Here is a 121896-nt window from a genome sequence, read left to right as displayed (position 1 = left end):
TAGGAAATGTTTTCCGTCTGTGCCACTGCTGTGTTTTAAAGGTCTAACATTTCTTTCCCTTTCTCCTGCTAACTGCTTGAGAATCAGAGGTCTGTTTCCACAGAGTGGATGCCCACTTGTAGATTTAAACATAAGCCGTGTTCATAGCTCCCCCTTATGACCACTCAACAGTACACAAGTCTCCTGCTATCCCTGCTGTTTTATTCAACAAACAGCTTACTGGTTAAGTTTTAATTGCTTCCAATGAGGTCAGCAAAGGTATTTATTGAAAATCTCTGAATAAAAGGCTCCACGCACACACACAAGCGCACGCGCTCACACACGGAGAAAACCCTTTTGCCTCTTGATTTATGGAAACAATTATGATTCTGCTGGAGGATTTCTCAGCTGAGAAATAGTTTGTAGCTACAGTAGAGAGGCTCAAGTTGCACGAGGCAGACAGCAGACACGGAACTCTTGTGTACCCAGCTGTTCTAAAGAGAACAAGTAAGTTACTGTTATTCGTCTTTAAAACAAAGCTGAATCTTTTCTGAAAGGTTTTCTCTTTCTTTGGCTATTGTACTGAGGGGAAAAGACGTTTGAACCGTGTAAATATCTACAGAAACTGTGCTGTAGTATGTATGGAAAGAGAAGCTTGAAGCTCTCCAGAGCAACTCCGACACTTAACTTGAAAAGTATGGGCAGTTTAGGGGGAAATAATTACTAAGCATGAATGTAACAGCATATACTAATGAAATCCAGGAACAGTGTTTCTACTTTATTGATAGTAGCTATAAAACTCAATTTAAGTCAATAGCTCTAAGTACTTGGCACTCTTAACAAGATAGTAACTGGAATGAATGGTGCAGTTTTGTTGTGAGGTCTCTCCATTAATGCCTACCTCTCTTGAATCTACACGCAGAGTGGCAATGATGTTAACACCCTCTGTGGAAGGTATTTTAAGTGTGCCGTCAATGCTTAACTAAACTGTATGCTATACTACTTACCCACTGAAATTTATACAAACAGCTTTTTCTCTTCCTCTCTTCTCCCCTCCCCATTCTTAATCTCCCATTGTGAACAGAAGTCAAGGAGCAAACGGCACGACAGCAACTGGCCTTGTTGCAACCTGTTTTTAGAAGGAGACATCTACCAACTGTCTTACTGAAGGAGGAATCCTGTTATTGGTATCAGAAGCTAAAAGATAAACTTAACAGTTTGGAAAGAGCGACTACCTTTTCTCAAACCAATCTACAGTTCACAGACAGGAGGAGGCCCATGACCTAGGAGTAGCAATCAACTCAAGATTCAGTTCTCATTATGTTATTCATGAACACCCGGAGCACTACACTATAATGCACAAATGGATACTGACATGGATCCTGCCAACTCTGCTCTACAGGTCATGCTTCCACCTTGTCTGTCTAGTGGGTACTATATCTTTAGCATGCAATGACATGAGCCCAGAGCAAACGGCTACGAATGTGAACTGTTCTAGCCCTGAGCGACACACAAGAAGTTATGATTACATGGAAGGAGGGGATATAAGGGTGAGGAGACTGTTCTGTCGCACACAGTGGTATCTGAGGATTGACAAACGAGGCAAGGTGAAAGGGACCCAGGAGATGAAGAACAGTTACAGTAAGTGATGCCTTTATTACAGCCCTGCTTAGATCTTTATGTTTTGTTTAAGGTTCACCTTTTGGTGGCATGTTCTCCTTTCCTATGGGGGGGAGGGCGGGAAACAGTGTAATATCAACTCCTAATTTTTCTACAATGGCATTTCTGCACCAAGTCTCTAAAATATCTGTGAGAATAGGGCGAGTGTACTTACCTTATGGCTGAAACTGACAGCACAAGCCAGGAGAAAATACTTACATTGTGTCCTAGATCCAAAATACTCTTTAATAAGAAAACATTTCCGAGACAGCAGTCACATTGGCATGTGATTGCTTCCCTAGCAAACCCAGTAGATGTTTGCATATCGTTCTCAGTAGGGGGTTCACTAAACTACCAGCCACTAGTTTGAGGGACAGAGAATGCATCTGTCTTTATTAGTTATGTTGCCTTTGAAAGGACTTTGTCATCGTGCAAAATGGTCAAGAATCCACTTTCTGAGCACCATCAACTGTGTGTTTCTAAAACAGAAGGGAGTCTGTAATGCCCTCAGCCATCCTTAGTCTAATGCGTTTGTTTTAGATTCCTTGATTCCCACCCAGCTGACAACACATCTTGCTAACAGTTTCTTTATCAAGAAACTTTCATGTAAGTTCCATGTTGCCTTAAGAGGAACATAAATGTGAGGAAGTAGAAGTGAGTTAGAAGTTATGTTCAAGACTTTCAACTGGAGCACCCCACGTTCCCCTCAAGACCCAGTTGCCCTTTCACCTCAAAATGTCAGGGCTTGGGTTTTCATTTAATGATTACAACTAGTAACTGATTTTAGCATTCAATTCATCAGAACACAGGTCAACATTTACCTTAAGCATTTAAAACTCACAAGTGGAAATAGGTTTGTCAGCATTACTAATGAGTGGACAGCTTAGACATTGTGTGTTTGGTAATATGTGTGGCAGTATAGTTGAAAAGGGCACATGAAGACAATAGTACAGGTGAGTGTCTGTGACAGGGTCACTCCAAGATTTTCTTATCTCTTCCTGAAATAGCCTTTGGGCTCTAAACTCATTGACCAAGAGGTAAAAAGTTTGGTAAATCTGTTTCCAATATAAAAATGATGGACCTCCATTTAAGCTGTAACCGATGAAAGCTGTTGAGTATGGAATTCAGCTAAACAAATGGTCACTGGATGAGGTTTTGCTGCTAGCCTCTTCTATGTGAGTCACTGAATTTGGCTTTTTCATTTTATTTGAAAATCAGTGAGATTTATCATGGACAATAGAATCTGATAGAAGGTAGCATCTAAGGGGAGGTTACAGCATGTGTTCAGTCCCTGACTGTAAATGACTTTGGGGATGATCCTTTGTTTTTTCAATCTTCAACTTCTAAATATGGATGTATTTTTCAAAACACTTTCTTATTCTCACAGTCTATTCTGTTCTAAATCAGGGAATACACTATACAATGTAAAGAAACCTAACCACACCTTTACACAATTGTCACCCAAAGAATGAGATAAAAGTGCCTATTATCTCTACATAATAGGCCTTGCAACTGGGGCCAGTTTCAAATTTCATAACAAGTTTAGCATAGCTGGACTGTAGGCTTTTTCTGCTTGATGATAAATTCCTTTGGATGCTTTTTACTAACTCATTGAAAAGGTAAAAAAATAATGAGGGGTAAAAATTCAGTGGAAATGAGTATGTACAATTATTTGATATTGAAGTAGTTACATTTGGAACACCTGCATATATGTGAATTTTATTTAGTTTGTGTTAAATTCCTTGAATTCATGAATTTCAGGAATCTGTACATATTTGCAAGTGGTAAAATCACTATATTTTGAAACATGGTTTTAGAGTTAACTTCGAATAGCCCTAAAGCCTTTTTAGCAAACCCCCTTTCTTCCAACACTAATTCTATAAATAATAAGAAACATGTATTGCACACCTCTGTACTCAAAAAGACTTGTTTGTGCAAATAACTTTCACTTACAAGCTTTTTCATATTCTAAATTTATACACTACACTGTCTCAAGATCGTAAAATCTCCCAGAAAGAGAAAACCTCACCAGAATCTTTTAACTAAACTATAAAGTGGTTGTCATTATTCTGCTACCCTACTGAAAATGGCAAGATAAGGTTTCTCCAAGTTAGACAGATGTGAAGACACTTTGTGTATAGGAAATCCCAAGAGATGGAAGAATAAAGGAGAATAATTTATTCAGAGAAAATTCTGACAAGCATTGCCCATCAGTTGAGACAGTCTTGCTCATTTTAAGAATGAACACAAGCAAATGGATACCTCTGAGGGAATCCAGGTACAAGTAGTGTGGCATCTGGGTTTGTTTACATAAAAGCTGGGGATGGCTCCACGGTCCTCAGAGTCAGCTCTGAGATCCAAAAGTGGAGGTTCCCCTCCTGCTGTCACCAGGACAGTTAAAAGTAACTGGATTCAAGTCAGTGGAACTCAGAAAGGAAGAAAGCTCAAAATGAAACCCCAGATTTCCTTCTCATCTTTTGATGCCTTCTATTTCTAAGTAGGTTCTTGAACTTCTTTGGAGGCCCTTTATAATGAATGGCATTGGTTTTCATTTTCTTTCCATTAGCCACTCTCATGGCTTTTGTTCTAGTGAAAGGAAACATGACCTGAGGATATGAACAAGACTTGGCAGGCTGCTTGCTTCCTCAGTGAAGCATGGCACCCTGGGGTCCTACACATGCTAGGCACGCCTGCTACCACTGAACCACATATTTACCCTGTGGGATCATGCTTTATAAAACACTGATAGATATGGCCTGGCACTGTGGGGAGAGGTATGTCACCCTGCTTTTTGAAGGTGTTGGGCTGGGATAGGTGTACCAAGAACAGGGAGGCCGAGTGTGGAGTGGTGGGGCTGGTTAAGTACATGCACCTCAAATCTTCAGGGGGATGGAAAGATCACTTCATCTACTGTGGTGTTTGGAGCCTCTGCTTCAGTCTTTCCCATGTTAGATTATCTTGCAGAAAAACATTAAGTTTAGATCAGGATAAGTAAATTGTACAGCATAAAGAAAACAAAGAAACCCAAACTCTGCCAAACAGTTGACCAAGTATGAACAGTATGGATTGGGACATTCAGGAAGAGCCAAGAGGAGTAGACCACTGTTTGAACTCCTTAGGGGAATAAGGGCAGGGACAGCTCTTCTCTTTGCTCTCTCTGGTAGCCCCTCATTCAGCTCTAAAGTAGGTTTCAAAATGATGAAAGTGGAATATAACAAGAATAGATGTAGAAGTTTGCACGGAAGGGTAACATTGGCAAGTGGCATCATGGAGGGGCCGGAAATGAGTGGTCAATGCTTCAAGGCTTCTGTTGTCAGAACTGTCCCCTTGGAGACAAGGCCAGAGGCTGGATTTAGATAATTATCGGAGCAGACAGCTCATCAGCAGACAGAGGCAATCACTCCACACCTGACAAAAATAACACTGCTGTTTAGCTGGGAGTTGAGGTGCTGAGTGAGAGATGGCAGCAGTGAGCTGGGTGCCCGGCAACTGCTCTGAGAGACAGATGTGGGATGGAGGACCCAGCCCCTTAGGATCACTTTCCTGCTTTGTTTGTATTCAGTAACTAAAATATTGTGTTCCCAACAATAGTTAATACCACCCATTCCTCTTGAGAACTCCTTGGTGACCAGAAGCCTCTGACCCAGGAGGAAGCTCAGCTGCCTTTTTGAGCACTGTCAGTCACATAGTAAGAAAGGGTTATTTCTTCTGAAAGTTGGCCAATGCCTTGGCAACACTCACTTTTGGATTGGTAGGCTGTGATGGGATGTGGCCTCACAATTGGCGGAACACAAATAAACACAGCATTGTTGGATTTGACTTTGGCCACAGAACCTTCAGCAACTCAATTGTCAACAATTCTTTGGATGGCTTCCTGTCTGAGCCAGTCTCTATAGTGCCCCCACCCCCACCCCCCACAACATCTTAGAATGCCAAGAGTGTAAACGTGCTTGTGTTCCAAAGACTTCTTAGTAATTTTTCTAAAACAACAACCCACACTAAAAGTAAAGAAACAAAATTATAAACACAACACCTGCCTTAAAAAAAAAAAAAAAAAGCCTAAGGACCACGCCACACTTAGGGAGTTCTATGGAACACATGCACAAAACAAAATCCTAGAAATGACTGACAGGTTGGAATCTTCTAGAACTGGCAACTGGGATTCCTTGTTAAAGGCATTTCAAATCTTTAAAATATGAGGGATGTATGAATTGCTGAGGGGCAGATTCAGAAATGTTAGATACTCTATGAAAACTCTAATTTAAAATTGTTTTTTGTCCATATTATAATGTATTTAGTTATGGAAAGTATCTGAAACTTATTAACTGCTAGAAACTTCATTACCACAAATATGTTCTCTTAATATCTCATCACTAAAACAACTGGTTTTTAATACTTTTCTTAGTTTTGATTATATATGTGTCTCTGTGTGGAAATGTGTGTGGTACTGCAGATACCTAATGGAGGACACAGGTGTAAGATTCCATGAAACCAGTGTTAGAGGAGAGATGCAAGCTGCCTGATAAGGGTGCTAGGAGTCAAACCCAGGTCCTTTGCAAGAGCAGTACAAGCATGGGGCCATCTCTCTGTCCCTAAACTGATCATTTCTATGTTACTGTCATTCTGCATTAGTCCAGATCTGATGGCCTTTTTCCAATGGCTAAGCTACATAAGACATCTCCAGCCTGTGGCGTACGAGAACCAAAGGCTGGACTGATCTGAAGGAGTAGAAGAAGGCAGACTTTGGACATGTGGAATGAGCTGCTTTCTCTAGACTTTTTTTCCCCCTTCTATTTCTCAATCTTGGCTGAATATTGTATTCATCTGGGACCTGTAAAAAATACTGGTGCCAGATCCCATCCACAAAGACTCTCATTAAGTTGATGTAGGGTGAAGTCTGGGCATCAGGAATTTTAAAAGCTCTCTAGATGATTCTGAGATGCTTCCAAGGCTGAGAACTACTGCACTGTGGGAATCACATTAGCGTACTTGGGAAACTGCAGCTCAACTGAATCCGAATCTCAACAGGAGGGGTGGGGGATGTGGGGGGAAAGAGGAAATCAGTATTCCTTACAGTTTTCCAGTGACTTGATGCACAGCTAGGGTTGCAAACTGCTATTTGAGGGGCGGAAGGTGGGAGGTGAGGAGTGGGGGATGGGGTGCAGCCCGAGCCACCTCAGGGATGCTTGTGAAAATCTTGGAGGCCTTGAATTTAGAGGGCTTTGGAGTTAAACTGGTCCCACTACTGGACTGGAGGAATGTATCTCTGGATTGGGACTCAAGGTGTTCTTCTAGACCCACTGGACTTGGGCTGATCATGACAGTGTCAACATGTGCTGAGCCAGCTTAGACATGAATGTGACGACAGCCCTGTAGCATGATATAAGGAGGTTGCTTAGTTAAATGACACAGCTGCATTGTGACAGGTGCTGGAACAGGAGGCCAAGGGTGGTACAGACATCAATGTCTGCTTGTGTTTGTGAACCCAGACACTTCTAAAATTAGGCTTTTCTCTCTCATAGCCACACTAGCAAACTCAAAGACAAGAGACTGAAAGAGACAGTGGTCAACTTAGAAAACCCAGTGAGGACAGAACCACAGGTCCCTCAAAGGATGTTTCCAGCCTAGTCAAAAGGACTAGAAGCTTGTCATCTTTGCAAGGCTGGGATTACGCACATGAAGGCAGCACTTCACTTTTTGTAGTAAATGGTTTTGGTAGCATGGTAACTTCTAGAGAATCACTGTGGAATCACAGTATCTCTACGTTTAAATTTCACATAGGAGAAAAGACAGGGCAATAGATAATCTTCCTACACTCCAAATAGGCTGAAAATGAAAATCCTCTTCCTTTCACATGGCTTGAAAAACTGTGTTAAAAGCCACTGAACAGGGGGTGGAGAGATGGCTCGGTAGTTAAAAGCTGGCACTGCTTTTGCAGAGAACAAGAATCCAGTTCCCAGCACCATGTCAGGTATCTCCAACTCCATGAGCTCCCACACGCTCTTCTGGACTTTGTAGGCATCTGTACTCACAGGTACGCATGTCTCCTACCACGACATATACATAATTAAAAATGAAGTAAGAAGTCACTGAACATTTAAGTAATTCTTGATCCAGTTTCATCTCTGCATTTGAACTTATCTGTAGACCAACCCTAAGTAAAGAATTATCTCAAAATTTTTAAATACCATGCTTCAACTTCCTTAAATGGCATATTTTTCATTTGTCATTATACTTCCCATTGTATGTTTAAATGCAGAGGGAAGGGAAGGAGAGGTGCACAGGAAGAGAGAAACGAGGAGAGGCAGGAAGAGAGAGGTCTGCTCTCACTTTGTGTTAGTGGCAGCAGTCTGGTAAGCAGGAGTCTCTTGTGTCTCATAGGGTTTCTAGATGTGTTTCTGATCACATCCCTGGTTGGTCTGGTTCATTGGGAGGAGGCAGAGGGTCATGGGAAGTCACATGTAGAGGGGGCACAACTTCTTCCTTTCTTTGCACTGGTAAGAAATGGATCACACAACATTTTCAATGATTGATGACACCTTCCTGTTTTCATTCTTTTGTTGAATTCAATAGCTATGATGCCTTCCCGTGAGAGACTAAAGATACAGTAGTAAACAACCCCACAGCCCATGGTTTTAGAAAATCAACAGATTAGTTGGGGTTAGAGGAGGACTACAATGTAGAGGGGGCAAGTTTAGAAAACAGAGGGCACTGTCTAACCCAACAAGAGAGACAGATCATGTGTCCTGAGGTGAAATGCTTTTAAAGCTACTGTTTTTGTGGTGAGGTTTGGATGTGAGAGCAATTCTCTAGCTATCAGTGTTGAGTGCACCAAAAGCAATCCTGATTTTTTCTTTACGTTAAAGAGAACACACACACACACACACACACACACACACACACACACACACACACAGTGGAGGGAAAACAAGTAAATACTAAATCTAATAAATCTTTGGACTTGAGAGATGGCTCTGCAGCTAATAGTACATACTGCTCTTACGTAGGAGTTTAGTTTTAATAACCTATATCAGGCAGCTCACAACCATATGTAATTCCTGCTCCAGGGGAAATCCAACCCTTTCTTTTGGCCTCTGGGCACGTACCCCTACCCATGCACACATTTAAAAATCCCACCCATGCACATATTAAAAATTAAAATCTTTAAAAAAATCTCCATGAGAACAGCTGCTTAATAATAGATCATTAAAAATATTTTAATCTGATTGAAATATTTATTGAAAATATAACTACCTGCAATTAAAATGTTAATTCTCTAAAAACACACTCCACAGAGATCTTCACCACTGTACTCTCAGCGTGCCATAATGGAGGTATCAAAGACTGTTTAATTAAATGAATTTAAAAAAGGAGGCCACTACACTTCATATGATGGCTTCCCCTGAAGGGAAACTTGTTTTGGAAGTCATGATTCAAGTTATGTCAGCTGGAAAGCATACGTATTTTTTTCTGGATGCAGCCTATATTTCTTTTTCTTTTGGTTTTTCAATCTTTGATGATAAGTGTAGCTTGCTTAAGTCAGCTGCATACAAATGGTGGCTATAAAGGCTTTATCAGAAGGGAATTCTTTTTCCTGTAATAGTTCCTGAGAAGTCAGAGCTGTAATGGTTTTCAGACACATGGTTAACATTTTAGGGTAGAATTATGGAGATGACCTGCTGTATTCTTTATATAAGACTACTGACATGTCTGTGTCTGAGAAATCTCAGCTCCTTTCCATGAATAGTACACTATGAAATAATGTGGCAACTTCATAAACTCATGGATAGACTCTGGCCATGGAAAGACTCTGACCAACTTTGCTCTTCATATTTCTTTTACTTGCTTGAATTTGGTCAGACAACGAAGCATGGTAGATCCCAGAGAAGATGGGCATGAATCTATATCTAGGTTTTTAAGATTTACTTTAAAGTTTATGACATTTTAAAGTATTTTAATAGTTTATTAGATATTTACATTAAAGTCATTGCATTACAGAGATATACATTTATTTGCTTGTAGACAGAAGTTTCTGTCCTCCCTCGTCCTGCAGTCATTCAGTCTCAAATAAACACACAGAGGCTTATATTAATTAAAAACTGTTTGGCCTATTGCTCAAGCTTATTACTAACAAGCTCTTACAGCTTACATTAATCCATAATTCTTATCTATGTTTAGCTACATGACTTTGTCTAGTGGTTAGGATTCAGTGCTCTCACTGCTGTGACCTGGGTTTGTTTCCTGGGCAGGGAACCAGAGGTCTGGAGTTCTGTACAGACAGACAGGAAATTATATGGCTTAGTAGAGACAGGATATAAGTGGGAAGAATCAGGAACTTGTTCTCTTTTCTGCTGGGAAGCTAATGAGATAAAGGTGGCTTTGGCTTGCTCCTTCTTCTCTCTGATCTCTCAGCATTTTCCTCTAAATCTGAGTCTGGGTTTTTATTATTTAGACCAATTAGAACTCCATTTGCATTTTCTATTCTTGTAAATCTTTGAATTTAGTCTCTGAAAAATAGTATAACATATAACTGGAAACATCTTTTTGAGTGACTAAAGAATATAGCTAAAGTTGAAGTTAATTTTTTTAAAATATGTATGTCAATACTGGAACTTGTGAAGTATTTTCCTCTACTCTAAGGCTTTCTTAAACTCTCTCTGAATATAAGCTTGTGATAAAACTCTTCATCTCATGGGATGGAAAAAGGCCAGAGGAAACTGGCCAGACCATTTGTTTCATTACTATATCAATTTTAGTTTTAAAATTATACATGGTACTGTTTGCATCATATTTGGGTGTCATTCATTTTAATTAAGAAACACTGGTGTGTCCAAAACTTTCTGATGACTCAACTGACTAAATTGAAACAAATACCCTTTCTGTGAACTGATGGATGGTTTCTTGGAAATCCTTGGGTGGTTAGCCTACTTACAGAGAATGGGACCAAGAAGTAAGTCTGGTGGCTCTGCTGTGTGTTTAGTGGTCTTGCATGTGGAATTGTAGGGAATCCCCAGGGAAGCATGATGACAGCGTGTATAATGTGGCCTCCTGTCTGCTTTTCTGTCACGTGCATTCTATGCTGCCACCTTTGCCAACACCTCCTTTTAGGGAAAATAACTGACACTTTAAGGGGGGGGGAAGAATGCATCTCAAGTAATATCTTTTCTCCCAGTGAAAACCCAGGGCATTGATATTATTTTAAGACAATAATAAAACTTGTCACTACAACAGGCCTACTTTCTAGGGCTGTGCACGGCACCTTGCTCACGTGACCTGATTTGCTTCCATCCATCACCTGGATGGGCTGGTGGATGTAGCCATGCTTTGTAGGTGGGGATTGGCTCTGAGGTTCTGTAGGAAGCAGCTTGCAGAGTTTAAACTCAAGTATGCCTAACTCAGAAGCAGACTTCCAGTTTCCACCACACACGTCACTATACTCTGATTGGTGTCTTTAAAATACCACATATTAATTTGTGCCATGCCATGGGATAATTTGTATCTAAAATGCATTATCATAAATTTTTCTTCCTTGTAATATTGTCTAATGAGCACTCACATTATCTTCTAATAAGTAACTTCTATCCCCCCCACCATTTGTCACTCTACCCCTTGAGCTGGTGTAGCAATTTCAGTTTTTATGCTTACAGATTGCTAAAGATGCCAAAAAATACACTTTAAATGCATTTCTGAGATTCATTGGAATGCTTGTACTCTGCTTTCTAGCCAGTGTATGCATAATTAGTATGGAACACCGGAACACATACACACATACAGGCTAGTTTCTGAATTTTCAGTCAATTTTAGGGGTAGATACAGATAATTTGTTTTTTCCCCTCCCTAAATACCACTAGATCCAAATGGAACAAACACAAAAGCACATACAATAAGCAGCGGTGAGTTTGCTCTAACCAGCACTTCTGGGGTGGTTTAATAGTTTAAGGGTAATTTGTTTTGTTTTGTTACCTGTGATTATTATGCTCTCAATTAATTTCTAAGCTTTTTTGGAGCTCTGCCCAGTAAAAATAAAGAGACAACAGAAAGGAAGCAAAGATGATGAGTTAAGGCAATGACAGTATATTTGGGGTTTTAGTTTAAGAGTGTAAAGGTCAATTCTGGAACATCATCTATGCATTGTGACATGATTGACCTTAAGTTATTCTAGCATCTTATGAAACAGAAGTTAGAAGTTCTATGTTCTCAGAGTTTCAATGGCTCTTATAGTAAGTAGAATAGTATTCGTTGAAATGGATTTAGAGTATATGTTGTACAGCATACAGCAGCTGCATCTATGCATAAAAATGTACTATTGGAAAAAATTTCAGTCCATCTGGGGATACCAACTCCACAAAGAATATTAAGTACTGTATACAGGAATGCCCAGGGTGTTCACAGTGAAACACATCCTGTGAACTAGCTGGCCACCGGTTCTTGACCCTGCTGACAGTGGGTGTGAGTTCCATATTGTGGAGTGGATCTTAAATGCCATCAGAAAAATGGCTGGTTACCACTATAACAGTCAGGCCACATTGTACAGTGAGTGTATTTTGCCAGGCCAATTGTTATTATAGTTTACTCACAGCTGGGTAGGATTATTCATTACTTTTCTCTTCAATAATTGTGCCTTCCATCACTATGAAAGCTAGCCAATAGGGATGAAGTTTGCTTTCTCCATGTTCTATTGCTCAAGTATGTGCTGTTTGCAGCAACAGAGTTGCTTTGAGTTCTGGAAGATAACTAAGGGCAATGTCAATAGCTTATAAAGTTTGGCATTCTATGGTATCCTGCTGACCAACACATTGAAAAGAGGTAGCCTGGACCTGACATTTTGTTAGATAACCTATGCTGTTTGGGAGAAGTGTTGTCTCTCTGGGTTACAGGGTGACACCATTTAAAATATTTTATATGTGTGTATTTACATAGTTTAGGAAACTCCTACACAAGTAGGTTTTAATTGGCTTTTTCAAAGTTCTTCAGTATTAGTTATCACTCTCCATACTCTGTCCTTTACCTTGCCCTCCCATCCCCCACCCAACCCACTTAACTCTTCCTATTCCATTATTCCCATTCATATCACCCATGTTCTCTCTGTCCTTTGACATCCATCCTCCATGCCCTCTTTCTAGCTTTTTGACTTTTAAGGATCCTCCAATTCAAGCACACACATCCAAAAAATCAAAGCTAGCATCCATATATGAGGAAGCTCATGTGGCATTTGTCTTTCTTGGTCTAGGTTACCTGATTCAGAATGTTTATTTCCAACATCATCCATTTACCTGCTAATTTCATTTTTTCTTCATAGTAAAATAAAATTCTACGATATCACAATTTCACTATCCATTCATCAGTTGATAGGCATCTAGGCTGTTTCTACTTTGTGACTATTATGAATAGAGCAACAGTGAATATGGATGAGCAAGTATCTCTGCATTAGGATGCAGAATTCTTTGTGAATATGCCCAGGAGTGGTATAGCTGGTTCATATGGTAGATCTAGTTCTAGGTTTTTAAGGAACTCATAGAATGTTTCCCCAAATGTCTGTGCCAGTGTTCATGTCTAAAAGTGTTCTCCTTTCTTTATATCCACACAAGAATTTGCTAGAATTTTTTTTTGATCTTAAGTCATTTTGACCAGGGTAAGATGGAATCTCAAAGATGCTCTAAGCTTCATTTACCTTATGTCTAAGCTTGGCAAACCATATATATATATATATATATATATATATATATATATTATATATATTATATATATATATATATATATGCCAAAGAATGAAACTAGATTTATAACCCTCACCCTGCACAAAACTGAACTCTAAATGGATCAAAGTCCTCCACACAAGAGTCCTGATACACCCTGAATCTGTTAGAGGTAAAATTAGAGAATATGCTTCAGGCCATAGGCACTGGAAAGACTTTCAGAACAGGACGCTGGCAGCGTGGGCATTAAGACCAACAATTAACAAATGGAACCTAAAGACAAAGCTAAAAAGTTTCTGTACAGCAAAGGACACTATCAACCCAGTGAAGTGGCAGCCTACAGAATGAAAAAAAAATCTTTACCAGCTCTACATCTGACAGAGGATTAATGTCTAGGATACACAAAGAAATAAGAAAACAAATACAAAGCAAAAATAATTTAATTAAAAAACAGGGCATGGAATGATTTTTAATATTTATTCTTTTTTTTTTTTTTGGTTTTTCGAGACAGGGTTTCTCTGTGTAGCTTTGGAGCCTATCCTGGCACTCGCTCTGGAGACCAGGCTGGCCTTGAACTCACAGAGATCTGCCTGCCTCTGCCTCCGGAGTGCTGGGATTAAAGGTGTGCACCACCAACGCCCGGCTGACAGTAGCTTTTTTTTAAAGGTATTATCTCCATGCCAGAAGAACCATGTGATTGCTGGGAATTGAATTCAGGACCTCTGGAAGAGCAGCCAGTGCTCTTAACCTCTGAGCCATCTCTCCAGACCCCAGGACAGTAACTTTTAAATACCTACTTAGGAACATCAAAAAGCTGTCCTCTTGGGTCAAATGTCCTTCAGGTGGCTTTATCTATTCTAGAGAGCATAAGGTTTAGGTCAAGATCCAGTGTAGCACATCCATGAAGGCCTGGGCTGGATGGAGAGTCCTGTAGTGTTAACTGAACACCAAAGACATCTTGTCTTTATCTGCTATGTCTGCTCTCAGAGGCTACAAAAACTCCAAACATTCCCAGCTCTTTTAATACTCCTCATGTAACTGCAATCCAAGAACTAATTAAGTACCAACATAGTGGCTTATACTTGCAATTCCAGCACTTTGGAGCCTTAGCTGAGGCAGGAGGATTGCCATGAGTTTGAAGTCAACATGGGCTATAGAGTGTGACTGCCTTGAAAATCAAAAGAGAGAAAATGAAAAGAAAAACAATAAAAATCTAAGCCATCTTTTAATTAAAGGAGAGAGAAAGTTGACTACTTAATCCAGAAAGCTGGCCTGTGTCTTTCATTGTTAATAGTTCTCAAATGTTCTGTTCAGATGTGTAAAACATGCTCTCAGTTTCCAGCATTCTGACCAACAGGTGGACTCATGCTTCTGTTGGAGAAAGTCCTCACAGGTTCAGGATCATTTTCTATTATCACTTTTCTTGTCATATTAAACATCATAATTTGAAAAGCTAAGTATTAGTACTCCAAATTCAGACACATTCCACACTTGAAATTTGTTTTTGTCTTCATGGTATTTTAATCTAAAACAAATGATTTATATTTTGCTTATTTTTCTAATATTTTAGTTTATGTGAAATGCCCATGATCTATTAAGTTCAGACAGCTAATAGCTGTCCAATTTTTAAAAATTATGTACAACTATTTAAAATAGTCACCCTCATGTCTTCAGAGAAAATAAACAAAATAACATGATATATTTGAAACTTTATCACTAAACAAATTCTAATTGTTTGTTATAGTCAAATTAAGTTATAATATCATTTGAAATTAGTTGTCAGGAGATAGCTGTCCCCATGGCATTACTATTTCCTTGTTGAAATATTTGTACTAGACTTTCCCTTCACCTTACAATTTTATACAACTCACAATTTTCCAATAAAGACATTAGCTTTCTATTTAAATTTTCTAAACAATCATGTCTTAGGAAATGTCCTTATTTATTACTTATAGAGTGACATTGGGTAATAAAGTATATAGAAATAAAAATATGACTGTTTAATGTGCTTCCACAGGAAGCAATTTGGAAATTTGTGACTGATACCCATTAGTTTCCTTGGAAAAGCAGAGCTCAGTGGGTTAATGTTGAGTGTGTCAGAGTGTACCTGGAGGGGTGAAAGGGGACAGATGGAAAGAGTTAGAACTTCCCTGGAAGTAGGTATCAGCACACAGAGGTGGGGGTGGGAGTGGTAAGCAGTGGGGGTGGGAGGATCTTGATAGCAGACTTCTCTCTGAGGACAGAAACCTGTGAACATTCTGTGGATGCAGTCGGGGAAGGCCCAAACAGGGGCTAGCTGTGCCGGGTCTATCTGCAGAATAAATATGATGCAGGGAAAGTGGTAATATAGAGCTAGGACACAGACAAAATACTCAGCATTTTTGTCTTTAACTTCATATTATGAAGAGAAGGGGGGGGAAAACCAAGGTAGAGCAGTGACCAATTGAGGGAATGATGTCAGGAAGGCACTAGAAAAAGATTCAGGCAGGAAGCAGTGAAGGAGTGATCTCCATAGAGAAAGAAAAGGAATGCAGATACAACAGGAGAGCAGGAGAGGTCCAGGACAGAGGACGGAAGCACACCCAGAGCAGGCATGGACTCTGGGCCCTGCGAACAGCACATGCTTTTGTGAATGCTTCATGAAGCACTGGATGAAATTAAGCTCAGAGTCAGAGGTGCTTGTCATTCTTACACTGGTACAAAGCTCTCAGGAAGTAAGTGTTCTGGATAAAGACACAACACAGAATCAAAAAGTCTGCCATGAATCACTGTGCACTTTACCAGTTTTTTCCTAATTTAAAATCAACATATAGAATAATTGTGTATTTAGAGCAATTACAATTTTATCAGAGCACATAGGAAACTTATAGAAAAAATATTAGTTTACAATTATGTTTTGGTTTTTCTCCTTACTTTTAGAGTGATTTCCACATAGTAGCTGATGTGAAACTTTTGATGGACATGCACATATATCTATCTATCTGTATTTATATATGCATAGAAACTCTTTCTGTTTGACACATGCAGCTGTCACTTCCTATTTTAGGCACACTGTCAAAGGATAAGAAAGGCCCCATCCAAACGCCCAGTAGTCTAAGTATTCCAAGACCTAACTGATAAAACTTCCCTTGAAGTTTTTCCTGAATGGAAACTTTAGAGTCTGCTACTACTCCAGCTTAAAATCTTCCTCATGGTCCTCAGGAGCCTAGGAGACCTACACCTGGCCCTTCACTCATTATCTTGTCACACTGTGTCACTTCCATTCTTCCTTTTGTTCCTAGAGCATATCATGGCCTTTTCCCAACATGTGTGCTCTCTCTGTGAAATATTTCCTCTCATAGATATGTAGGTAGCGCATTCCCCTACTTCTTCCTGGTTTTTACAGAATTGATACATTTTTTCCCTACTGAGAATGTCCCTATCTTTTCTACCCAACCCATATACTTCCATCTTCCCTCTTAGAAGTTGTCACTCTCCAATACATATTACCTTTATCTTGCATATTAACTCTTTCCCCAATTAGGAGGAGAAAGCAAGAGATGTTTGTTTCATTGGCATACATATTCTGAGATTGGGGAATGGAATTATTAGCCAAGGTGGAAATTCCATAAATAATCACTGATTATTGTATCAGGCACTGGACCAAGAATGAAAAGACAATTGCTCAAGGTTCTAGGGTTCATTGGTGGGAGAGCCAGGCCTGACTCCATCCTTAGCTCTGGCATTCAAAGACTGGGCTCATCCCACTATGACCATGCAAGATGGTCAAAGATAACTTCAAAATTAGTGGAAGCTCTTTTCTTCCCCTTTTGGTGAGCAGATATTTGTCATGTGGAGTGCTGAGTAATGCTGAGCTTAGAAGGCACACATGCTCTGGATTAAGGAAGCAAGGACCACTGTTCACTGTCCATGATGTAAAAGGAGTGATAGCGGGACATGAAACGGTTTGAGACTTTGCTCTGTTCTTGCGCCCTTGAAGGAAAGTCCTTTCCTGTTTCTTAATGGAAGTAAGAGTGGTGATGATGTGTCTCCAACATGTGACTAATACACTAATACATAGCAGTACCAGTTAACAGTTATGGAGTGTTCCTTGTACCAGACACAAGCACAGAGCAACTCACACACAGTATCTAATTAAAATATTAAAAAGAATTGAATGATGTAGGCATTACTATTTTTGATTTAAAAATGAGAAGTCTCAGGAAGAAGGAGTGACTTTGAATAAACATGATGTTAGAACAGTGACTTGTGTGGGCTTCTAGTACAAAGACAGGGTTAACAGGTCTTCTGTTTTCATGGTTGCTTTCTTGTGAGAGTCCATAAGTTGAGATGAATTGCATAATTAGTGTTTCATATAATGAAGAGAAAATTGTAGCTTAGTACCATGTAGACAGAGACTTTCCCCACATCACTAATAAACCTTAGTCTGCACTGCTGATCAGTAACCTAGACTTCTGCTCTTCGTCTAGCTATCATTACTATTATAAAGTTCACAAAAGTTTTTTTCATTTTTCTTAGATTTGCTTCTTTGGTAAGGAGTTTAACCACACTGATAGCTAGGATCTTATATTTTGGAGTGTCCATAATGATTTTACTTAAAATGCTTGGCTGGACTAAACACATGGGGGGAGGGGAGTCTAGGCCCTGCTCTCTCAAAGTTTTGAATGGTATTTCCACTCCATACCTAAGTATACTTTCTAAGTCTCAGTCTATAAGAACCCTAAGTAAGAGATCTTGCTACTTAATTCCAATGTACATAGGCGCATCTAGGCCCCTACTAGTTCTGGATGGAACAAACTATCATGAGATCAACCTATGTATAATGTAAAATGAGACTGAATTAATGAACTGTTTTTGCTTTATAAGATCATCCTTATACAACAGTGGTTTCAATACTTCTAGGCAGCTACATTTGATGCAAGATAATCTTTTCTAGGCTAAGCAACATACATTCCTTTGGTTCCTACACATAAGTGTGATCTTTCAGCCTTTCTTTGCTCGCCAGTCCTCTATGAACACCATTACCAATAGGGTACCCAGAACACAATGCTCCAAAGTTAACAGGGTGGGGCTGGAAGCAGCAAGATTACTGCCTCCCTGGTAACATCATAGCTGTTAGGACATCCAACTTGCCATGAACATAGTTTGGAGTAGATGATGACACATCTTAAACTTGTCTATTAAAGTTCTAGATCTTTCTCAAGTGAATCGATGCCAAGACTGGTCTCTCCTGATTTTAGATACACTCAGTTGTAATCCTGAACCTGAATTCATGACACTTTGCCTTTCTTTTATCTAGAATTTTACTTTGTTGGTGCCTGCTCAACATTTCAGTCAATTCTATAGAAATGTTATGTATGAAAAGGCAGCTATTCCGAGAGCTTAGTTAACAGTAGGGATATTATAACATTGTGACTGTCTGGGTTAGGGAAGTGGTGTCTGGAAATGCAGAATGGACACTAGAGCAGCATGTGCAGAGAAGCCAGCATACTCTATCACTAACTAGACTGTGGCACTGCCATTCACAGAAGCACAGTAACCCAGTCTCAGAGGGTGGGATGGCAAAGTGTGTGCCAAAGTTCTAGAAGCCATACCACTGGAAGACAAATCTAAAGCATGAAGTTGTGTGATAAATACATGGTCTTACAGAGAAACTAGAGTATAAAGTGATTCACTGTAAAGGTATTAGAGTAGCAGAAAAGTAAATTTAATATGCAAGTTGACTCAGCTAACAGGAAATATCATATGGAAAACTGTGGAGAGGGGTTCACGACCCTTCTTGCAGACTCTACAGCTTTCTGCCCAACTGGACATCTCTTTCTTATTCCTGGTGCTTCTGCTGTGCTCCCAAATATCCAGTGCCCCTTGCCTGGTCCAATGTCACCTATTCTGTTGCTCTTTGACTCTGTCTTTCTGCACTTTCCCAAATGACATTTTTAAGAGCCTTATTCAAGCCAGCCATGACACGATATATTTATACTGTAAAGTAGCTTAATACCAAACTACTCTAGGGAATGGTGAGTTTTCTTTGCAGCTTGTGGAAATATGTTTAATGTGGAACCATTAGTTCCAGCGGCTCGATTTCAGGAACTGAAGTGAGATATTCTTTGGAGAAGAAAAACTTCTTTATAATGTTTGATTCTCCTACTAGAGACTTTTAGTTCCTTTCTTGATCATTAAACCTAATTCAATAAGAAATCAATACAACCGAATTTTCTCTGTAAATTCATTTACAAGTCAACACCATTTCCTGTAAACTCTGTTCCAGTTAGATAGCGGAGGTTCTTTGAGGCTGCCTTGTTATTTTGTTTCATATGTGGACAAACCTGCCTTGAAAATACATGTGAACTATAAGTCTTGTAAACATGTCTAGAGATATGTATTGCCTGACCAATATCATTATCAACATGTAGAGGGGTACATGGTTAATGTCTACAAAACTATTCTTAAGAAACAGTTTAATTCAAATAAAATTTTAAGTCAGATTTGAGTCACATTATCTACAAATGTATGTCAGAAACAACCTGTAGAGTTTGCATGCACTTGCCTCCAAAATATTAAGATAGTATTGTTTATATATGAAATAATAGTGTTATTGAATTCTAGCCAATTTAGAATTTGACATTATATATAATATATATACATATATTATATATAATTTTGGAGACTTTCCTAATGTGTATTTTATCCACATTATTTCCACTCTTTCTTCCCTATTTCAACCCTCTATGTGCCATTCCACTCCCTCTCAAATTCATGACTTCTACTTAGAGAATCTTAAAAGTCCCTTTGGGGAACTGTTGGTCACCCCCAAGATATAAATGCCACTATTGCACTATTAGGATATTGTGGCAGACTGGCCATTTGTTGTGGTCCATAGGCTTTTCTGCTGGGTAGGGCTATTGATTGCCTTTGTCCCTTGGCAGTTTGGATAACACTTTTGGATGCTATGAGAGGTCGTCCTCATATATAGGCTTTCAGGTCAGTTCCACCCCTATTCTTCCAAGTCCTATGTTTGAAGTGTTCAATGTCTTCAGCAATAAGGTCTAAACTCTCAATTTTGGGGAGGAAACTAGAGGCAATGGCAATAGCTTCTATTGTTCACGGGGTCTCTTGGATTACCCTGACCAACAATTGGAAGGGAGGTTCTGCAACCTGGCACTAGGGGTTTGGTTAGACAGACAATGGCTCTTGGAGACAGCATTATCACCACAATGGTACAACTTAAATTAAATTATATAAATTATATATATACATATATATACTACATTATATATACATATATAATATAGTCACATATATGTTCATATGTTCATTTCTGTTATTTTTGTGTTTTTAAGTAAGTATACAAGATGATGTTTCCCTATGGCTTTTTCAAACATCCTTAGTATTATTTATCCCCTTTTCCTCCTTCTAACTTTATTACTCTCCCTTTTCCCTTCCCAGTCTAAATCCCCACTTCTTTTTCTTCTCCCTTCTTTGTAGCACCTGTGTCCAACTATAGTCCTCTCTAGAAATCCCAGTCCCTTTTTACTTCCCTGGTTTCTGCACTTACTCAAGGCTATGTACTCACATCTGAAGATCTGGAGTTAGGAACCACAGATGAGAGATGTGCTTGTTTTTCTGGGTCTGGGCTACCTCACTCAGTTTTTTGTTCCATTCATTTACCTATAATTTCATTTTTCTTTAAAGATGAATAGTATTCCATTTTGAATATGTACCATATTTTATTATCCATTTGCCAGTTAAGTTACATTTTGGTTGTTTCTTTTTTTCTAGTTGTAAATAGAGTGGCAATGAGCATGGCTGAGCAGGCATCAGTAGGTTGTCAAGTCCTTTGGGATTATGGTGTGGACTGGTAGAGCTAGGTTACATGGTAGTTCTACTTCTACCTTTTTGAGAACTCTTCACACTGATTTCCATGTGTCAAAGTAAAATCTGGAATAATAAATGACTGTTCACTATCCCTACCCCTTCTCAATAAAGTGCTTGAAATACTAGCTAGAGCAATAAGACAAGAGAAGGAAATGAAAAGGGATATAAAAAGGAAAAGAAGTCAAATTATCTCTATGTGCAGGTGACATTTGTCTTAGTTAGGGTTTACTATTGCTGTGAAGAGAAACCATGACCATGGCAACTCTTTTTGTTTGTTTTTTTGTTTTTTTTTTGGTTTTTCGAGACAGGGTTTCACTGTGTAGTTTTGGAGCCTATCCTGGCACTTGCTCTGGAGACCAGGCTGGCCTCAGACTCACAGAGATCCACCTGCCTCTGCCTCCCGAGTGCTGGGATTAAAGGCATTCACCACCAACGCCCAGCTCCATGGTAACTCTTATAAAGAAAACATTTAATTGAGGGTGGCTAGCTCACAGTTTCAGAGGTTCAGTCCATCATGGCAGAGAGCATGGAAGTATGCAGGCAGGCATAGTGCTGGAGAAATATTTGAGTGCCTTATATCTTGCAGACAACAGGAAGTACTGACTCAATAAGTATATGAAGCCTCAAAACCCACCTCCAAGTGACACACTTCCTCCAACAAGGCCATACCCACTCTAACAAAGTCACACCTCCTAATAGTGCCACTCCCTATGAGACTATGAGATTATGGGGGCCAATTACAATCAAACTATCACAATATTATACTTTTCCAAAAAATGCCATCAGAAAAACTCCTAGAAATGATCAACACTTTCAGCTATGTGGCAGGATAGAAAATCAACTTAGAAAAACCTGTAGCCTTTCTATGTATCAGTTGCAAACATTCTGAGAAAGAGATCATGGCAATACTCCCACTCATAACATCATCAAAGGACATCTAGGGGTAGCATAACAAGAAAGTGGAGGACCTATAAAATGAAAACTTTAATCCACGGGAGAAAGAGATTAGGAGATGAGAAGACCTCCCATGTTCATGGATGGGCACAATTAACATTGTTGAAATGGCCAATCTACCTATGGCAATTTACAGATTCAATGCAATTCCATCAAAAATCCCCATGTAACTCTTTACAGAAACAGAAGAAACCATCCTAAGATTCATATGGAACTACAAAAGGCCCCGGATTACCAGATCAACAAGGCAAAAGAAGAATGCTAGAGAAATTGCCACACTAGATTTCAAGCTATATCACAGAGCTAGAGCAATAAAAGGAAGATCTTAATAGAGGTCAACATCCTCATCATTTAAGGAAATGCAAATTAAAACTGCTTTGAGAGTCCATCTTACCCTCTGAGAACAGCTGAGATGAATAAAACAACTGACAACAAATGTCGGTGAGGATTGTGGGGGGAAAGAGAATCTTTATTCAGAGTTGGCCAATTTTTATAGGAAGTTCTCAAGGTTTTCTTGAATATTGATACTACCAATTTTTATTTGGAGTTATTTTTTTAATTATTTTTTAACTAAGCTTTTAATTTCCCTTTACATGGCAGTTAGTAGGGGTTAAGTATGTCCTTTGCCTAGGGGAAACAGCTAGGATACGTTTTGCATTAAGGCAGTAACATGTTTTACATGTGCATTTTTCCAGTTGCAATTCATGAACTGAACATCTAGTAGCTAAGACCCATTCAGAATTTGAGAGTTTGGGTTTAATACATAGAGAAGAAATAAGAATTTGGAAAAGTTCACTCAATGTGATATCCAGCTTAATTACTTGACATATATCATAAATTTTTATTAACTATAATTTAAAATACTACTAATTAATATTTGTGAAAACTCAAATATTGGCAATAATTTATCTCTAAACTTTGTGCAAAAATTATGATGATGATATAGATCATATGAAAAGCTTATGAAAGAATGGAAATATTGCTTATAACAATGTGGTATAAAAAGTGATTGTACAGTTCTTTTGTTATTTTCCTATGTAAGGTATGACCTTAAAGAGAAGTTTCCTGGATATGACCTTTTAGAAAGTGTGAGTGAAAGGCCTTAGGTTTTTTTTTCAGATCTCAGATTTGATATAGTGTTAGCTTCAGGAAAAATACTTATTCTTTTTACTCTTAGTGTCTTCAATATAATGACAAAGATAACATCTAACTTTCATAGTAATGAAAGTTTATTGAGTTAATGAACTTAGGACTGGGAAGACTGCTTAGTACGTGGCTCTGGACCTGCTGTGTATTCCAGGCTGGCCTTGAACTTACTGTACTCTTGTTTCAGCCTCAATAGTGTTGAGATTCCAGGCCTGTATCCTTACTCTCAGCTGCTATCTAGGAAGTTGTTATGGCTGAAGAAGCCATCTGGCGTCACAGAAAAGATGCTGCAATAAGCTAGAATTTGCAGCTGGTTCATCCCAAGTTATTGTACAAGTTAATACCCAGGGGCCTATACTTCTAAAAAGATTGTAAAAAGTTTAAATTAAAGAAACAACATTATCATCAGTCAACTCATCTGTTTAGATAAGCATTCCAAGACTGGTATTCCAGAGGACAACTGCACTCCGAGGCACCCTGCTCAGGCCTTCAGTCTCAGGAGCCCAAGTAGCATTCCTGCTTTGTGCCTGACACTGTACTAGATGCTAAATACACAGATAACAGAGTGACGGTACATTTGTAATGTTGTATTTGTTACAGATTCATTGTGTGTGTGTGAAGCAAGGCCAACCTAAACTGCTGCATTGATTCTATATTATTCTGTATTGAACAGTGTCCAGGCAAATGCATCTGAAATAAAGCTTTTGCTGGTACTCCAGATCAGTGATACTTACTGAGAGTGCACGAGGACCATCGACTTAACTCCAAGTACCACACAAAGCAAATATTTTTTCAAAATAACTGTAGAAGGGTCATGATGAAAGTATAGACACTCAGATAGCATTCCAAAAATAACGAGATGGATATTTTACAGAATTTGTGGCTGGGTCCATTATTATTGATAAAAACAGCTTAGAAAAAGTTCTTCAGCCTTTCAATAGCTCATCAAAACTCTTTGACTTCTAAATAAACATTTTAAAATGGTAACACGTACATAAATATTTTCAGTGTTTTAAATACCTTCGCCTGTTATTTTTCTTGTTCAAAATAGAAAGAAATAAAGCACTCTCTATTCGATGCATAATTATCAGGAGAAAATTTCCATTTTGTTTAAAGTGTGCTATTTTACAGTTGGGCATTGTTGAACCACAGAGTTCTCTCTCCACCCTTCCCAGTACTCAGAAATATATTCTCCCCAGCTTTTCCTCCAGAGTTCGAATGGCCTGGAAATTGCCCCAGAATGATACTTGTATTGCTTAAGAGGGTGTCAGGAATCCTCCGGAGTAAATTTCCAAGAACATAAATAACTGAGCTCCATGAGTTGTCACATGGCTTGATGTGATCACATAGTCATGCCACTCCTGCCTTTTATGACTATTCTTAAGAGACATTCTACAATATCCAAGCAAGTCTAGACTCCATATTAAAGAATTCTATTTTTGTTGAACATATTTCATTGATTTTTTTAAAAAGTTCTTATTCCAGACATGATGTGTTTCAGAACTAACTCTTCAGAATTCCATGGTAGCCAATTTCCCCCTGAGTCTGAAATTATAACTCCAATTCCCTTGCTATATTTGATGAACACAATAGATGCTTTTGTGGAAGAAGCAGAAAGCAAAGAGTTTTATTTAGAAGTTGAAAGAAATTATGGGGAGGAAAGCAGCTGGATAGTGTCTTATGTGACAGGTCTTTTCTGCCAATTAGGATTTCTCGGCGGGGTTAAGAAAGGCTAATGCAAAACGTACTGCTATATGAGGAACATTTCTCAAATGTTGTATTCCAATGCATTAAATAAATACAGCAGTTATATAATGGGCAAGTACTCAACTAGACATATGAAAAAAATTTAAGAACTCAAGAATTAAGTTTGTTAGTCTCTCTTTCCTCAAGAAGGAAATGCTGTAAACAGGGGAATGGCACAACCACATGAGACTACAAGCAAGGCAGGAAAGAGACCACTTTTTGCTGAAAAGAGTGGGAGATAAGTTTGTGGATGTCCTAAGAGGGCAAAAATGGGAGCAGGGTCACCTGAGCCTGGCTGTGAAAGGTGAAACATGGACTGACAGGTGAGCTCAGGGAGAAGGTAACTGTACTGAGGGGACAGAAGGTGACAGTTGAGAGGATCAGTGTCTGGGGAATGTTGCTGCTGAGCACATGGGAAAGCACCTTTCTTCCCAGTCTAATTCTATCTTTCAAAGGTCTCATTTATTCTCACATCATGGAGGCGGAGATCTGGGATTGAAAAGCCAGTTTCATCCCAACACGAATGTGAGGTGTGAGGGAGTGGGCAAATCTAGAGTTTAAGTCACATCTTGAAGTCAGTTCTTTTTATTACTATGCTACGGTGTCAAAAAAGGAGCGCTCCAAAGTTTAAGGCAAGACTTTGGATTTGGGGAAAGCAGAAACCCTTTGATGGATGGTCTGGAGCCAGGGAAGGACTAAGAAAGACTACGTCCAGCATGGCAAGAATGGTGTTGATTATGGAAACAGGAGTGAGTGGGCCCTTTGTGTCACAAAGTAGGTGGAATTCGTGGTAAGTGGTAACTCAGTGTGGGAGAGGAGAAGTAAGAATATTTTAAAAAGGGATTGCACTTTCAAAGCTTAATGGTTTGGAAAATAATGATTCCATTAAACAAAACAGAAAAATCAACAGCACAAAACTGGCAAGCATAGCCACTTGAGTAATTTTTTTTCTTAAAAATATATACACACAGTAATTTCTATCAGCACATATATTACTAAACTTTTCAAGCAACTGAATTTTTTACATGTCCATATATTAAGAAGAGAGAAATGACATAATGTTGATTTGATAAAGAGGTCTGCTAAAATGATGACGGACTTCTTGGAGATTCAGTGAAGAGAGCCCATTGTGCCAACAACAGTAGTTAATTCAGTGTCTATTAATTCAGAATTTAGAGAACAGCTGACAAATCAGTGTTTTATTTATTATGTTATTTTAAAATTAGCAGAGCTATGATGAATTGTGTTAAGGAAACACGGGAGTTTTTGTAGCTGTCCACCAAATGATGTGTTTTTGGAAAGGTCCATAATAGGTTCATAGTAAAATGTAACAAAATAGTGTAACTTTTGTGCTCATTTAGGAAGATTCTACTGATGTTATTTATCTTGGGCTGGGTAGCACTTTCTTAATTGATAAGTCTCCCCCAACTCACTTCCTGTCCAGAGTGTAGCTGACTGACCAAATGAGATAAAACACATTAGGAGTCTTTGCAAACTTGGTGTTAAGGTGAGGCTTCAGCATGATAAGACGGATAAGTCAAGATATTTATGTTAACATGATAAACTACATATTCTCTGGGGGGAAAGAGCCAAGAAGAAAATAGAACATTTAGGTAGTCATAATCCACAAGTAAGCGATTACTTTGGCACCGAGTCAACTTTAAAGGTCATAGAAACTCACAAACATTTGCTTCTAGCACAGTAAACTTGTGTTTCTAATTAATTATCATTTAAAGGCTTCAGTTTTATTTGGATTATTTTTCATCCAAGATTTTCCTGTTCCCTCTTTCCCAATTTAAGACTCAACACACTTCATGCATTTTAAGATAATGCTCTCTCGAAGAGGCTCTTCAAGAACAATGACTAAAACTTGCTTTTGACCACTGCCAAGCTCTTGTCTTTATAGAAATCACAGTGAACTTTATGTTCTCTTATTTTCTGACTTTCATACAAATAAAAATGTAATACATGAGAAAATAAAACATAAAACCCCCTTTCTGATAATGTTTCATAAAAGCAACAGGATTAGTTACAGCTGTGGATAGTTTTTATGTTCCTAAGATCTTGGTTTTCTGAAATTTACTCTTTAGGTTTAACCTACTGAAAAACTCATGAATTGCAGATATAGTCAAAAAGCCTTCCCTCTGCACACATACTTTGTCTTTAATTTCTACTTAATGTTTTTACCTTATTTATTGTGTATGTGTGTGCAATGTGTGATTGTATTGTGTGAGAGTGGGTATATGTTTGGCTGCGTGCACACATGTGCGCGCACATGTGTGTCTCTCTGTGTGTCTGTGTGTGTGTTGCATGGCTGTGAACATCAGAGAACCACTAGCAGGAGAGGGTCCCTTTCTCCCACCAAGTCAGGCTAGTGGATGGAACTTAGGTTGCTATCCTTGGCAAGCAGCTTTACCTCCTGAGCTATTTCACTGGTTTTAAAAAACTACTGTCATGTAGTTAGTATTCAGTCTTTTCTTTCTTGATGATGTGAATACAGAAATTGTAGAGTGTCTTTGGACTTTCCTGGAAATCTTCAAATAGTGTGGCAGAGATAGACATTTGTACATGTTTGACCACCTCCAAGCATGGATTCTCCCTCAACCACTGTTTACCTCTAGCAAACTTGAAGGCTGTCTTAGCAGCTCACCATTTGTAGTCAGTGAGGGCAACGAGGCTCCCCTCCCACACGCTGCACATTCTTGTAGTGTTGTGTGCTGTTGCCTTTTTTAGATAAGACAGTGGAAATGATAAATGATCTCCATTTAGCATTGTGTTAAGTGTGTTTCCTTCCCTGTCTGTAAAGGAAGCAGCTTTAGAACTCTTTAATACACCTCAGGGCCCTCTTCTGTTTCTTTGTGAATTTTGCTCTTATATAAACTTAGGGCTTGGGGGATAATTGTAATGGTCTCGGTACAGTACCATACATTATTCATCTATGCTTTTAAAATAATGATCTCATGGAGTTTTGAGGGCAAAGGCCAGGCATGGACTGTGCTGGGGAGCTGTGTGTGGTAATGTGCTAGGGCTGGCTCTCCTGGCTTCTGGGATCTGAAAGTATGATTCCTTTCAAGATCCACATCCACGTCCTAATATCATGCATGCTGTTAGTTCAATAGAAATAAAATCTGGCTGTGGCAGGAGCATTGTGACTGCAGACACTGATGAATACAGGGGCAGCTACAAACCAGAGCCTCCTCTTTTCTTCTGGAGGGTCCATTGTTCAGTTCTTGCTGGCTCATCCACTGTGTAGTGTTATTTTTGGAGACTGAACCTCAGGCCCAGGGAATGCTAAGCAAACATCCTACCCCTAGGCCACATTCTCCGCCCCTCAATACAATTTCCACAGCTGTCATTCTCATCCCGACACTGTACTTCATGACTCTCTCATCTGTCTTTACCAAGAACAGACTTTGTGTTTGTGTTAGTGTTTGCTGTGGCCTCCTGTGCAAAAGAAAATACAGCCAGAGCATCATGTGTCGTTGGTGGGGCTGGTCCTGGACTTTGACATGGTGAAGAAAAGTGGTATCTTTTTCCCGATCCCTGCTGAAGCTTTATAAACCCCCAAACTCAGTGCCTCTAGACAGCCATACATTTCACACCTAGTTCCCTAATATACCCCTGACCCACACACAGGTACAGCATGTCAGAATACAGAGGCTAACACTATAGAAGGTAAAGCCTGATTTAGTGGAATGTAATATAATTGACTTCAGTCTTTGCTGTGTGTATCTAGTGTCTAAATATGACCTCTGACCATGCTAATTCTGGAATGCGTGTAGTGAACTTAACTCAGATTCTAAATCTGCAGCGCCGTGACTCTATTGTTTTCCCTTATACTCTGACATTTCCTCACAGTCTAAGCAATCATTACTAAACAGCCGAGGTGGGAGTACCAGCAAATTCCAAAAATGTTCAAGCAATAGCCAAGTCATAAAACAAATATTTTAACCCACACATTGTATTCATTATAGTCTGAAAAATAGGACTCTTGAAACCATAATGATTAAACAAACTGAAACCCATCGGGCATATCTAAAATTTGTAAGTTTCTCTGTCTTAGAAATGTGATGTTTCGCCCCAAGTAGAGATATATTAGAAGCCAGAGCTGTGTGGTCTTTGTGTGGGATTCAAATATCTAAGAAGTTTTGTCACTTGTTATATGATGTTTTACTTCTAGTTTTCCATTTTCCAAATGTTGCCTACCCCAGATACTGCTATGTCAAGCCCTAGTATAGACAGCCAGCATGCATGTGAAACATAGGCTTTCCTCTTTGCCCTTCATCTATTTCTTTCATTTTCCTTGGTCATCTTCTTTTTATATACTTTTCCTGATTCAAATGTTGTTCATCTTGATGGATTTCTTCACAGCTTTCATGTCTTCAGAGGTTCTCATTGACAGAGAGTCAAAGACTCTTTCCCCCAGTGCTTTGTCAGTTAGAATCTCTTTGCCACTTGAGGTGGATGTGGGTCTTCTATTCCAAAAGACAGTTTATTTCAAAGATACTGCAACTTAGTTTTGTGATCTGCATATACTACATGATAGACCCATGTATAATGCTAGAGACTGGTTGGTACAGAGTCATCAATCTTTTCTGTAATTGGTATCAAAGCTATGAAGAATGTGACTTATACTATATGGCTTTCAAAGGAAGGAAGATAGGATGTATTGGGATAATGGCTTAAAGGGAACTAAGGAACCATGATGAACAGGATACAGGAGGTGTGGTGGCTTGATTGAGGATGGCCCCATAGGCTCATAAATTTGAATATTTGGTCCCCAGTTGGTGGAACTGTCTGGAAAGGATTAGGAAGTGTGGCCTTGTTGGAAGCTGTGTGTCACTGGGCACAGGTTTTGAAGTTTCAAAAGGCCACATCATTCATAGTTAGCTTTCTCTGCCTCATCGAGCGTCTCAAAATATAAGCTTTTAATTACTGCCCCCAGAGCCATGTCTGCCTGCCTGCTGCCATTCTCTTGGATGTGATGGTCATGCACTCACCATCTGAAGCAGTAAACCCCAAAGACATTTCCTTCTATAAGCTGACTTGACCATAGTGTCTTATTACATCAATAACGAAGTAACTAAGACAGGAAGGAATGCAGAGAGTGATAAATAGCACTAAAGACCTTTTGAAGAAGTTATATGGAAACCAAGCTACTATTATAGAAGCTTCCATATATATGTGTATAATATATGTATATATGTAAAATGGAATTATCCCATAACAGGACAACAATGCCTCTATTAGACACAACAAATCAAAATTCTAGTGCCAAACTTCTGGAGTTGTTAGCCGGTGGGGCCCCATTGACTCCCAAACATTCAGTACATTACCAATAGTATTGGTTATCCTCCAGAAATAGATGGAAAGACCCTATTGCTGAGTCACAGAACATGGTACTGATGTAGAAGACTCATCTCTTCTGGATACCTTTCAGAGTGCTTGAATGTGCTATGAATGCTACTGCAGAAGAAAAGCAATCATCAGTTTTATCCACATGAAAACCCTGCCAGCTACATGAACTGGAAGGACATTGCCTATGGTGCAAAGGGTAGCATGAATATCATGGGAGTGACCAAACACTTTCTGATTATATTTAAGGCCTGCTCCGCAAGAGAAACCCAAACCTGGCACCATTGTCAGACCTCCTACTATTATCTGTTAAATGGACACAGTATTAAACTGACTCAATGACTTCTAGTTATACTTGTAGATTACTGCATCTCTCAAGCCTCATCAGAGAAACTTCTCTTTGCAGTAGACGGTGATTAACACAGAGACCCACAACAGGTCAAGGGTCAGAGAATAGGAGACTATGGAAGGATCAACCATAAACAGGACATTAGTATCACACAACTCCTTCCCAAGGCTCAGAGATCATTGAGGAAGAAGGGGTGGAAGGAGCATAAGAGCCACAGGTGTTAGATGACTACAGGGAACCTGTTCCAGACACAACAGGCAGCGGCTCATACGAACTCACAGCAATGATTACAGCATGCACCAGACTGGTCCAAACTCAAGCCAGGCCACATCCCAGCATGGAGAGAGGAACTGAGCACAAAGTCCAATCCTTAGCCAGAACAATGGATAGCTTCTGGGAGAGGGAGAGACAGTTTTCTGTAAGAGTGTGGCTTTTGGTGAATTGGTCATACTCTCATGAAAGGCCACACATCCAAGAATATATTGACAGCACACATTAACTGATAGGTGTGAAAACAAACAGACGACAGGAAGTTGGGTTGGTAGGGAGAGAGGGAGGTGGATCTGGGAGGATTTGGTGGAGAGGGCAAATATGATCAAAGCAAGTGTTATGAAATTCTTAAAGAAAAACTTTTTGTACAGGTAGTAAGAACAACGTGAGTTTTTTGGAACAATTTTGATATTTAATCAAAATAATTAAAATAATACTTAAGATTCATGTTGAATTTTCTTATTCTAATTATTGTATAGTTTGGGATTAGACAGTTAAATGGTCTCTATTTGCATATGGTTCCTGGCCTAGATTTCTCTGTATCTTATTCACATATAAAAGGGAGGCTCCTTATATAGCTTTACTAAATTTAGATCTTGTCAGGTGCCATCACCGAGAACACTGCGGCTTCTTGATCCTTTATTTTCACACATCAGACAAGTCCGGGCTCTGTCCAGAAACATATTTGGTTAGACTCACAATCCTCTCTCTCTACATGGGCACATAGTTTACAAGCCTTTCCTGGCCTATTTTAGCTTCGTGTCATGGTGCATTGTCACGATCCACTCTCTGCTGCATGGAGCTGGAGAGGGTGGGGAGAAAAGCAAGGCTGGCCAGAGTGATGGGCTGGGAGGAGGGAAGGAGCTCCTTTGCCCAGTGAATCCAGCACTGCCCTCCTTCTCTCCATCCTATTTGTTTTGTTTTACATTTACCTTAAACACAGCTTTGAAAGATTTAAATAATCAAACCCTGGAAGCAAATTAGACTAGCAAAGACAGTAGGTGCTCAAAGGACATGACTACTCTAGAAGGTTGTTGATAGGGGATAAAATTAATTTTATAATCAAAGCAAATAACATTTTCTCTCCGGGTTCTAATTTAGGTCTATATGTATATGACACATATAAATTTTGGTGAGTTGAAATTCTCTCTCTAAATATCAACATCACTTTAAAGTGTCTGTAAATATTGTCTCTAAATAATCAGCATTGCTCTAACGTACCTATATCAACACCTCTCTGAGATTTTTAGAGTGTAAATCTTAACTCACTCAGAAAAACATAGGGTTTGCCCATTTACACACAGATAAGCTATTTTAAGGGAACAAGTGTCTTCACATTAAGCCTGATTACCCTTCTTTAAAGCGGTGTACTTTTACCTAGATCAGTGCTGGCCCATTTCAGTGGCTCTGCCTTGTGTCTGACACGTCACTGCCTTTTGCATGATTCCTTCTCCCTACTTTCTGACTTTTTGATGATAAATGATATATCAATCAGAATATCATATTGATGATATATTTTTTTAATGAATTACTATTATGATCCTCAGGTGGAATTCTCTTTTCCCCACTGGAAATGGGAGAAACATTTTACAAATGAGGTTTTCAGTTGTTTCCATTTTCCCTCCTAAACACTTATCTACTTAGAGAAGAGTCAGTGTTGTCATCATTGGCTAAATCCTGTAACAAGCCCCGTGAGAGATGGGTTGGGCAGGGGATGGCTTTCCAGAATGAGGCAGTGATAAAGCATCATCAGGATGCCTGCTGTGTATGTTCAGCTTGAAAAACCCTGTGTCTCTGGTCCTGTCCCAACCTGTGCCATCTCCACTCTCCGTCCATCATACTGAGAACCATGTACTTTTAAAAAGGGAGCAAACAAGGAATTACTTGGAATAAAAATTGTAAACATAATGTTGAATAGTGAGATTCCTCAGGTATCACAAAAATGACCTGACTTAGTTGACATTTTTTAGAAATATTCTTAAAGAATTTACAGTGCAAATTCAGAGTTTACAGGTCATGCCAATATCTTTAAGTCAAAGGAGTAAGCGAACAATAATAAACTTTGGAACATGGACCATTCATAAATAGGCAGGCAGAAAACTAGTGTTTTACGGTTTTATTTATACTTACTGGTAGTGTGTGCACGTGTTTTCGCATGTGGCAGTCAGAGGGCTTTCAAGGGTCAGTTCACGTCTTTCATTACGTGGGGCCCAGAGAGACTGAACTCAGGCCCCCAGACTCAGCAAAGAGTGCCCTTAGGAACTGCTGAGTCATCTTGCCAGGCCTCATGTGATAAACTGCGTAATAAAGTTAAAATTGTACTTATGAGATAAAAGGCACCAATAATGACTTCTTCATTAACAGGCACCAAAACAATTACTTTGAATGTTGTCCTAAAGATATATTAACATGAAGTTATAGTTAAAAAACAACAAACAAAATAATGGGGACAATGAGAAAAAATGTTAGGGCACAAAACATGTAACACCCTGAGTAAGTATTATAGTGTATCTATTCTGGAGTATAGATGCCATCCTCCTTGCTTGGCAGGAATGACAACTACAGGGTTCAATGAAAGCATCCTAGAATTAGCATGAATGATGTAGAATCTATACTGTATGACACAGGCTAAAAACCATTTGGACTTTCCTCTAGAATAGAAAGTATTCATTGAGGTGAACATTGAGATGGATTATATTCAGTATTTTTGGAATTATCACAATACGGATAAGAACAAAGACATGTTAGTTAACTCATGAGATATGAGAGTTTGTGTACAGACTGAGGTGCAGTGTACTAGGAGGAAGACAGGTAAAGATATTGCTTTTCAATATCACTATAGAAACATATGGAAGTTATTACCTACAGCAGAGTTGCATGCTAAAAATACAAGTAGGTTGAGCCAAAATCAAAAAGGAAAATTTTATAGTTGAAAGGAAAACTGAAGATGTTTGGAGTTCTTTCAGAGCTTTTTTGAGTATCATCAAAGTCATCTGAGATGAAATATTACTTGAATTAATAACAGGATTTTGTACTTCTCTACTTAAGTAAACGCTGAGACTGTCATAAAAATCAGAAGGAAACTTACTATTTCTAGTTACCTTTTAACTTCAATTCTCACATTTTTATATAGACCCTTTATTAAGGCAATCATTAATTCTTTAACCCTGGAATAATTAATAACTTCCATTGCTAACTTATAACAATACACTGGATGGTAGTAGGTTTACATATCTAAGTCCTTCAGCATTTGCTGAGTGCCTACCAAGTAGGGATTCAGACGCAACACTGGGAATTCCATTTTCACAAGCATTAGGTAGTCTGGTCCATGAGGCAACATTTGGGAAATACTGCAGTACAGAACTCTCTGACATTGTGGAAACTGCTGGATGGAGTTGAGAATGTGCTGGGAATTTCACGGTAGAATAAGAAAATGAGTAAACTGGTGTGTTGAAGCCAAAGAATAATTTGTGAAGGAACAATGGGAGAAAGTGATAGAAGTAGGCTGTGGTCAGATTTTGGAGGGCTTTGAAGGGTTTGTTTTCCTCTGCTTTTTTACAGAGTGCACACCCAAAGTGTCTGGAACACTAGACTGACTGTTATGCCATGGCCTCTAAGTATGCACAGAGGGCAAATGTGAAGTTAGAAAGGCTGGAGACAGACTTGTAGGGAGAAAGGTAACAGTCGCTTGGATAACAGCGATGGCAGTGGAGTTGGGAGAGAAGCGCTGTGGGCAGAGTTGAGATAGAAATACAGGAGTTAAGACAGACATCCCTGCACAAGCTTGCCGGGCCTTCTAGCCTACCCATATTTTTAGTACCTTCTCTTGTGTAAATAGATGGTTTCACTTTTTTCTCTTTCCTTGGATTTTTCATTTCTGTAAGAGCATGTTAACTACTCCACGTAACAATCTATTATTTAGAGTGACATTATTAGAAAAGGACATCCACTTAAGCCTTCCTAAGAGCCAACGGTGGAGATGGCTTTAAATCATGTTTTCCTTTCTGAGCGCTGACAGCCAGCACTGAAACCACACTGTTTAGACCTATCTTACTGCGTGGGTGGCAGAGCATCCCATACTTTCATCCTTTTATACTGCTCTCTCCTGTCAGTTTCACTCTTGCTGCTTGTGTGCCCAATCCCCTTACATTCAATCGCATTCTTCTCTTGGGAAATTATGTCTTCACTGATACCACAGGGTTTATCTTATCTCTGGCCCTATGTCTCAAAAACCCAGTATCCTAAGATGTTAGTTAGACTTGAGGAAACCAGAGAGACTTTCTAGGTTGTGGGAGGCTATTGCTTCAGTTGTTTCTAATTCTCATGAAATATGATTATGGGATTATGTATCCACATTGTTTGTTTGGAACGATTGACAGCAAAGATGTGTATTTAGCAGATGTAGAGCATCTCCATAGGCAGATAACCCATCTTTTCTGAAAGTGGGAGAACTTCCTGTGATTTCAAGATTAAACAAGGGAACCCTACCTTCCTGGCTTCCAGGGGGCAAGGGCCAGGGAACTGGTGTAGAAATGCCAGTCTGTAAACACAGACTATGCTTCAGAATATGCTATGGGTAAATACCACCTATTTATTGTACAGCCAAATAATTTGCTTCTACTTCAGGCATAGTTGGAGTCAGTTGTCAACAAGCTCCAGCTGTTTTAAGCACAAGCAGTGACTTCACGGCACTGCACAACATTGATGCGCTTACCACATGAGGTGTTTTACTCGATTTCTTACTAAGTCTCTCAATGAATGAGGGATTATTTTTAGCCAACCTGACAAGTTATCTGATTTTTTTTGAGATCACTGAAAATAAATTCATGATTGAATATCAATTCCCAATGGTGATGGTGTGGAGTCAGTCCCCTTGTCCCAAGGTTCTGTGTCTCAGCTCTGCTGTTTAACAGTTTACAGGGAATGCTTTCTCAGAGTCCAAAGACCCAAATATAGGATTAACACTATCCATCATGTGCATCAAGGGTGTTAGCATCTTGCAGTAGTGGGCTCTATGGCAAAAGAAAGAATTGAGAAGGTTTTCTCTCTGTTTTGTTGGAGGCCTTTGTGTGTTATCCCCTCTAAGCAGAAGTTGAGGAAGGCAGCCTGGCTTCTTCCTCAGAGTGGATGCTGGCATGCTCTCTCCAGGCATCAAAGTCAGGGGGGCTACACATCTTCTAATGGTCAGACCCTGATGCCACCTTGCAGATAGCTTGTTCTGTGTTATGCAGACACTGTTTGGTCGGAGGTCCTGACTTATTTTAATCTAATTACTCATAATCTTGAGTTTGTCTAATTCACTGCAACTTTTGAGGAAATCAACTTTAAATAGTATGCACACCACGAGATACTAAAACCTGCATGCTCTTAAGTGGGTATCTCATATATTCTGACACCAAGAAAAACTCAGCTCATAACAGGATTTCCTTATATAAGTTGCTCCTAAGAAAAGAAACTAACCAAACCATCTTAAAAGCAAATGTAAAACTGAAACAAACGTTAAATGACACTCCAGCACTTTTTTCCTTATAAGTAACTTCTCTCCAGTGGAAAATATGAGAGCGACTCTGCTTTCAAATGTGTTTGCTTTGAAGAATTCTTTTTTGGCTAGAGATAAATATTCACTGAATACTGTCAATATACAAAATACTACTTCTAGGGACATTCAAAACTAAAGATAATCCAATAATTCAAAACTAAATCTATGAGAAGGGTGTGGGACTTATGTTAGTTCAATCATCAGAGTATTTTATAGTGAAGCCTAATAAATTATATGTGTATATCATTATTATCACTGTCAAATTTTAAAGCCTTAGAGTGAGAAACAATTTAAACTTTTCATGGTGAAATCCTTTTATACCCTCTATAGTACAGAATAGCTTTCTTCTGTAATCAAGGTCATAGCAATGGCTTGCAGGTTATTAGGCACCACAAGTAATTCATAAACCACTTAAATGCCCTGATTTTTTTTATGAAAAGACAAAATAGATGAGATCTCATCTGTAATAACCTTGACATCCCAGAAAGAAATCATCATCACTACCAAAACACTCGTCAAGTTCCTTTAAAGTGAGTGAAGGGAGCAGGGATGTATCTGAATGTGACAGAAATCTATTGCTGTTGTCTGACTATCCTTAATGATACTAATGATCTATAAAAGCATATTCAAAACGAACAGTGATGGTAAGGATAGAACAGAGAGGCCATGTGTCTGCACCAAACCATGGACTCTCACTTGCATAATGTGGTAGTTAGGGATTCCATATTTGCTATAGTTGAAGACATTAAATAAAAATAGGAAGGAGGAAACCTGGGAAATTTTATCTTATTTCTTTTGAAGACTTTAGCATTATGATGCAAGCATGAGAAGGAAGCAGGATTAAGGATTAAGGATTATGAGAATTTCCTAAGTGACATCCACATATAATTCTCTTATATTGGAATGGATGAATAAACACCAAATCCTTTAAAATTAGAAATGCCAACAATAATTGTATTTTAAAAAGTGAGACAGTCCTCTTAAAGTTTTTGGATCATGCATATTTTTTTTTACTACTAAAAACAATTCTTTTAGTCCCATGTTATAGCTGAAATGTAATTATAGACTTAGTCACAAAATGAATTTAGAAATAGGATCCATCAAACCTTGACGGCATCAAGTTCCTTATCTTCAATAAAATCTCTAACTCAAACAAACAAGCAATCTAAACATTTGAAGTTATGTCTCACATGAAAACATGCAAAAGAGAGGACACAAAGAGCATAAGGGTGGGATAAGGAGGAGAAGAACAGGAGACAGTCTTGTCATGACAGTCTGGTACTCAGAAATGTGCAGCAGCTGTAATTACTTCCATAGGATCTGACAAGACTGAACCCCAAAACATTCAGACCCTGATTGAGGAGGTACTCATGGGGCCCAGCCATATCCAGGGTGGCTAATGGCAGACAGGAGCTGCTTGAAGGAAGGAAGTTGTTGTCTTCAGGGGTGTGACTAACTTGTGAATTTTCAATGATCATGTGGGTAGCGCTGCATCCATGCCCACATAGGCATCCCTCAACTAGGTTGAGCCAGTGCGTCATAAACAAAATAAAACAAAAAAATGTAAAGACATGAACTGCAGATAGGGACTTGACAGAAGGAGGGGGTCTGGTGAGGGTGGGAGGGAATATGGCCAGAATGTGTAAAACTGTAAAAGAATTAATTTTAAAACTCCTCTAACAAAGAATCATTCATAACCCAGTGAAAACATCCTCCTTAACTTTTCTTATACATTAATTTTCAAAATGACTGGGACTTAAATAATTCATGACTTCAATGCCTTGTGCTTGGATATTCATTGGGCACAGAAGTTGAGGGAAGGGGCATGGCAAGAGGAATAAATTAATGTGATAGATAAAATGTGCATCCTTGTTGTCAGGTGTCGTAGAATATTTGCACTCTTTCCTATTGGCTGAAAGCAGCTGGATTAGACACAGAGGGTATACTTCTGTGTAACATACAGCAGTCTAGTGGACTAGTGAAGCATGGAAACCGGAACCTGAGCTCCAGTCAGAAACAACGAGAGGGTCTTCCAGGATACCAACAACCCACCAGGACAGATGTGTATGGCTGTTTGCCTATGTGCCTGTATGTACGATGCCTTAAGAGTTGGGCAGTTCCAACACCCTCTTCTGGCCTCTGAAGACTGCCGTGTGTGTGTGTGTGTGTGTGTGTGTGTGTGTGTGTGTGTGTGTGTGTGTGTATAAAATTGAACCCAGGTCCTCTGGAAGAATAGCCAATGCTCTTAACCTGAATCAACTTCCCAGCATTTTCATAATATTCTTTTTTCAGACTTAAAATAAGCTAACAACGAGTTTCTGATTCTATAACAGTTAATCTTAGGTTGAAATAAAAATTCAATCCACTAGTTCTTGATTTTGTATTTTTCTAGTTTAGAAAGTAATGGTTTGAGTGTCTCCACAAATATCAAGTAAGGGTGTTTGGCAAAAAGAGAGATGAGATAAATCTGTTTTGGACTTACTTGCTATTTCATCATTTAGTCAAGACATGATGACTTTCACTGTTTTATAAATAGGTTCTTTCACTGTCATGTGCAGTTAAATTTATAACCTTAGTAAGACTAGCAGTATTCTCAGTTGAATATAAACTAATAGATGTAAAGTAACTTTGCAACTCACCTTTAAAAGTTTGTATTGCAATATATTTAACAATGCATGGTTTGCTTGTAGATACTCTTCATGTCAGCAAAGTCTCTGCTTAGAATGAGGTCTGGCAATAAGCATGCCATGATTATTTCTTAAATAACTTTGTGTGGTTATCCTACAGCAGGCAGCATTGTTTTGGGGGAAGTAAAACAACTCTCTACATCTGCAACGTTTTATTTGTGGAGCACTGATTACAAATATCAGGGCAAAACCATATTGCCATCTTATTCAGAAACTGCACTGAAAGAATAACTGAGCTAGCTTTGAAAGTGTGTGAGCATGTTAATCAGACCAGAGGCCTGTTTGTCATCTATGGTACAATGACATTCATATTTTAATTTGTATCCATTTAAGACAATTACATTTGTAAATATATTACATTTATGCATAAAATATAACCTACTATATTAAAAGGAGATCTTATAACACTACCTTGAAAGATGTACTTTTGTTAAAACATCCTTCATGGGTACACTTTTTACTATACCCCAAACTCTGAAATAATAAGCAATTAATACAATAATAAGAAAGACAGTGATGGTGTGTTAGTATGGAATAAGCTAAAAGCCCATACGACTGGAAGAACCATGAACACTAGGCTCTCTGAATCAATCTAAGCCTTGCTAAAATGTTGGTTTAAAGGTAAATAATCTAGTGGGTGAGCAATCTCGGAGGAATTCTGGATGAGGAAGACCAAAAGAAATGCTGCAAGGTGGTGAGGGTGGCCAGTGTCCTCACTTTTGGGAAGGGCTCTATGAAAAGGCTGGCCTACAACACCCAGAACGAGAGCTGCTTATAAGTGTAACAAACCATGGGAGAACCGGTAACTTACAGCTAGTGAACATGGGCACACAGCTACATGGTAAGTAAATCAATGAGACAAAACAATTCTGAGAGAGTAGCAGCTGGTAGAGAAGAAGGGGATGAAAATATGCAACAAATAATGCTGAAAAAATGAGATAGCTATTTCCAAAAATAAAAAACCCCACTGAGAGTCAAATCTCACCTTAAAATTCAAAGTATTTTCAGCTCAGTTTAAGGATGTTTGAATTCCTGTCTGAAATTCAAAACAAAACAAAACAAAAAAACTAGAATAAAATACATTTTCGGCAGAGGGATGAAATGACTCTTAAGCACAAAAACAATATAGTTACATGTTATTATACAAAGCTAATTTTCCTAAAAAACTGAAATGAGGTCTTTGCCATGTTGCCTAGGTTAACCTCAAACTTGAGATTTTCCTGCCTCAGTCTCTTAAGCAGTTGGGATCACAGTCGTATGCCATCCCGCCTACCTAAAAGAGTAATATTTGTCAAATGAATTCATACTAAGAGGGTACAAGGCTGGCAAACCAGCAGCCAGACTAGGGTAAAGAGTGAAGTGCCAAAGGTTGCACCAGAGTTATGACTGTCACAGTATTCTTCGACCTGACATAATTGGCTCATTGGTGGCCTTGACAAGAGGAGACCAGTTAAACTTGGTACTGGTGGAAAGAAACTGAAACCACTTTTTAGTGAAGGGTTTCAGGAAGGGTGGGAGGCACTATATCAATTGGGAAGGGACACTGTATTCATTTGGCCCCTAATCACAGAGCCTACAGTCTATAAAAATTACAAGTCCTTAAAAATACATTTAGAACTTTAAAATTAAGATATTGGCATTAAAATGCAAAAATAGTGATTAGCAAATATTTAGCATATAAAATATCATGCTAGCTTCATTACTTGATAAATATAATAATTTTAATAATATTTGAAGAGAATTTGGTATTTTTCACTTTGTAAGAAGAATTCTCAAGGATGAATGTCTGTAAAATGTATAACAAAGGGTAAAATCAGTGATTTCAAAAGAAAGATTGCACAAAACCCCAAAATAATCAAGTGTTTCTATTGAGTAATATTCACACATTTAATATGATTTCCTGTGTAGGACAGTCTTGGGAAATGGTATTTGGAATCCATGAAAATCTTAAAGCAGCTCTGATTAAGAGAATACATTTAAAAGAGGATTTTTGTAGCCAAAGAGCAAAGGGAAGAGGGTCTGCAGATGACCTTGAAAAGCAGGGGAAAGTCAACTGCTCTTTAAAGGTAATTTATTTTTGAAATTTACAATAGCAAATAAAGTGCATGCAAGATATGGCAAAAATACAAGACTGAGATACAGGATTTTAATGTCAAAGGGGGCACTTGTTAAAAAAAAACTCTTTGTTATCTTTGTAATTGTGTCCATGCTTAAAACAAACAAACAAACAAACAACAACCCCCAGCAAAAGAAAACAACTTATTAATAGCTGTATTATTTAATTAAAGCCACTGAACATCAATAAAGTAGTTTGCCTGATCAAATAAAAAATGTTTCCCACAGTTTACTCTTTGTGTATGTAATTTACCATTTGAAACCCAATAGTTTAAAATGCATTAAGAAAGTCTCTGGGCAATTGGAAGAACACTATTTCTGTGTGTGCATTCATGAAGTTTCTATTTATAAACCAATGTTTACTAGGGTCATAAACTAGCCAGAGATATTCATAGCACAAATACTGGAGACATAACAACAGACAGCGAAACTGCAACAAAAACCTCCACGAGAAATAAAAGTGGGTTTAGGAAGACCAGTTTCAAGCAGGATTTTAGTCTGGATACCACTTAACATTCTAAAATATTATCTAGAACAACAAAGAACTATTGTGTGAGTGGGCTATAACTATGTAAATTTAGTTCATAAAAATTTAAGCTAAGGCATTTTGAAAAATGAATCTGTAACTTAAAAACAATAACGGTAACTCTTGTGGGTCAAAATGACTCTAAGGGACACTGTAGCAAGGCACTGTCATTTCAGTCTCTTACCTGCCATTCACATACTACAATTAGTTTTCCTCCAATGGGTCTCTAGCTTGGCATTCTTCTTTTTTTTTTTAAATACTTACTATATGCATCTATTTATGTGTGTGTAGGGGTGGGGGCAAGTGTGCACAGAAAGTATATAGTGGCCAGAGGGCATGCTGGGAGTTGGTTCTCTCCTTCCACCTTGGGATGGAGATCAGCATCTCCCCCTATTCTAACTCCCCCAAAGCCATCTCACCCACTCCCAGACTGACACTTGAGAGGGAACTGGGATTGACATGTGAAGCAGGCTTGCTTCTAATTTAAATAAAAATAAATTTAAAAATTATAAACCAGAAGGAAATCTCATTGTTTTCAAATATAAGTTTAAATTCTTTCAGTTAGTATTCAGTTCTATCATTTACACTTCTTTCTTAGTCTAGATAGTTCTAATTCCAATCTTATGAATACTACATTTGAATCTTAACTTTCATGTCCTTGAATATTCTGTTTCTTCAACTGCATTGTGTTTTCATCTTGTCTACATATTAACTTTATCCATCATTTAAAATTTGATTTAAACTCTATCATTATTCAGATCCTATTACCCTTATTTACCATGGATAACGTTTCTTGGTTTTTAATTCCTACGAAATTGATTTTCCATTCCATGAATTTAAGGGATTGGCATGTATTGCTGGGTAATACATTTGTCTGCAGAAAGAGAAAATCTGGGCTGAAATTTGATAGTCATTCTATTAATATCAAAGTATTTTGATGACTGCATAATTAATGTCACTGGTTCAAGTTTTTAAAACATTATTGAATCTCATGTTCCACCCCAACACTTAAGAATAAGCACACTTAAAAGTGGAATAGTGGTCTTCACACACAGAGGATCTGTGCTTTCTACGCTTGCCAATATGCATTTGCACATTGCAAACTGTTTATGTGTTACAAAAGAAACAATTCATTTGATAAGCATATCTTAATCTATCACCAAAACAATATTCATTACAAACCCCATATGTTTTGTGTATTTGGAGCAAGAATAAATAAGATGCTTGTGTAAGTAGTCCTTTTATAATCTGTCATTGTACACAATTAATGAAAGTCTAGAGTATAACTTTTAAAAATTAAAAGTGCAATTTAAACACTTATTTTTCAGTCAAGACTATAGATTTGCAGATAACTTGAACAGAGAGCAGAGTTACCATGGTTCCACCATTTTTAATGTCTTGGTATGGTGTATATTTCCTACCACTGATGAACCAATATTTAAATGCATGTTGTTAGCTGGTTGTCCTGTACAAGTCTATGAGTTCTGACAAATGCATAGTAAAATGTATTTGCTGTAACAGTTCCCTACAACAGTCCACTAACTAAAAATCCCCTGGTTTCATATGTAATGCACATGTAAGTCTTTTTGTGGCTTGATATTGAGTTCTAAAGACACTTAACTAATATCCCAGTGTATGAATGTAGCACAGTTTGGCTATTTGTTCCCTTCTTGAACACTTAAGTTGTCTCTTATTTTGAGCTTTTATAAGTAAAGCTGCTTCAAACATTCAGATTTCTATGTGAACATGTCTTCTACTCAATAGTGCCTTGGCACAAAGTGTCTGTGTGTTCAGTTCTTAAGAAAAGGCCAAACTTGGAATCTTCCTACTATCCAGGAGGAGACCGGGTCGTGCTGCATCTTTGCCAATGTGTCATGAGCTGTCGGGCGGGCGTTGTCATGCTAATAGCTGTGAGGGGGACCTCACCATTGTTTTCATTCTCTAGCGACAGGATATGGCATTTTTCCCTTCCATCTGCTCATTTGCTATCATTTCTTCAGATAGTTTACCTACTTTTAATGATATTTGTTGTCATGTTTTTTTAAGTTCTTGTTTCTTTTAGAGATACTATGAATACTTTTGCAAACATTTATATCATAGAATTTATTCTTAAATTAAATCTAGACCTTTAAATGTAATTAAATATTCAGTCATTAAGATAGTTCTCAGTCAATACAATCGATGGAATATCCTAAAAGTTATTTAACTTTAGAATTGTTTTTGTTTCTTTCTTTTTAGTTCTTAGTTTTAATGTAAGAAGGTACACTTGGCTAAAGACAAAATTAAACATTTTGATAAGCCTAATCATCAAACCACGGTTTTCATCTTTGAAGTGTGTATTATCCCATCTATATTTATATGTGCTCCCCTAAAAAACTTTCAATATAATGCTTAAGAGTCTTGGGAAATAAATATTAATATGCTGGAATGGAACATGTTTTCCGTGTGGTTATTGAAAATAATTTTGAAAAGGGAAATTAAAGTACTCTTAATCGTGAAGTCATTAACAATAGAAACAGGGAACTACTATCAATATCAAGAGAGCAAGATTAAGGGAATACTCATAGTTCTGCAAGTAGGTAGATATTGGGAGAATTATGTTTAAGTATAGCAATTCATTCCAAGGTTCTCCTCCTCTGTTTCCAAGTTTGACATAAGATAGAACAGGCAAAAAAGTCTAGATAAGTCCATGAATGGCTGGATTCTGGAAATAGAAAAGCAATTAATGAGTGTCCCCTGGTATGTAAGCTAGACACCCTAAATGGTAAAATGTTGCTGAAAGTGTTTTTGGATAGGCATGATATGCATTATATATTATCTTAATTTTCATCTCTCTCTCTCTCTCTCTCTCTCTCTCTCTCTCTCTCTCTCTCTCTCTCTTCCTCCTCCTCCTCCTCTATCTTTCTCAGTTTTTGAGCTTTCTCATTATGTAAAAGGTTTGGTGTGTCTATGTAATGTAATATGCTTCACCTCATTGGTGATAAAGAAGTAAACTTATAAACAGAAATATAGAACTACAGGAAGACATCATCTTACATTTGCCTTATAGGAAGCAGCATACGTTGTTTTATTTACTGTATATTAAAAGGTCAAGAACAATTAAATTATTTTGGTAGATAAATTATTATCTGTAGATTATATGTTCTTATATTTTCCTGGACTCTCCCCCACTCTTGTTTTGGGATGGAGGAAAAATTCTGTAAGTTTAGATAGTTAGCAATTCAACAGATTTTGCAGATATTGAAAAGAACACCGTCCTTAATTTACATAGCAACAAAAAAGTGAGTGTTAATATTTTCATTCCTTGGTTTTTTTATTTTAAAAAGGGCATAGCAGACAGAGAGGGTATAGCAGGTTAAACAATCAGGGCTGATTTCTGCCCACACGTCTTAATGTTATCTCTCCAAATGACTTTTAGACATTCTTTTTACTATCATGCAATTGAAAATATAGGAATGTAGCCATTTAAAGTGTATTCTCTTCCCATTTCAAGCTGAAATCCTTACAATTCTTTTTTGTATCTTTAATCCTAATACGAGGAAGAACAAGATTAACAATGTTTATCACTGATTGGTGTCAAAGTGCAACAACAACAACAACAGGGGATGGTCAGGGGACGGGGAGCTTTTGGGGATGATATGACAGGTCCTAAAAAGACAAGGAGTTCACATACCACAGGACCAATAACTATCACTCAACAGCTGTGTTTTGTGAACAGCTGTCCCATGAAGGAACACCCTGCAAACATTACATATTCATGTTCTGATCCTAATTGACCATGAATGCCGCACCCCAGGCTTTGGATCAAGCACTCTCTTCTCTCAGAAAATACAACATTGGATTCAAGGAGTTTGGAAAAAAGGAATGGTGCAAACTTTTCATAGTGGTAAGATCTTTCGAACCCAATTATAATACATTCTTCAGTAGATGTATGCTGTTTTGCAAATGTGAAGCAGTCATTACCTTCAGTATTCTTCATGGCAGGAGTGTCAGTTTAACCTCACTAGACTCTGTTGGTGGTGCATTGCTTCCTCTGGTGCCACCTTTAGAGGAGAGCGAAGTTGTTATGTAAGAGCCTGAGGTGAGTGCTTGTCTCTGAACAGAGCATGGCCTGGCAGTAGCTCTCAGGGAAGATTTGCTGCATTTTGTATGACTGCATCAGCATCAATATCATAACCTGTCATGAACTTGTCAAGGATGTACAAAATTTCAATGACCTCTTCAAGCCAATGTTCTCCAGAAATCGTTCTTCCAAATAAGATGTTTCTACAGGAGCATTTGCTATTTCAAGTCCATAAACCAGGACTGTGTTCTTAGTCTCCTAAATTACAGGATTTTATGCATTTAACAATGCTTCACAAATACTCAAAATACATATTCCTTTGCTTTTGCATCATAAACTCGAGTTTCTTTTTAATTTTGCTGCTGAAATGATCTTTTTTCTCCAATTTTTATTTAAATTAGAAACAAGATTGTTTTACATGTCAATCCCAGTTCCCTCTCCCTCCCATCCTCCCCTGTCTCCCACTAACACCCTACCTGTCCTGTACCGTTTCTGCTCCCCAGGGAGAGTGAGGTCTTCTATGGGGGTCTTCAGAGTCTGTTATATCCTTTGGGAAAGGGCCTAGGCCCTCTCCCATGTGTCTAGGCTGAGGGAGTATCTCTCTATGTGAAATGGGCTCCCAAAGTCCATTCCTATGCTAGGGATCAGTACTAATCTACTACAAGAGGCCCCATAGATTTCCAAGGCTTCCTCACTGACACCCACATTCATGAGGTCTGGATCAGTCCCATGCTGGTTTCCCAGTGATCAGTCTGGGGGCCAAGAGATCCCCTTTGTTCAGGTCAGCTGTTTCTGTGGGTTTCACCAGCCTGGTATGGACTACTTTGCTCATCACTCCTTCTCTGAAACTGGATTCCAGTTCATTTCAGGGTTTAGCTGTGGGTGTCTGCTTCTACTTCCATCAGCTGCTGGATGAAGGCTCTAGGATGGTATATAAGTTAGTTGTCAATCTCATTATCAGGGGAGGGCATTTAAGGTAGCCTCTCCACTGTTGCTTAGATGGTTAACTGGTGTCATCCTTGTAGATCTCTGGACATTTCCCTAGTACCTGATTTCTCTTTAAACCTATGCTGGTTCCCTCTCTGATGGTATCTCTTATTTTGCTCTCCTCTTCTCTCTACACAATCTTCCTGCTCCTTTATGTCCTCCTCCCCCTCCTCTTCTCCCCTTCTCATTCCCCTAGCTCCCTCTCCCCTCCCCCATGCTCCCAATTTGCTCAGGAGATCTTGTTCCTTTCCCCTTCTCCCAGGGACCATGTATGTCTCTCTTAGAGACCTCCTTGTTGCTTAGCTTCTCTAGTTGTGTGGATTTTAGGCTGGTAATCCTTTTCTCTATGTGTAAAATCCATATATGAGTAAGTGCATGCCATGTTTGTCTTTTTGTGACTGGGTTACTGCACTCAGAATGGTTTCCTCTAGTTCCATCCATTTGCCTGGGAATTTCAAGATTTCATTGTTTTGTTTTGTTTTTTTTCCTGCTGAGTAGTACTCCATACTGATTTCCAAAGTGGCTGTACGAGTTAGCACTCCCATCAGCAGTGGAGGAGTGTTCCCTTTTCTCCACGTCCTCTCCAGCAAAGTGATCTTGATGTCTAAGTCACTGTCATAGACTCCAGTTTTTAGATGTACAGTTGTACTAGGTACATTGGCTGAGTACAGCGTATTGGAAAAGGGGTTTCTGTTCTTGCACAAGACAAATACTGGCCACACTAATTTTATGACCACACACTTCTCCTCCACCAACTCCTCCCAGATCTTCCCCACCTCCCCCGTTTCCCCAACTCCATGCCATTTCTCTCTTTTAGAAACAGACAAATAAAACAAAAAGCCCAAGAAACACATACATACAAAATCTCCATAAAAATATACAAGCAAAAAACCAATAAGACAAAAAAATACCCCAAACAAGCAAAACAAGACAAAACATCTACAAAAATACCATTGAGTTGGTTTTGTGTTGGCCAGTTACTCTTGTGTATGCATGGGACCTGCCCTGGAGTGTGGTTTGTATACCTAGAGAGACTCCATTGGAGAATTGGTTTCTTTGGCAGTGGGTATCAGTTGCAGACAGCTTGGGGTGGGAACCCCCATTTACTTCCCTTGCTCAGTCGCTGGAAGTCCATCTGGCTTGCCTGTGTAGGCCCTGTGCTTGCTGCCACAGTGTCTGTGAGTCCATATGTGCATGAGTCCTGCTGTGTCTGGAGGACACTGTTTCCTTGGAGTCATCCATTACCTCTGCCCCTTACAGTCTTTCTGCCTCCTCTTCTGCAGTAGATCCCTGAGCCTTGAGGGGAGAGGTTAGATGAAAACTTGCTATTTAGGACTGAGGGCTGCACAATCTCTCTCCATACATTGGCCAGTTGTGGGTCTCTGTATTAATTCCCATCTACTGTAAGAAGCTTTTCTGATGATGACTGAGCAAGGCACTAGTAATAATTTTTAAGATAACAATATAGCCAAACAGAAGAGCAAAATTGTTAGGCATACCTCTCCTTTCTTTGTATTACGCCACACTTTCTGGGTTTAAATTCTACATTTGCCACTTACCAGCTGTCAGGCTTTGGCAGATCACTTCCTTCTTTGTGTATCGGCAGCATCCTCTGTGAAGTGGGTATAGCAAGGATGCCTGCCCCACAGTGTGTGGTGATGACTAGACAGGTTCAAACATGGAACAATTCTTTTATGGTATGAATTCAGCAAATATTAGCTGCATTATCATTGTTAGGTTAGAAGTGCACTTCTAGAGGTTAAATCAGAATATGCAACTATTTATTTGCATCCAGATACCCTTCTCTGTGCAAAAAAGGTCATTAGTTTGAACTTCTATGTTTACTGATTACTCTGGCATTCATGACTGCATGTTAGGGAACAGGTCTCAAGGTCAGTGGATAACTTATACATGTTTCTGTGATTCCTTACAGACATCATGGAAATCAGGACTGTGGCAGTTGGAATCGTGGCAATCAAAGGGGTGGAAAGTGAATACTACCTTGCAATGAACAAAGAAGGAAAACTCTATGCAAAGGTACCAATAATTGATAATTTAGAGCTGTTATTCAAATTACTTTTGTCAAAAATATATGCCTTTCTGAAAACTGTAATTAATTTTCTTCCATTGGTACAAGTTGAATATTCCATTAAAACATTTTATTACTCCAGCATTAAGGCAAAATATTTTCTGTATGACCTTAGATTGCTTAAGCTAGATATTGGACTCTTCATCTGTAAGATGACTTGGAATGACTGATCTGTAAGGGTCCTTTCAACTCTAACTCCCATGTGCATTTGGATATCTGAAGCATAAAATTTCCATCTGTGAGTATTAAAGCTCTTTTTGTTAGACTTCATCCAATTTGCACATTGCTGACATTGAAAATTCTTGAGAGAAAAATTGAAGTGTTCAGTTCCTTTATCAACGTTAGTCTCACAATGGGCTTGGAACTGTAAGCATTCATGTTGTTTCCACTTTATTAGGATGTCAAAATGTGACAGTTCATCCCACTATAGCAAAGCAAATTTATTTCCTTTGTATTCTTTTTTATTTAAAATTAATTTTTCATTTTACATAACAACCCCAGTTCTTCCTCCCCTTATCTTGCCTCTTCCACCTTTCCCCTTCCCACCCCTGCATCTACTCCTCAGAGGGGGCAACGCCTTTCTTGGGGAGTCAACAAAGTCTGAAATACCAAGTTGAGACAGGACCAAGCCCCCCCCCACCATCAAGGCTAAGCAAGGTATCCCACCACAGGGAATGGTCTCCAAAAAGCCAGTTCAAGCCCTTGGGTTAGGTCCTGGTGCTACTGCCAGCCCCACCCAACAGATCAAGCCACGCAACTGTCACCCACATTCAAGAGGGTCTAGTTCGACACCATGTAGGTTCTCCAGCATACTGCCTATGCAGGCAAACTACAGAATAGAGGCTCGATTAGATGAACACTTGGTTACCTGGTAAACTTTTGTTACAATTGAGGGCAACATTGTAGAAAGTGAAATAAGGTTTATTAATGGGACCTCACCTGCAGGAGGTGGAGGCTACAACCTTTACACTAAATTTCCCGTGGACAGAGAATGGAGCAACTTAGGGATCCTAGCATTAAATAACAGAAATTGGCTATCCAAGGGGCCTCAACTAAATGTGTATTAGATTATCTTTTGTTAAACTTAAGATGCTTTTGACATATGGCAATACATGACATAGACACACCCATTACACTGCGTCAGCTTGGCTCACTCTGAGGATTAAAATAAGTTATACACACTTCACCTCTACAGACCATCACCTGCTTGCTGTTAGTTTGAGCCTCTCCAGAATTTGTTTTAATAATTGTGTTTGGTTTTATTTCTGTGCTTGCTTTTATCAGAAAGAATGCAATGAGGATTGCAACTTCAAAGAACTAATTCTGGAAAACCATTACAACACGTATGCATCAGCTAAATGGACACACAGTGGCGGAGAAATGTTTGTTGCCTTAAATCAAAAGGGGCTTCCCGTCAAAGGGAAGAAAACGAAGAAAGAACAAAAGACGGCCCATTTTCTTCCTATGGCAATAACCTAATCATACACGGTGTTTGAGAAACCAGTTTCATTCAGCAGGGAGATTTCTTTACAGTGGACTTTTTTCTTCTTTCTTTTTCCTTACTTTCTCTCTCTCTTTTAAAGTAACCAAGAAAGGCTGGAAAACTACTGAAAACTGATCAAGCTGGACTTGCGCATTTTTGTTTATTTTAAAAGACTGCATTAAAGAAAGAGTTGAAGAATATACACAAAAATCAGATTTAGTAACTAAAAGTTGTAAAAAGTTGTAAAAGTGGTTGTACAATCATGTTAGTAATAGTGATGTTTTTCTTAAATTAATTTACCCTTAAGAGTATGTTAGATTTGACTATCTGATAATGAGTATTTAATATCACTATCTGCTTATAAAATGGCTGCTATAATAATGAAGATGATGATACAGATGATGCTACGTAAGGTATGTCAGCCCTAACCCTGCTGGGATGCTTGAGGATGGTCAAGCCCACACAAACCATAGATGATGAGCAGTGTTGAGAACTATTATCCACTTCAGCTCTATTCAGAAAAGTGAATGTTCTCAACATTTTATAAAAGAATGGAATCGACATTTTTTTTTTTACAAAATTTGTGGTTTTACAAAATTACAATATTGGAACATACCTGTACTGATTAAAATGAAAAAAAAAAATCCTAATGCCACTCAAATTGAAAAGGTATTGCTAACAGGATGTTTTAGAAATCTGTATATAAAATAGCAATAATGATGATAATACTGTATTTCATCTCACCACAAAATAACATTTTATAATCCCTAAAAATAAAATTCCAAAATCTTTAAGTCTTTTTCAAGTAATATATCTATCTTTTGTATAATTCACGTTTGGGAACACAACTTTTAATAATGTTCTTCCCACAAATAATCATGCTTTTCCCCCTGTGGTTACAGCATTAAACTCTAAGTTGTATTTGAATTTTATTGTTTTGTTATTTAAGTTTATGTTATTTATAAAGAAAAAACCTTAAGAAGCTGTTTCTGTTTCATATGCTTTTAATTTCAAGGGAACAACAAAACCGCCTGGCTGCACTGCAGATTTCTCCTCCCCTGGTGACTGACATCAAGTTTGGTGCACAGCACTTGGCTAGCAAGTGTTGGATGGCAGACAAAAATGACAGCCTGCAGCCATGCTTACAATAGATGTCTCACAGCGAACGATACAAATATGTGGGAAAGATTTTGCTACAACACTCTTGCCAATGAATTCAGATCATATAAGTAAAAGAAAGCAAATGATTTTAGTCAGAATATATTTTGATACATGGTAATAAATCATGGTTTAGAAGTGGGTCTATTTAAAAGTTGGCAATTTGATAGTCTTTAGAAGTATCTGCCATGTGAAAGATGCCAACATTGAAGTGAGGCTGTTGTCAGTGTGTGAGGCCCCAGATACCCTGAGGCTTCAGGTCAGGGCACAGACAACAGGCCTGACAGACAGATAAAGACTCACTCCATAGTTCTGCCATCAGCAGGTGCTGACAGAGCTGCATGCATTCTCACCAAGGGAAGGTCAACAGTTATTTAAATGGTTGGTATGGAATTATTGTGATATCAACTTCACAGTACTTTTCATTGAGGTTTCTTTAATTACATTAAAATACTAATTGGTAATATGTTTATAAGTGAAGGTTATAAGATAAAGCCCCTGTAAACAAAAATAACAGGATCACTTAACTGTCTTGTAGTTTGCCCAGGTGTCCGGGCTACCTGAAGGTAGGAAGTGTTGCCCTCCATCACATACACTGTAGAAGACACCATGATGGGTAGTCTGACCTAGAATCCAATTCAAGGATATTTCTAGTCTAGTTTCCTAGCCCAGGCTCCTGTACCTGGAGTCTTGGAAACATACCAAGGGTAGTAGAAAACTGTGCTTTTCATAGTAGTTTCATTAGTGCCCACCAGGGTGCTAGTCCACAATCAACTCATATATACATGAATCCATTCAATGAATAGTTTCCAAGGAAAAGGTGGAATGCAATCATTCTTACTAAAGTTTTAAAAATTCAGAATGAAGCATGATCATGGAGGAGCTTAAAAAGAAGTGCTGAGTATACATAGAAGGTGACTATAGTGACCATTAAATTCGTTACTATGAAAACACCATTAGAACATTGAATTACACAGAACCAATACTGAATGGTCAAACTATTCTTAGTGATAAGTCATGTACAAAAATCTGCCCAGAAACATTTATTTAAAAATATTTATTGTTGTTATTTTAAAAACTGTGTATCTACATGTGTGTGTATGTTTATGGGTATGTACACATGAGTGCAGGTCCTCACTGAGCTCAGGAGGAGGAGCTGGGAATTGAACTTGCATCCTTTGCAAGAGCATCATGTCCTCCTAACTGATGATACATCTAGCCTGCCCCAGCACTTATGTTTAATTATAAATTTTGCTCTATTTAAAAAAATTAACTTGTAAATTTCAGAAAATAAAATCTGCTTTAGCCAAACACAGTTAGAATCTAGAATCATGGATGTCTGTGAGGCCTTCAGTTTCCTTCCTCTTTCATAGATCAGGAAACAGATTTTAGAAGACTTAAGGTTCGGGGTGGATGTAGCTTGCCATAGTAGAGGTCACTTTGCATGTCTCTTAATTAGATTGTCAGTGATCTCATTGTTTTGTTTGATTTGAATTTCTATTGAGATGTCATCTTTTCAGTTGAGAACACTTGTGATCCACTTGGCAATTCATTTAGTACATAATGATATTGTTATGATTTGACTCAAAAGAAGAAAAAGAATGTGATTTCCAATTTTGATTTGTAAGCAACTTTTATGCAAACTTTAAATTTATAAATGGAAAGTATCATGAAAGGCATTTTTATAATAAGAGTATTCCTTTCTAAAATGTTCTTTAAAAAGAAAATCATATCAACACGTGGGTTTCTAAAAACTGATAAAGGACTAAGTGAAAGAAAGATGATACCAGGTAACAATCTAAACAACAGAGGAGAGGCTACCTTAAATACCCTCTCCTGATAATGAGATTGATGACTGACTTATATGCCATCCTATAGCCCTCATCTAGCAGCTGGTGGAAGTAGAAGAAGACACCCACAACTAATCACTGAACTGAATTGGAATCCAGTTGCAGAGAAGGACGAGTGAAGAGCAAAGGGGTCCAGACCAGGCTGGTGAAACCCACAGAAATAGCTGACCTGAACATCAGGGAGCTCTTGGTCCCCAGACTGATAGCTGGGATACCAGCATGGGACTGATCCAGACCCCAGGAACATGGGTTTCAGTGAGGAAACGTCAGAAAACTACGGGACCTCCTGTAGTAGTTCAGTACTTACCCCTAGCATAGGTGTGGACTTTGGGAGCCCATTCCACACAGAGGAATACTCCCTGAGCCAAGACACACGGGGGTGGGCCTTGGCCCTATCCCAAAGGATATAATAGACTCTGATGACACCCTATGGAAGGCCTCACCATCCAGGGGGAGCAGAAAGGATATGTGATAGGTAGGGTCTTAGGTGGGGGGTATGGTAGGGGAGGAGGGGAGGGAGAGGGAACTGGGATTGTCATGTAAAACAATCTTGTTTCTAATTCCAATAAAAAATATGCAGAAAAAAGAGTATGAATACTAACAGAATAAATAGAAAGATACTTTCAATACAAGTGAACAAAAATACTTCAACACAGACAAGCCATAATGTAGACCTTCGAGGTGTTATAAGTTCAACTCCATACAAAAGAGAAGGGAAGATAGTGAGCCCATCACTTAGAGCTTTTTCTTTTAGTTTTTTTAGGATGTCAAAAACCATGACGAGTGATTATAATAACACTGATCTGTGGTCCCCTAAATGCTCAGTATAGTATAGAGTGAGATATACTATATCTCACTCTAAAGATATACTAAATCTTGCACAAGAGCTCAGACAGAACATTCATTTAAAATCCATTTTCTTGTGATTCATGTAAGTTTTGCATTTTACTCTTGTGTTTACTTTAATGTGAAAATGTTTCCAGTTGACACCAGAGAACAAAACTGGAGCCGTGAGTGAACATCTGAGACTTACTGCAAGGTTTCGTTTACACCCTTGTCCCACTGTCACCTACCTGAGAGTGGTTGAGACACAAATGACTTCCTATTCTTCACAGTCCAACTTTATACACAAATAATACAGGGATAAATAAAACCTACACTAATATTGTTTTGTAAAAGTGTGACATTAAATATTTAACACCTAAAGTGGATGGTTATTGGTCAGTCAAAGCACTCCATTGATTCTTAATGCTGGGAAGAGTCTGAGAGCTCTCCTGCCAGCCATCTGGATCATAGGTGAGCCCAGAGAGAGACCCTGTCTCAAAACATAAGGTAGAGAGTGCTAGAGGAAGAGATTAAAGCTCTGGTGTCTATGTGTGTGTGTAGGGGAAGCTGTAGCCACACCTACTTAGGGGCTGACTACAGGTGTGCCTGACCATGCTTGCGAGGCGTGGTCAGGGTGATGTAGAGGACACTTTCAGGGGACTGCGTTTCTCTTTTGGTTTCACTTTTGTACTTGCTGGACAGACTGCTGCCATGCCGGCTGGCTAGGTCACTCTGTAAGTAAGGCTTTCCCTAATAAATACCCTTGTATTTCTACCTGACTCCATATTGGTAATTTCCCCATGGCTACAACTTCCCCCACGTGTGTGTGTGTGTGTGTGTGTGTGTGTGTGTGTGTGTGTGTGTGTATGTGTGTGTGTGTGTGTGTGTATGTATGTATGTATGTATGTATTATGTATGTGGGAACACACACATGTCCAGTACACAATCAATCAGAATGAACATGGGCCATGTGACTATCATATGATTATCATATGTGGCCATTTCTAAGATAACCTTAGATGGTTATGTAATGATAACTCTTTCTGCCAGTTGCCTGGGTTCTGCCTCTGCTTTAGGGCCCCCAAATAACACACAGAGTCTTATATTAGTTACAATGCTGCTGGCCAATGACTGGGATTTCTTATTTGCTAGCTCAGTCTTAATTATCAACCATAACTACTAATCTATATAGTTTTATAAGGACTTGTCTTACCGAGGATGCTGGCCTTATGAGTTCTCTCTTCCTGGGATCACATGGTGACCTCTTTTTACTACATTTCCCAGAATCCTCCCTCTTCTAGCCCCACCCATCTTGCTTCCCTATTGGCCAACAGTGCTTTATTTATCAAACAGTAAAACAAACATATACACAGAAGGACTTCCCCCATCATGGTTAGAATGTTCTTCCTATGAAAAAGCTTGTTAAAGCATCACATATAACTCTCAGTGATATTGTCAGGTTACTTTTCACTCATTCTACCACATTCAACAAAGCTTTGGTCTTTAATGACAGGGACATATTCTATCAGACTCCCAGAGGCTCTAATATGCTCTCCAGTTTTGAAGAATTTATCAAAAAGATTTATTTTCTCTTGAATTGAGACCTGACAAGAAGTGGGAAATAACAAAATCCTACTATCTTACCAAGGTTTGTGATTTTGTGATTTCCTTTCAAAGCAACGTCTTCCAAGAAGACAGGTAAGTACTCTCATGAGAAGGTATCCCTTGGCTTCCCATTTGATTCCTAGCTGTGACACAGTCCTATTTCCCAAACTACCATCACATGCTTTCTGCAAGCCTGTATCATTATATGAACAGTGGTTATTCCTTTCTCTGGCTGGATACAGCCATGTATTAGTTATTGTGGTGTATAACATGAAAATTTAATGACCTAAAACAACAGTTATTTTGTCTTATAATTATTTAGGTGCCTCAGTCTGAAAGCCCTCATAAAGTTGTAATCAAGGTATTAACCAGGGCAGCCACTGACCTTAACACTTAGTCCTGAGGGAAATCAAGCATCACACTCACTGGCTGCAGCTGCAAATATTAGCTCTCCACCATGGTCTCTTCACAGCATCATTTCTCAAAAGGAGTTTATTTCCTTAAAATAACTGGACAAGAGAATAAAATTCCCAAACGGAAGTCCTAGTTTTAAGAAAAAAATCTCCAGTGTGATGTTGCTTCTGCATAAACACAGGGGAGGCATTGTCCCTGCAGTACACACCAGAAGGGGAGGCCATGTAATGTGCCTATTGCAAGTCATACACTAGATGGCCACTTAAGGCTTTATACTAGAACCCCATATGCTCCAAGGCCTGATAAGACCAATTCAAGGCTGTTAGTCTGTGTTGTGCTTCTTAGGTCTAATATGGAAGGGAACTGACAGTGTCACGTGGGCTCCAAATGAATCATTAAGTTTTGTTCTCGAGGGCAGAGGCAAGCACTCACAGCTGTTTATGACCATCTAAGCCTGTGGTTCTCAACCTTCCTAATGTTGCAACCATTTAATACAGTTTTGCATGTTGTGGAGATCTGATCCCAAGACATAAAATTTTTTGTTGCTATTTTATAACTGTAATTTTGCTACTGTTATGAATCATAATGTAAATATCTGTGTTTTCTGACTGTCTTAGGTGACCCTGTGAAAGGATAATTTGACCCCAAAAGAGTCACGATAAATAGGTTGAGAACTTCTATAAGCAAAACAAACATAAAAAGACCCAAAAGTGACAATTGGTCTTGTGACAATTGAGAACTAGTAAGATAAGTGGAAAACCACAAAACAAACTCCTTTAGGATCTAGTTCTGGCTCTTCCTCATTGTCTCCTCTTTAAACACAGTGAAGAGTCTTATTCCTTTCCCACTCAGGTTTTCCATCAGTCTCTATTTACAGTTGGCACTGGAAGCAACACAAACATGAGAAAGATCTGTAGTCATTTTGATAACGAAATGCTTACAGACTATAATAAGGTGCATGAAAAAGACCATGCCAGTCCAAAGTCCATTGTCAAAAAGAACATGCATTAAAGATAATAAAAAATCTCGCTGTTCAAATTTGCGATTGTTTTTCACATTATGCAGAAAACAGTCTTAAACTGCATGAAGGCCAGCAGAGGGGTAGTTGGACAAAGGTAGCTGGTTAAAAACTTTGCTGTTGGTTAGGCAGGACAAGTCAACAGGCAAAACAATATAAATCTAGAAGTGTACATTCGGGCTGCACAGTGAATACTGTCTAGTTCATAAAAAAATACTGAAAACGGGTTGACTCTTCTGCAGCTCCTGAACCCAATGACTGTATCTCTTCCAAGATTAGGGAAGCATAGGGCTGTTGTTTTACATATACTCTATACCTCACCTCTCTAAAGCCCCAAGATTCGGATGTTTGTTTGTGTGATAGTGGCCTGCTTGTCTTAGGTTTTTGTTCTGTTTTGTCTTTCCCATTTTTTCTTCTATTTTCTCTCTTTTTCCCCATAGGATTGGAATATTTAAAGGAGATGTCCTTAAGTTCAGTTTTTTTTCTGCTGTAGATTGTTGTCAAGTCTTTTAGCTGATCTTGACTTGACTTGTTGTGTTCTAGCATTCCATGCTAACTCCTTGCAAAATCTCTCATCTAATCAGTGGTATTTTTTTCTATTTAGTTATCTCTTCGTAGTTGCTCTTGCTTCACTGCCTTTCCTTAGAACCATTCTTTTGAATGCCTTATCAGGAACATCCTTCATGTTCTTCACTTTGAGATCAGTTGCCAGAAAGTTACTGTGCTCTATTAGGAGCACCGCATTACCTACGTTTTCATACTAGCAGATGAATAATCTGTTGATAAAATGTCTGGGGAAGTTCTTTCTAGGCATATTGCCATCACTCTATAAATGACCTTACCTTCCTTCCCCTGTGCAAAGGTCAGTGTCACAATCCGTCCCTTATACCTTATGTTTAAAAGTACATTTCCAAACAAGTGCAGTAGACATTGTATGAGGGAGACATTCTACTCTCTTCTTAAATTTTTGTCAGCCACAGGTCTGACAGCACAAGGTATTTCAGAGCATTGACAGCACTTCTTGTCCGGAGCAGCGGAAACAGAATTCCCTAGAGAGAGCAGTTGAAGCTCTTTGCTTGATGGTGCTCTCTGCCTCAAAGCATGTCTCTTAGGCTCAGAACTTCATGTTTATAGGCTTTCATAAAATCATCTAACATTTTCCAGCTTTTCCCTCCTCTCAGTTCTCTTCTGTATCACTGTGTTGCTAGGCAACAATGGTTATTACTATTTTACTTCAATTTCATTGTCTAGTAATGTTCATTTGCTAAGTGTTCATGTGTTTTAGAAATTATGTAGTATCTGGGCAGCTGTGGTGAATGCCTTTAATCCCAGCACTTGGGAGGTAGAGGTAGGTAGATCTCTGTGAGTTCACGGCTATCCTGGTCTACAAACAGTTTCAGGACAGCCAGGGCTACACAGTGAAGCCTGTCTCAAAAAATCAAAAAGAATTATGTATTGTATTTATCACTGAATTCACTATTAATTTGTTCAATGTTTATGATATTTCTTATAATGAAGAGAGAAAAGTGTTGACTTTATGATAATGAATGCTCAATGAGCTCTAGTTGTTCACTTTAAAAATAACAGTAACAATTTTAATTTGAGGCTAGAGAGATGGCTCAGTGATTAAGAGTGCTTGCTGCTCTTGCAGAGGACCTTAGTTCTGAGTACACACATTGGTGGTTCACACACTTTGGAGACTATTTCCAGAAGATTTTATGCCCTCTTCAGTCCTCTACAGGCATGCTGATATAGGCTTTTAATTCCAGCACCCAGGAAGCAAAAGCAGGCAAAGGGCAGCCTGATCTATGTAGCAAGTTTCAGGGTGGCAGGGTTACATACTAATGCCCTGTCTCAAAAATCAGTTTTAGAATTTCATTTCAGGCACTTGAGAAATGGATTGGTGGTTAAGATCATTGACTGCTTTTCTAGAGGACACAGGTCCAATTTCTAGCATCTACAACAGGTCTCATAAATGTCTATAATTCCAGTTCTAGGGCTTCCGAGGACACCAGACATGTATGTGGTGCACAGACATACATGCAGAAAAATAATACACATAAAATAAAAAAAACTTTAAAAATGTGAAAGTTCTTTCAGCAGAGATTTATTTAACATGTTCTAATATCATTGTGAACTATCTTCTGCATACCTACTTTTTATCTACATTGATACAGACTGTCTTTATGATATGAGGGTAACAGTAACAATTTTTTAATTGTTACATGATTTTAAATATTTTTATGTTTACAATATTTTAAAAGTTTGAAGCATGGAATTTCTTTAAAAATAAATATATATATATATAATATATATATATATATATATAGTGTGTGTGTGTGTGTGTGTGTGTGTGTGTGTGTGTGTGTGTGTGTTGATAAAATCCATAATCCTATTCTCTCCCCTCCTCCCAATCCTCCCCTTCTAACTTCACACACTCTCTTTGTGAATGCCTGTCTGTGAGTGCAAGGGTCTGGGAAGTTCTACAGGAGCATGGACAACCTCTCTTCCACAGTGATCCCTGAACTGTGAGGGGAGAGCTAGGAAACAGATGTCTCATTTAGAGTTGAGTGAACCATAATTTCTTGCTCTCTGCATGTTGACTGGTTATGGGTTCCTGCATTAATCACTACCTCCTTAGTTAAGAAACTTGGCTTTCACAGCAATTATCTGGTAGAATGGCAAATTCTTCCCAGGGCTGAAGCATGATATAAAAAATACTTAACTTTGTGCATCAACTTCTGACTTTTAAGGTCCTTTCTGGTTTATGTATGGCATTCTAGAAAACTCATTAAAGGGTATCAATAGCAAACAAGCAATCTCCTATAATTACTAATAGATAGGAATCATATGCAATGATATTTATACAGCTAAGAGTAGGAAACCATTTTTCCATTTGTGATCAATTACTTTCAAATGTACAGATCCAAAAAGCTGCAATTAACTAGTTAAATAATTGTAGCATCATACATTAGACTCCTCAAGAGCAGGTTGATAGGTCAGCCCTTCTTTCCCAGTGTATTTCAAAGAAAATACTGGATGGGGAGCTCTCTCCACACCATACTCTGAAATCAATCAAAGAGCCTTGGTTCTGACTCAGCTCATCAGAAATGAAGCCTGAATTCCAAGGCTATGCCTAGTACTGGAGTTATAGTATAAATAGAAGAGAGATAAATTTGCCTTAAAAAGTTCATTAATTGAGGTCATTAGTAGTTTTGATTTTTGTATAGTAGTTTTGCACACAGAATTCAAGAAACAGGAGAAAATACAAAGATATATCAAAGTAAATTTGTATTTAAATTTTCCTAGAAGTGGACTATTTAATAAATTAGTAATTTTGAAAAGAAAAAGTGGGAAAACCAGATTCCTTATCACAAAATAAATTCCAAATGGATTGAGTAAGTCAGTCAATTATAGAAGCAAAAAAGCACTAGGAAAAAAAAACACATGTCAGCCTTTTGATAATCTTAGGTAAGTATTGACAAAATGCAACAAGACTTAAACTCTAAAGGAAATATTTACATATACCAAATAAAAACATTAAACTTCTCTACTGGCAAGACACACTGCCACCTGGTTAACCACACAGCCTAAAATGAGAAAGGTCTATAGTCCTAAAAACTGACATAAAAGTGTCTCCGGAGGAGAACAGGAAAAGGCCTGAAGACACACCCCTAAGGAAGCAATATACAGATCAAATGATATTCTAGGACTGTCACAAAATTGAATTGTTAGAAAAACAGGACTAATAACTGACCTACTATACTTAACTTTGGCTACCTTTTCACATCTAGTTGTCAAATTTGCTTACTGGCTGCTATGCGCTCCTGGCTGGAAAAGATCTTCTTTTTCAACGATTTCAATGATGCTCGCCTGCAGCCATGTATGGTGGTTTTATTGAGTTCTTTTAGTTTCCATTGGGTGTAAAAGCCGGGCTTAGGCTTTAGACCTGTTAATATAATGTGTATATTTAGCCAATCATATCTTACTGACAAAGTAGATCTTTCTACATCTCTTTAGATACAGATACCAGTTCATTTTTATTATTAGTTGCCACTGTATAAAATATACAGATGATTTGCATTTCACTTGCTGAGTGCTAGTGACAGGTTGACTATGTTTTAAAATACTAGGTATTAATAGAAAGTCTGTTGTATAGTAAGGCCAACAGGTAGCTGATTAAGGCAGGGTTGTTTATTTTTCATTGCTTGCAAGAGAAGTATGCCACACTACAGAGGGCCACAGTAGGAAGACTCAGATCGGCCATGAGAGAACCCCAAGGGCATGGCAACTGCCTTGCTACATTTTTAAAGGTATTTATTTGATCATTCCATCAGGCTCCAGGGCTCAGGGCTCACCCCAGTTGCTTGGCACCTGCTCCTAGGATGTCAAACATCTGGATTAAGAATCCAGTAAAAAGAGAGAGTGGTTTTGAACAGGGCTTTACATTGGTTGAGCCAGAATAATTATACCTATAATTATTTACCATTTCTAGAAACAGTCTGACCCCAAGAAGGGTATACTCTTGGATGTTAAAATATAAAATGTAAAAGACACAATTCATGATTAATATAGTCTGGTGATAAACCACCTTTCTGTTTCTGTGATAAACTCTACCTGTGCGTACGTGCGTGCGTGCGTGCGTGCGTGCGTGCGTGCGTGCGTGTGTGTGTGTGTGTGTGTGATAATGTGTTGGTTCTCCTCCAAAGCTGTCAGATGTGCTCTAATATGAACATTTTTTCACTAGACTTAATGTACAGCCATTATTCTGGGAGTGCCCAGCACCATTATGTTGAAGAATACGCCTCTCACATGCTGTGCTTCGAGAATCTCATTTCCTCTTCCTTTGTTCATTCCATATTTTGTTAGTTATCAGTATACTAGCTTCATAAGAATAAGAGGAGTTCAAAGTAACTTTCTGAAAAAGATGTGCACATCTCAGAGATGCCTGGACTTCATCCTTAGCCTCACTGACAGTTTGTTTGGGTGTAAGTTATGGATAATTTTCCCTCAAAGTTGTTGAGACATTATTCTATTCTATCCTGACATTCAGAGATGCTGGTCAGAGATTAGTGGCATTCTGTCTTTTGATCTCTCTATTCTCTGGAAGTTTTGAGTATTTTCTTTTTGTTTTCAGGGTTCTGAAAATTCACAGTAAAATCTGCAGCACTTCGCTGTTTATTCTTTGTCCTATTGTCTTCCAAACTGGAAAGTCAAGTCTTTTCAAAGATGAGAATTTTAAATGCACTTCCTAGCTTCTCTCTTCTCTGGATTTTTTAAGTTTTCTTTTTGGATATAGTATAGGGAACTGAAACCTAAAAGGAGAAGAGAAGGATCACTTTCTTTCACAAGATAGATGTGCGGGCATAGATTGTTTTTCAGCTCTTCTCCATTTCTTAGAATATACATCAAAGACCAGAAATTACCCTGGAAGAACTACCACACATGCTCTACCAAAATATTTAGTTTTGTTTTTAACCAAGGTCAGCTTTTTTTTTTCTAATTTTCTTTATGATTTCTTCCTTGGACACTGGATTATTTAAGAAAATATTTTTCTTTTTGAATTTGTACATATTTATGGGGAACATCATAATTCAATATATGTATACAATATATAATAAATCAGGGTAAAACATTTCTGTCCATCCCAACATTAATAATTTTGTATGTTGAAAATTTCATGTTTTTCTAGTCATTTTGAAATACAGCATATGTTGTTTCAGCCAATAGTTCCTTTACTGTGCTGATGAAGAATTAGCTATGACTTCTCCTTCTGGTTCTGGTGCTCCTGATCCAGTCTCTTTCTATGCCTACCAGACTTTGTGACCACTGTTCTATTGTGCTGTTATAAAGAAACAGGTCTGATTTCCTCAAGTGAGTGAGAACATACGGTATTTGCTGTTCTGTGACTGGCTTGTTTCAAACACCCATTGACCTCCAGTTCCGTCTGTGCTGCTGCAAATGGCAAGATTTCATTTTTTTAAATAGCTGAGTAGTAGTTTCTTTATTGTAAGTCCATGACATTTTTGTTATCCATTCATCTGATGGGGCTCATCATGATTGATGTTCTACTTCAGCTATTTTTGAAGCTGAACCCGTATTTCTTATTTCTCATATGCATAAAGATACTTTTGTTTGATCATATGTCTAACTTATTGCCTTCCATCCAATGACTCAACATGCTGTGCTTAATTTACATTGTCCCTTGTGAGGAGGAACATTTGATTTTTGGCTTACTATATGGGGAGATTTTATACATGCTTTCTGTATTTGAAAGTTACTTGTATTTTTCATTTTCATTGTTCTATATAGTCGTTACTTCATACTGTTAATTATGTTGTTATATCTTTCCTCGATTTGGGTTTTTGCTTGCCTCTCTCAATCACTAGAACTGTCTATTTCTTCCTGAATTATTACAGCTGTGTATAGCGATATATTGTTTATGATCTCATAAAGCAATTGGAGATCAAAATGCAAAGCTAGCCACACCATAGAGCCAGGCAATGGTGGCACACACCTTTAATCCCAGGACTCAGGAGACAGGCAGGCGGATCTCTGTTAGTTCAAGGCCATACTGACCTACACGAAGTTGATCCAGTCTAAAACAGAAACAGCTCACATAAGGGTGATCTCAGCACTTGGGATCCCACATCTTTAATTACAGGATTTGAGAGGTATAAAAGAAAGAAGCAAAGGGTCTTATGTGAGAATTAGTCTCCAGCCATAATGAGGAATTTCAGTCTGAGGCTTGGTGGAGAGCAGTGCAAGTCAGCATTGTACTCTGAGGATTCATAGAGACTGCATCATCCATGTGGTCTGAGGTAGAGGTAAGAGCTAGTGGCTGGCTGCTTTGCTTTTCTGATCTTTCAGCTTGATCCCCAATATCTGTCTCTGGGATTTTATTATTCATGTTACAGCTGTGCTAGCAACTTGAGATTGTTTCTTTGGGTTCATGTAATTTATCTGATCATGCCTTTTGTTCAAATATTCCCTCTATTTTTATTTATTTATTTTGATTTTGAACTTGGATCCTTGTATACAAGACAGTCAGGTGCTGGGATTGTAGGCATGTGCCACACCTGGCTTGCCAATTTTTCAAAAGGAGGTTGTTTGTTTTCTTTTGTTAGTTTTTTTCCCCTGAATTTTGTTAATACTTCGTCCAGGCTATTGCTTCTTTTTTATTCTATTTAAGGTACTTTCTGAATAGATTAAATTTTAATTTTAATTAAATCCAGTTTACCAAGATTTTCTTTTTTGAATTATGATTTTTGTTTCACATCTAAGAAACTATGCCCTAATCTAAGGTACAACATTTTCCGTCTATGCTCTTGTTGCTAAGATTCCTTTCCTGGGTGATACATACACCTTATCTAAGATCTCAGACGGCCCCATCAACAAACCAAATTAGTATTCTACCAAAGTTCACTCAGGAGACTACAGGGTGTAGCAGGTTCACTTACAAAGTAATGGGTGAGGGGTTATGGGTAGGAGTATGGGTGACCTTAAAGCAGACACACTGAAGTTTTGCACCCAACAACAATGGCTTCTCCATGGCTGCATAGATGTAGCATCATTTCCTACCTGTATCTTCTAGCTACTCTCCCAAGTCCTGAAGGCCACATGCAATTAGGCAGAAAGGCAGACAACTGATTGGGAAGGGTGGCTGGGTACTCAGATAAGTGTTCCATGACCCTAACCATCTCCTTCTTTTGGGAGGGAGAGTGAACATTCACCAGGCCCAGCTGTGATGAGCTGTTGTGGAGCAGCCCCAGTAGAACTGAATGTGGTGGTAATTTAGGTCCTTCTGACCTAGAGTATAATGCACGGCTAGCATTCCCTCGTTAATCTTTTGTCTGGCTGCAAAACCCGTGTTGTAAGTGTGGTATTGACACCATCTACTCATCTGTCTCGTCACATCAGTTAATATTTGTTTTATGTAGTTAAATGTTTTGAGTTTGCTAATTATGTTTTGTTGATAAACCAACCCCTTATTAATAATGGCATTTTTGTCTTCTGCTTTATCTGGTGTGAGTGTAGCTAACCCTGCTCCCCTTTGCTTGCCACTCACACACAGAATATCTTCAATCCCTCTGCTTGCAGCAGTCTGTCCACAGAAGTTAAAGTGGGTATCTCATAGGTACCATAAGCTAGAGTCTTATTATCCTCTTTTTTTCTTCCTTTCTTTTGAAATATACTTTATGTATTTTGATTGGAGAACTCAATCAACTTACATTCAAAGTAATCATTGATAGGGCAGGCCTTATTATCACCATTTGTTTCTACATCATTGGTTCTATTCATATGAGATGAGGCGAGAAGAGGAAAGTTGCAGTTTGCAGTGGGACAAAAGGAAAAGTGCCCTGACAGGCAGGCAAGACTCCATCCATTTTTGGCTTTAGCTTGTAAAAACGAAAGTCATTTGAGAGATCCTGAACTGAGAATGCCACCACAGTTAGTTTTTGCTCAAAAATAACCAACTAAGAATGAGTTTTTCCAGTCTCAAAAGCAGAGAACACAGTAGCAATGGCAGAAGGGTGCCAGCCTATATCCTGACTTTCAGTAGCACTTGGAGTGAGTAGCCACATGGGACTGATTCTATAGGATGCAAGATACAAGGATGAGGGGTGGTGACAACTTGTGCCAAGTACCAGAAAGCTAATAAGGTCAGGAAATGTGTGGCAGGGTTGGATCCCCTTCAAGGAGACCCCAAGAGACAGTCACATGAAATTGTGAAGGTGAAGTCTAAGCTGTGGCAGAGATATTAGGATGTTAGAAATGTTAGCTGTTTGCTTGAGAAAGCTGCAAGCATGGAGTGGAACCAACCTAATAATGTACTTGGAGGAGTGGGGCTACCCAAGGTCACTGGTGAGCACACAGTGCTTTCATTTCTGCAGGCGGACTCCTTAAAACATTTATTGTAGGCCGGGCGTTGGTGGCGCACACCTTTAATCCCAGCACTTGGGAGGCAGAGGCAGGTGGATCTCTGTGAGTTCAAGGCCAGCCTGGTCTCCAGAGCAAGTGCCAGGATAGGCTCCAAAGCTACGCAGAGAAACCTTGTCTCAAAAAAATATCATTTATTGTAAGCTGGGTCTAATGTGACAAGCATCGCTTGTCTGTAAAAGACTATTTCTCCTTCATTATCTCAGGACTGCTTTGCTAGGTAAAGTCTTCTTGGCTGACTTTTTTTCATCACTGGAAATATATCACCCCTTTCTTAGCATACAAGACTTCTTTTGAGAAGTCCCTATAGTCTGGTGAGATTTCTCTGTATTTGATTCAGTGTTTCACCAGTGCATCACCAGACTTGGGATGTTTTCAGTAATCATTTCACTGAATATTATCTTTTCATGTATCTGTCTTCTCAAGCTGGAACTGTGATAATGTAGAAATTTGTTCATTAAGTGTATCCTATGAATCCCATAGGCTTTCATCTAATTTTTTTCCCTCTGTGTAATTTACAAGGGTCTGTCTTCAAGTCACATTTTCTTTTTCTGCTTTTTGTGATCAACAGTGAAGTTCTCTAATTTAAACTTTTTGGCTCTAAGGTTTCAGTCTGGATCTTTTAGAGATCATGTCCATGTATTTGTTAACTCTGTGCAGATCATAAGTCATCCCTTTGCTCTCACTCAACCCTCTCCCTGTTCTTTTTTTCACTGGATTTCTGTAAGACAATCATTTTTTACTTCATTTTCTGGCAACATCTAACTTTAGTTTTTCAGGTTCAGTTCCTAGAGAACCATTCTTTTCCTTCAGTGGTGTCATGTTTCCTTCCTCTTCTACTCATCTTTAGTACTTTCAGTGATGCCTCTTCATCTGGTAGAGCAAGAATGGTACTACTCAGTGGGAATGTGGACTGCTCTAAAAGCTGAGGCTTTGTGGGCACCTACTCCTGCGCTAAAGAGGTGGGGAGCAGGGGAGTTTTGCCTGGAGAGTGGGTGGCACAGTTTATAGGTCATGCATGGTACTGGATGACCTTGGACTCAGAAGTTGTGACTTCCCTTGTTAGCCAAGATTCTTGAGAGGGGCTTAACACTTTACATGGTCACCAGGAGGCCTTACTGCATTGGTGGCTAATTATCTGGGTCCCTAGAAGACTAAATATGAGGTCATCTCAGGTTTTCAGAGACTGTGGGCACAAGTGCCTGTGAAGGGAGTGTGGAATGGCTCTGGAGTAGTTCCAGGGTAGGGCTCTAGCAGGACTGATTATTGCACAGGTCTAGCATGCCACTATGATGAAAAAGCCTGGGGATATGGAGATGCAATGGCTAAACACCCTAAAGGACCATGTGCTACAGCACTGGCTCTGGGTCTATAGGACACAGAATAGTAGCAGTTTAGGGAATTGAGATCCCAGAATCCCAGAATGGGAGGGAGCGAAAATTTTGTAATAGTGTGTGATTCTGGGTTACCTGTGGAGCACAACAGAGATGAGATCCGCAGGGCATGTGTGTGAAGAATTATGTACCTAAGATCCAGTTCATGTGCTAAGATTCAGTGCTTTCATTGTGACACTATCTCTGGAGTTTGCCCTAGAATCTAGGCTCCAGAGTACAGACACATGCAGGTTCTTTGCTTCTCAGAAGTCTGGACTGTAGATGCATTCGCTATTAGCAGTGGCTCTCACACCCACAGCATCAACTAGCTCAGGCATATGTAAAGTAACATTGGCTCTAAGGTTCAGTGTGAAGGCTAGTTCTCTATAGTTGTGTCATCATGTGTGAATGTTGAGGAAGCACACTGCTAACACAGCCACGGCCTGGTATATAGGTGGGCACATAGGAGGCAGTATCTCAATTTCTAGGGTATGTATAGGTTTGAGGAGGTGGTGGTCCTGAGGCAGCCCAATAGTGACTCTAGGAATGGCAGCTTAGCACAAGTCTCTCTGGAAAGTCCTCCACAGCAATAGGTACCTCAATGGCAAAAGTCACCGAAGTATCTGTAAAGGTACTGAGGTCTGAGTTGGTGAGTACTGAGAGAGGGTGTAGGAGAGCTCCTGAAGATGCACAGCTGCTATAGTTCATTGCAAATCCAATCACCGGGGACCATAGTAGTACTTTCCACATCCTGCTCCTGATGGTTTCCACCATTCTCATTGGTTCTTAGTACTCTATATTTTACATATGCTGACCTCTCCATGTGCTACAGCTGCTGCTTCTGCCACCACCACCACCTCCTCCTCCTCCCTTCTACTGTTTTCCTGCAGCTTCTAATGGAATTCCCAAGCCTTCCTTCAGGCTACTTTTGTTCGTGACTAGATAACTGAGCTAATTTTTGTTGTTAGACGACAACAGTATTTCCTTCCCTACAATCTTGCTCACATCATTCATTTCTTCATCTTTGATCCCAGCACTCAGAAAGTAGAGACAGGTCGATCTCTGTGAGTTCTAGGCCAGCCTGGTCTACATAGTGAGTTCCTGGATTGCCAGGGCTATGTAGAGAGACCCTATCTCAAACAAAACAAAACAAAAACTGATTTAGCTTTATATATTAATAAAGCTAATAGTATATATTAATAAATACTTATTTTTGATAATGAAAATTTCAGAGTAAAGTGATGACCATTTTAAGACAGACATTGGTATGGCATGTTTTGTAAATCATCAATGTTTTAATTGGAGCAAAATTATTCAATCTAAAAATAATAGAACCAAATAATCAATACTTAAATGACATATTCATACCTGATAACCACAGAAAAATAGTATTTCCTAGATCTTCTTTAAACTCATTATTGAAGAGGCTACTAGATTCTGGAAATGATTCCTGGAATGCTGCATAGATAGCTTGTGACAAATAATCCGGGTACACCTGACCAAATGGAGCCATGTTAGGTGATGTTTATACTTTATGTATAATAATAATAGTAATAGCAAAGAAATGATGAAGATGTGCGCGTCTCCCCTTCAATAGCTTTCTTTTAGCCATTTTATTGTTTTTTTTTTGTAACTCTAATTGAAGAACACAAGCAAACAAAGGAAAAAAAACAGCTAAAAAATGAGTCTACCTGGTAGCACTTGCAAACATTCCTGAACAAGGGATAAGATTAACAAGGCAGTGTTTGACTAGCAGTTTCTTTTGTTAAATGTAAATTTAAACATTTTATAAGAATTTCACCAGATGCCTGCTTCTTCTCTTCCAACTCCTCCTGTGCCCCCTATTCCCTCTCAAACATATATTATCTATTGAATCAGTTTAATGCTGCTCATCTATACATGCTCTCAGTACTACCCACTTAGGATTGGATAACCTATCAGGGAGCTCAACCTTGAAGAAAACTGGTTCTCCATTTCTCAGCAGACATTGGTTGCTTGTAGCTGTTTAGGTAGGGATAAAACCTTGGAAAATTTTTCCCTGTCCACACTGGCATGTCTACATGTATTCTTAATATGCTGGACATGTCAGAAGACACTGCCTCACAGCAGGTGTCCTGGTCCTCTGGCTTTTACAATCTTCCCCTGAGCTTTAGGTGTAGGGGTTACATTGCAGATGTACCAATTAGGGCTAGACACCACATGGTCACTTATTTTCTGTTTTTGATCACTTGAACACCTCTGTAATGGTCTCTACTTGATTCAAAAAGAAACTAATTTGATGAGCAGTGAGAGCTACATTCATCTGTGGATATAAGGTGTATTTAGAATACAGTCAGAAATTATATTGATTTAGGAAGATGGCATTAGTAGGATCAGGATCTATGACCACTCCATGCACAATTGGCTTAGTTTTCTATTGATTTCATTTAATCTCGATAGGGTTATCTTTTAGAAAATGATATAGATGGTGATCACAATGAAAATATATTTTAAGATATTTGTTACTTACTGATATAACTTTATATGTTATAGTGAGTATTAAATATTAAACTACAATAAGATATCAACAAAATTACAGCACCACCAATATCCAATTGTCTTAGGGAGGTCTCTAATTCCCTCTGGTTTCAACCCATTTGTGCTCTGGAAGAATTCAGAAAGGACATGGTAATAAACCAGTCAAGAGTTAAAGTGGAGCAAACTAGGAACCAGAGCACACACTTCAGAAAAAGAGCAGGTTATGCTGAGCCCAGAAGTTCCACCTGATCCTAGAAGGCACAGGATATGTAGTTTCCCTTGCCTAATTAATCCCTCCCTTGTGCCTTCTCTAGGATAGACAATTCCAGGGAGTGGCTATGCTTTACTTGGAAGTCCATTTTACCCAGAATGAAGTCTGTTATACCTGTATGGACAATATGCAAGAATATTTGATAGTGAGATATGTCAGCGGGTAAAAGCCTGACACCTAATATTAGAACCTTGGAACTCCTGGTAGGAGGGGAGGACTGATTTCTGAAAGATATCCTCTCACTTTTATATGCGCCATGTGTGTCCACACTATTACACACACATACAGAAACAAGGCAGTAATAAATAAATATAATAGAGGCTTAGGTACCCCTAAAGTTGAAAAGTTCCTCGGGAGGTAGGGTAATAGCAATCTGGAGTGCATGTTTTAAGGTTGATTTGATCTGCATGAAGCATCATTAGCTATTGTGTCTTTTTCATGCATCTGAGGTCCTAAGCTGGTCCATCCGAAGAGACTATCACTGCTTTTATATCTTGTCAATGAACACTGCTCCCTCTACATCCTATTTCAGATGGCCCTTTGGCCAGCACCTCTCAAACCATGCTCCTACTTGATACCCTAGCTTTCAGATACACCAGCTATTACATTTTTCTTGAGGGGTAAATGTTGAGAGAGAGAACATATTTTTTATATTAAAGACACATGATATCACTATTGTGCTACTCTGAATTCAGATAATTATTAATAATCATAAACTAAGACTCAATTTGATTAAAGTTTTAGCATTAGAGAAGTCTGTAGTGGTCACTGTAGTGCACCAACTAATGAACCAAAGAATGCACATGTTCAAACCCCTGGTTCCTGTAAATGTTAGTTAGGATGAAGGAAGCTGAAGTCATGGGGCAGATTAAAATACTTAGATTATCTGTGGATTCTAACTGTAATTACACATATCAGTAAGAGGGAAGCTGATCAGACTGACTCCAGAAAAGGAGAAGGCAATGTGACAGTAGAAGGGAGTGAGCAGTGATGGAACCAGAGGTCAAAGAAAGTTGTCAGGTCCTGGTACCAGAAACAAAAGAAATAGAGAAGATGAGTTTTCCCTGGGGTGTCTAAAGAAAACAGCATTGCTGATATCTTCATTTTTGACTTATATTCTATTCATCTTGGATTGTTGGCCTCTATAACAAGAAAATGAATTTCTACTCCTTTTAACAACAAAGTTTATATAATTTGTAATAGCTCATAGGAAACTAATATGGTTAATTTAATGTTGGCGAACCGAATCCAAGAACATATCAGAAAAATCATCCACCATGATCAAATAGGCTTCATCCCAGGGATGCAAGGATGGTTCAACATACGAAAAACCATCAATGTAATCCACCATATAAACAAACTGAAAAAGAAAAACCACAAATGGATGGAACTAGAAGAAACCATCCTGAGTGAGGTAACCCAATCACAAAAAGACAAACATGGTATGTACTCACTCATATATGATTTTTAGACATAGAGCAAAGGTTTACCAGCCTATAATCCTCTACCCCAAGGAAACTAGAAATCATGAATGACTCTAAGGGATAAATGGACCCCAGGAATGGGAAGTGGCATGAACTCCCGAGCTAATTGAGAGCATGAGGGTAGGGGAGTGGGTGCTGCCACAATAAGAGCACAAGAAGAAGAGTAGAGGAGAAGAAATGGAGGAGCAGATATATTGAGTTGGGGGAAGAATAGAGGAGAGAGAGCAGGATGAGAGATACCATATCAGAGGGAGCCACTATAGGTCCGAGAGACCTACAAGGATGACACGATCTGACAGTCCAGGCAGTGGAAGAGAGGATGGCCTAGAAGCCCTTCCCCTAGAATGAGATTGATGACTACTCTCTATGCTATCCTAGAGTCCTCATCCAGTGGCTGATGGAAGCAGAGACAGACATCCACAGAAATACACTGAGCTGAAATCTGGAACCTAGTTGAAGAGAGGGAGGAATGAAGAATGAAGGGGTCTGTACCAGGTTGGAGAAACTCACAGAAACAGTTGGCCTGAAAAAGGGAAAGCATATCGACCCCAGACGCTCTTTGGGAGGCCAGTACGGGACTAATCCAGCTCCCTGATCATGGATGCCAATGGGGAGGCCCCTGCACTCCTGGGAGCCTCTGGAGGTGGACTGGCGTTTTGCCCTGGTGTGTGTAGGGGACTTTGAGAGCCCATCCCACTTGAAGGGATGCGCTCTGTCTCTGGGCACATGGGGAGGGGCCTAGGCCCAGGAAGGGCACAGGAAGATTTGGTGGACTTGGTGGAGCCCCGGTTGGGGGCCCTACCCTGCCTGGGGAGTGGTGGGTGGATGGGGTGGGGGGTAGGTTGGAGGTGGGGGAGAAGGAATGGGGGTAAGGGGAGGGAGAGGGAGAGGGAGAGGGGAATTACATGTGAAACAAACAAAAAATAATTAAATAAAAAAACAAAAAAAACAAAAAACAAAAACAAAACAAAACAAAAAAAAAAAGAGGGACTTCTCAATCCCATGTGTAATGTGAGGTGGTGTGTGTGTGTGTGTGTGTGTGTGTGTGTGTGTGTGTGTGTGTATGATTATGCCAACTCCTGGTGACTACAAAAAGATGGTTTTAGTTTCTTTTTCCTGTTTCTGTAATAAAATACTCTACCAAAAGCAACTTAAAGAAGAATAAGCTTATTCCAGCTCATGGTTCCAGGGTACAGTATATTACAGCAGGAAAGTTATGGCATCAAGAGCTTGAGGGAACTAGTCACATGGCACCCCACAGTCAGGAAGCAGAAGGAGATGAATGCTGGTGCTCAACTTGCTTTCTCCATTCGATGGACTCCAGGAGAGCAGCTAATAGGATGGTGCTGCCCATAGTGAACAAGTCTTCCACACTCAGTTCCCAGGCACTATAATTTTCCCCACCACAGTCTATGGAAGTGTAAGATAAACCAAGGTTGAGTGTAAATATTTGACAAATCCTTAAATTTAGAATTATTTATACTTTCATTAAGGATATTTCATATTCCGTCCAAAAATGTGAAAACATTTATGAATTCTAAAATGCTTTACACATCTGTTTTACAGATTGCTGAAACATAAGATACTTGAATATTGCTTGTGTTTTGAAATAGTAAGTATTAATACTTAAAACATTCAAAGAATTCCTTATATTTTCTCATTTTGCCAAAACATTATTTTGATTAAACTTACTTATTAATTAATATAACAGAAAAAGAAAATAAACATTTAATTTATTGCTTATTCATTAAGTATAATATAAACTACTCAGTTTTGCTTAAATGTATTAAAATATTTATAATAGAGTAAAAGAAAAATGATATTTTTATAGGTAAGTAAAATAAAACTAAGAATATACGTAGAAGTCACCAGTTACCAACCAACATGACTATAGCACTACAGTGATTCTAAGACTATGAGTCCAAAGAAAACAATATTCTGGGTAGTGATCATAATGGTAAAACATAACTTGAAAAATGTTTCCATTATTTACATCAGACAATTTCTTGTTATAAAATATGCTTGTATATATTTAAATAAAATATATTTTTCATACACTAAGAAGACAACTGTTATAACTGTTAAGGTTTTACATGTACCTGAAAGAATGCGTCTTTTTTCTTATGAGGTATTCTCAGGAAAAGCATTACGTAATTTTCCGCAATTCTGTCAAACAAGCAATCTTGATCTCTTGTGTTAGGCTTAAAGGAGATGCATGTATGCAATTAGGGTCAACATTAAAATTTATACTAGGAAGTTCTGTGTACAACATTACTACATGTAATATAGTATACATATACATACATATATACACACATACATGTATGATATAAGAACATAGTCTATCTTAAAGTGTAGTTTGCCCAGTATAATGGAAGGGTCATTTGTTTTGGCATCACAGTGGAGTTTGGATGATAGCTCTGTCATTTATTAGTTGCACTATTTGGATGGGACTATATTTTACTTTCCTAGATGATAGTCAAATACATCTGTCATATCTTAAAAGAGTAGTAAAATTAAACTAGGGAAAACACATTTTACATAACTTTGCATTTCAACACTTGACACAGTGTCTAGAACACAGAAAGCATTGAAACATCTGTGGAATGAAGGTTCTTGGTCAGTAGCTATCATGCTGGAGACAACCAATAACTCAGTTAGTTTCTGTAACAATGTGAACTCTTCCCTTATCAGCAGTAACCAAAGCAAAATTAAAGTTATTTAATAACAGGAACATCATAGTAAAATCCCAGTGTAGCAGCCTAGCTTCTTGCTCTACTAAGTAATGAGAATAATTTAGAATCTAAATCATTGTACAAGGAAGACAAGAGTTCAAACTCATTAATGAGCTGTAAAAACACAAATGTAAAATGCAAAACTGTCAATTGTAGAGGTCATAGAAAACAAAGTGAATAGGGATTTATAGATACATAGGATCTTAAATGTAAAATGAATTTCTAGATCATCTGCCTTAAAGCCTTCTAGATCAGTGACTCAATAGTGCTCAGAAAAACCAAGAGACTCATTCAAGTAATTAAGAACTAGTAGATTTCATGTCTCTAAACTTCTTATACCTTTTAAATAACTTTATAAAAGGAGGTCACAGCAGTGAAAATACTGATAATGATGACAGTATTTCTTGATGACTCATGAAAAGGCTCGGTTTCTGAGATATAGTTTTTTAAGAATTAAATGAGAATACATATACAAAATTTATTCAAGAAAGTTACTATATTTTAACTATACAATCTATACTCAACATCTATGAAGCAAAGAGCAGAAATTTACATAAGACATAAAGCTACAGGATACGTCTTTGGTTAATATGATTCAAATATTTTCACAGATGATTATGCAGCAAAATGTTTGTTTCATTTTTGTATATATGGTTATTAAAAATGTAGCTTTCTGTTAGGGATTTTGGTCATCACTGTATCCATCAGATCAAGGTACTCAACTTATGCTAAATTATCTTTGCTGTCCAGTGGTAAATCCTATGGGCTATGGCATATTATTCTTACAATATGCTGCTGAATTTGGCTTGATAGTAAATTTTGTTTTTGCACTCATATTTATTGTAAGAAATATTAGTATGTAGTGTTTCTCTTTTGTAATGTTTTACCTAGATTTGGTGTAATATTAACTTTTCAAGCTAGACTTTGATCTTTTCTCTTGACTATTTTAGATGAGGTGTAATATTGATGCACATGCATTTTAAAATATTGGTGGAATTTACCAATGAAACTGGTTATCTGGGTCAGGGCTTCTTGTTGTTGGGAAGTTTCAATTACTGATTCAACCTCTTTAGAACTATAATATATCTTAATTGTCTTTTGCTTTGTGAATCAGTTTTGTCAGATTGCAAGGCTTTAGCAATTTCTTTTCTATGTTCTGTTCAGGTTATCCAATCTGTTGATGAAGATTAATCTTCATTGTCAGCTTGATATGATTTAGAACCAATTATGAGATTAGCCAGGCACACCTCTAACTTTGTCTGTGCTGTGTTTCTAGAGTGAATTAACTGAGAGGAAAAGCCAATTCTAAATGTGGGAAGCACCACACTATGTGCTGGTGTCCAGAGGGGACAAAAGGGACAAGGGAGGAGGCTGTCCAGTGTCAGCTTCCTTCTTGATGCTTTTCCATCAGGATGAGAACTGATCTATAATGCCTTCCTTGCTAGGACGGACTTAATCTGAAAAAATGAGAAAAATAAACTCTCTGTTTCAAGGTATGCATGCCAGATAGTTTTGTTACAGTGATAAAAAGCTAATAATGTAATTGTCTATTTCTGTAAAAATGGTGGTGGTATACCTATTTTTGTTTCTGGTTTTCATAAGTTCTCGTGTATTTTTAGTTCTTTTCTTTACTCTGTGGGTTTCCCCAGCACGGTCTTGATCCCTTTGCTCATCACTCCTCCCTCTCTACAACTGGATTCCAGGAGTCCAGCCCAGTGCTTAGCTGTGGATCTCTGCTTCTGCTTCCATCAGATACTGGATGACGGCTCTATGATGGCATTTAAGGTAGTCATCATACCTGAGCAAGTGGGAGCTCACTTGCTCAGTAGAAGTTCCCCACTGACAGCTGGGAACCTACATAAGACCGAACTAGGCTCCTTGAATGTGGGTGTCAGTTGGGGGGCTTGGGCTGTCTATGGGGCTGCTGGCAGGGGAACCAGTATTTATCCCTAGTAAATGAACTGGCTTTTTGGATCCCATTCCCTATGGATGGATACTTTGCTCAGCCTAGATACAGAGGGGAGGGCCTGGGCCCTGCCCCAAATGATGTGACAGACATTAATGATTTCCCATGGGAGGCCTCACGCTCTCTGAAGAGCAGAGCAGATGGGGAGTTGGATGAATAGATTGTGTTGGAAGTGGGAGGATGGGAGTGAGCGGGAACTGGTATGAAAAATAAGACTGTTTTAAAAAGAAAAAAAAAAAGAAAAATTCTTCAAACAAGTTAACATGAAGAATTTGAAGCCTTTGTTGTTCTCAGGGTAAATATGACAGAGACAGCACCTTAATGGACCCATTCCCCCAGTGACAGGGTTAGATGGGCATGGACAGTGTCGCCTGTGATGAGTGAGCAGGGACTATGCACAGTCCTCTGATGTGAACTTTGGAGCTGGAGGGGCTTGCACTGTCGTGTGCACTGTCTCAGACTGCAGTGGTTTGGGGATCACAGTGTAGGCCACCTTCTAATTCATCATAAAATTTTGGGGAGCCAAGCTTTTAGGCAACTTTAGGGTACTTATTCTTACTGAAATTCTTTTGGTCAAACAGTGTCTCTGTACAACCAATTTCATTTTCAGGTTCAGACTCTCACCTTTCTGAATCAACTAAAGGCCCTCTGTCTGTCTGACCACCAGGTTCTTTTCTAAATCTTCAGTGTTAACTGATTTATAGTCGACTTTCTGCTCAGTTTACCAGCATATGGTAATATGCAAAGAAGCAACTTTATTGTTCTCTACAGTATTGGCTTTCCCTTATCTTTTCTGACCAATGAAGAATCCAGTTTATTGAAATCCTTATTGGAATTTAACTCCTCTAAAAGAAGAAAGTTCAAATAGGATTTTTAGTCTGTGGAATTCTCAAAGATTCATCTATATAAAAAACTTTTGTATTAATATTACTTCTACTGAAAAAAGAATTTGCTATAAATCTATATTTTTCCATATTTTTAAAATGTCACTTACCTTGAATTTATGGAGAAACCACCACCAAAAAGAGTCATGCAAAAGAGCAACGGAGCAGTCTGAGAGAATATGGGATTTCCAGAATTTAAATACATTTTCCTATAGATAACAAATTAAAATACATTACTAAATATATTCATGTAAATTTGCTTTATACAGAGTATAATCAATGGTAACAGAACTGCCTGACAGATATTTAGCAATACACATAAGTGATATTAACTGTCCTAGTAGTTATAGTAAAAACCAAGAGTAAGTTTAAGCTTGATGACATACCTTATTTAACCAAATACACTTAGAATATTGTCCTATTAACACATAATTGATAAAGTATTAATTAAGTATCTTGCATCTTTAGTGATAAGGATTTGAAAATGATTGAGTGTACTTTGTACTTATAGCATATCTTGATTTGAACATTAAATTTTCATCAAAAATAAAATAGTATTTCTATACTCATAAATACATGTTTATATAAAATAGATTCATAAAATATTTGCAATTTTATTCCAAAACATAACTTTTTAATACTTACATATTAGTTTTATATTTGTATGTAAATATATTAAAATAAATTGAATAAAAATATTAAGTTATTAGTCATACTGGCCACATTTTAATTGCTCAAAAACTACATGTGGCAAGAAGAACAGAGATCCCTGCTGCACTGAAGGTGAAGCTAACAACCAGAAGACTAGCTTCCAACTTGGACAGAGCCTTCCAACTAGATCAGAGGTCATACCAGCCTCCAGAAATCCAGGCCACAAAGACTAGAAAACCAAAGAGGAAACAGAAACCAAGGAACAAAACACCTACCCAACAAAGACAAACTCAAAAATCAGAAGCTAGACCTAATCATCCCAAACCCAGATTCCTAAATGACAGTGTAAAAATATAATAAATAACAGCTGGGGCAATATGGCACCATGAGAGCCCAGCTATCCATTGACAGCAAGACTAGAGCATTCTAACACAGTCAAAGCACAAGAAAAAGACCTTAAAAATCTTTATGAACAGGATAGAGGTCCTTGAAGAAGAAATGAAAAACTTCCTTAAGGAAATCAAGGAAAAACAACAACAAAACCAGAGGAAATAAGTAAGTCCCTTCAAGAATGTCAAGAAAGGCTCAGGGTAAGTGGCCCTGCTCAGAAGCATCTGATGCCAAGGGTTTGCTCGCTGGAACCGAGATCAGCAGCGGGACCTGACACACCTGAACTCTGCCGAGGCCCCGGTGGCAGTTCCACCTCCATCCACGACAAGAGGACAGACATCAGAGTATTGGAACTGTTTGCATCTACCAGAAGGGAACCTTGATCCCATACCTACCAGGAGAGGAAGAGACTCCTGCTAAACCCACCAGAAGAAAGGATGAGAAGAGGTCAATGTAAAAGCACATTCAACAACAGAAAACCCAGTATGACACCACCAGAGACTAGGAACCGTACACCAGCAAGACCTGAACATCACAATGCAGATGAAGCAGAAGAGAATGACATTAAAAACATCTTCATGAAAATGATAGAGGACCTCAAAGAGAAATGAGAAAATCCCTTAAAGAAATGGAAGAAAAAACAAGCCAAAATATATAAGATGTCAACAAATCTCTCAAGGAAACAGTTCAAGACCTAAAAACTGAAATACAGATAATAAAGAAAGCACAATCTGAGGGAATTCTGGAAATAGAAAAGCTGGGTAAACGATCAGGAACTCCAGACATAAGCATAACCAATAGAATACAAGACATGGAAGAGAGAATCTCAGAAGATGAAAACACACTAGCAGAAATAGAATCATCACCCAAAGAAAATCTTAAGTCCAACAAATCCTTAATACAAAATATACAGGAAATATGGGATACCATGAAAAGACCAAACCAAAGAATAATAGGTATAGAAGAAGGTGAAGAAATCCAACTCAAAGGCACAGAAAACATATTCAACAAAATCATAGAAGAAAAATTTCCCAACCTAAAGAAAGACATGCCAATGAAAATACAAGAAGCCTACAGAACAACAAATAGACTGAACCAAAAAAGGTCTCCTCCCACATAATAATCAAAACACCAAACATAAAGAACAAAGATAAAATATTAAGAGCAGCAAAGGGAAAAGGTCAAGTAACTTATAAAGGCAAACCTATCAGAATTACACCTGACTTTTCCATGGAAACTCTGAAAGCCAGAAGGTCCTGGATAGATATTCTACATACACTAAGAGACCATGGATGCCAGCCAAGACTACTATACCCAGCAAAGCTTTCAATCAATATAGATGGAGAAAACAAGATATTCCATGACAAAACCAAATTCAAACAATATATATCCACCAATCCAGCCCTACAGAAAGTTCTGGAAGGAAATCTGCAACCCAAGTAAGTTAACTACAACCAGAAAAATGTAGGCAATATATAATCCCACTTTACCAACAGCCAAAAGGAAAAAGACATAGATTCCCACACATAATTTCGACACCATCACCAAATCAAAAACAAACAAGAATGAACAATCCATGGTCATCCACCAACATTAATGGTCTTAACTCACCTATAAAAAGACACAGATTAGCAGAATAGATAAGAAGACAGAATCCTTCCTTCTGTTGTATACAAGAAACACACATCAATTTCAAAGACAGACCTAAGAATTAAAGGTTGGGGAAAGATTTTCCAATCAAATAGACCCAAGAAACAAGCGGGGGTAGCAATCCTAATATCCAACAAATTGGACTTTAAACTAAAATCAATCAAAAGAGATGAAGGAGGTCACTTCTTACTCATCACAGGAGAAATCCATTAGTCTCAATTCTGAACATTTATGCCTCAAATACAAAGGCATCCACATTTGTAAAAGAAATATTATTAAAACTCCAATCATACATAAAACCTCACACACTTATAGTGGGAGACATCAACACCCCAATCTCACCACTGGACAGGAACACCAGACAGAAACTTAACAAAGAAACAAAGGAACTAATCGAAGTTATGGTCCAATTGGACTTAATAGATATCTATAAAACATTCTATACAAATACAAAACAATTTACCTTCTTCTCAGTGACACATGGAACCTTCTCTAAAATCAACCACATACTTGGCAACATAGCAAACCACAACAGGTACAAAAAATTGAAATAACCCCCTGTATCTTATCAGAACACCATGCTTTAAAGTTAGAATTCAACAACAACATGAATTACAGAAAATCTACAAACTCATGGAAATTAAGTAACACCCAATTGCACAATTCCTGGATCGAGGAAGAAATAAAAAAAGAAATTAAAGATTTCCTAGAATTCAATGAGAATGCAGACACAACATACCCAAACCTAAAGGACACTTTCAAAGCAGTGCTAAGAGGAAATTTCATGGAGTTAAGTGCCCACATGAAGAAACAGGAGACTAATCACACTAGAAAATTAACAGGACAACTGAAAGCTTTAGAAAACAAATAAGCCAATACACCCAGGAGGAGCAGATGCCAGGAAATAATCAAATTGAGGACTAAAATCAATAAAATGGAAACTAGGAGAACAATACAAAAATCAATAAAACAAAGAGTTGGTTCTCCAGAAAATCAACAAGATAGACAAACCTTTATTCAAACTTACCAAACAGCAGAGAGTGAACAAGCAAGTTAATAAAATCAGGAATGAAAAGGGGGACAGAACAACAGATACAGAGGAAATCCAGAGAATCATCAGGTCATACTTTGAAAACCTATATTCCTCAAAATCGAAAATCTAAAGGAAATGGACAATTTTCTGGACAGATTTCACTTACCAAGATTAAATCAAGAACAGATAAGCAACTTAAATAAAACTATAACCCCTAATGAAATTGAAGCAGTCATCAGAAGTCTCCCAACCAAAAAAAGCCCAGGGCCAGATAGCTTCAGTGCAGAATTCTACCAGAAATTCAAGGTACAGCTAATATCAATTCTCCTCAAAGTATTCCATGCAATAGAAGCAGAAGGGACATTGCCAAACTCTTTTTATGAGGCTTCAATAACTTTGATCCCCAAGCCACACAAAGACACAACTAAGAAAGAGAACTACAGATCAAAATCCCTCATGAACATTGATGCAAAAATTCTCAATAAAATACTGGCAAATCAAATACAAGAGCACATCAGAGAAATCATCCACTATGATCAAGTACGCTTCATCCCAGGAATGCAAGGATGGTTCAACATATGAAAATCCATCAATGTAACTCTCCATATAAACAGACTGAGGGGGAAAAAAACACATGATCATCTCACTAGACACTGAAAAAGCCTTTGACAAAATCCAACACCCTTTCATGATAAAGGTCTTGGAGAAATCAGGGATAACAGGAACATACCTCAACATAATAAAAGCAATATACAGCAAGCCGACAGCCAACATCAAATTAAATGGAAAGAATCTCAATGCAATTCCTCTCAAATAAGGGACAAGACAAGGCTTTCCACTTTCTCCATACCTCTTCAATATTGACCTTGAAGTTCTAGCTAGAGCAGTAAGACAACAAAAGGAGATCAAGAGAATACAAATCGGAAAGGAAGAAGTCAAACTCTCACTATTTGCAGATGATATGATAGTCTACATAAGTGACCTGAAAAACTCTACCAGGGAACTCCTACAGCTGATAAACACCTTCACCAAAGTGGCAGGAAACCAGATTTACTCAAAAAAATCTGTAGCCCTACAATATACAGATGACACATTGGTGAAGAAAGAAATCAGAGAAATATCACCCTTTACAATTGCCAAAAACAATATAAAATACCTTGGGGTAACACTAATCAAAAAAGTGAAAGACCTGTACCGTAAGAATTTTGCCTCTCTAAAGAAAGAAATTAAGGAAGATACCAGAAAATGGAAAGATCTCCCATGCTCTTGGAAACACACATGAAAGCACACATGTACACAAAATACCCCACCACCACCAACAAAATAACAGGAATTAAAAATCACTGGTTATTAATATCTTGTTATTGATGGATTCAATTCTCCAATAAAAAGACACAGGCTAAACAGAATGGATATAAAAGTTGAAATCATCCTTCTGCTGCATACAAGAAACACACCTCAACATCAAAGACAGGGTAAATGGTTTGAAAAAAGATTTTCCATCCAAGACAGCCTCCAAAGCCACAGAGAAACCTTGTCTCAAAAAAGATTTTTCCAATCAAATGGACCTAATGAGCAGGCTATTAGCTATCCTAATATATAACAAAATAGACTTCAAATGAAAATTAATCAAAAGAGAGGGAAAAGGACATTTCATACTCATTAAAGGAAAAACCCACCAGAATGATATCTCAATTCTGATATCTATGCCTCAACTGTAAGGGCACCCACATTAGTAAAAGAAACATTACTAAAGCTTAACTCACACATTGAACCCCACACATTAAGAGTGGGAGACCTCAATACACCCTCTCATTAATGGACAAGTGTGGAACTAACAAATGTCACGATTCAAATGGACCTAACAGATATCTATAGAACATTTTATACAAACATAAAAGAATATACCTTCTTCTCAGCACCTCATGGAATAGTCTCCAAAACTGACCATATTATCGGTCACAAAGCAAGCCTCAACAGATACAAGGAAATTGAAATAACCACTGCATTCTATCAGACCACCATGGATTAAAGCTGAATTTCAACAGCAACAGAAACAACAGAAAACTTACAACTAATGGAAACTGAACAACTCTACTGTATTACAACTGGGTCCAGGAAGAAATAGAGAAATTAAAGACTTCCTAGAACTCAGTGAAAATGAATGCACTGCATACCCAAACTTACAGGACACAAAGAAATCATACTAAGAAGAAAGTTATAGCACTAAGTGCCTACATAAAGAAACTAGAGGGATCTCATACCAGTAACATAACAGCACACCTGAATGCTCTAAAACAAAAAAGCAGACACACCTAAGAGGACTAGGCAGCAAAAAGTAATCAAACTCAGGATTGAAATCAATAAAATAAAAACAAAGGGAACAATACAAATTATTAATAGAGTGGGTACTTTGAGAAAATCAACAAGGTAGACAAACTCTTATCCAAACTAACTAAAAGGCAGAGAGAGACTATCCAAATTAACAAAATCAAAAATGAAAAGGGAGTTATAACAACAGACATCAAGGAAATAAAAATCATTAGGTCATACTTCAAAAACTTGTACTCTACAAAACTGGAAAATCTAAAGGAAATGGACAATTTTCTAGACAGATACCACTAACCAAATTTAAAAGATGAGATAAATAATTTAAATAGATCTATAACCCCCAAAGAAATGGAAGTAGTCATTAAAAGTTCATTGCAGCTTTACTCATAATACAGAAACTGGAAACAACTTGTATGTCCCAGAGCTGAAGAATGGATAAAGAAAATGTGGTCTTTCTCCTACCTCCCTCCCCCTTCCTCCGTGCTCCCAATTTGTTCATGAGCTCTTGTCCCTTTCCCCTTCTCCAGGGGACCATGTATGTCTCTCTTAGGGTCTTCCTTGTTTCCTACCTTCTCTGGAGGTGTTGATTGTAGGCTGGCTTGGCTGTTAATCCCAAGAGGAGGGGACAAGAAGAGAGGTGAGGAGAACATGAGGGATCAGGAAGATTTGAGTGGGGAATGAATAGAGGAGAACAAGAAAAGAGATATCTTAATAAAGGGAGCCATTATAGGTTTAAAGAGAAATCTGGCACTGGGGAAATGTCTGGAGATCCACAAGGTTGACCCCAACTAAGAATCTAAGCAATAGTGGAGAGACCACCTTAAATGCCCTTCCACTATAATGAGACTGATGACTACCTTAAATGCCATCATAGAGCCTGAATCCCGTAGCTGATGGAAGCAGAAGCAGAGACCCACAGCTAAGCACTGAGCTGAAATCCTAGAATCCAGTTCTAAAGAGGCAGGAGTGATGAACCATGCTGGGGAAATCCACAGAAACAGCTGACCTGAACAAGTGGGAGCTCACAGACCCCAGTCTGACAGCTGGGGAACAAACCAGGCCTCCTGAATGTGAGTGTCAACTAGGAGGCCTGGTCAGTTTATTTGGCCTCTGGCAGTGGAACCTGTGTTTATCTCTAGTGCACGAATGGATTTTGGGAGCACATTCTCTGCGGAGGGATACTCTCTTAGTCTAGATACACAGGGAGGGCCTAGGCCCTGGCTCAAATGACTTGACAGATGTTGATGATCCCTCATGGAAGGCCTCACCTTCCCTGGGGAGTTGGATTAGCTGATGGGATTGGGGGACAGTGGGGTAATGGGAGGATGGAAGGGAGAGGGGACTGGGATTGATACGTAAAATAACATTGTTTCTAATTTAAATAAAATTTATAAAAAACAAAAAAGATTTAATGGCAGAGAAGACACTGGAATAGACATATGAGAAACTATCATATAAAACAAAAATAAAAAGATTTTAAAAAAGGAGAATCAAAAGAAAATGTAAAAGTTTGACTTCTCCTTTTCCAATTTGTATCCCCTTGATCTCCTTTTCTTGTCTTATTGCTTTAGCTAGAACTTCAAGTACAATATTGACGAGATATGGAGAGAGTGCACAGCCTTGTCTTGTTCCTGATTTTAGAGGAATCGTGTTGAGTTTCTCTCCATTTAGTTTTATGTTGGCTGTTGGTTTGGTGTATATTGCTTTTATCATGTTTATGTATGTTCCTGTTATTCCTGATCTCTCCAAGGTCTTTATCATGAAGGGATGTTGGATTTTGTCAAAGAATTTTTCAGCATCTACCCAGATGATCGTGTGTTTTTTTCTTTTTCAGTTCATTTACATGGTCGATTACATTGATGAATTTTCACATGTTGAACCATCCTTGCATCCCTGGGATGAAGCTAACTTGATCATGGTGGATGATTTCTCTGATGTGTTCTTGGATTCGATTTGCCAGTATTTTTTGCAAATATTTTTGCATCGATGTTCATGAGGGATATTGGTCTGTAGTTCTCTTTTTTAGTTGTGTCTTTGTGTAGCTTGTATACCAAGGTAATTGTAGCCTTGTAAAAATAGTTTGGCAATGTCCCTTCTGCTTCTATTGTGTGGAACAATTTGAGCACCACTGATATTATATCTTGTTTGCATTTCTGGTAGAATTCTGCACTGAAGCCAACTGGCCCTGGGCTTTTTTTTGGTTGGGAGACTTTTGATGACTGCTTCAATTTCATTAGGGGTTATAGGTCTGTTTAGGTTGTTTATCTGTTCTTGATTCAATTTTGTAAGTGATATCTGTCCAGAAAGTTGTCCATTTCCTTTAGATTTTCATTTTGAGGAATATAGGTTTTCAAAGTATGACCTGATGATTCTCTGGATTTCCTAAGTATCTGTTGTTATATCCTCCTTTTCATTTCTGACTTTGTTAATTAGTATGTTCTCTCTCTCTCTCTGCCTTTTGGTTAGTTTGGATAGAGCTTTGTCTATCTTGATTTTCTCAAAGAACCAACTCTTTGTTTCATTGATTTCTTGTAATGTTTTCCTAGTTTCTATTTTATTGATTTCAGTCCTCAAGTTTGATTATTTCCTGGCATCTACTCCTCTGTGGTGAGTTTGATTCTTTCTGTTCTAGAGCTTTCACTTGTGCTTTCAATTCTCTAGTGTGAATATTCTCCAGTTTCTTCATGTGGGCACTTAGTGCTATAAACTTTCCTCTTAGCACTGCTTTCAAAGTGTCCCATAAGTTTGGGTGTGTTGCAGATGATATGATAGTCTACATAAGTGACCCAAAAAACTCTACCAGGGAATTCCTACAGCTAATAAACACCTGCAAAGAGGCAGAATACAAAATTAACTAAAAAAATCAGTAGCACTACTATACACAGATGATAAATGCAATGAGAAAGAAATCAGAGAAACATCACCCTTTACAATAGCCACAAACAACATAAAATATCTTGGGGTAAAGCTAACCAAACCTGTACAGTAAGAACTTTGAATTTTTAAAGAAAGAAATTAAAGGAGATATCAGAAAATGGAAAGATCTCCCATGCTCTTGGATAGGTAGGATCAACATAGTAAAAATGGCAATCTTGTCAAAAGCAATTTACAGATTCTATGCAATCCCCATCAAAATCCCAACACAGTTCTTCACAGACCTTGAAAGAACAACACTCAACTTTATATGGAAAAACAAAAAATCTAGGATAGCCAAAACAGCCATGTACAATAAAGGAACTTCTGGAGGCATCACCATCCCTGACTTCAAGCTCTATTATAGAGCCATAACTAAAAACAGCTTGGTATTGGCACAAAAGTAGACAGACAGACCAATGAAATCGAACTGAAAACCCTGATATTAACCCACACACCTACGAACACCTGATTTTTGACAGAGAAGCCAAACATTATACAATGAAAATAAGAAAGCATCTTCAACAAATGGAGCTGGCATAACTGGATGCTGACATGTAGAAGACTGCAGATAGATCCATATCTATCACCATGCACAAAACTTAAGTTTAAATGTATCAAAGGCCTCACCATAAATCCATCCACACTGAACCTCTTAGAAGAGAAAAGTGGGAGGTACCCTTGAATGAATTGGTACAGGAGACAGATTCCTGTACATAACACCAGTAGCACAGACATTGAGCTCCGCACTTAATAAATGGGACCTCCTGAAACTTAGCTTCTGTATGGCAAAGGACACAGTCAGCAAGACAAAATGACAGCCCGTAGAATGGGAAAAGCTCTTCATCAACCCCACATCTGACAGAGGACTGATTTCCAAAATATACAATGAACTCAAGAAGCTAGCCACCAAAACACCAAACAATGAAATTAAAAAGTGGGGTGCAGAACTAAATAGAGAATTCTCAACAGAGGAATCTAAAATGGCTCAAAGACACATAAGAAAGTGCTCAAAATCCTTAGCCTTCAGGGAAATGCAACTCAAAACAACTCTGAGATTCCATCTTACACTGGTCAGAATGGCTTAAAATCAAAAACACCAATGGCAGTCTATGCTGGAGAGGATGTGGAGAAAAAGGAACACTCCTCCATTTCTGGTGGGAATGCAAACCTGTAAGACCACTTTGGAAATCAGTATGATGGTTTCTTAGGAAAATGGCAATCAGTCTACCTCCAGATCCAGCAATTCTACTCTTGGGCATATACCCAAAGGATGCACATTCATACAACAAGAACATATGTTCAACTATGTTCATAGCAGCATTATTTGTAATAGCCAGAACTTGGAAGCAACCTAGATGCCCCTCAACTGAAGAATGGATAGAGAAAATGTGGTGCATTTATACAATGGAGTACTACTCAGCAGAAAAAAAAAAAACAATGGAATCTTGAAATTTGCAGGCAAATGGATGGAACTAGAAGAAACCATCCTGAGTAAGGTAACCCAGTCACAAAAAGACAAACATGGTATGTATTCACACATGTAAGAATTTTAGACATAGAGCAAAGGATTACCAGCCTACAGTCTACATCACCAAAGGAAGTAGGAAACAAGGAGGACCCCAAGAGAAGAATGCATGGTCCCCCAGAGAAGGGGATGGGGACAGGATCTCCTGAGCTAATTTGGAGCTTGGGGGTAGGGGAGAGGGAGCTGGGAGAAAGAGAGAGGGAGAAGAGTAGGGGAGAGGAGGAATTGGGGGAGCAGGAAGGTTGGGTTGGGGAAGAATAGAGGACAACAGGATGAGAGATACCATAATAGAGGGAGCCACTGTAGGTTCAAGGAAAGATCTGGTACTAGGGAGATTTCCAGAGATCTACAAGGATGACACCAACTGGCAATCTAAGCAATAGTGGAGAGGCTACCCTAAATGCCCTTCCCCTACATCGAGACTGATGACTACCTTATATGCCATCCTAGAGCCTTCATCCATTGGCTTATGGAAGCAGAGTCAGACATCCACAGCGAAACACTGAACTGAACTCTGGAACCCAGTTGCAGAGAGGGAGGAGTGATGAGCAAAGAGGTTGGGACCAAGCTGGTGAAACCCACAGAAACAGCTGACATGAACAAGGAGGAGTGCATGGACCCCAGACTGATGTCTGGGAGGCCAGCATGGGACTGATCCAGACCCCTGAACATGGATGTCAGTGAGGAGGCCTTGGCACTCTATGGGGACTCTGGTAGTAGATCAGTACTTATCCTTGGAGTAAGAAATGACTTTGGGAGCCCATCCTATGTGGAGGGATGCTCTGTCAGCCTGGACACACGTGGGAGGACCTAGGCCCTGCTCCTGGGGAGCAGAGGGGGGAATGGGGTAAAGGGCTGGTGGGGAGTAGGGGAGGATGGGAGGGAGAGGGAGCTGGGGTTGACATGTGAAGCAGGCTCATTTCTAATTTGAACTAATAAAATTAATTTCTTGAAAAAAAAGAAAACGTGGTACATTTACACAATGGAATATCACTCAGCTGTTAAAAACAATGACACCATGAAATTTGCAGGGAAATGGATAGAACTAGAAAAGATCATCCTGTGTGAGGTAACTCAAATCCAGAAAAACAAACATGGTATATACTCACTTGAGTATAAGTGAATATTAACCATAAAGTAAAGGATAACTGTGGTGCTACCATCAACAGACCTAGAGAAGCTAAATAACAAGGGGGCTCAAGAGGGGTCATATAAGTATCACTGTGAAGGGGAAATCGAATAGACACTTTCATTGGATTGGAGGAGGGATCTAGATGGGGGTGGAGATGGAGGGAGAGAGTAATGGGAGAGACAACTGGAATCTGGGGGCATCTCTGGGAAGAGCTAGTACAATGGAAACTCCCGGGAATCTATGAGGGTGACCTTAGTTAAGAGTCCTAGCAATGGGGGATATGGAACCTGGACTGCATCTCCTGTAACCAGGCAAGACTTCCAGTGGAGGGATTGGGACACCAACCCAGCCACAAAACCTTTGACCTACAATTTGTCCCACCTACAAAATGTGCTGGGATAAAGGTGGCACAGAAATTGTGTGAGTGGCCACCTAATGACTGGGTCTAGCTTAAGACCCAGTCCATGAGAGGGAGCCCATCCCTGAGGGCCAGAAACAAAGGAAGGATAGCCCAGAGACCTAGGATGGATCCAAACATGACTAGCAGAAAGTCACTGAAGTGTTTCCTAAGGATATTCTGCTGTGCTCATAGACTGATGCCTAGCCCAATTGTCATCAGAGAGGTTTCACCCAGCAACTGATGGAAAAACAGATGCAGACATCCACAGGCAAACTTTAGGTGGAGCTTGGGGCATCGTGTGGAAGAGGGGGAAGAAGAATTGTAGGAGCCAGTGACATCAGGACACCACAATGAAATCCACAGCATCAACCAGCCTGGGATTACAGCGGCTCATAGAGACTGAATTGACCACTAGGGACCCTGCATGGGATTGACCTAAGTCCTCTACATATATGTTACAGTTGTGTAGCTTTGTGTTCTTTTGGGACTCCTAACAGTGTGAATAGGGGCTGTTTCTGATTCTGTTGCCTGTTTTGGGGACTCTTTGTGCCTACTGTGTTACTTCATCCAGCCTTAATAGGAGAGGAGGTGCCTAGTCTCACTGCAACTTGATATACCATGCCTGGATGATATCCATGGGAGGTCTGCTGTTTTTGAAGAGAAATAGAGGGAGGGGAGTGGATCAGGCAGGAGTAGGGGGTGGGGCTTGGAGGACAGGAAAAAAAAACTACATATGGCTAGTACCTAATGCAAGGATGATGTAGACTAGATCAAACACATCAAAAATGTAGGAAACTTAAGATAAATGCTCATTTAGTCATGGAGGTTTAACTCAGTAAATCCTCTCATGAATTTATCTAAACATAGTATATCCCATGTGCAGACAATTCACCAAAATTGGTACCCAAAATTAAATTTACTTACCACAAATACTAGAAACTATACATTTTACTTGGTTAAGTAAATTCAGTAGATCATATTATGCTCTTTTTCACATTTTTGGTTGTGAGCCTAGCCTTTAACGGCTGAGCCATCTCTCCAGTCCCTTTTTCACATTTTAAAAAATTAATTTCTTAGCTTATATACAAAATAATAGCTTCATTATGACATTTCCATATATATATATACATATATATATATATCACATATATATCTCACATATTCACCCATAAACACAGTGCCCCGTCCTTCACACTTTCCAATCTCACTGTTCCCTTTTCTTTCCTCAATATATCTACATTCTTCATATGAGAGAAATCAAATGCTATTTTATCTCTATCTCCCTCAATAACCTCCATTGCTGCCTTCTTCCCTTCCCTTTAGAATGCCTACCTGACTCATCGCCTTTCTACACACACACACACACACACACACACACACACACACACACAAAACACACATGTACATGCATGTACACACATATGAGAAACAGATATGAATAAAAACATGACTTTTTCCTGGTTTTATTTGCTTAACATGATGACTTCCAGTTCCATCCATTTTCATGCAAATAACATTTTTCTTTATTACTGAATACAATCCCATGAGGTGTGTGTGTGTGTGTGTGTGTGTATTATATGTGCAACATTACATTTTATTTATTCATTTGTCTGTTAATAAGCATCTAGGCTGGTCCTGTATATCAGATATTTTAGATAGTACAGTAATAAACATGCATGGCAAACATGGTGATGGTATTATTAAATTCCTTTGGGAATATACTCAGCAATGATATAGCTAGATTTTATGGAGGTTTTTCTTTTATATTTGTGATGAATATCCATACTGATTTCCACATTGTCTATACTAGCCTAACTCTTACCAAGGCTATGTAAGAGTTCTTACTTCCCTTATCCTTGACTGTGACTGTATGTGCTGGTGTTCTTTGCTTTATTTGATAACCATTCTGACTGAGAGGCAATGGAATCTCAAAGCAATTTTAATTTATATTTCCCTGGTAATTAGGGATACTGCATGTTTTCTCAAATATGCATTGACCATGTTTATTTCTTCTTTGGGACATGTATAACTGATTCATTTGTTTGTTTATTGATTGGATGACTTGGCTTTATGTTTAATTTTTAGAGCTAACTATAGATTTTAGATATTAATTCCTTCAGATGTTTATCTGGCAAAGATTTTTGAAAATCTTGTAAAATATCTCTACACTCTACTAATAGTTTCCTTTGCTACGCAGAAGCTTTTCAATGTCATCCAAACACACTGACTAATACAATAATTTTAAAATATCAGATTCAATATAATTCAAAATTTTTGATGAAATACATAAATACTGTTTTTTGTTCATCAAAGGTAAGTCAACAACAAGGAAATTGTGCAAACTTTTTAACAAGAAAATTATTTATGATTTCTATGGGAGTACTTCTTTTCCACAGGGCACTAACCATACTTCGCTGGCAACAGCTTCAACTTATACTTAGCACCTTACAAAAAAACATGTATAGTATATATACAGAAACATGAAAAATAGAAATTGAGACAAAAAGGGGACAATGATCACCTTTACTAATACCTACCCAAAGTTCATCCTATCCCTGATGACCAATGGCCATTGAACTAGTCACATTCCTACACATTTAGTCTTTATCTTTGGTTTTACTATAGGATGTAACACAAAAGTATGCCAGGGCACTTTCAGGCTTTAAAAGAACACACAAGCCATAAGTGGAAGAGTTCTCACAAGTTATTTTAGAGTAAAAACAGTATGCTAAAGTGCTTGAGTTGATAAGAGTGGAAACACAGAAGGAAAAACATCTTTCATAGTCACATTCCCAGGCAATGGATACTTGCATCAAGATGCTAGAGATGATAACACACCAATTGTGGTGGCTTGAATGAGAATGGCCCCCATAGGTCCTTCTGTTTGAATACATAGTCCCCAGTTGGTGGAGCTGTTTGTGAAGGATTAAGAGGTGTGGCCTTATTGGAGGAATGTGGGTTTTGATGTTCAAAAGTTTGGTGCCAGAATAAAGAAAGCATCCTCAACAAATGGTGCTGGCATAACTGGATGCTGACATGTAGAAAACTGCAGATAGATCCATGTCTATCACCATGCACAAAACTTAAGTCCAAATGGATGAAAGACCTCAACATAAATCCAGCCACACTGAACCTCTTAAAAGAGAAAGTGGGAAATACCATGAATTAGTACAGGAGACAGCTTCCTGAACATTACACCAGTATCACAGGCATTGAGATAAAAAATTGATAAATGGGACCTCCTGAAACTGAGAAGCTTCTGTAAGACAAAGGACACAGTCAGCAAGACAAACAGCAGCCCACAGACTGGGAAAAGATATTCACCAACCCGATATCTGACAGAGGGCTGATCTCCAAGTATACAAAGAACTCAAGAAGCTAGTCTCCAAAACACCAATCAATCCAATTAAAAAGTGGGGTACAGAACTAAATAGACAATCATCAATAGAGGAATCTAAAATGGCTGAAAGACACATAAGAAAGTGTTTAACATCCTTAGCCATCAGGGATGTGCAAATCAAAACAACTCTGAGATACCATCTCACACCTGTCAGAATGGCTAAAATCAAAAACATCAATGATAACTTATGCTGGATAGGATGTGGAGAAAGGGGAACACTCCTCCACTGCTGGTGGGAGTGCCAACTCATACAGCCACTTTGGAAATCAGTATGGCAATTCCTCAGGAAAATGGGAATCAGTCTACCACAAGATCCAGCAATTCCTCTCTTGGGCATATATACCCAAAAGATGCGCATTCATACAACAAAGACATCTGTTCAACGATGTTCATAGCAGCACTACTTGTAATAGCTAGAAACTGGAGGCATCCTAGATGCCCCTCAACTGAAGAATGGATAGAGAAAATGTGGTACATTTACACAATGGAGTACTACTCAGCAGAAAAAAAAAAAGGAATCAAAATTTGCAAGCAAATGGATTGAACTAGAAGAAACCATTCTGAGTGAGGTAACCCAGTCACAAAAAGACAAACATGTTTATGTACTCATTCATATATGGATTTTAGACATAGAGCAAAGGATTACCAGCCCACAATCCACACTGCCAGAGAAGCTAGGAAACAAGGAGAACTCTAAGAAAGACATACATGGTCCCCTGGAGAAGGGGAAAGGGACAAGATCTCTTGAGCAAATTGGGAGTATTGGGGGAGGGGAGAGGGAGCTAGGAGAATGAGAAAGGGAGAAGAGGAGGGGTGAGTTGGAAATGAGGGAGCAGGAAGGCTGAGTCAGGGGAAGAATAGAGGAAAGCAAGATAAAAGATACCATAATAGAGGCAGACATTATAGGTTTAAAGAGAAATCAGGCACTAGGGAAATGTCTGGAGATCTACAAAGATGACACCAACTAACAATCTAAGCAAGAAGAGAAGCTACCTTAAATGCCCTCTCTTGATAATGAGATTGATGACTAACTTAAATGCCATCCTATAGCCTTCATCCAGCAGCTGGTGGAAATAGAAGCAGACACCCACAGCTAAACACTGAACTGGAGTCCAGTTGCAGAGAAGGAGGAGTGATGAGCAAAGGGCCCAGACCAGGCTGGTGAAACCCACAGAAACAGCTGACCTGAACAAGGGGGAGCTCTTGGTCCCCAGACTGATAGCTGGGAAACCAGCATGAGACTGATCCAGACCCCATTAATGTGGGTGTTAGTGAGGAAGCCTCGGAAATCATGGGGCCTTCTGTAGTAGATCAGTACTTTTCCTTAGCATAGGAACGGACTTTGTTTGGGAGCCCACATAGAGGGATACTCCCTGAGCCAAGACACATGGGAGTGGGCCTAGACCCTATACCAAAGGATATGACAGACTCTGAAGACCCCCCTATGAAAGGCCTCACCCTCCCTGGGGAGCAGAAAAAGGTATGTGATAGGTAGGGTTTTAGTTGGGGGGGATAGAGGAGGAGGAGAGGGAGAGCAAACTGGGATTGAAATGTAAAACAATCTTGTTTCTAATTCAAATAGAAATGGAAAAAAAAGTTTGGTACCATGCCCAGTTAGCTCTCTCTGCTTTCTACTTTGGAATCAAAATATGAGCTTTCAGCTTTTCCTGATGCCATGACCTTTGCTGTGTCATCATGGACTCTAACCCTCTGAAACTATAAACCCAATTAAACACTTCTATAAGTTTTCTTAGTCAGAGATTTTGTCAGAGCAATGGGAAAGAAACTAAGATACACACACATCTTCTTTAGGTGAACAGGGATAAACATTATTAGTGCTTCCTTCTAAATTTAACGTTTGAAGAATCAAGTTGGCTTAATATCTAACTTCTCATAGTTTTAAATAAAGGACTGATTCATTAAATCACATTCTCAAAGTTTTACAATAGAATAAAAATAAGATAATATTTATATACCTCAAAATCATTGTTTCTTAAAACAAAAAGATAAATCTGTTTAGCATCCAAATGTCTGGGTAATTGAGTCAGTTCGTCTGGTTTGAATCCTGAGAAGTTGCAACCCTACGGAAAAAAAAAAAAAAACAGAAATATTGTTTAACAAAAATTATTTCTCTTCTTAGTATAGTGGTTCATATGACTTTAGAAGACATACAAATATTTAACTATTATTTAGCAAACATTGTTATGCTACTTTTTGTTGATATATTAAAAATTATTTATTTACTCTAGGAAAATTTCATATATTTTGTTTCTAAGAAATAAAAAATATTTGCATATTTGTGAGCTAAATTTAAAAAATAATATTTTAGAACATATTTTGGCATATACACAAAATATCAAATATTATAGATAGGCCATGCACAAAAAAGCAAGAACAGGTAGAGTTTTTTGGGTCACTTATGTAAAGTATCATAACATCTGCAAACAGTGAAAGTTTGACCTCTTCCTTTTTAATTTGTATCCCCTTGATCTCCTTTACTTGTCTTATTGCTCTAGCTAGAACTTCAAGTACAATATTGAAGAGATACGGAAAGAGTGCACAGTCTTGTCTTAGGACCTGATTTTAGAGGAATCGTGTTGAGTTCCTCTCCATTTAATTTGGTGTTGTCTGTTGGTTTACTGTATGTTGTTTTTATTATTTTCAGGTATGTTCCTGTTATTCCTGATCTCTCCAGGACCTTTATCATGAAGGGGTGTTGGATTTTTGTCAAAGGCTTTTTCAGCATCTAGTGAGATGATCATATGGTTTTCCTTTTACAGTTTGTTTCTATGGTGGATTACATTGATGGATTTACGTATGTTGAACCATCCTTGCATTCCTGGGATGAAGCCTACTTGATCCTGGTGGATGATTTTTCTAATGTGTTCTTGGATTCGATTTGCCAGTATTTTATTGAGTATTTTCACATCAATGTTCATGAGGGATATTGGTCTGTAGTTCTCTTTCTTAGTTGTGTCTTTGTGTGGCTTGGGTATCAAGGTAATTGTAGCCTCATAAAAAGAGTTTGGCAGTGCCCCTTCTGCTTCTATTGTGTGGAACAATTTGAAGAGTGTTGATATTATCTCTTGTTTGAATTTCTGGTAGAATTCTGCACTGAAGCCATCTGGCCCTGGGCTTTTTTTTGGTTGGGAGACTTTTGATGACTGTGAAGGGACCAGCTCCCCATTTCGACAGCCATAACAGCCTAACACGGGCTTGCCTGACCTTGCCTTGGTCACTAAGAGGTCAGATGCCTGCCTATTTTGGCAGCCATGACAGTTTAACACGTGTTTGCCTGACCTTGCCTTGGTCATTAGGAGGTCAGATGCCTGCCTCATGGCAAGGAACCAATCAGAAGTTAGCTGGTAGTGCTATGCTTTACGGCTCTGGGTGTGCTTTACGAACAAGTGCACAGCAATGAGGTGCAGAGCATCTTAATCACCCTGGGAGGGACTATGGGCCATAACAACCAGTTGACCAATCAACACAAGGCAAGCCTGGAGGCACACCAACCCTGAGCCTGTGCATCCCCCTAGACATCCCCCTAGACACTCCCCTTACACTCCCCTATAAGATCTCTATGCCGTGGCTTTGCGACGTCTTTTCCCTGCCATCCGCCATGGTGGATGTATGAAAGGTCCGAGCTAGCATGGGGATAGATCGTTAAACAACTGCAATAAAGCCTCTTGCTGTTTGCATCAAGTTTTTTACTACACCTGGTGATTGGGGTGGTCGAAGTCCTGGGCCGAAATCCTAGGGACCTGTGCCTCTAGGGGTCTTTCAACTGCTTCTATTTCATTAGGGGGTTATAGGGGGTTTAGGTTGCTTATCTGTTCTTGATTCAATTTTGTAAGTGCTATCTGTCTAGAAAATTGTCCATTTCCTTTAGATTTTCGATTTTTTAAAGTACAAGTTTTTAAAGTATGACCTGAAGATTTTCTGGATTTCTTCAGTGTCCGTTGTTATGTACTCCTTCTCATTTCTGATTTTGTTAGTTAGCATGTTCTCTGTGTGTCTTTTGGTTAGTTTGGATAGAAATTTGTCTATATTGTTGATTTGCTCAAAGAACCAACTTTGCTTCATTGATTCTTGTAACGTTTTCCTAGTTTCTACATTATTGATTTCAACCCTCAGTTTGATTATTTCCTGGCGTCTACTCCTCTGTGGTGAGTTTGATTCTTTTTGTCCAGAGCTTGCACTTGTGCTGTCAATTCTCTAGTGTGAATATTCTCCAGTTTCTTCATGTGGGCACTTAGTGCTATAAACTTTCCTCTTAGCACTGCTTTCAAAGTGTCCCATAAGTTTGGATGTGTTGCAGATGATATGATAGTTTACATAAGTGACCCAAAAAACTCTACAAGGTAACTCCCACAGCTGAGAAACACCTTCACCAAAGTGGCAGGATACAAAATTAACTAAAAAAAAATCAATAGCGCTACTATATACAAATGATAAGAGGGCTGAGAAAGAAATCAGAGAAACATCATCCTTTACAATAACCACAAACAACACAAAATATCTTGGGGCAAAACTAACCAAACAAGTGAAACACCTGTACAGTAAGAACTTTGAGTCTTTAAAGAAAGAAATTAAAGAAGATATCAGAAAATGGAAAGATCTTCCATGCTCTTGGATAGGTAGGATCAACATAGTAAAAATGGCAATCTTTCCAAAAGCAATCTACAGATTCAATGCAATCCCCATCAAAATATCTACATAATTCTTCACAGACCTTAAAAGAACAATACTCAACTTTATATGGAGAAACAAAAGACCCAGGATAGCCAAAACAACCCTGTACAATAAAGGAACTTCTGCAGGCATCACCATTCCTGAGTTCAAGTTCTATTATAGAGCTATAGTCCTGGAAGCAGCTTGGTATTGGCACAAAAATAGACAGGTAGACCAATGGAATCTAGTTGAAAACCCTGATATTAACCCACATACTTATGAACACCTGATTTTTGACAAAGAAGCTAAAGATATACAATGGAATAAAGAAAGCATCTTCAACAGATGGGGCTGGCATAACTGGGTACAGGCATGTAGAAAACTGCAGACAGATCCATTTCTGTCCCAATGCATAAAACTTAAGTCCAAATGGATGAAGGACCTCAACATAAATCCATCCACACTGACCATCTTAGAAGAGAATGTGGGAAATACCCTTGGATGAATTAGTACAGGAGACAGCTTCCTGAACCTGTAACACAGACACTGAAATCAACAATTAATAAATAGGACCTCCTGAAACTTAGAAACTTCTGTAAGGTAAAGGACACAGTCACCAAGACAAAACCGCAGCCTACAGATTGGGAAAAGATATTCACCAACCCAATATCTGACAGAGGGCTGATCTCCCAAATTTACAAGGAACTCAAGAAGCTAGTTTCCAAAACACCAAATAATTTAATTAAAAAGTGGTATACAGAACTAAATAGACAATTATCAATAGAGGAATCTAAAATGGCTGAAAGACACTTAAGAAAGTGGTCAACATTCTTAGTCATCAGGGAAATGCAAATCAAAACAACTCTGAGAGACCATCTTTCTCCTGTCAGAATGGCTAAAATCAAAAACACCAATGATAACTTATGCTGGATAGGATGTGTACAAAGGGGAACACTCCTCCACTGCTGGTGGGAGTGTCAACTTGAACAGCCACTTTGGAAATCAGTATGGCGGTTCCTCAGGAAAATGGCAATCAGTCTACCACAACATCCAGCAATTCCACTCTTAGGCATATACCCAAAAGAAGCACATTCATACAACAAGGACATATGTTCAACTCTGTTCATAACAGCATTATTTGTAATAGCCAGAACCTGGAAGCATCCTTGATGCCCCTCAACTGAAGAACAGATACAGAAAATGTTGTACATTTACACAATGGAGTACTACTTTGCAGAAAAAAAAAAACAATGGAATCTTGAAATTTTCAGGCAAATGGATGGAACTAGAAGAAACCATCCTGTACGAGGTAACTCAGTCACAAAAAGACAAACATGGTATGCACTCACTCATAAATGGATTTTAGACATAAAGGATTACCAGCCTACAGTCCACACCACTAGAGAAGTTAGGCGATAAGGAGGACTCTAAGAGATACATACATGGTACCCCAGAAAAGGGGAAAGGGACAAGATCTCCTGAGCAAATTGGGAGCATGAGGGAGGGGAGAAGAAGCTAGAAGAATGAGAAGGGGAGAAGAGGGTGGTTGAGAAGGACATACAGTAGCAGGAAGTTTGTGTAGGGTAAGAATAGAGAGCAAAATAAGAAATACCATCAGAGATGGAGCCAATACAGGTTTAAAGAGAAATCAGGCACTAGAGAAATGTCTGGAGATCTACAAGGACGACCCCAACTAACCATCTAAGCAACAGAGGAGAGGCTACTTTAAATGCCCTACCCTGGTAATGAGATTGATGACTAACTTATATGCCATCCTAGAGCCTTCATTGTGCAGCTAGTGGAAGTAGAAGCAAACACCCACAGCTAAATACTGATTTGAACTGGAATCCAGTTGCAGAGAAGCATGAGTGATGAACAAAGGGGCCCAGACCAGGCTGGCAAAACCCACAGAAACAGCTGACCTGAATAAGGAGAGCTCTTGGCCCCCAGACTGATTACTAGGAAACCAGCATGGGATTGATCCAGACCTTATGAATGTGGGTGTCAGTATGTAGGCCTCAGAAATCTATGGGACCTTGTGTAGTAGATCAGTACTTACCCTAGTATAGGAATGGACTTTGGGAGCCCATTTCACATAGAGGGATACTCCAGCAGCTTAGACACACGGGGAGGGCCTAGGCCCTATACCAAAGGATATGACAGACTCTGAAGACCCTCTTTGGAAGGCCTTACCCTCCCTGGGGAGCAGAATGGGTATGGGATAGGTAGGGTGTTAGTGGGGGAGGCAGGGGAGGAGGGGAGGGAGAGGGAACTGGGATTGACATGTAAAACAATCTTGTTTCTAATTTAAATAAAAATGGGGGGGAAAGCAAGAATAGGGTAGAATAGAAAGTTTTCTAAGCCTGTTCTCAACACTTTCTTGGAGCACAAATTTATAGCTATACATACATCTATAGTATTATTAGCATTCTTTTGGCCCTACATAATATACCTGATATATAATCTGGCAGTATAGAAAATTGAAATACCTTTATATTCTTCTCTGTCTCCATTTCATCTGAAAGCTGGAACAATACAAAACAAAGTATTTAAAATTCTAAATTAATGAAATTTTACATTAAAATCCTGATAAACAAACCCCAAAATGTTTATATTTAATGATAATAAAGGTTTGGTTCAGACAGTCACTTATTAAATATCCAAAGGAAGGGATATATATATATATATATATATATATATATATATATATATGCATATATCAGGGCCCTAACACTGGATGTCAAAAAATCATTTCCTAGATCTTCAAGACAGAAATGTTGCTTAACAAAGACTAAAAGGACATTTTTAAAGTATTGTCAGTTCTTATTTGTAGGATGGCAGCATTTACATTTCCTATGAAAATACACTTTTGAGGGAGAGTAAACACAAGTATCATACCATTATTTTCCTCTGCCTACAGCGGTCCTTTAAGAATGCCCGGTACATTTCCAGATTTGTATATGCACCTTTAAGAAAAAGGAATTGACAACAATGAAAATAAAAACAAGAAAACTGTAGATAATTTATAAAAAATTATACATAAAACTACTCAATGAAATCAACTAAGATTTTGACAAGACAATACCCATAATAAATAATGGAACTATTTTTTATTTTCTGGTTCCTTTTATTTTTCCAAAACATCAAACCCCACCTAACATGTCTGTGGTACTTTATTAGTTAACATTTTATCTCAACTGATATCTAAGAAGTCACATATTTCAAATCATTTATTTATGTAGATTTGGCAGCTTCAAGATTACCTTAAATTCAATAAAATGCAGTACCATGGTGCATGGCGCAGTAAAAGACATGTGCACAGTAAGTTATATGATGTAAGACTTTAAACTACCTCTGATATTTATAGGAGGAAGGTATAAAAGGAGATTTTTCATATTTTTCTCTGATTACTCGTAGTTATTTTCTCTACAAAGATAATATACATGAAAGGTTCAGGCATTAATGCTGACCTGCCCATACCTCTTTGAGAGACAGCCCCCCCCCCCCAACAGGTGGGGCAAGCACAGTGGTCATTATGCAGTATGGACCTGCACCTGTGTAAGGACTGCAAAAGGTTGAGGTCCTCCTTTTAAGCTCACACCCTTACCCCTCCCTCCTCTCTCTTCTCTTCTTGTCTTTCCGGTTGGTCGACCACCCCTCTCTCCTCCCTCTCTGCTCTTGTCTCTTCTTGCTTCCTCTCCTCCCTCCTGTAATAAACTTTATGATTAATGCACCATTCATGGTTCATGTTCCATCATTCCAGCACTGGCCCCATCTCTCAGCTTCAACTTTCTAATTTTTAAACTTTTACAGAAGAACAACAATATGTAAATGCATAAAAGCTACATATATAGCTTATATATGCATATACGAAACACACATAAATACAAATATATATTAATTATATGCATACCGATTCCTACTACTTCTCCGTGGTTAACCACCCTCCTCCCTTCCCTCCTTACACCTTTGATAGGGCTCCTCTTATTGTTTTCCTTTGGCCCTTGGGCCTTTAATTGACTTGTGGCCTTTGTCAAGCAACAAGTGGACTCTTCCACTAAGCCTGTCCTGGTCCAGAACTAACCCACTTCCCCTCGGCCAGCTTCAGAGGTGCAGACCTGGATGGTACTACAAGGAGACTTCGTCTTCTGAGGAATATACCTGTGTGTAATGGGGTCAATGTCCTAAAGCTTCCCCACCCCCACAAAAGGCATCGGACGCTCCTGCCTTTCAGATGGCTCCAAGAAGCCATCCCTGAGGTCAGAGAAAAATGTCCTTTATAAAATCCACATAGATTCTCCAATTGGGGGCCAGGGCTCTATCCCCCTCTGCTGAAATATTTGGCCACTTCTTTTTATACAAGGAAGGGGGAATATGTTGGGAGCCAAATCTCTGGGCTTGGCATGAGATCCTAGGCCATGCTTGGCCGGCCACATAGTTGTATATTAACCTTTACACAGCAGCTCCTTAGAACCTCAGCTCAAGAAAACAAACAGCTTGACCCAGTCCTCCACCCACAGTCTCAGTCACCTAAGCAACCCCTTCCTGGACCTCTTACTCATAAACTCTTTACCCTGCCAAACATCCTCTTTGTGGCTTCCTAATATCCTGCCTATACCAACACCTGGTGCACAAACAACTCATTTTGCCCCTCCCCATATCCTGACTATATAAGCTAGCCTGAGAAAGGTAAAGTTTGCCACTTGATCAGAATCCTGTCTTGTGGTCCTTCTTTCTGTGTCTCTTGTCCCCATTCCCTATCCCTGACTCTCTTACTCCAGGTTGATGTCTTGCAGGTCGGGACACACCTCAAAGAGGATATGAATATACTCAAAGAAAACAAAACAAAAACAAAGAGATGAATGAAATGCAGAAGTCATTCCAAGACAAGAATATAGAATTAAATAAAGAGAGGGAATTGTCAAAGAAAACCCAAGTTGAAATGATGCTGGAAGTAAAAACTTAATAAGCCAAATAAAAATGTCAGTGGAAAGCCTCACTAGGAAAAGTCTAAACAGAGAAACACTGGAGTCAAATAACATGGTTAAATAAAGTGGACTTAACAGACATCCACAGAACATTTCAACCAAACAAAAGAGAATGCTCATGCTCCTCAGCATCCCATAAACTTTCTCCAAAACCGATCACAAAATAAGACATAAATCAAGTCAAAACAAATACAGGGGAGTTTAATAACATCCTGCATTAAGTGCAACAAAGCCAGGCATCAACGGCAATAGAACCCAGAGAAAGTACACAAACTCAAGGAAGCTACAGTACTACTGAATGGTAGTTAGACAAGGAAGACATAAGTAGGGGGTAAAATCCTAGATGTGAATGAAACTGAAAACACAGCATGCCAAAATCTATGGGACACAATGATGGAAGTCCTAAGAGGAAAGCTAATGCTAAATGGAGAAAAACCCAAAGCATTCCCATTAAAATCAGGAAAAAGGTGTTTCCACTCTCTGCTCAATATAATGCTTGAAGTGTTACCGGGAGCAATGCAGCCAGAGACAAACATAAATGGAGAGGGAGAGGGAGAGGGAGAGGGAGGAGGGAGAGGGAGAGGAGAGGGAGAGGGGAGAGGGAGAGAGGAAGGGAGAGGGGGAGGGAGAGAGGAAGGGAGAGGGGGAGGGGGAGGGAGAGGAGGAGGGAGAGGGAGACAGGGAGACAGGGAGACAGGGAGAGAGGGAGAGAGAATATACTTAGGAATAAACCTATCCAAGGAAATGAAGGACCTCTACAACAAACCCTTTATGACACTGAAGACAGAACTCCAGCAGATGGGAACACCTCCTAGGCTCAAGGATCAGAATATTCACTATGTGGTCTCCTGCCAAAGCAACAGCAAAGTATAGACTGAATGCAACCACTAGCAAAATACCAAGTCCTCTCCTCACTGAAAAAGAAAAAAGTCTCCAAATTAGAGAACAAAATCTTTGCCTTAGGCACTAATATCAAGAACTTACAAGGTAAAAAGTTACCCTCCTCAAGCCCTGAAACATATCAAGAAACGAGCTAATTAAATGAACAGACAGAACTGTAAATGACCAACACATATTTTTAAAAGTGTTCAACATCCCTAGTCATCAAGGAAATACAAATTGAAAATACTTTTATATTCCACTCACCCAAATCAGAATGATGACCATCAAGAAATCTGACAATAAATGCTGGTGATGATGTGGAGAAAGGGGAACCCTGGTTCATTGCTGGAGGCAGTGTAAACCAGTGCAGCCATATAAAAATCAGTATGGAAATTTCTCAAAACATTACAAACACAGAACTACCACATGACTCAACTATACAACTGCTGATATATACTCAAAAGAGACATATGGCCATCCATGTTCACTGCTGCTTTTTTCATAACAACAAGGAGATGGAACAAGCCTCGATATCCATGAGATGAATGGAACCAGCCTAGATACCATCAAATGAATAGATAGTGAAAATGTTGCATATACACACAATACAGTTATATTCAGCTGTAAAGAAATAAAATTATGAAAACATTAGAAAGTGAAAAGAATTTGGAGTATATTAAGTGAAGTGACCCAAACTCAGATATGTACACTTTCATGTAATGTACATAATAGAGACACCCTGTAATGTACATATACATGTACAAATAGGTGTGGTCAGCTCTAAGAAAGCTGGAGAGGAAACAAGAAAGGGTAAAAACTAGTGCTGACAGGGTGAGGAGCAAGGAGACACAAATGACATTAAAGTATAAAGGGGACTTGGAAGGAGGCCACAATGGCATAGGGATGAGGGGCTGGAGAGGAGAAAAGGGGAAGTGGATCTACTAAAATACACTTTGCCTGAAATGCCATAATGATATCTAATACCTTGTATGCTCATTTTTAGAGAAAATGTGGTACATTTACACAATGGAGTACTACTCAGCGGAAAAAAAAAATGGAATCTTGAAATTTTCAGGAAAATGGATGGAACTAGAAGAAACCATCCTGGAGTGAGGTAACCCAGTCACAAAAAAACAAACATGGTATGTACTCACTCATATGTGGATTTTAGACATAGAGTAAAGGAATACCAGCCTACAATCCACACTGCCAGAGAAGCTAGTAAACAAGGAGGACCCTAAGAGAAGGGGTCCCCTGGAGAAGGGGAAAGGGTCAAGATCCCCTGAGCAAATTGAGAGCACGGGAAGAGGGGGGAGGGAGCTAGGAGAATGAGGAGGGAAGAAGAGGAAGGATGCAGAAGTCATGAGGGAGCAGAAAGGTCGAGTCAGGGGAAGAACTGAAGAAAGGATATGTGATAGGTAGGGTTTTAGTTGGGGGGTTGGTAGGGGAGGAGGGGAAGGAGAAGGGAACTGATATTGTCATGTAAAACAATCTTGTTTCTAATTCATAAAAAAATCTGAAAAGAAAAAAGACGACAGCTGCTACTATTATTTAAAAATATTCTGGAAGTATTGATCAGTACAATTAGATAGGAAAAAGTTATACAAATGCCAAGGATAAAAATTATCATTGCTTGAGGATAAGAATTAATCTCAAAAATTAATTTCTTCTGCACTGAATACTAAATAAAGCTACAGGCTAACCTAAGCCACATGGATCAGCTCTCACTCCATTAATTTGGTTTCTACATTTACTATTGATAGAGGCTTAGTTCTTACAGCATCAAACATCCCAATCTTGTTTCCCAGAATCCCTGATGTTTTGCTACCTCTATTCCATTTTAACAGAGTTAATAACTGTCTTGGGCTCGTTCCAGTAATTATTACTTTCAAACCGCATACTCAGATCTACCTAAAAACATTTATTGGGTCCTACTGGATGATGAGATTTTTAAACATTTAGTTTTAAGATATTTAAATTTTGGAATTTCATTCTTTATGAGAATACACATAGAGGCAGCATATACAGACAGACAGAAACACACACACACACACACACACACACACACACACACACACACACACACACCAGACCATTACTTTATTCACATAAAAAATAGATCTTACTTTTCTTGGAAAACATTCTGTTACATTCAAATAAATTGGAGGACTGCTTTGTCAAAAGATATGAACATTCTCTTAAATTTGACTCTATGGTGCTGAAAGTTTCAAATATTCGAGGAACATTGGTCCATAGATAAGAATAAATCGAAGCAAATGAAGCATCCTCTTCTAGTTTTCTCCGAGCATCGTCCAATGATTCAGTATCTATAAAACAAATATCCCTCGGCCAATCATCCTGCACAAACACACATTTTACAACATTCTGAATCAATTTAAATCAGAGTTTAATGAATTAAAATTGAAATTTTACTCTAAAGCACTAAAGAATTATTAGTATTAAAAGTTTTAAAAATAAATTTCCAAATAATTAAAAACCTCACAAAAGGCTGGGTGGGGGTGGCACAAACCTTTAATCCCAGCACTTGGAGGCAGAGGCAGGTGGATCTTTGTTAGTTGGAAATCAGCCTGGACTACAAAGCAAGTTCCAGGACAGCTAAGGCTACACAGAGAAACCCTGTCTTGAAAAACCAAAACCAAAGCCAAAAACATGTTTTGGGGGATCATTTGAGCATAAGTTGCTGCTTTGATGGGCTATTATTTTTCAATACTTTAGTATTTCTGAAAAAAATGAAAGTATCTTCCTTATTTTAGCATTAGAGTACTAAATGCATTTTCCTATCTAAATTAGACCCCATTGAAATTTCATCAGTTGGTCAAGTGATGCCTTTTTTAGAAAAAAGAATAGAATTTAGAAACACAAATATTCAGAATTCAATTCTTTTAGTATTATTCCATTTTAGTTTAAAACAACCCCTCAATATTTGTCAGGAAAGAAAGAGAAAGAATTAGAAGGCACAATAACTGAGTTTTTTTCTTCTGTTTTTCAGCCTTACTGAAAATAAGCAAAATTATACATATTTATGATACATAACATGCTGTCTTAATATCTATATAAATTATGAGATGACTAGCTAAGTACAAAGCTAAGAACATACTCATTGTTTCACATAGGTTGCTTGTTTTTCTAAGGTGAGAAATTTAATGACTATTTTCTTGGCAATTCTAAAATATATATTAACTGGAGTCACTATACTGTTCACTAGATCTCCAGAATATATTCATATTATATAATAAAAACTTTTGGGGGTTTCAAGACAGGGTTTCTCTGTGGCTTTGGAGGCTGTCCTGGAACTAGCTCTTATAGACCAGGCTGATCTCGAACTCATAGAGATCCACCTGCCTCTGCCTCCCAAGTGCTGGGATCAAAGGCGTGTGCTGCCACCACCCGGCTATTAGAAACTTTTATATACTTCAGTACATTTGTATTCTTATTTTTACAAGTCCCTGGGAACCATTAGGCTCTTCTCTGCTACTGTGTTCCACTGTTTCAAATTCCTTGTGTGAGTAGAAAATGGAGTAATGGTCTTTCTGGGTACCATTTATTTCATTTAACATTTTTCTAGGTTAATACACATAATTGCATATGTTTTGCATGGTTTGTGGACGTCTAAAAATGTCATAAGGAATCATGCTATTAACTATCTACCTAAAAAACCCTACAGTAATGTGGGTAAACATGTATAGCTCAAATAAAATTTTCTCATTTGAGCTGATAAAGCTCTCTCCAAGAGTCAAAGACCATCTTTAAAAACCCCAACATTAGGCATGAGGAGCCATCTTTTGAGTTGTTGGCCAGGGCTGTTGAAGAGACTCTCAAAATATACAGCCTATTGCTGTTCTCCAGAGGGGAAATAAGTCCTTATTGCTGAAGACAGCATACATTTCAGAGGCATGACCCAACGGCCTCTGAGCTATAATTGACCTAAAAGCCTTCTCCCTGAGCAGTAGCTTTCATGGTATCAGAAGACACCATGCAGGCTTCCAAAAGAAGAAGATAACAAAAAGTCTTACCCAGCTATGATGCTATGAACCACCACAAAAACCAGCATGGCAAAATAACCCAAAGGGTTCAGTAGTGGCACACATAATTTGGTGGTATTCATCAGCTCTCTAATCCAATTTAAGATCTGCTTAACAAGAAAGACATCACACTTGGTACTGGAAACCTGGCTATCTACCCAGGGCTAGTAAAGCCATGGATCTCGGATGAAAACATACATCTTCCACCATTATTAAACCAGAATAGCCTCTAACTCCATTCTCCATGTTATTCCTTATACCAGCAAATAAGTGTACTCCTCACTCATCATCAAGGAAGCTTCTCTTTGCAACAGATAGAGACCATTACAGCCAATCAAATCACAGCCAATCAAAATACATAATTGTTGAGCCCATTCCCAATAAAGAGATCTTCAAAATGGCTCTGTCATCTAAAGCTCAGGGAAAAATGAAGACCAGCATATGGAAAGATTGCAAGAGCCAGAGGACATGGAGTTTGCAGTGAGATTGTGTCTCCTAAGAATGTCAAAAGCTACACCCACAGTCACACTAAACATGAGCCTAACAAGGACAATAGACATGCTTAAAGTGAACAGGGTAAAAGCTCATGATTCCTCAACCTTACGCAAAGAACTACAGACATCTAAAGAATGCATAGAGTGTAATAGTCTTCCCCAGGGAAGAGTATAGCAATCCGTTATCCAATACCAAATGGTCATCCCAGAAGACATACATACATGTAAAATGGTACAGATTAACAGATTATATTTAGGAATAAATACATGTACATAGCCTCTGCCCTTCTGCCTGCTGCCTGAGCCTGAGTTGAGTCCTAGGCGCTGCTCTGTCTTCAATCTCCTCCATAACCCCCCTGCTCGGTTCTTCCTGAGACTTCCCCTGGACAAGAGTGGACCTGCCCAGAACGGAAGGCCCATCCTGAGTCCAGACACACCTCAACCTTGTCCCGGCTCTGCCCTCTGCCCTCTGCCCTCCGCCTGAGTGAGTCTGGGCACTATTCTGTCCTCAACCTCCCCCATCACCTCCTGCTTGGTTCTTCCCTAGGCTCCCCTGGACAAGAGTGGACCTGCCCAGACCGGAATGTCCATTCTGAGTACAAACACACCTCAACCTTGTCCCCCCTCTGCCTGCTGCCTGAGCATAAGCCTGCTGCCTGAGCCTGAGCCCTCCGCCTGCTGCCTGAGAGAGGGAGAGACCCCACCTGCACCCACTGGAAGAAGAGATGGGAAGAAGACAGAATAAGAACACACTCAACAACAGAAAGACCAATATGACACCACCAGAATCTAGGGACTCTACTCCAGCAAGAACTGAAAAGCCCAAAGCAGAGGATGAAGAAGAGATGGACCTTAAAAATTATCTTATGAATATGATAGAGACCATTAAAGAGGAAACAAGACAATCCCTTAAAGAAATCTAAGAAAAAACAAGCAAAAAATTACATGAAATGGAGAAAAAGACAAACCAAAAAAATCCAAGAAATAAAAAAATCTCTTAAATAATATAAAGAAAGCCAAGAAAAAACAACCAAACAAGTAAAGGAAACAATTCAAACAGTTCACGGTTTGAAAGCAGAATTAGAAACAATAAATAAAACACAGAATGAGGGGATGCTGGAAATAGAAAAGCTGGGTAAACAATCAGGAACCACTGATGGAAGCATAACCAATAGAATACAAGATATGGAAGAGAGAATCTCAGGTGTTGAAGACTCATTAGAGGATAGACAGTCATCCACCAAAGAAAACTCAAGCCCAAGAAATCCCTAACATAAAATATTCAGGAAATATGGGATACCGTGAAAAGACCAAACCCAAGAATAATAGGTTTAGAAGGTGAAGAAATTCAGCTCAAAGGTTCAGAAAATATATTCAACAAAATCAAAGAAGAAAACTTTCCCAACTAAAGAAGGATATGCCTATGAAAGCACAAGAAGCTAAAAATACAACAAATAGATTGGACCACAAAAAGAAGTCCCCTCGCCACATAATAATCAAAACACCAAGCTTACAGAATAAAGAAAAAATATTAAGAGCAGCAAAAGAAAAAGGCCAAGTAACATATAAAGGCAGACCTATCCAAATTACACACAACTTCTCAGTGGAAACTTTGAAAGCCAGAAAATCCTGGATAGATGTCCTACAAACGCTAAGGGAACATGGATGCCAGCCCAGACTACTGTATCCAGCAAAGCTTTCAATCACTATAGATGGAGAAAACAAGATATGCCATGACAAAACCAAATTTAAGCAACACATATCCACAAATCCAGCCCAACAGAAATTACTGGAAGGAAAACTCCAATGCAATGAAGATAACTATGCTCAAAAAACCATAGGCAATAGATAATCCCACTTTACCAAACACCAAAAAAGTGGGGGAAATCCACACACAATACCACCACCACCAACAAATCCAAAACAAACAAGAATCAACAATCAATGGTCATTAATATCCCTCAATGCCAATGGTCTTAACTTGCCTATAAAAAGATACAGGCTAACAGAATGGATATGAAGACAGAATCCATCCTTCTGCTGCATACAAGAAACACATCTCAACTTCAAAGACAGACAATACCTCAGAATAAAGGGTTGGGAAAAGATTTTCCAATCAAATGGACTCAAGAAACAAGCTGGTTTAGCAATTCTAATATCTAACAAATTAGACTTCAAACTAAAGTCAATCAAAAGAGATGAAGAAGGGCATTTCATACTTATCACAGGAAAAGTCCATCAAGATGAAGTCTCAATCCTGAACAACTATGCCCCAAATACAAAGGCACCCACATTTGTAAAAGAAACATTACTAAAGCTCAAATCACACATAAAACTCACACACTTATAGTAGGAGACTACAACACCCCACTTTCACCACTAGATAGGACCACCAGACAGAAATTAAAAAAAGAAACAAAAGAACTAACAGATGTTATGACCAAATTGGGTTTAACAGATAAAACATTCCATCTGAACACAAAAGAATATACCTTCTTCTCAGTGCCACATGGAACCTTCTCTAAAATTGACCACATACTCGGCAATGTAGCAAACCTACACAGATATAAAAAAAATTGGAATAACCCCTGTATCTTATTAGATCACCATGCATTAAAGTTAGAATTCAACAATAACACAAATTGCAGAAACCCTACAAACTCATGGAAATTGAATAATGTGCAATTGCTCCATTCCTGGGTCAAGGAAGAAATAAAGAAAGAAATTAAAGACTTCCTAGAATTTAATGAGAATGAAGACACAACATACCCAAATTATGGAACACTTTGAAAGCAATGTTGGGAGGAAAGTTCATAGCACTAATTGTCCACATGAAGAAACTGGAGAATAGTCACACTAGAGAATTAACAGTGCAACTGAAAGCTCTAGAACAAAAGGAAGCAAACTCTCCCCAGAGGAGCAGGTGCCAGGAAATAATCAAACTGAGGGCTGAAATCAATAAAGTAGAAACTAGGAAAACACTACAAAGACTCAATGAAACAAAGAGTTGGTTCTTTGAGAAAATCAACAAGATAGACAAACCTCTATCCAAACTAACAAAAGACACAGAGAGAGCATGCTAATTAACAATATCAGAAATGAAAAGGAGGATATAACAACAGATACTGAGGAAATCCAGAGAATCATCAGGTCATACTTTGAAAACCTGTACTCCACAAAATTCGAAAATCTAAAGGAAATGGACAATTTTCTGGATAGATTTTACTTACCAAAACTAAAGCAAGAACACATAAGCAATTTCAACAGACCTATAACCCCTACTGAAATAGAAGCAGTCATCAAAAATCTACCAACCAAAAAAAAGCCCAGGATCAAATGGTTTCAGTGCAGAATTCTACCAGAAATTCAAAGAAGATCTAATACCAGTACTCCTCAAATTGTTCCACACAATAGCAGCAGAAGGGACATTGTCAAGCCACACAAAGACACACCAGAAAAAAAGAATTACAGACCAATACCCTCATGAACATCAATACAAAAATATTCACAAAAAATACTGGCAAATTGAAACCAAGAACACATCAGAGAAATCATCCACCATGATCAAGTTGGCTTTATCCCAGGAATGCAGGGATGGTTCAACATATGAAAATCCATCAATGTAATCGACCATATAAACAAACTGTAAAAGAAAAACCTAATAATCATCTCGCTAGATGCTGAAAAATCTTTTGACAAAATCCAACATCCCTTCATGATAAAGGTCTTGGAGAGATCAGGAATAACTGGAACATACCTAAACATGATAAAAACAATATACAGCAAACCCACAGCCAACATCAAACTAAATGGAGAGAAACTCAAGGCTATTCCTCTAAAATCAGGAATAAGACAAGGATGTCCACTCTCTCCATATCTCTTCAATATTGTACTTGAAGTCCTAGCTAGAGCAATAAGACAACAGAAGAAGATCAAGAGGATACAAATTGGCAAGGAAGAAGTCAAACTTTCACTATTTGCTGATGATATGATAGGTAACATAAGTGACCTGAAAAACTCTAACAGGGAACTACTACAGTTGATAAACACCTTCAGCAAAGTGGCAGGATACAAGATTAACTAAAAAAAATCAGTAGCTCTATTATATACAGAAGATAAATGTGCTAAGAAAGAAGTCAGAGAAACTTCACCCTTTACAATAGCAACTAACAAAAATATCTTGGGGTAACAAGATATTTTTTTATTTTACTTACCAAAACTAAAGCAAGAACACTTTGAGCCTGTACAGTAAGAACTTTGAGTCTTTAAAGAAAGAAATTTAAAAAAGATAGCAGAAAATGGAAGGATCGTCCATGCTCTTAGATAGGTAGGATCAACATAGTAAAAATGGCAATCTTGCCAAGAGCAATCTACAGATTCAATGCAATCCCCATCAAAATACCTACACAATTCTTCAGAGACCTTGAAAAAATAATACTCAACTTTATATGGAGAAACAAAAGACCCAGGATAGCCAAAACAACCCTGTACAATAAAGGAACTTCTGGAGGCATCACCATCCCTGACTTCAAGCTCCATTATAGAGCCATAGTCCTGTAAACAGCTTGGTATTGGCACAAAAATAGGTTGACCAATGGAATCAAACTGAAAACACTGATGTTGACCCACACACCTATGAACACTTGATTTTTGACAAAGAAGCTAAAGTTATACAATGAAAGGAAGAAAGCATCTTCAACAAATGGTGCTGGCATAACTGGATGCTGGCATGTAGAAGATTGCAGATAGATCCAAGTCTATCGCCATGCACAAAAGTTAAGTCCAAATGGATCAAAGACCTGAACATAAATTCAGCCACACTGAACCTCCTAGAAGAGAAGGTAGATGGTACCCTGGAACAAATTGGTACAGGAGACTGATTTCTGAACATAACGCCAGTAGCACAAACATTGAGATTGACAATTAATATATGGGACCTCCTGAAACTGAGAAGCTTCTGAAAAGCAAAGGACACAGTCAGAAAGACACAATGCCAGCCCACAGACTGGGAAAAGATATTCACCAACCCCACATCTGACGGAGGGCTAATCACCAAAATATACAATGAACTCAAGAAGCTAGCCACCAAAACAACAAACAATGCAATTAAAAATTGGAGGGCAGAACTAAATAGAGAATTCTCAACAGAGGAATCCAAAATGGCTGAAAGACACATAAGAAAGTGCTCAACATCCTTAGCCATCAGGCTTAGGGAAGTGCAACTCAAAATCACTCTGAGATACCATCTTAGTCCTGTCAGAATGGCTAAATTTAATAACACCAATGACAATCTATGCTGGAGGAGATTGGAGAAAGAGGAACACTCCTCCTTTTCTGGTGGGAGTGCAAACTTGTACAACCACTTTGGAAATCAGTATGGTGGTTTCTCAGCAAAATGGGAATCAGTTCTACCTCCAGATCCAGCAATTCCTCTCTTGGGCATATACACAAAGTATGCACACTCATACAATAAGGACATATGTTCAACTATGTTCATAGCAGCATTATTTGTAATAGCCAGAACCTGGAAGCAATCTAGGTACCCCTCAACTGAATAATGGATAGAGAAAATGTGGTACATTTACACAATGGAGTACTACTCAGTGGAAAAAAAACAATGGAATCTTGAAATTCGAAGGCAAATGGATGGAACTAGAAAAAAACATCCTGAGTGAGCTAACCCAACCACAAAAAGATAACATGTTATGTACTCACACATTTTTTTATTTTTAGACATAGAGCAAAGGATCACTAGTCTACAATACACACAAGGAGGACCCCAAGAGAAGATTGCATAGTCCCTCGATGAAGGGGATGGGGACAAGAACCCCTGACCAAAGCGGGATCCCGGTGGCAGGGAGAGGAAGGAGAGCCTTCATCCTGTTGCTGTTCAAAGCAGAAACAGACACCCATAGCTAAGCACTGAACAACACTATTGAAATTCAGTTGTGGAGAGGGAGGAGAGATGAGCAAAGGAGCTAAGACAGGGCTGGAGAGACCTGCAGAAACAGTGGACCTGACCTACTGATAGCATGGAGACCCTTGTCATAAAGCTGGGGAAACAGCATTGGACTGAACCAAGCCCTCTGAATGTGGTTGCCAGCTAGGAGGCCAAGACAGTCTATAGGACCTTTAATGGTGGAACCAGTCTTTATCCCTAGAGCACAATGACCTTTGGAAGTCCATTCCGTATGGAGGGATACTATTGTAGCCCAGATACAGCAAGGAGGGCCTAGGCCTTCCCCCAAAGGATTTGACAGACTTTGAAGGTCCCTGGTGGGAGGCCTCACTATCTCTGGGGAGGAGTCGGGGATGGGGGGGTGCTGGGGGAAGTTGGTGGGGAACATGGGAGGATGGAAGGGCAAGGGAATGGAGGGGGATGGATATGTAAATATGAGTAGTAATTAAAGAATAAAAAATATTTTTATGAATAAATTACATGTACATATATGTAAGAACAATTAATAAAAAGAGAACAAGGAGAGATATATGGGATGATTTGGAGGAAGAACAGAGGAGGGACACATGGTGTAATATAATCTCAAAAATAAAAGGAAGTAACAAAATAAGTTTCTTTACTGCAGAGTAAAAGATAAATGGAGCGAAGAGGAAGCACACAAAATTGGAGAGAATCTTTTCCAGCTATAAATCAGATAATTAATATCCAGAATATACAAAGAACAAAAAAAACCAGAGTCAAGAAAACACATGACCCAATCAGAAATAGGCTATGGATTCAAACATAGAGCTCTCAAGAGAGAGAGAGAAGGGAAGGGGTGAGCTAAGAAATATCTTTAAAAGTTTTCAATATCTTTAGCAATTAGATAAATCATAATTAAAATTTCATCTTACCCCACTCAGAATTACTAGGATAAAAAAAAACAGCTGATAAGTGCTTCCAAGGATTCTGGGAGAGAGAGCCCCTCATTCACTGTTAGGATTACAAACTGGTGCATCCGATTTGGAAATCAGTGTAGAGAATTCTCAAAAAGCTAAATGTAGATCTAATATGTGATCTAGCTATACCACTCCTTGGTATATTATAACCCATAAATAGTTGCTTAACTATGTTCATTGCCATTCCATTAACAGTATCTATAACATGGAAACAACCTAAATGTCCTTCAACATATAGTTAATGAAAATGTGAATATATATATATAATATATAATATATATATATATATATATATATATATGTCAGCTATTAAACAAAAAAGTATGAAATTTTTTAGGTAAATGGATAGAGATATTAAAAACATCCTGAGAGGGGTAACCAGACCCCAAAGACAAATATTGTATATTTTCTCTTATTTATGGTTGTTAGCATTTAAGCCTTCTATATGCATATTATAATCTATATAGCCTCAGAGGTTAGGGTTCAAGAAAGGGACCGGCATGGAGAAGAGGATGCCCCAAAGAAAAGGAAATAGAATACATAGCTATGGAGAGACAAGTGGGAGGTTGGAGTGGGAGAATTAATAGTGGGGGGTGGATGAGAGTGATAAGATACAAAATATAGGGAGGAACAACTAACACTAAAAGCCATTTGAGGGGGTCATATAGAAACTACTACCATAGAAGCTTCCTAAACTATATACTTACATGAATGAAATATAAATGGAGTCACTAAGTAATGAGGGAGACAATGTCCCAACTAGACATCCTTTGCCACCATGTGAAACCTCCAGAACCAGGAACGAGTTATATCTAGTTGAGTCTTTAGCAAAACGGGCCCCAAACATCTCAGGCTATTCTCATGGCTCTTGGTTGCTCTTCATAAACTGATGTTAAGGCCCTACTGCTGAAGACAACACTTACCATATCTCATCGAACAGGGAGAAGTCAAGCTAGTACCTAACTAGTGCTTTTACCCCTACTGGCTAGTTGTTCATGGTACTGGAAGATAATCTGCACTTTACCAGAGGAGAAAGGTAACCATCACCTCAGCTATAAGCCCTGCAATCAACAACAGTGACCTGCCTTCAAGCTATACTGGTACAATAGGGGCACAGATGACATGGGAGAAATCAACCACTGTCTGATTGGATTTAAGGCACACTCCATGCTTGACATTGTTGCTTGGGTGGCTATGACCCTCAGACTGAGTAGGTCGTGGGCCTAGGGGAAAACCAAATACTACTGTTTTGCTAAAGAAACATAGGAACGAAATGATTCCTAGGCATTCTACTATACCCATAGACCAGTGCCTCACTCAGTCATCATCAGAGAAGCTTCATCTTGCTGGAGATGGAAACTAACACAGATACCCACAATTGAACAACATGCAGAGAGAGGCTTTGGAACATTAAGTCCTAAATGGCATGCCTTCATCAAGGCTCAGGGATCTATGCAGAAGAGGAGGCAGAAAGACTATACCAGCCAAAGGGGATGGATGATTCCAAAGAAATGGTGTCTTTCAAATACAACAGGACTGATACATGAACTCATGGAGACTGTGGCAGCAAGCACAGGGCCTTCACAGGTTCAAGCCAAACTGGATCTCAGTGCTGAGAGGAGAGTGGACACAGGATACCACCCCTAACCAAGAAGCTATCTGCAATTGACTCCATCTTACAAAGGAAAAATTAGTTTTCTCCTATGGAGTCTCACTAAGTATATTAGCAACACTTAAAGGTAGGCCTCATACCTAGCAGTAGATATATAACACAAAATCACTCAATGGTATTTTTGTACTTTTGGATTCAAATTGCTTTGTTGAGAATTTTTTGTCATACTGCTATTTTGCTTGCATATTATAGTTTCTGATTTTGTTTTTATGAGAGGGGTGTGTGTGTGTGTGTGTGTGTATACTCTTTGTGTTTTTAAAATTCTGGTTTGTTTGTTTTTGTCCATTTGTTCCTTCACTTTCTAAAGAAAAAAGGAAAGAAAAGGTGTAGAGTTGGTTGGATGGGGAGATAGGAAGAACTGGTAGGCGTGAGGAAAGTGAGAACGTTGATCAGAATACTGTCTATGAAAAACTGTTTTCAATGGGAAAAAAAGAAAAAAGGAAATAAACTTTTGGAAACCGGTTTTATTTATTTTATTTTGCTTTTAAATGGCATTCCTTTCAAAACACTGGGACAAAATCTCTCATTTAAATACATACATGCACATGAAATTTCACTGCCAAAAATTTCATAGCAAATTCTGTTCATGTTTTACATGAGTGGAAATAAATAATTATACTCTCATTTCTTAAATTTCAACACACCTCATTAAAAAGTCACCTATCTTTCAAGCTAGTATCTTTATTCCAACCTTGATCTGACACACCTCAAAGTAAAATAAATCTTAGCTTCACATTGGTAAATGAATGAACTCAACAATTGTCAGAGAAAATTCCTTAGTAATCCTGGGAGCTCCAGAAAGACTCAGTAATTACACACAATTAAACAAAACATTATTTTGAACATTTCACTTTGACTCAGGAATCAAGGAATATTGATGTAAGTTTTCTGTAAACTACCTGTGAGTTGTGCTGAGTGGCTAAATAAGGGTAACTGTTAGATTTTCTTGAAGGTATAAATACCTAAGACAAAAATCTTAGGAAAGTATGCAGAATTGTATGCACAGGGCAAACAGTTTTTAAATATGAAAACATTATTGTTGGAAGCAACTGGAAATGACATACAGCCCACTGATAAGGACACAAACATGTGCAAACATTTCCATTTTTTGTTTCCATATCTGATGTTTTTAAAAGGTATGTTGCAGAGAAATGAGGACAGGATGCTCTACTCACCCAGTTTTGAAACTTTAAGAATTCTTCAAAGCTCTTTGGAGGCTCTGGGGGTTTCTAGTGAAACAAAATCAGTCAGTGCCATTAATTCTAATTGTACTTAACACACACAACACACTTAAGCAAATGTAATACTTAAGGTAGAATTTTTAGAGTTGTAAGGTATTATAAAACATTCATTTGTGTACTTTGCAACGTCTGGGTATTTTGAAAAGGGACAAAGATAAGTGTTTAAATGCTGTCTTTACAAGAAACTCCACCGTCAATGTTGCCGAATGCGCTCATTTCAAATTCCAACAAGAGTTCCAAGATATTTTGAGTTATTGTGGACTGTATCCATAATAAACTCAGAGCCAGAAATATAATAAATATTCCTCTGTTGACAAGAAAGCCACAGGAAATTGTGAGTGTACGATAGAGGCTTCAGGCTAACAATTCATAATCCCAATTTTATTACGTAGTAGTTTCTCTGGGCATTGACAATGTACTCAACAATAGAATAATTTCATCAAGATGAAACCTGAGTCCTTGTCTTAGAGACGTTGTAGCATTCCTCCTTCTGCTTAGATACTTCCCCATCTAAAACTCTCTCTTTCCAAGTCTTTCTGGGCCTGTGTAGCTCTCAATTAAAATATCAAGTTAAAAGTAACTTTTAATTGGAAGTTTGAAAATTCAAGGCCAATTAACTACCCTGTTTTAAAACAAAATATCCCACACAAACACAAAAACAGAAAGTCACTTTTTTTCCCCAAGAAGGCTTTACCCTCTGAACCTTACAAAGTTTCTTCAGGGTGACACTGAGCGATTGGTGTCTCTAGAGAAATAGAGACTATATACATTGTGGTTGAATCACATAAATAATATACAGTGGCTGTCACAAGTCTGTAAGTATTTCATGAATAGGTGAGTAGATGCATGGGAGAAGTATCTAGGTATTTGAAAAATTCTAACATGCTCGAGAATGAAAATACAGTGAGGGAGAAAAAGAGAAAGAAGAATCCAGAAGTCTAATGCCTCCATAGCTATCATGACATGGCTGAAAAGAATGAAATCACATTTTAATTTACTAAAACACTCATTGCACATTCACCTATTCAATGGGCCAGTTTATAAAACCACAGGGCTATACTTTGTAAAACTAATTACACATTTGTAGTTAAATGGAATATTTCATGCTCTTAAAAATTATTTAAATATATGAATATCAGTAAACATACATTTAACAAATGATAGTAAAATAAATAATGTAGGTAAAACATTATACAAAATTACAAGAATAAATGAAGTCAAGTATAAGGAAAACATGGAACTCTGGAACTAAGAAGATTGAGAAAGAGTTATGAGGGGCATAGTAAACAAAAGGCTTAGAAATAAAATAAGTGAAATAAATTTAAGTGTTTTGTTTTCTTTTAATGGTTATCAAATTATTTCAATCATAAACTGAAAATAATATCACATTTTACTAGACAGGAAATAGAAAAATGAATTGAAGGAGTTAAATTTGCATAAGAAACTTTTAGTCAACTGCAATATGAAATTCACTGTCTGGAATAAAATGAATAGGAGGTAAGGAACGAGAAGTTAAATGAACACCTATTTTCATAGAAGTAGAGTGCTGCTCTGTAGAAATAATAAGAAAAAAAACAGGTCATATAAAAAGCATTCTTTTTTAAATGTTAATGAAGTCCAGAAGATACTGATAACCATGATGGGTCAAGGTTATAAGACTTTATTCCATACTTATCAAAGCAGGGCTCTTCTCAGCACCAAGCTCAATGCAACAGCAGGGCAAGCCCATGAAGCCAGCCCTGCTGATGGCCTGAAATTCAGACAGAACATACTCTCTATAAATAAGCACAGATTCACAACAGTTCCTTACCTGAGGTATAGGCTTCTGTATCCACTGAATCTTAGCTTGTTGGCCTGCCATGGTGGAATAAACATGGAGATGAAGAGAGATCAGCTGGGCCTTAGCAATCAGTATGAGCTCAGGGAACAAGCTGGAAAGACACCCAAATGCAAAAAGCAGGTGACTTAAATAACCACTCTGTGTCACTTTCAAGCCTCACTTATGAATGCTGTCAATAAAGTCACAGTGGAGGAAGATTATACACAAGGAAAGCTGCACAGGCTGGTACATTCTTACAGTCTTGAATTTCAGAGCCTGAGAGAATTGAAAAAAAATCAAGTGTCACTCCAAACTTCTCCTAGCTCAAATATCTAGAAAATATAAGAAGTAATTAGAAGAGATTGGAGGTATAGTTAATACCAAATAAACTCAATCCAATTGTGGTTACAGTTAACCCTAAATCTCAACTCAAAGAAGATTCTAGATCAGCCTTTCCCTCTAAGAGTCTGGACCAGGCTTTTACTCTAAGGGTCTGGATCAGACTTTCACTCTAAGAGGGTTCCAGAATAGTCTTTTACTTTAAAGCCAAATAAAGAAACATGCCTGTGCTCTCCAAAACTAATGACAATTAAATCTCAGCTGCTTTCCACAATGATTATTATGTTCAACAGTAAAGCAATACAGAACAACCCAAGGAGGAAAAACAGACCCACAATGTAGGGAAAATATTTTCAATGTAAGTTGGGTACCTAGGAAAACACTAACTGTAATAAGCAGACAAGGACTTAAACTACTATAAAGATATTAAAGATTTTATAATATATATTGAATAACAGTACATGAAGAAGATGGTGGCACAGACCTGTAAATCCCAGCTACTCAGCAGACTGAAGCATGATGGTTCCAAGTTTGAGGGCTTTTTAGGCAGTTTAGTAAGACCCTGACTCAAAACAGAAATGGAGCAGCCTCTGCTCAGGACTTTGGATTTAACCTCTATTTCCTAGATTAGGCTCTCTACATGAGGCTTTTCTGGATGAAACAAGAGTGAACAGAACTCTTCTGAATAATTGGGGCCTACTTGTGAGTAAAAGACACAGAGTTAATCTTTTTTATTAATGTAGCATGACCACATTAATTGCTATCATACTGAGTAAGACTTTCCTCATACAGATTTCATGTAACTGTAGGAAACAAAACCAAGAGCCCCAGACTTCTGTTCTTTGCATTATAGCTATAAGAGGCACCCATGCTGTCTCATGTAATGGAAGTCCATGGTTCTACTGTAATACTGCATAATATGATCAAAGTTTTGTTTGCCTGTTCTACTTTTAGGGAACCCGAGTCACTTCCTACTTGTGTGTTACTCCTTAACATGAACATTCTTATTTATTTTTTTATTTTTACATCCCTAACCCAGTCTCTCTCCACTTCCCCTCTTCCCCTCTTCCCCTCTTCCCCTCTGCCTCAATCCAGTCCTTTTGTTTCTCTTCAGAAAAGGGCAGGCCTCCCAGGGATATCAACCAACCATGGTATATCAAGTTACAGTAACACTAGGCACCTCCTCTCCTATTAAGGCTGTATGAGGCAACCCAGGAGAAGGAAAGGGCCCCCAAAACGCACAACAGAGTTAGAGACAGACCATAATCCCACTGTTAGGAGTCCCACAAGAAGACCAAGATACAGAAGTGTAATATATATGAAGAGGACCTTAGTCAGTCCCACACAAGCATCCTGGTTGTTGCTTCAGTCTCTGTGAGCCCCTATAATCCCAGGTTGGTTGATTCTGTGGACCTTGTTCATGTGGTGTCCTTGACCCCCTATGACTCCTGCAATTCTTCCTCCCCCTCTTCCTCGGAATTTACAGAGCTCTGTCTCTACATCTGTATCAGTTGGTGGGTGAAGCCTCTCTGATGATGATTGAGCTAGGCAATAGTCTATGAGTATAGCAGAATACTAGGAATCATTTCATTGACTTTTTTCCTGGGCATTTTTTGTTCTATCCTAGATCTCTGGGCTAACCTGACTCTGTGTCCTGGCACTCCAGGCATTGTCAAGGATGATTTTCCTCTCATGGTATAGGTCTTAAGCTGGACCAGTCATTGGTTGAACACCCCCACAATTTCTGCATCACCTTTACCCCAGCACATTTTGTAGGCAGAAAAAACTGTAGGGCAAAGGTGTTATGCTTGGTGTCCCAATCCCTCCACTAGAAGTCTTACCTGGTTACAGGAAATTCAGTTCA

At 38.6% G+C, this 121896-nt stretch overlaps 2 protein-coding genes across 3 annotated transcripts; one reads left to right on the top strand and one right to left on the bottom strand.

Annotated features, from left to right (window-relative positions):
* Positions 1 to 210: 210 nt before the first annotated feature.
* On the top strand, positions 211 to 51504 carry Fgf7 (fibroblast growth factor 7). 2 transcript variants are annotated; one of them, XM_027421950.2, is made up of 4 exons: positions 211 to 486; positions 1067 to 1620; positions 48880 to 48983; positions 50320 to 51504. In XM_027421950.2, exons 2-4 carry the CDS (start codon positions 1335 to 1337, stop codon positions 50512 to 50514), a joined length of 585 nt encoding a protein of 194 aa, XP_027277751.1. In that variant the 5' UTR covers positions 211 to 486; positions 1067 to 1334; the 3' UTR covers positions 50515 to 51504. The 2 variants fall into 2 exon arrangements, with proteins under 2 accessions (XP_027277751.1, XP_027277750.1); XM_027421949.2 differs by having other exon boundaries at positions 1064 to 1620.
* Positions 51505 to 60922: 9418 nt separating this feature from the next.
* On the bottom strand, positions 60923 to 119735 carry Fam227b (family with sequence similarity 227 member B). The gene is made up of 8 exons (XM_035447045.1): positions 119685 to 119735; positions 105654 to 105885; positions 100556 to 100623; positions 100147 to 100182; positions 94963 to 95067; positions 77669 to 77767; positions 69070 to 69196; positions 60923 to 61337 (listed from the first exon to the last, which is right to left on the bottom strand). Exons 1-8 carry the CDS (start codon positions 119733 to 119735, stop codon positions 61186 to 61188), a joined length of 870 nt encoding a protein of 289 aa, XP_035302936.1. The 3' UTR covers positions 60923 to 61185.
* Between the last annotated feature and the right edge of the window lie 2161 nt (positions 119736 to 121896).

The sequence above is a fragment of the Cricetulus griseus genome, chromosome 6 (assembly GCF_003668045.3).
Source record: "Cricetulus griseus strain 17A/GY chromosome 6, alternate assembly CriGri-PICRH-1.0, whole genome shotgun sequence".
Taxonomy (NCBI): Eukaryota; Metazoa; Chordata; class Mammalia; order Rodentia; family Cricetidae; genus Cricetulus; species Cricetulus griseus.
This window is presented reverse-complemented; position numbering and strand designations above follow the sequence as displayed.

What these genes read in the sequence shown, in the direction of transcription:
- Fgf7 (XM_027421950.2), top strand. Translation starts at nt 1,335, where the DNA reads ATGCACAAATGGATACTGACATGGATCCTGCCAACTCTGCTCTACAGG. An exon ending in GGAGATGAAGAACAGTTACA is followed by an intron (nt 1,621 to 48,879) that starts GTAAGTGATGCC and finishes GATTCCTTACAG; the next exon opens with ACATCATGGAAATCAGGACT. An exon ending in AAGGAAAACTCTATGCAAAG is followed by an intron (nt 48,984 to 50,319) that starts GTACCAATAATT and finishes TGCTTTTATCAG; the next exon opens with AAAGAATGCAATGAGGATTG.
- Fam227b (XM_035447045.1), bottom strand. Translation starts at nt 119,735, where the DNA reads ATGGCAGGCCAACAAGCTAAGATTCAGTGGATACAGAAGCCTATACCT. An exon ending in CAGAATGTTTTCCAAGAAAA is followed by an intron (nt 100,624 to 105,653) that starts GTAAGATCTATT and finishes TTTTTCTTAAAG; the next exon opens with GTGCATATACAAATCTGGAA. An exon ending in GTAGGCAGAGGAAAATAATG is followed by an intron (nt 100,183 to 100,555) that starts GTATGATACTTG and finishes GTATTGTTCCAG; the next exon opens with CTTTCAGATGAAATGGAGAC.